The following is a 139,850-nucleotide window of genomic DNA, read 5'->3' on the forward strand; positions in this document are numbered from 1 at the left end:
GAGAAAGGAGGTGTTATTTAAGTCTTCCTTCCTCTGCAACAATGGACTTGCACCACATATACACAAAAGCACAATCCAGATAAAAGGATATACATGCAACTACAATTTGTCCCAGCTTGCCTGGTGGTTTACTTTGGCTTAGTTGTCAGTAAAAGAAAATAAAAAAAGGTGTAATTTCCCTGCAAGTGTGTGTGCACAGCCTAGGAAATAATGTTCTCTTTATCTAAACATGAGGTAGACAATGGTAGATTAAGCTTTTGATTAATAAGTAGCTCTGCAAACTGATACCTGAGAAGTTAAATGAGGCACTGAATTATGTCAGGCTTCAAGCTTACACAAACCACAGTTCGGATGTTGACTATAAACCACAGCAATGTGAGATGCTGGACATGTTCTAGAGCAGTATAACTAATCATTATACATACGATTCAATTTCAGCTGCTCAACTTGTGATATTTCTCAGTCCACTTTATTCAGATGATTATATGATTTTCTACAGACAAACTGCACCTGGGATTGGTAACTTGTGCATATAAAATGAACACTCAGCATGTTAAAGTTGAAGTAATAATAAAAGCAGATAGCAGAATTTTAGATTGATGATTGACTATTCATGATATTGATTTTATATTGAAAGATATAGTTCTGTGTGTGTGTAGGTGTTGCATATGATTCACATCATTCGCATACTCATCAAACCATTTAGTGACCCTTTGTGCCCTATGTATGGGGGCATTATCATCTGAGAAGGTACCACTTCCATAAAGATAGAAATGTTTCATCATAGATAAAAGTGATCACTCAGAACAATTTTGTATTGATTTGCAGTGACCCTTCTCTCTAAGGGGACTAGTGGACCCAAAACAAGCTCACACACACACACACACACACACACACACACACACACACACACACACACACACACACACACACTTTTATGACTGGATGAAAACACATTAGTCCTCTACATGAACCTCCACAACAGGTTTTTTTGACCTTCCCTGTGTCCTCATACAGTCTCACGTCTCATTACACCAGGCCCTATCTATGTTTATCCTTCAGAAAAGAAAAAAAAAACATTTCCAAAACAACAATGACATGTAATTGAACTGGAATGGGGAAATAACAGACTATAAGAATCACAGGGTGACTCCCATATGACTTCCAGAGAAAAAATGGTAAAAATAAAAGCAACAGAGACTGAGATATCCAGGCTTTTAGTCGCCTAGTTTGTCTGTAATCATGTAAAAACCATTCAAATGTCTATATATATATATATATATATATATATATATATATATATATATATATACATACACAGACATACACATAGGCCTAAATTACACGTGTCTGTAAATATCTCTGTAATCATTTCATTAATTGAATAAATCTGAACAGGTACCAAACACAGTTATAAGACAGGAGTGCTCAGTCCTTATTGTAAATATTCCAAAAGTTTAAAGATGAACTATGAGAGGCATCTCACTAAATGGCCCAGAAACACGGGCAAACTATGTTGCTGTGCTATAACACAGAAGGTTGTAGCCTATCATTATTTCGATATCAAAAGGTCAATAGTGCCCTGTCTCTGTCTGTGTTGATTCAACGACACACTCAAGAGATTTTTCCTCCTCCTTTTTGCCAAGAGGTAGACAAGTAAATAAGCACATTGTTTTTCCATGACACAGGGTAGGACATCACAACAGGACAGACTACCAGTAGGCAGATAGGAACATTCAGAAACAGTTCACTGGAAACTCTGGGGAGAACCTGAGCCGAAAGCTGGACCTAATTTATTAATTATAATTGGATAGACAATTAACCTTATTATGTGTGTGTCATCAAGTTGTGGTGGTCACAAATCTTTACAGTGGGCTATTAATAGGTCTTCACTTTCAGGTGCCAAGTCCAGAGAATGTTTGAGTATAACATTGTTTAAAGGACCAGTGTGTAGGTTTCAGTGGCATCTAGTGGTAAGGTTGCAGATTGCAAACAAATGATAACCCCTCCCCTTCATAACATGTAGAACAGGCATGTCCAAAAGGGCCATGTGGCTGCAGGATTTTGTTCTAACCAATCAAGAGCACACATGATTCGACCAATCAACTGTCTGAAGACTGACATCAGTTGATTAAACGAGTCAAGCCTGGTGTGCTCCTGCTTGGTTGGAATGAAAACCTGCAGCCACATGAACCTAATGGAATTGTTGGGTCATTCCTGATGTAAGAGAACTTATTGTAGCTGTGAAACTTGAAACACTCGAGAAAGTGTTTTGTTTGTCTGTTCTAGGCTACTGTAGCTGTGAAACATGCCGGTCTCTGTAAAAGAGGACCATAGATGTATAAAGAGAAATAAATATAGCATTGGGGGCAGGGCCCCATTCATTCATCTGAAAGTTGCTCAGTGGCACATGAAGCCAAAAAAGACACATCCCACTGTAGAAAATTACCCAGATGAAAACATACTGTGCATGCTGTATGGGCCCAGTGCAACCAAAATGACCACACAGCAGAGATTTCCACTGGCCAAGATAGCAAAATTCCAGTTTAGCCCCCCAGTTAACTTGAATGGGGATAAAATCATTAAATCGTGTGACTCTTCTAGACTTTCGTAATGAAATCAGACTGAATGGATCGAATTCTGAGAGTTAAAAGAGTCATTGTGACTCTCAGAAAAATGTATCCACTGATTTACAGACATCTCTTTCAAAATGTAAGTCTATAGGGAAAAGAGTAGTTTTAATAACATGGTTTGGCCACCATGTAAAATTGGCTTCAAAGCCTGGCACTGTTCCTTGGGGGCTTAAAGAGGACTTGCTCCCTATGTTACAGTGGCTGGAAAGTGCAAAACAACAATACAAAATTACAAAGTTTGAGACAAATTTACATTTTGGAAAACATTTCTACATATCATAAAACAAAATTACATTAGCTAAACACACACTTTGCTCACAAGGTGGCAGCGTTGAGTAGTATTATTCAGAGCCGTATATAGAGAGAGTTCGGACAACTCGGATTCAGAGACACCATGTTGTCACCATAGCTGCATCCCAGTTCTCATTGACATTAATTGAAGATTAAGTAGTGACAGATCAAGTGTAATAACTTATTAAGACAAATATTAAAATAAAAATGTCCTGCTGTTCAGCTTGTGGCTGCAGCAAAATTTTATTTTTATTATTTTTTTCATCAAATGACATAGTTTAGCTGTATTTTGCCTATGGGAAAAAAACAATGCTGTGTTCCCCAGTCCTGCTCGTCCTGTATTATGAAGCACAGCATACCAGTGAAAAATGTGATGGGTGTCTGAGTGTGGTGTGTATGTGTGTATGTGCAGATACAAGTGGAGAATTTATATGGTCTTGCAGGTCTGCATTTATAGCATTGTTTCTAAATCTCTCTCTCTCTCTCACACACACACACACACACACACACACACACACACACACACACATATCCACTTTCACTCATGCATCCACTCACGCACACATGCACATGCACGCACAGGTTGTCAAACTCAGTAGAATATAACACTTCAAATGTGCTGTACATTGACTGTTTAAGTAAATGCACAGCACATTTCGGTTAGTGAACTTTGAAGGGGTGTGTGTGTGTATGAGAAAGAGAGAGAGAGAGATATAAATGCAGATCTGCAAGACTGCATTTGTATCTGCACATACATACATTTACATACACTCTCACGCACACACACATTTATTTTCAATTAACAACTAGGAAAAGAAGAGAAAGGTAAACACTGATTGCGATGACTGACTACTGATGGTAATTTTACCATTTTTTAAACAGTTATTGTGGTAAACACACACAGGATCCTTTCTATGTTGTGAACCAATGATAATGACATTTATGAGCTTGTCACTGGTGAAAACAAACACTTTATTTAGATATAGCATGTCTGCCACGTTTAATTGCACTCACAACCATCTGACCTTATGGTTGAGTAGTCCAAACTCTCTATTAACGGCTCTGGTATTATTGTTACTCAACCAAATGCATCTTGGTCTTTCTTCCTGTTTACTTTGAACAACCTGAATATTTGCAGAGACCCCATGGCGTAAAGTAGCTGATAAATACACGCATATCTCGTAAAATATTCCTGTACAAATACTTATACGACATTTAGTGATGTGACCCAAAAATACAAGTGAATTTTTAGTACTTTGTCCTCCTTGGCTAAATTTGAGATGTGCTACCTTTTCAGATTTTTCCAGCATACTTAAATGAGGTTCTGTTGATATTTTAACTGCATGGTTTGATTTTGACGCTACTCGAGCTCATGACCTGGTATTTTGGCAGTAGCTGTCAACTGCTGTTTTCTCAATTGCAAGGTAATGTTAGCCTTCCTAAAGCCATACTGTGTTATTGTGCTACTAGAGAAATTGTTCAGGTTCTACTTAAATTTTAACTCAGTTTGAAGGTAAACAACAGTGTGTTGAGTTGTTCAATCTCCGGGAGGTTTCATGTGGGTTTGATGAAGTGTCCTTCTTAGTCCTTTCTAAGTGCATTAAAGAATCAAGTTTCGACTTGAAAATGAAAAGTTGCAGTTACTATGGGAGCATTTTACAGGCCTGTTTTAGCTTGGATATATTTAAGCTCAGGTGGCCAACATTACACTAATTTATCCTACTCACATTTTAGTTTGACATCAGTTGCACATGTGGTAGTTAAGAATTTAAAAATAATTTGATTTTTCAGAAACATAATTGTATTCCTTTTCAGAGTTATGAATCGTGTTACACTTTCTTAACACATAATTTCATTATTGTTTCAGCTATGTTGCTAAGGTTATTACTGTGGAGAATATGCAGCCAGAGTGTAAATAATACAAATAGGTAATGTGTGTTCTTTTTCTGGGTTGATTATGCGTTGATCTATTGGTAATGTCTCACGGCTCCAGTAGGGGGAATCGCGCTACTCTTCCTCACTCAATGTACAGACCATACAGTCTATGGTACAGACGAGTGAAGGCAAGAGCAGAGTGCGTGTTTCTTCATCCCTCTTCCCTCATTATTTTCCCTGTGTAAGGTAATTACCGTACACAAAGCACTATAAATCTAGTGACATACGTTGTTGATAATTGTTATTTTGTCATGGTTGTTCATTGTGAGAGAAAGAGGTGAATTTTGTACTTTTATGTTGTCAAAGAGTTTCTGGCTAACTCCGTCACTGTGTAAGCTAGCTACTGCTATTGTCTCGCTTTAGCGCCTGACTGTTGTTCCGCCATTTTCTGCATTTGAGCTTATCACGGAGATATTTTCTGTAAGATGTTTAAAAATGTTATTTTATTACTGTAAAAAGTCAGTTCATGTGTCAGCTAAAAGACATACGTTAAAAAGGTCAATGTATTTCATGTAAGTTGCAGTCTATGCTGGTTAAAAATATAATTTACATTATTTAGAAAACCATAGAAGATAACTTAGTTGTGGAAACTGTGGTCCTGAGACTGAGTGTATTCATACTAAGAAAATGTGTGAATTTGGTTGTACTGTATATAATTAAGACTCAATACAGACGAGTGAAGGCAAGAGCAGAGTGCGTGTTTCTTCATGCCTCTTCCCTCACTATTTTTCCCTGTTTAAGGGCACAACACACAGTTTTAGTAATAATGGTAGGCCACTTGTAGTGAATGCACAAAAGAAATCTAGAAATACTAAAGAGTTTATAAAAAGTTAGTTAGCTAGAATGACTAAAAGTAGGCGACAAATAGCGAAAAGAGCTTTTTTTTCTCTTTTCCAGAAAAAGAGAATTTTATTATCGGATGAGACACTGCATAGGTTGTTTTATTATTAACATATATGTATAAAATTGTACTATAACTTGTCTCGAGGCAAATGTACATCTGTGTGTTACAGGAGCAACAGAGCAGACTTCATATTGATCTTAGTGCAAGATAAACATTTTTGCTTAGCTAAAGATATTTTACAACAATGCTCCAACAAAACAAAGTTTGAGCAATTCACATTATAGCCCAAGCAAAATATATTAAGTAATTTTGCATTGAAAATAGACAGTAGGCAGTTCGTTAAATTAAAGAAAAAGAATTGAGACTCCACAAAACCTTTTTTAACCATCACTAAAAACATAAATACATGTTTTGTTTTTGTTTGGCAGCTTAAATAAAAAACTATTATGTTGAATCCTCATGTTGCAGATGAGTTCTGAGCAGGCGGACAACTCCAATCTCGACTCAGGTACCAGATGCAGCCGCACAGTGGCGACAGTCTGCAGGGTGTTCAGAGTAAAGAAGCAACAGTCCTGCAAAAAAAAAGAGGCCATTAGTGAACTGAACACCAAACCTGCTATTGTATCATGTGCCAATGTGTAATGAGAAATGAAATTACTGAAAGATGGTCCCAGTCAGCTCATCAACAAAACCGCCTGAAAAAAGTAACACATTCAACAGTTACAACATGTCAAAATTCACTGAATATATAGTCAAAGATTGATATAAAGATAGTAGGAGTAATATTTACCTGGTGTGCAAATTGTGTCACACAGTATGGGGCAGAGGTAGCAGGATGAGCATTCCTGGAAGACAGAAAAGTGTTTGCATGAGGAGGCTCTACTGGTCCTGCTGTTACTGTATATTACATACAATATTTAGGGAAACAGAATATGCTCTTACTTGGCAGTGCTCACAGTGATCTGATTCATCTTCCTCCTCACAGGGGCAGTTGTCACAATTACTGGAACAGTACTGACAGAGAGAAAGGTTACATAATATGCAGTTGTGTTTTGTAATTCATGTAGTACCAGTGTGACTGAAGCAATGTAAAACTTTTGAACTTGATTTTGAAACTGGGAAGTAACATTAGAAACTTGGTTGATTCTTACCTCGCAGATGGAGCAAACACTACACAAAGAGCCAGTGTGGTAGTGTTGCACATCAGCAGCAGCCTCCTCTTCACTTATGTCCTCATGTTTTTCTGCTGTGTCGCTGCCTTCAGGTTCATCTGTAAAAAAATCAACAGAATCATTTAAAAACAAAGCTTCTGTTTAATGTAAACTTTCCCTTGACCCGCATGAAATTTTATTGTTTGTGTTTGTAGACACAAAAACATTATGGTCATGGTTTTTCAGGGAATTATAAAAGCCAATATACCTACACACAACTATCGTATGTGATGTGAGTATATGTGCAGATAGCCTTTCAGTGAGAAGGCCAAATGCACAGATGTTTAACCAAATGCACAGATGTACCGTTTATACAACCTGGACCTTATTTCTAGCATAAAATACAATAATTTACTCACCCAGACAACTTTGGTGTAATGTGGAGTGGTTCAGACGAAATTAGCTCCAGTGTTGTGATGCGTATATCCGTATAATGCGAGTACATGGGGCACCGAAGCGCAGCCTCTATATAACGCATTATCTGCCGCGAAACTAGTTCATTTCACCAATATTTTGTTATGATACGTTAGTGCTATTCCCCTACGAGTCTGTGGTGGCATGTTATCAACATCCGGGGTCTGTATTTTGACCCAGAGCGATAGCTGGGTTGACCTACTAACACGTAGCCGTTTGTTGTTCTTTGGCCAGCTGGTCCTCTCTCTGCCTCCGCATCCTCCTTTCAACGAGCTCCTCATCCGTGTATTCTGGCTCAAAACGGTAAGGACGTCCATCATGAACAAAGTAATCGTCCACCACCTCAGAATCGGAAAAATATTCCAAAAAATAGCAGTCGCAAACTAGAGCTAAATGATCCGTGTTGTGGCTGTGCGTGCCGTTCGGAAATTACATCATCCAGATCAGAGGTTAGTAGGTCAACCTACAGACCCCGGATGTTGATAACATGCCATCACGGACTCGGAGGGGAATAGCACTAACGTATCATAACAAAATAGATAATGCGTTGCATAGAGGCTGCGCTTCGGTGCCCCATGTACTCGCATTATACGGATATATGCAGCGCAACACTGGAGCTAATTTCGTCCTAACGACTCCAAATTACACCAAAGTTGTCTGGGTGAGTAAATGATTGTATGCTAGAAATAATTCCAGGTTGTTAAAAATGGTAATTATCCTTTAAACCCTAACCCAGAGTGACAGATGTTTAACCCTAACCCGACCCACTAACCCTAACCCTCAAAATGAATAAATTATCACTACAACGAGCAGTAGTAATCACATTGGGTAGACCGGTTATTGCAATTACCACAGAATAAGACAAATAAGCTCTTGTGATTGTGATACAAGCCAATAGGTGTCTCAGTCTCGGTTAAGAAGCATCATTTCAATTAATATTTTGACTCAGTAATTAAGATGTTATTTTAGGTTTTCCTGTTTTCTTCAGTGCCAGCATTTGTGTTTAGAATATTTCTTCTATTTGAGTGTTTTAACAGTGTTTACATGACGTACACACCTCAGCAGTACCGGGTTTGCAGTCTCAAAATAGTCCTGCTGTTTCAACAAAAGGCATGATTGGTTTCAAGTGCTTGGTGCCAGCAACCACTCTGATAAGCCGGGTTATTTTAGAACTAATGTGTGACAGCACATATTAGTTCCTACTAGATCCTGCTGTCACTGAAAGGGCAGAAAAATACCTGTTTGTTATATTTGATACGAAATCACTGTGTAAATACAATTGTTACCTTCGTCTTCCTCATCTCCAGCAATATCAGCATCTTCTCCCTCTTCCTCAGCATTGTCATCCCCCTGTTCTTCATCAGCTTCCTCCTCTTCTTCAGCTGCCTTATCATCCTCTTCAGAGGCCTCCTCCTCTTCTTCCTCAGCTGTCTCCTCGTCCTCCTCCTCGTGTTCAGCCTCTGCTTCCTCATCAGCATCCTCCTCCTTGTCTTCCTCTGCCTCATCAGCCTCCTCCTCTTCTTCAGCAGCTTCCTCCTCCTCAGCAGCATCCTCCTCCTCTTCCTCATCAGCAGTCTCTTCCTCGTCCTCCTCTGCTGCATCTGCCTCGTCAGTCTCCTCCTCTTCCTCGTCAGCAGCCTCTTCCTCTTCTGCATCCTCCTCCTCAGAGGCCTCTTCTTCTTCCTCCTCAGCCTCATCTTCCTCAGCAGTTTCCTCCTCATCATCATCATCAGCTTCCTCTACCTCCTCCTCTTCTTCTTCTGCCTCCTCCTCAGCATCCTCTTCCATCTCAGCAGTCTCCTCTGCTTCCTCCTCTTCCTCCTCAGCAGTCTCTTCCTCCTCAGCAGTTTCCTCTTCTTCCTCCTCCTCCTCATCAGATTCCTCTTCCACCTCCTGTTCATCAGTTTCAGCCTCATCATCTGACTCTTCCTCCTCTTCATCAGTTTCAGCCTCATCATCTGACTCTTCCTCCGCTTCCCCCTCCGTTATGTGTTCCTCCTCTTCGCCTGCACCATCATCACCCTCAACATATTTGGCCTCTTCTGCCACAACCTCCTCAACAATTCTTGCACTTGCCTCTGTGTCGGCCACGTCCTGGGCATTTACTACACCAGAAAGAGGGGCCTGGGATGGGCACAGTAGCACCAGCAGGAGCCCTACCATCCAGCTTTTCATAGGTGCCATTTTGGAAGACTTAAACAGCTCTGCTAAGTTACAAATCCACACTGGATGAGGGGTTCTGACCTGTTTTGTCCACCTACAACCAAGACAGTCGTTTGGTTTCCAACACTTAATCCACAGAAGAGACCTCTGTTTGGCAAGGAACTAAACACAACTCTGGGATATTGTTCAGGTCGTTGCTCCGGGCTGCAGAGAGGTGGGCCGCGTTCACAAGAGTGACAGAGCAGTGTGCCAGCCTTGTACTGCTGAGAACACAGAGGACACAGTGGAAACACAACTGGGTGTGTGGTGCTTGAGTGACAGAGGCACATGTCTGGGAAGAATGCTACTGATGCCCTTAGTGTGTTAGAGAGGTGGGCGTGTGTTGTATGGCAGACATGAGGGGTTTGACTGAAAGAAGGGTGGGGAAAAGCGAGGTCAAAGAACATATGTAAATGAGAGGGAGGGGGAAGTCCAGTTACTGACATTAAATAATTAAAATGAAAGAAAGATGACGTTCTATTGTCATAGTGCCAATTTTTTTCATCACACATGTATTTTTGCTGTAAACAGGTACATATATACATGCTTATATCTACACTTGTATATTTGAGCTTGTTTTGCTTCAATTATGTAACTGTGACTGCTGTCTGTCCATCCCTGGAACAGAAACACTCCAACAAAAACTTAAGTCACATGAAAAAGAAAATCTAATTGATGATTCAACAGCAAAGAAGTCACAAATAAGACACGTAAAGAAAGGCACATGGTATCCACAGACTTTTGCTGTTTATTTCCTTGACAAATAAAGTGGTTGGAAGTGTAATCACGTGCACCAATACATCCCTTGTTTCTATCACTCTTTTTCATTTTTGATATCATTTATTTAAACATACAAAGAATAGAATTACAAAAATGATGACATATAACCTTTGTTGCCCTAAGGCATGTATCCAGCTTCATCTGCAATGGCTTAAGAAAGAAAGAAAGGGAGGGGGGCAGTAATAAAAGAGAAACAAAATATAAATCCTGGCATACATCAAATGTGACTATATGTCAAAGTCACAGAACCCCAAACTCTTTTCTGTCTTAGTTATAAACCTGGCCTTCAAGACAGTGGGATTCAATGCAGACCCATGTGAGCAAAGGCCTCAGAGGAAGTACATATTATAATACAAAATATTATGGACATCAATTAAGGTAATGTAATGTACCCGTTAACATGCTGCTTATGGAACGACCAACACGAGACTATCACGTCTGAGAGACTGTCTTTACTGTGTTACCTTCCCTGTATTGGGTTGCCAGTCTCAAAGCAGAGGAGAACATGTCAGAATGATGTATAGAATGGATGTAAATAGACGGAAATGGAGATGATGGAAGTCTGCACATGTGCAGTGCCTTAACATGCAGACATGGGCAGATGACATTCCTGAAATAGCTTACATTTAAGGTATAGATCCAGGATTTTGATTATGAAGCCAGATGAGGTCGAGAGCAGGAGATGTTTGCAGTCAAAAAATTAGTAGCATTGTAGTAGAATCAAGAGAAATTATATTAAAATGACTGATATACAGAGTGAGGCGCACATGCTGACTTACATGGATATACGTTTCCACATGCAACCATCATAGAGGGACATGGCAGCGAGGCAGAAAATGATGACACTGCCTCTCTGTAAGTGTGAGCTGCGAGTGCGATTAACAGGTGGCCCAGCTGGCTATTTACAGTAAAGGCTCCTTCAACAGCTCTGCTCCACTATGTGACCTTCAATAGAGCTCTGGCATACTGAAACTCAGTACCATGGTGCACCTTTCACACTCTCCAATGTCCCCCCTACCTCACTCCCATGTTTTTCACACATTTACAGTTACAGTTCACTATTATTTCATTTCTTTGAAATCAGTTATCACAACTTGCTTCACCCTTTAGCACTTTTTCTTTCCTCTGTGGAATGTTATTCTTGACAGCACGGCTCCATTTATAATTACATTCTTGCCTTCAGGCTTTTTTTATGTAGGTTGAAAGCAAGAAAGGGACTGACACCAGAGCATAATGATTATATACTAAACTCATGACTCAAGATGTGAATCAACACTAGGAATCTGGTCAATATATAGTATATAATTTAATGAACAGAATAATATAGTAGCAACACAAATACAAGATTTAGCATTTAGTGTTTAACCATTTAGCCATAAAATGTGCACCGAATGTAACCCCTGAAAACAATATTAAAATATCCATATATCAGTAAAAACCTTTAAAAAATATAAAAACATAGAATTGTCTGCCAGCTCTGACTACAGTAATAAAGACATTATAGCATTGGCCTGTATAATACATAAATATTGTGCACCATCATAAATACATATATATGTCTTTGGCATTTGAGTATCAGATTGCACACTTAAACAAAAATCAGCATTTACATTTACTCAATACTGTAGCAAGTATTAATGGCTGCCTCTTCCTAAGACTATTTGGTAAATGAATCCAGTGTTAACAGTAAGACTGACAGATGGGAGGGGTGGAGGCAGCCACGGTAAAGCACTTCATTCTTGTCTTTTACTGACCCTGAGCAAGTGAAGGCATCAATGAGGCTGTATCAAGCAGAACTGGATGAAGAAGGGAACACATCTGTGGAGGAGAACAGGTAGAGTCATGTGAGTGAGGGGACAACGTAGGGTGTGAAAGACTGGTGGAGAACACTATCTATCAAATGAACTGGTCAAACGAGCTCAGTGAATACAGCATGTGAAATTACAAGACTGTCTTGTTTCTATAAAAAAAAAAAAAGAATGTGAGGAAACATGCATTTTCAGGTTTTGTAACTTTCTGGAAGTACCTCTTAATGTTGGTGGCGGCCGTGGAGGTTTGAAGGTGCTGCCTTGTGCCAAAGTATCCACAATCCAGCTGAGAGCATTTGAGCAATACTCCATCTGAGGAGGAGAATCAAACAAGGAGAGAGAGTAAAGCAAGGTTTATTTGTATAACGTGTCACACACAGGGTAAGCAGTAAGCCAGGACTACATTTCCTGTTGTTTGTACTTCTTTGCAATCATATTGTGAGATGTTTTTGTCTAAATTAACATTACAAGAAGATGATTTTGAAAATGGAGCTGAAAATGAGAATATCCTGCAGTCTCATTCAAACATCTATTTATAGCATAGTTTTGGCATAGTCAGATAAGAAGATTGATACTACTGTCATATCTGACCGTTTAAATATGAAACTATCTCGAGCTTCCAGTTAGCTTAGCTTAGCTAACCTGACTCTGTCCAACAGTTAACCTCCTACCAGCACCTTTAAAGCTCAACAATTAAAGCTTTCCTGTGGAATTTTGAACCTCTGGTGACTCAATACAAGAGCAGTATTATATAACCAGTTCCCTGTATTGTTTGAGTCGTGCATACACACTAAGATGCACATGTGCGCTCACATGCCTGCGGGCGATGTGATACAAAGTCCTTCCAATCATTTCACACTATTCCACTGATATACAGTGGGCTGTATTGTGCCAACAAAAGCAGAGAAGAAGAAGACTGCCAGCCAGTAAATTCAGAATTTAAAATACTTTGTTACGCAAATGTTTTATGAGGGAGGGAAATTGATTCAACACGTGTGGATCACAAGGATATGTACAGTGAGTTCTGGTGAGTAACAGTGAACGTAAATGTAACTTCAGTTTGTTTACAAACCTTGACAGGACACCTGTGACACAATAAATCAAATTTAAAAATCTGTACAAAAACCAAAGTGTGAAAACAAATTGCTGTTTCACTGGGAGCTATGTGCTGGACGTTTTCTCGGCTCTGAGCTGTTCTCAGACAACCAGCAGAGACTGTAGGAAGTTACTGCTACCAGCCAAGAAATAGTACAACACATAACAGCTGTTTCCCCCATTTTTTATTTTAGTGCTAACCTAAACCGTTGAAGCTTCATATTTACTGTACAGACACGAGAGCATAATAAATCATCACATCTAACTCTCTGCAAGAAAGCAAAAAAAGTGTACACACACACACACACACACACACACACACACACACACACACACACACACACCTCAACCCTGTTAAAGCCTATATGTGGAGTGGTGACATTTGCTTAACCTTTATGCAGTATAAGTGGGTTGACCATACATGATATTTTACAGCAATGCCATGTATGTAAGAACAGACACTGAAATGGCACAGAAGGATAAACAGAATGTAAGCTAAAGTTAAATAACTAATAAGAGGGCTAAAAATAGAGCTCTTTAGTTTTACCTCAGTCTCCAAAGCTCTGAGCCTGTGGTCAAAGTCTCTGGTTTCAGTCAGATGTTTCACCACACCGTCCACTCTATAAAACAAAGACATTCACCTCAACATAATGTACAAAAATATACACATAGTGCTAATGGAGGAAGATGTGGGAATCCGAGCTCACTTGACAGACATCCGTTTGAGCCTCTCTGAGTCACTGCTTTTCTGGATCTTGCTCTGATTGGTCAGGAAGTCTTCCTTCTGAATAGTTTCCCATGTCATTAGCCTGTTAGCTGCTTTCCCTTTTAACTGCAACACTGATAGCAAAGACAAAAATCATTGTAATCATGATTAAACATAAGTGGAAGCCAACAAACACGTTAACAATAACACAATTCCTTTAACTGCTGCTAAAAAGCCAACACGCTAGTACCTGAGAACATTGTTAAATATGCTTGTTTGGTTTTTACCATCTTGCTCAGCATTCAATTTGCATGAGGAAATAACTACATTAAATAATTAAGAATCACTAAAGACACTTAAAAAGACTAAAACACTAACCAAAGTGGTGAATCTTGACAGAGGGAACCTTGCGGATGGTCCTCTTGATGAAGAGGTTGATGTGAGAGAAGATGATTAAGGGTGGGGCCAGGGAGGGACGGGAGTGGTATTGAACTATCAGGTTGTAACGCTGGAACTTCCAGTAGATGTCGCTGTTCGCCTGCACCTCATTGAAGGTGTAGCTGGATGAACAAGTAAGAAGCAGTGTTAAGAATCCTTCATATAGATCAGCATACATTTTTACAGACATGAAGACTAAGAGACAGACAATTATCTCATTGCACTTTACCTGAACATGGCGATGAGCAGATTGATGAGCAGGATGTTGGTGACCAGCAGATAAACGACCAGCAGAATTACCACCAGCCAGTTACTATACAGAGTTCTGCATGGCTCCGCACCTCCCTGAATCAGTGTCTCGTTGGTTGTGCATGGCATGTCCCACGTCTTCCCAACTGGAAGACACACAACATACAGGAAAGAATAAACTATGTCCTGTCTTATGCTATACTTAGAGTAGTAGTGTATTCTTATTACTGCCATGAATTTAAAGGCAAACTATTCAGGATTTGTCAGTTGGTGTTTGCACATTCAAAGTTGGCCCCTGCACCCTGGATCAACGATACCAGAGCAAGAGAGAGCAGTGGTGGTTGAGCGAGTTAGAGAGTGGAGCGGCACTAGTGAGAACAATGTAGATAAATAAAATGTTATTTCCTGATTGTTTCACAGCAGTTTCATTGTAACGCACAAATCAACACGCCCATACTTCACACCCTGCACACTGTTATTGGACAGTAGGTGTGAAGCTGGAAGCTTCACACCTACTGCCCAAAGGCTGTAACCCAGAAATGTCCCAAACACAGCAAAATATATTAAAAAATACAGGCAGAGGGCAGGGTCTCAGTAGATAAACCTCTACTGGGTCATAAATGAGGATTGAGATGTATTATTTTTGTGAATCTAACCATTGTTTATAGGAAAATCCTGCATAGTATGCCTTTAAAAATCTGCAATAGACGTACAAATATGTTACAGACTACAGAAAATACAACAAACAGTTATACCATCTATCTCTTCCACGGGGATCTGTCCAAAAATGTGCAAGTATGGCCTGTAGAAAACCCGTCGGAAGATGCGATCAAGTTGGGGGTCATAGGAGTAAAGTAAAGCCTGGTTGGCTACTCCGTATGCCATTAGCCACACCCCCAGGAAGAAGAGGAAGAAGAAGACATCCTTCATCTGAACGAAAGAAAGATATTGTCTTGTCATCATTATAAAACCAACATTCAGCTTTGTAATTTCAGTATAATGTCAACTTATAGAAGTTCTGATATTCCTCACCATCTTGCCAACAATGATGATTTTTGGTCCTAGCTGTTTGTGAATGGCAAAGATGTGAATGAGACGGAGGGTGAACACCATGTAGTCCACACATAGGACATCTCTCCCAAATCCATATGACCATTTGAACATCCTAAAATACAAGCACAGTAAAGCATAAACACTATGGTAACAGCACCACTCAGTGGTCAACTTGTAAAATAACTGTTGTGGAATTTGGATGTTTACTGGGGATTAGAAATGAGGGTCATGATGTATTGAATTTTGACAGTATTTTATCATCAGTTGGTTTATGGGACACTTAGGACATCTTTGTGACAAAATAATTTACTGTCATGTTGTTTTTTCATGATTTGAGTCCAATCTGTTTTTCTTGGAAAATACTGAAGAATTTTTATCCTCTTTAGTTACGGTAATTATTAGAACATAAACAACCAAACACATAATTTGAGAAGCTCATTTGAGTTGAACAGTTTCTATATTCACTGTATGACCCTGTGACATAGGTGAAACACAAGGCCTTGTTTTACGGTGTCACAAACCAAAGACACTGATAACATATTAATTAATATAAAAATGTAAGTGAATTTGTAATATGAAAACCAAGGACCTGACATAAAACAGCCATTATGGAGAGATTATTCTGTACCTGCAGACTAGTCCTATGATGAACAGAACAATGGCAGTGAGGTCACACTTGTTCCACACATCTTGAATGTACACTCTGATCCTCTGACGCCAAGTCATCGTCCCCAAAAAGAACGTCTGTGAGGAGAGACAATCAACTTCATATATATACTATCATATATGCAGTGCATGTTGCCAAAGACTGAAAAGCACCTTCAGAGGTATGCATAGCTTACTTTCAAGAATGACAAATCTACTTTTGCAATGGCTAAATATGGTATACAGTACACGCATCAAATATGTAAGATATTACACTCCTCACTCACCTCCCGGATCTCCTCACACACAATGGTGAATACCCAGAAGTACAGCACATACTCCGTTATGGCCGGACCAGAGGGTGGTGGAGGCATGAAATCCACCAACAGCACATAGGCAAAAAGCAGGAGGAACAGGAAGTACATGAGGACGTTTCCCAGAAATGCGGTGACGGGTGCAAACCAGAACTGACGCCACCTCGACACTATGAACGGACGTTTGGGTGGTCTGGGTGAGTGTGGTATGCCTGTATAAATAAGCAGATGATTAATAGATGATGACAGTCAAAAAAAAGCTGAAAATGATTGTTTCTGCTTAACAGGACTTGCCTTTGATGGTAGCTGTCCTGGGAGTGTTTGGTCCTTGTGTATCTGCTTCACTGGTACGACATTGGCACATTTTTAGTGGTTTAACGCACAACCACAAGGGGAAACTTTAATTACGCATCATAAAGGATCACAACCTTGAGACCACCGTATCCCATTCACTTACATTAACACAATATAAAATATGTTATAAAAGGACTTGACAAACTGATGCTCTACAGGATATCATTGAATAGTAAATGCAGGGTTATTACATGTGCTTGATGTCTGAGAAAGAGAAGATGGTGGTGCCGTAGAGGCTGTCGCTGTCTCGGCCCACTCCATCCTCGTTAGGTTTCCCCTCGTTCTCTTGCTGCTGGTCATCATGTTTTCTGTGAGGTTGAGTGTGTTGCAAAATATTAAATAAGAGTACAAATGGTTTTTAAATCTGTATTTTATAAATGCTTATGACAGAAATAATAAGGTTAGAGTTGGAAGAAAATGTGAAATAAACTTCACCTGAAGGAGATGAGGTTGGTGTAGCAGAGGACAGGACAGAAAAAGGTGAGCAGGAGCCTCCACACGTCTGTGTTCCTCTTCATGTCACCCCACCAGATCTGGGACAACAAAGACTGAGGGAGAAGGAAATCAGACTATTAACTGGAGAATAAAAAGAAACAAGCTGATTTAAGCCAATCATTATAAGTCAACTGTGGACAACTTAAGTATTTTAATTTAAAAAATTCCAAGATACAAATAAAAGTAGGCTTTTGCCTGAAATTCTAGATAAGCAACCTTGTGATTCAGCCATTTTAAAAACTTTTTTACCATAAATACAACTGGTAAAGTAGAAACAATAAACATCTTCTGTCGGGTATAAAAATTCAGTCAGGTATAAAAACAATGACACACCTGTACTCCATCATGGCTGAAGAAAAGTCGTGCATCAGCGCTCATGCCCATCTGGAGACAGGTGGTACCACCCCATACCGGAGATTTCCTGATCAGCAGGGTGAAAGAGCGACTCTCATTGCTCCGATAGCAAGAGCTGAAGACATCTGAAGGGGGGGACAGACAAGTGCAGGAAAGGTTACCATGGTTGCCATTTAGAACAGGAATGAAATGACACTAGTGTGAAAGTAAAGCTTCACACAAGGGTCATTTGTGATGGATTCATAGTCTCACCATGTGCCAGGTTCTCAAACCTCTGGGCCAGCTCTTTCATGGAGAGTTTGGTTTCAGTCTCAACCTCCAGTTTGGACAGTTCCCTCAGCATCTTACAGCCACTCAGAGCACTCAGCACCGACTCCCCTGCCTGGGAGAGACAGAAGGGAAAAATCAGGGAAAGACCATACTTTTAAGTACGTAGCTATGTCATGTATATGCTTTTTTCATAAAAATTTGAACACCATCAGAGCATAATTTGCTTTCTCAGTCTCAGAGGCCCTACCATCTCCCAGAAGAAAGTAGCCATTTCGCTGCGATTCTGGAGGACGGCCCAGATGAAGAGTGAGGCCCAGGGAAAGAGGCAGCGCTTCTCTCGATACAAGCAGTCTCCACGCAGCAGCTTGGTGGCCCACTAGCATGAATTAAAAGAGATGGGGTCCTTGATTTCTGTCTTCTAAAACCTCACATTTATAGTTTAAAAGCTTTAATAGATGACTAAAGGATTAATAAACAGTCATTAAGAGAAAAAGCAATATGACATATTTCAGAAAAGTTAAGAGTACCCTTAGTGCCCTCCTCTTGGACAATGTCTGTTGCAAGTCCAAAGCATCATAGTAGAATGGTTGGCAGACGTCACCCATTAACAGTTCGAGGACCCCTGACACCTGAGTGACAAACACAAGAAAGAGTGTAAACACAGTTTTATGATTTCACGTAAGCATAACTACGTCAGAGGCATGGATGTCTAATGTCAGAAACACCCACCTCAAAAAGGCTGATATCTCTAACTGGCACACTCTCTATGTTCTCATCTTTGGAGGGAGAATCCTGTGGGATGGAGCGTGTCTGCATAGAGACTGTAGTTCCAAGTCTCTCCACTAGACGGCGCTGAAGTAACTGATAGAGAAGAGTCCCATCAGCCACAGAGCGGTAGAGACTCTCCAGTCGGCTGTAAGTCAAGTAGTCCAGGATATTCAGGCCATTCTCAATGAAAAGGCGCACAAACTGTGGCTTGTCGTTGATCAGGGCATCTGTCATGGAGTCTTCCAAGTCTTCATACTGTTTTGATAAGATGAAAGCAAAACATTTTATGAAGGAATGTTCATTTATTTCATATCAACAAAGCCACTACATAGAAGTGTTTTATTTTACACAAATAGTACATTATACTACCACAGACTGTATTTGCTGTGTAGTGGTGGTATTTTAATGATGTCTGTTTGCTCTCACCCTCCACTGGATGTCTCCATTAAAAAGTTCACTCTTGGCAATGTCAACTCTGTTCCAGGTGACCGCTAGCTTCAGCTCTTCATTGTAAGGACTGGCATCAACTGACGCACGCTGCTTACTAGCTGAAAAGCACAAAAATACACTGAAATAAGGACTTGTTGCTGCCTGAAAGGGGAATCATGGGAAATCTTCATAATATGGATTAGTTACCTCCCACCAAAGCTTTGAGCAGGACTGTATCAAAGTCATCCGGACCCTCCTGCTCTCCATGGTAGATAGTAATGAAGTCTCTGTTCTGGTAAATGCTTAGAGCCTGGAGATCCACAACAAGGAGACAAAGAAAATATGAGCACAACACTTGGTGAGACTGAGACAGAGATTAAAAAACAAATAGTGATGAGAAAAGATTTTGTGACAAAAGGTAACCTAGACACATGATATTGTTAAGTGTGAGGCATCCCCACGCTGAGTAAGAGGCTGTCTGACATTTAAAGACCTTATCAGCTCCTTGGAGGTTAAGTACCAACATGTAATAATTGACTAACAAGTAGAAAAGAACAAGAAAGTGAATCTAGTCAGTCCCTTATTCAACAAATAGTGAATCATACAATGAATTGGATTTCAGGCACTGATTACTGATTCAATAAACATTAGGACAATGATGAGGCAATCAAAGGCAGCATGTGATATCTTCCTAAAGGTGATAAGCACCACATAGTAGCTGTGTTACATTTGCTTCTCAGTGGACCCTTTCAACAGAGGTGTCATAGCATGGAAAACTAATACACTTGATAAAAAGGCAGGCTTAATCAAGTTGAGCTGATGAGTAAAGATAATCAATAGTCACTATTCTTGCTGATGACTTCAGAGGTCCTTGGAAGAGCTGGATGAATGGCATCAGAGCCATTTATAAATGGATTGTTATTGGCTTATACACTGTGAAGCCACTCATTGATGGAAAAATAGCCCATCATGACTTGTTGAAAAGTGAGAGTGACATCCAAACTACAGATTGTGAGTGAGTCATCTGTGGAGTGGCAAGAACAAAGAAAATGAAAAGCTGCCTCAACTTTCAGGTATCAGGGATACCTTCATCCCAAATGTTGACAGTGAGACACAGCAGAAAATAATAAACCCTCTGGGCAGTTCACTGCCTATAGAGATAGGAAGTAGTTTGAGAAACAGCCTAAACTCAATCATCTTTTCTGACATCCAACAATTGTGAAATGTTGGATGAAATAAACAACACACTGATCATTTTGATGTTTCTTTTTTTTAAAGATTTTTTTAAGCATAGACACCTTTATTCAACAGTAGACAGACAGGAAACATGGGAGAGGTGGTGTGACATGTAGCAAAGGACCTCTGCCCGGGATTCGAACCGGGGTTGGCTGCTTATGTGGCATGTGCTCCAACTACTCGACCAGCCTGCGCGCCCTATTTTGATGTTTCTAAGTATCAGCAGAAGAGGGTCTAAACATTTTTATAAATGCCCTGAGGGTTGCACTAAAAAAAAAGGCCATGAGGGCAGTAAAATCAAATCAAACGTTTCATCCTCTTGGGAGTATGGATATGCTTAGTACATTTCCTGGCAGTCTGCCAATTATATGATGAAATATCCTGTGTGCACAATGGGAGTTTGATTTGATTGCATTAAAAGAAAGGTCAAGGTTCCATAAAAAACATTAGGAAACCTCTGAGGTGAAGAATATTAATGTCAAATTTCATAGCACAGAAAGCTGTCTCATGGTATAGAAAGCTCTCAGGGAATTCCTCTTCCTGTTCTGCACATTGTAAAACAAGAGACTGTCCACAGCACTAACCCGTTCAACAAGTTTGTCTGTCTCCACTTCAGCAGGAAAGTACTTCTTAACCCGTTCTGCCACTCTGTCTTTCAGATCGACACTGGGACCCGCCTCACTGTCACCCTCGCCGGAGGACTGGACTGCCGGGGCTGATGACAGGTTCTCCAAGACGTCACTTAAGAAGTCAGCCACGCCTCCTGAGCCAGCCAACACCAACCAGGGCATGGCGGTTTTCAGAGAAAGATCCACTCTCTGATGAAAAAGGAAGGGAGAGAGACCAAGTGAGAGACGGATCAATTTACCAAATACCTATATATAACCTATATAACTATAGACATTAAAGGGTGGTTGTTGTTTTGTTTGTTTTTTACCTCCAGCATGCTTGCTTCCCCTGAAACCAGCATACAGATGACAGGGATGTCAATGCTGCCACTGCCTGAAAAACATAAATTAAATTTTTACAATTTCATCCATGGGGAAAGTTATGGATTAGGAAAAATTATACTGACTTCGCAGTGTTTGCAGATGTTCAGACAGTGAAACTATGTATCATTTATTGTAACATAAGGGCTGAAACACAGCTGCATCTGAAAAGGTATCCCCGTTGAATTTTTTGACAGATCTCTGCTTGATATAACATGTTGAAGAGCTAAGCCTCAACTTGATGCAGTGGCATGCAATGGCTTTCATCCAGAGGATACCGAAGGATCACCTTATCTATCATCACCTGCACTACTAAAGAATCACCACAAGAGGGCAAAATGGCTTGAAATCCAGGCTGGAAGCCAAAGACCATGTTCATGGTTCTAAGTACAATGCACTGTTTTGAAATGTCTAGTTGCTATACATTTGGTTCACATAAATAAAACAACAGTAAGACTCAGAGATCAAAGCAGCAGAAGAAATGGAAGATCTGTTGTCATTTTGTATTCAGGTTTCATTCAGGCTGAATGCTCTTCATATCCAGTTCTACTTGAAATTCCAACAAAACATCAACAAAGACAAAAGAGGCAGGACAGTTTAGGCCTAACCTCCTTTAGAGAAGTGGTGGCCAATATTTATGAGTAAATTATATTTCATTATCACATCTCTCACCCCAGATGCCTGTACGCTGGTGGGAGATGTAGTCCTCCAGTTTGGCCCTAAAGCCTGTCTCGCCACCTCTGCGTCCCACACTTGCATCATCCACCAGCAGGAAGGCCTGGTAGTTGTTGTCCAGGCAGCAGGAGTCCCGGGATGTGTTCTGGACATAATACTTTGCGGGGAAACTGCCCTGCAAAGTGAAGAATCGAAGGATGGGATTATAGCAGGTACTCTTCAACTAAAAGCTCAAGATAAAAAGGTTTGAACTGAAACCCTTCTGTTCCTATTCACTAAAAAAACACTAAAAAACTGCATTCTGAACAGGCAGATAAAAATCAATAAAATGTTGCTCATTAAAAGTAAAAAAAGATCCTTTTTAATTGGTAAAGAAATGTATTAATGTTAAGTGCTTATACAACCTGAGGGTTGACCAATTGCTGTCTGTTGTGCACGAGGCCCCAGGGAGCGATGCCCAGTGCCACCACTTTGTTGAGGGAGACCGAGGACGCTGCAGTAGCATGATCCCTCACTGCCTCTCCGACACACCTCCCTACACCTTCACGTAGGCCTGCTGTCAGGATCCACGCTCCTGGGTAGAACAGTGAAACAGTGAAAGTGAGAGGAAAATAAACACAGTTTGTACAGTTTTCCTTGACTTGACTCTTCAAATATGGTACGAATATTTCCTACATCCATATTTGAATTTCTTAATGTAATTGTCATTCCATTGTTAGACAGTGTTTTTTGTCTTAATGAGTGAACAAAGGCTGAATATCTGGATAGACATGGGTGATGAATATTTGCATGTTCCACTGATGAAACAAGACTAAAACAGTGAAATGAGATTAGAATGAAAGGAATCTGAACTCAAAGTCAGACAAGTAAGAATAGTAAGGCAGAAAGCAACAAAATTTAAACCAAAGGAAAAGAAGGATGAAAAAACAGATGGATACACTTTATTGATGCATATTTATTGACAGATGGATACTGATTTATAAAAGAAGTAGTAGATTTAAGAAAAAAGTATATTCAACATCATAGTAATCCACATAAATTCATATTTAAATGTGCAACAACTTTTAGCACTTTAGCAGGACAAATACATACCTGTGTGTACAGTACAGCACAGTTTGCACCTCGTATGGTATGTGTTAATGCATAAGCCTGATCGTTTCTGCGTGCGTGTGTTTATCCTTGCTTTGATTTGGGGATGACTTGTCAAGATGACCTCAGATGACAGGAGATCAGCAATGCCTTGTGCCACCTGCACTTGGCACAGTAGTCAGGAGGAAATGTCCATTGTATTACCAAATTAGTATCGGACCCCAGGGAGTCATACAGTGTAATAGCCCTATGGTTTTTAACAGCTGGAATTTTCCTGCTCAGACCAACATGAGTAGATTATAGGTCTTCCAAGAAGTTGTCGAGTCAGTACATTACATTGTTAGTCAATTGTTTGGAGATGTTGATGGCTTTGAGCAGGATTTGAGTTCATGACGACCTCCTGTGAAAACTCCCACGTAGGCAAAAAGATGCCAAACTAACCAGTATGTTAGTCTTTAGACTCTGATACACAATTACCAGAGTTGAAGAGCTCTTTAATAATAATAATAATAATAATAATAATAATAATAATAATAATACATTTTATTTAAAGGTGCCTTTTAAAGCACTCAAGGACACCTTACAAGGCACATATAACACGTATATCAAACAATCTTTATATATAAAAAATATTGCTAATTTTGTTTTCTTGATGTCAAATGAAAACATATAAGGAGGTAAACAAAACAATCAACTTCAGTAAAAGAACTTAATAATTAACTGAATTTGATTATATTTAGTTACAAATACTGCTCTAAAAGTAGGGTCATGTTAAGCTTAGTTACTAGTAACTTTTCAGCAGTAAAAGAAGTCAACAGTGTTGGTTTGACAGTGCAGTTCATTGGTAACCTACATGGTCCACCTTTGTAACAGTGTTAGCAGTGGTGATTTAGTTACTTCCCAGTTACAACTTAATTTTAATGATGCGTTTACCTGTGCTTTGTGAGGCTTTCACCAGACCCTGCCTGAGGACCTCCCGCACCCAGGTCTTCACCTTTGTCCTGCCTTCTCCACCAACAACAGAAACCACCAGGTTGGGCGCAGGCAGACCCCAGTGGGCTGTCATCAGAGTGTAGACCATAGAGGGGGGTGTGTCCCATGACAGACGCAGGAACTGAGGTCCCCATGAGAGACAACACAGATTGATTGATTAAAAGGAACAAGGTCTGAAGGTCTAAACAAACCTGTTTGTTTATTTAGGGGCAGCAGTAGAAGGTTAGAAAGATAAAAGTACTGACAACTGCAGCTCTTGGTTCAATTACTATTTGCCTCACCTATAGAGGTATTGCCCTACACATGACAGATTTGAACTTAGACTACATAGGTATGCTGCAGGAATCAGGCATTTGATGAGACATTCAGTGAGTATTTATCGGGCTGACTGTAAAGCACCCACATAGCTATGCCTTTTGCTGGCTCCTGCGAACTGCAACTCTCCAAAGGCATCAGTTGGGTATTCGGAGGAGTGCTGGGCGCTGTCCCAGTGGTTGACGATTGCTGTGCTGAAATAGTCACCGAGAGCCACAGAGGCATGGGTGTCTCTTACACCCCCACACTGGCACAGCCCACCATTACTGAGAGAAAGGAGGAGAACACGTCAATGTGAGACCACCTTTTGATCGCCACAGTCATTAGAAAGACATTACTATCACAGAGGAATGTGCTCCACAGAGTTCACAGTACCTGAAAGAATCTTCTACAAAGGTAGTGCAGACTCTTTTCTTGATGATTTTGGGGATCCAACTCTGAAAATAAAATAAAATGAATTAAAATACAGGCTGTTTTAATTTAAATTTTGAATGTTCGCACCAAGGAAACTCTGTTCAAAGGAGAAATGTTGACTTTAGTTCCTAAAAATACCTGGTGATACAGTGGTGAGATATGCTGTGCATGAACACCTGACTGTGACTTCTGGCATGGTGCTGTAGTTTCAGCAGCAGTTTGTAAGTGTGTGTTCAGGTGGGCTGATGGACAAGTTTACAACTGTACATAGTAAGTAAGTGCATATAGTGCATTCTGTGGTACGAGTACAAAACTACAGTACAACTGCAAAACTACTTGTCAAACAAAGGAGCCCCACTGGACTCTTTTATGCCTTGAAAATAGACTAGACTACTTCTCCAAACTTACACTGTCAAGAGTTTTTTTTTCCTTTTAAAGAAATCAGTTTCTCTTCCGCTACAGATCTTCCTCATGGGACATTATGACTGGTGAAAGCAGGAACTAGAAATTACTAACATGATGACTCTGTTTCATTTAGTTTTGCCAGTAAGCCGCACGACCAGTGAGCCGACAGGCCCAATACATAGAGTGTATTAATGTGGACAACGCATCTCCACTTTATAGGGCCTACTGCTATGTATAAGTGAAGCCAAAATATATTGTTTCTGGGAGCCGCCATCTTAATTTGGTTAGTCACTTGAAGCCACAGTCTGCGCAGTAGAGTCGGGCACCAGTCGTCCTGCCACCTGATGGAGGTTTGAGAGTGACTGTCACAGCTACTCACACCCCCCTTTTATATCGTCAAATAACTTGTTCTTTGCTTTTTTGTTTGGCTCATACTTTTGGTAATGTGATGGGGGGTCATGGGGGTCGGGACCTGACCTATAGTGCAAATAGTCACCAGAGGTTAATTAAGATGCTTTGGCTTTTTTTGTGCCCACTGCTGACCATTAGAAAGAGCGCGGTGATCATTAGCTTTCTGACCGGCATGAACCACTTGGCAACACATTGCAGTAAGCTAGATCTGTATTGAAACCAATTCAAGCCCGACCGATACATCGGTTTGTCAATATTATCTGCCGATATTAACCAGTATCACAGTTATATCCGATGTAGGCCTATTTCATTTTATAATAAGTAATGCCACTAAAATTACTTAATCAAAATAATGTAACTATTTGATTAGCCTACTTTTCTCATTTAAGGAGGAAGAGAGTAAGTGTACCCATTAGGTTTTTCATGGATAGGCCTACTGACGTCACACGATTTATAAGGGAGATCATTTCTTATAAAGATTTTTGAATATAAAATAAAGATATAAAAGTCTGGCATGGGCTTAATTGGTACTGTGACACAATTTAAGCCAATGTCATTATTTAATTAAAATGTATATAAAATAGATTTCAAACAATTAAAACCAATAGGCTATATGTATTCAGTAACATTTTTTAAAATGAGGAAACTCTCCTCCTGAGCACAATCTTAAAGGTCTGACTATGCAACCCCCTTTGTAATCATCACATTTTCATAAGTTATTGTAATTTAAATAGCTACACATTTTTCTCTCAGTAACTGTAAAGGATAACCCTAACCCTACAGTAAATGATTACGTACAGTTACATTTCTTAGTTAATTCAATTACGTAACACCGTTAAAAGTAACTAATTACTGTGTCATAGTATTAACGGTGTCTGTTAGTGAAATGCTGAGCACTGAGCAGCACAAACAACAGCTTATAATAATGGGCGTGCTCTCTACAGTTTATTAACGCTGAGTGACTGAGAGAATATGGCTCCTGCTCGCCTTTTTCCTGTCATTACTATTTGAGCATGAACAAGCCTTTAAAGTTCACTGAGCACATAAATCAGTCCAATGTGTCTTTACCGTAACAAAGCTAACTTCCGCCGGTTTACAGCAATTGCGCACACGGTACGTTACCACACTGAGCAGAAACTAGCTTCCCTGAGCCACAGATGGCACAAACATGCGAGTCTATTTACACTGTTACAGCAACACGGTGGCTTTGTTATTTCTGGAACAAACCGTAAACCGTGAGTAGTATTCACTACTAGCTGTTACACGACTATTGGATACGTGCGGTCCAAAGCAGACAGACGTCGGTCCATCGTGACTCAGAAACCTCAGGGAATAACCGGCAGCCGCAACTTCTCATTACGACGTCCAGACGTAGATTCCCACTCTTTATTCATCCATTTCACAACTTTCAATGCCAAATTAACTCCATAAAAAATGACATAATCACAACGATGTTATTGGGAAGCCTACCCACCTGGTCCTTCTCGGATTTACAGTGTGTTTCTCCGTCGCCTCCTCCTTCTCCTGTGTCTCTCATGTTTGGGTTTTTTTCTTTCTTTCTTTCTTTTCTGTCCGACTCAGTGAGTGAGAGATACCAGGGAGGGAAAAAAAACACGTTTCATTTTGGCCATCTGCCAGTGCGTAGACCAAAATACTGGGTTGCTACAGCTGAATTTGCTCAGCACTTCGGTAATGGCATTCTCAAAGGTCTGTGAGCAGCAGACAGAAAGGGAACTAGGTGCAGGGCACACAAAACACACAGGTGAGGGTGTGGTTTTATCATTAGCAAACTTTGAAGAAAATAGGAGGAGCCACTCAAAAACCACACAGATTTCATGAATTGGGTGTGATCTGGGCCTGTGTGTACTGATTATAACCTTGATAAAAAAACATGGGTTCATTTCACTGCTTAACTTCTCAAATGTGTGGTATCAGAGGCGGTGAAGTTGTATAAAATGCTCTTGGCCACTGATGACACATTTTCACACCACTGTATCAGACAGACAACATAAGACATTCGAGCTTGAGCAACAAGCAGTTGTGAGTCTAAAAATATCCCACGCTCAGGCCAGGATTATCCACAGGACAAGTAGGGCAGATGTCTCTCACTGCACAAATCAATACGCCAAAGTTATGCCATTCATTTTCAGCATTAAACTTTAATCAGCATTTAAATATTTATTGTATAATACATTTCAATATGGAAGGATTTCTAAATTTTTATAAAAAGTAATAGGATTAAGCATTTCACACAGTATACATTCTTTGTGCGTGTTCAGAGCATATTAAGTACCAGTCAGTCACAACACAGAAAGATTTGGTTTTAAATAAATTGAGACCGTTGTTCAGAACTCTTTGTCTTGTTAGTCCATAACTTTTAGTCTGTGGTTCCTCTCGGTTCTATCTGCCATATCCCTGCGGGTCGTTGGCCTTTTTCGACTCATCCTTTCCACTTGTTTTACTGATGTGATATAAAGTGTTGGCTAGGTTGTGGAGCTGGCACGTCCCGAGCTGGCATCCACGCTGAGGTGCGCGCCTTGGACGTAATTTCACTGCCATGCTGTGGGTGATGAAAAAGTAAAATTCAGGATTTCACAAAAGTAGTTTCCATTTTCAAAATAAATAACCCCTACAATTGAGGTAGTACTAACAGCCATGATTAGTACATGGAACTGAATAATTACTTTAATTAATCAAAAAGAGAAAGCTGAGTTTAATTAGATTACAGTATTTATTTCTGCATTGATGCTGCATCACTAGGCTACTACCGACAGCTTCTTGTGATCTACATTTGCATTAAGACAGAACAAGAAAGGTTTCCTTCCTTTTTAGCACAGCAGTGATGTTGTTTCCTATTTACAGCCACTTGTAGCTGTGAGTTTTTTTTACCTGTCTTTAACTGCATCCATGTCTATATGTTTGTCTCCTGAACGATATGGGATGATCTTCAGCAATGGAGTGTGCTGCTCCTGTGTATCCTCTGACCTTTTCACTCCCGAAGCCTGGACAGTGTCCCCTGTGAGGACAGTGTCTGCGTCTGACCTGTGGGTCCAACAGAAAAAGGTATTGCTTAAAGTGCTGTTTACGAACCAAAAATGTCAGATTTACAATAATATAAGATGAAAACACTTATATATAGTCTAGTTGTTTGTTTATTTCTTAAGGCAGAGATGTTTTCCTATTCCATTTACAGATTACTAAATGGTAAAACAAAATGGTTACTGTTAGTATTTCTTCTCTCTCATTAGCTGTATATTTACTGACCTGTGGGTTGGTCTCAGAGGGGAGGCAGCAATAAAAGGCAAAGTCAGCAGCAGCAGAACAGCTATCTCCATACCGCACTGACCTGTGGCAGAGAAAGAACAAGTGATGCTGAGGAAACATACTATCATCTTCACAATGAATATAAAGATATAAGATTTTGTGACAGTAAATTATGCTCTTCAAAACTGCATAAATCAGATCCAGGATAAAACTTACGACCAAGAAAAATGTAAAAATCTGCTGTGGCTTTTTGAGTAAACCGTCAGTCCAGAGGTGCCGGTGTAGTCTCTTGCCGATTGTTGGATACCCCTGACCACTTCTGGTCCTTTATAGGGTGAAGGCAGGGTGAGGGGGTGTGTCTATAATGTAGTCATTATTTTTGGCAGACTGACTCCCACGCAATTAATCAGTTATGGTGGCAGTTTTATCCTCTATTTACAAGATCTATGATATTAACATAAACAAGTTGTAAACAACAGCGTCCGAAAACAACATTGTACCTATACAATGTTGTACAACCGACCTTGTACTTCCAGTAATGTTTACATTGATTCTCATGTTCAACCCCCCCGCCCCCAATCCACATCCTCCATCCATCCCTCTCCTCTCCCACTCCACTTGCTGCTCAGCAATTGTTTCAGAAATCGTTCTTTCATTTCCATCACCTGCAGGAAGCCCGCAGAGCCCAAAATAACCCCAATTCTCCTCCAGGCTTTTCTTTATCGCCCCATTTTTCCTGTGCCTTTTTCCCTTGAGTCACTGTTGCCGTCACCATGTTTATTCCTGAAGTGTCCTTCACTCACATAACCCCCCTCCCCCGCCCCCACCTTTATACAGTGCTTCAAAAACAACTTGTTTTCAAAGATGATAAATCCTATTTTATAGATATTCAGATGATATTTTAGCAGAATAGGTAAATACTTTTATTAGCTCACCTAGAAATCCTCACAGAGGAGAATTGTGAAAAAATTGAGCACACTTTCACAACTACATACCAATATCTCTCTAGGAAATTATTCCAAATTTCTTAATCTTTCAATAATACAGTACAGTAAGTCCATGGGGACTGTCACGTTTAATGTTTTCAAATTTCCACACTCTGTTTCTCCCAGCCCCTCTCCACCTCTCCTACTCACAACTTCCACCACCCCTCGTGAGTCTATTGTGTACTCTTCCTGTGAATAACATCTGGTCAGGTTGAGTGGCCTGAGTAGTTCACTGAGTCATCACTGGCGCGCGTGCACGCAAGAGCATTTGCGGTGAAATGATAAGCAACCTTTTGTTTTTATGTATGATTAAGTGTGGATTACACCAGGTGTTGTTTTACAACTAGCATGACGGCAGAGTTGACGTGACGAAAGTAAGCATATGCTGTAAACCTGCTGCAACCTAGCTTTGAGCCAGTTGCTAATTTTTCACAAATTCGTTAGTAATATTTAACATTTTAATCCCAAATAAATGCCTTTTTAGCAAACTTTGTCACAAATGTTGTCATATATTGATTCCAGTCTGTAGGTTGTTATGGCTTTTTTATAAGGTCAATGCGATTTGAAAGAAATTATTAATCCTAGAGAGTATGTAAGTACCATTTTTGTCATTAAAAAAAGACCAATACATCAATAAAATGATTATGATATTGTAATATTATAATTATGACTTAAACACAACACGTAAAAACCTAAAAACACAACACATAAACAAACAAGAATATAAGACAACAGCAATGGCAGCAGCTCTGGAAGCCTAGCAAAATGGTGCTTTGAGCTAAATGCTAACACTAGCATGGCAGCTTGCTATCTGCCATCTTAGTTTAGCATGTTAACATTTGCTAATTAGAACTGAAAAAAAGTAGGCTGAGACTTTTGGGAATATATTTAGTTTTGCAGGTATTTGAGTATTTGGTCAGAAATTTTGACCCGATGATGACACCACATGAAAAGACTAAGGGATCATGAGAGTTATTATGATTCATTCTGACAGGGGCATGAATGCCTGAAGTAAATCTGCCAAAACCACAAATGTCAACTGCATGGTGGCACCAGAAGAAGTCAGAGATCTGAAAAGTTGTTATACCTCTTTATATGAGAACAAGGAAGGTCTGTACAATTTCTTATGGCAATCTAATAATTGAGATATTTCAGCCTCCACCAACCAACCATAGAGCTGTGTCGCTAGCATGCCTAGAAATAAGAGCAAAAGAGAATGAATACAGATGGGTGACAAATAAAAGGAAAAACTTAAGATAAGATAAGATATTCCTTTATTAGTCCCACAATGGGGAAATTTGAAATTTTCTTAGTAGTGTGTTGGGCCTCCAAGAGTCAGCAGATCAGCTTCAGTGTGCCCTGACACTGGTATTAATTGGGTTGAGATCTGGTGAAGGCCATAGCATATGATTGACATCATTTTCATACTCATCAAATCATTCAGTGACACCTCAGATCATATAGATGGGAGCACTGTCATCCTGGAAGAGACCACTCCCAACAGGAAATATTTCATCATAGGATAAAGGTGATCACTCAGAACAACTTTGTATGGATTTGCAGTGACCCTTCCCTTTGGGGGTACAAGTGGACCCAAACCATGCCAGCAAAATACACCTGACAGCATATCAGAGTGAGCCACGAGATCCCCCACTGTAAGGGTTAAACAGCAGTAAAGACCAGTACCGGTCCTTCCTTTTAATTTGTCATCTGCCTGTATATAAATTAGTGCCTGAATACAATAGTAATTAATTCTTAAACTCACTCCATGTCTGACAAGCAGCCATACTATCTGGTGCAAAATAAACAGATATGCACGTTAACAAAAACGCAGAGAGCCATACGTAACAGAACCTCATTACAGTAGACTGACCCTCGAAAGCTTTATAGAGGTTAATGGAGTTTAGGCTACATGCAGCATATTGTGCCCCAAGTGTCATAACAGCAAGTCACGATGTAGTCTGTGTGTGAATAATTCAAGTGGATATTCCTGAATTGCATGCGTCAGTGACAATTGCGTTTCCTTCCACTGGTTTTCAAGGTCACAGAGGGTCAACAGTCTCTTGCAGCTCTGACTTGTTGACATCTTACATTTCAAGCCTCTTAATTCATCTTGAAGGAATATGCTTTTACTTCAATGAGAGCACTCTGTCATGACTCCTCTGACTTTTCTCCCGCTATCGCTGACGTACTGTGCATCCTGTTGTTGTAACCCTGCAGTCACCAGCCGGCCACTAAAGACCCCTGGCCCTGTTTCCTCTACCCACTGGGCACAAGAGTGAGCATCCTGCCAGGAAAGGCTGTCATTCACTCGCACATCACCTTCTCACAGATTTCGCCTCTCAGGGCACGCAAGACACTTTGCAACAGGTGTGCAGACTTCTTTTTTGCTTCCTAGTACACTGATTGTAACAGTGTAGAGTGGGTTGGGAAAACAAAAAAAAATTTATTTACTGGGGTAAAATGTGAGCTATATTTTTACCATTAATTCAGTTTTTCTAAAGTTAACTTCCAATAGAAATATTTTATAATTCACACATACAGTAAACACATTTTATAATTCACATATAATTAACTGTAATAATAATAAACTGTATACAGTAGCAGGGAAGCGATTATGAAAATAGCTCCATCTTGTGGAAGCATACACAAATAGCATCATAATACATAAAGACTAATTCGTAACTCTTTTTCCTTTTGGAATGATGTTTCTGAATAAGACATATTTTTAAGTTGTAAAGATACTAATGCCATCTTAACAGACTCTGCAGATACATTTCTCAGCAATGTTTTTCACATTGAATCCAGCACAGTTATGTAACAGAGAGCGGAAGTACAAACAAAATCTTAATGGTTATTTTAGTGATTCCTGAGCTATTAGGAGATTTGAGTGAAAGCTTGTGTTAAAGCTGGAAAGAGAGAGAGAGAGCTGTGCAGCACAAGTCTAGAAAACCTGTAAAAGGTTAGAGGGTCAACACAGAGAGATATAAGCTCAGAGTCCATTAGTGGATTATAAACTCCATGGCCCCTGTATCTCTCTTGGATTAAAGAGAGAGAGAGAGAGAGAGAGTTAGGCTGAGTACATGAGGGTGACTGTAGAGGCAAACGAATTGAGCAAATTGAACAGCAGAGCACTATGTGTATGTGAAGAAAGATACACTGGGAAGCAAGCTGAAGCAGATTTGAAGCTGAGACAGCACTTTAAGTTGGCAAGGTGATTTCGACACACTTTTTGTCACCTGGCTGAAAAAGTGAACTGCATAAGGTAAGTGTCGACAAACAAGGAGTTAACCTCTTGTAATCTGCCTGGAATTGTTTTTATGTGTATGTAGAATAGATCTCAATATATATAATTGTCATGTGCTTAGATGCAGATTTGGATTTCATTAACAAGAAGCATTTATAGCAGTATGAGTAGATTATTAAATGTATATCATTTCTGCTCTTTAAATTCACATTTAAATGGTTTTATTTTAGCATTAGCAATAGATTTGCTTCACTCACCAGCCAAAAAAACAATGTAAACCTATTGAGTGCCTAGTAAAATTTGCTAACCATTTGGATTGTGGAGCAAAAAAATTGCACCCTGATTACAGACAAGAGATATACTGTAGATGTTGTGTTTTTTTTTATCTCTCTGTGTTTATTAATGCATAACCCTTTTCACCACCATTCTCAGCATTATTGTTGTGTAACTTTAATTTTGTTATGGCCTGAATGATTATTCTTTTTTGTGCGTGTGTGTATTTGGGTGTGTGTGCAGGAGGCATGGATATAGACGTGGAAGGGATTATCCAGTGCATCAGGCAGGGGGATGAGAACGGGGTTCAGACACGGCTGCAGGAATTCAACAAAGAGGTAACACCACATGTACAATCGCACATATTTGTGTTTGAATGATACGCTGCTGCTCGTGACCGTTTCAGACTGTTTCATCTTCGTATCTCTCCTCCAGTATGCCCAGTGCTTCTTCTTTGATACAGAGGAGAGGGATCGAAGGAAAGTAAGTTTTGTTTTATGTAGCTGCATCCACAAACTGGGAGAAAGTTTACTGTCACATCCCTGTCTTACCTGTGTTCTTTATAAACCCCACCTTCCTTTCCACATCACCCGACATCCAAACCCCCCCCCCCCTCCTCCTCCTCCTCACTCTACCCCTCCCCACACCTCCTCCACAGTCTGTCTGTGATTAGTAATTCTGCTGTATCAGTTGTCCCTGATCCTCTCTCCTTGCATGCTCAGGCAGATTGAGCCCATACAGCGTGATAATCTATTCAACACTTTCAGCTGTCTGTAATTTACAGCCATTGAACAGTATTACAAAGGTGTACTCATAGTATCTAATCATTTTTTTCCTGAACTGCTCACTGAAATTGAACTGCCTTTCTCCTACAGAAAAGAAAACTAGAAGAGGTACTGACTATTTAATATTTATAATTTATATTTAATATTGCACCCCTAAACTAATTCATAATGTTGGATTTGAAGTATCGAGGATTTAATCATATTTACTTTGTCTTGGTGTACCAGTTCAGGAAGAATAAAGTGAGAGAATACACTGATTCTGACTCAGACTGTGATGAGTACGACCATGAGGATCGAGGTGTCATCCTCAGACAGGTACCTGACACCCATCACTTTCTGCTTGGCAAGAGGTGTTAAAAGATTGCTGTTAAACTATATATCTTTTTTTCTGTCCTTGTTCTCAGAGCTTGGGCATTGTCCTTGTGAGGTTCATTAGAACAGGGGTTAAATGTCGTCTGTTGAGAGTAGCCCTGCGCACCCTGAGGATCCTCTCCAGAGACCAGAAGGTCCTGGGCCCCCTTTTGACAGACACCGCTCTCCTCACTCTAGCCAAACTTGCCGGGCTGACCGCAACTGATGCAGACGAAGCCAACGAGTCTGACTCTGAATTCTACGATAACATAATCGCCTCTCTCACTGAGGCCAGAGTGTCAGACGACGCTGATATTGAAACCAGCGACCCGATTGACGAGTGTCTTGCCTATGATGACGACGCCAAGAGCGACATCAGCATCGCCAACAGTGGTGAACTGGACAGCATCAGCTGGGCTGGGAGCCACAGGACCAGCATCCACGAAATGCAGAGTGGCGGCATGCATAACAAGGTGCTGGAACGAGGGAGGAGGGACCGCAGAGAGAGCAAGATGGTAGGGAATGAAGAGGAGGAAGAGGAGGAGGAGGGCTCAGGAGAGGAGGCACAAAGAAAAGAGGCCATGAAGGTGTTGTGTAACGTGGTGTACAACAGCACCTGGGCACAGGAGAGGTTCAGTGCTCTCAGGTGGGCTTTGACAAAAACACACATACACACTGTTCTGTTTTGCTGTGGATAATGGTCAAATTTAGACAGTCGGAAGACACTTTAGAACATTTCCAGCCAAACTACAATTGAGTGAAGTGTAAGAAAATCATCTTGTAAATGAAACCATATTAAACATTTAGTCAATCCCTAAGAATCCAAGAGTAAAGGCTTATTTTCTCACTGTAGAAAAAACAGATATGCCCCAGGATTCACAAGCTATTTTCTTGCCTGGCTCATTATATACACATAGACCCACATTTGATTGAAAGCGACAAGTTCATACCTGATCTTGGAGCGTTGTTGAAGGTCATTATGAGAACTACAAATCTGCTCTGAAATAGAAATAGACATGACAGATTGAAAGTATGACAAATCACAGTGGCACTATTATTGTCACAAATTCTAACTTTTATGTATCTATTGTTGTGATTAACATATTTCCACACAACTAATCTCCTGTTTTTTGTTGATGTCAGGCTCATGTGTGGTCTCACAGAGCGTCTGTCCTCCGGCGTTAGTGGCTCATCTCCCTCCAGTGTTCAGTTCTATGAATTACGACTCCTGTTTCTCATTACTGCGCTGCGCTCAGAGCTCAGCACTCAGCTTCAACAGGTAACATCACATTATCACTCACTTACTTATATGTTTACAGTATGTAGTTCTGGACCTACACTTCCTCTCAGAGTGAACCAGCTAACATCCTGTCCTCACGCTCAATTTTCCTCTTCTAGGAGGGTGGTGCATCCATCCTCACAACTTCTCTGGAGAACTGCCTGGAGGTTCGGTGGAAGGATCAGTATGTGTGTGAGCTGGATCCGGCAGGACCTCCTATTTCTCTGGAGGACTCTCAGCGCATCATAGAGATCCTCAAAATCCTCTTCAACATCACCTACAGCATCCACAGGCAGGAGCCAAGTGAGGTCAGTGACTACCAATTCACAATAAACCAGACAGCCTTCAAGCATCACAGCATAAAGATAAGACTGTTGTTAAGAAATACTTTATATTTAAGTTCCCTAAAGAATATATTCAATGAAAATCTCCCCTCCCTTCCACTCTTTCTTATATATTATCAGCCCAAATTATATGTTCAGTGAGAAATGAGCTGTACAATATGTTTGAACTCTCTCCAGGATGATGCAGCTCTTTACCGACACCTGGTGGCGATCTTGCGTATTTGCCTCATGAGGAAGTGTTTACTGACAGATGATACTGATGAGCTGCAGGGGTGAGCATGAACCAAACATTGGTTGGATAAAAGGGAAATCACTGTAGCAGTCATCTTTAATTACAGTGATGTAGATGCATTTGAAGTTAATATACTGTATTTTTTTTAAACGTTGAATTAATGAGGTATTATTCCAAGATTTGCGAAATGTTTAATTCCGCTCACATTTATATTTTTTATATATATATGAATAATATTAAATGTTTACTGCTTATTGTATTTTTTGAGTTTAACCAAATACTTACATTTTGGGCTACCTCTTAGTGTTCCTGTATTCTTTTCTCCAATCTCACAGTCACTCAGTCAACCTTTTGACAGCGATTCCTCTTCAGTGTCTCGATGTACTGCTGATGGTGCCCGTGCAGCCTAACTCAGAGCAGTGCCAGGGGGTCAATATGGATTGTGTCCACACCCTGCTGATGTTCATGGAAAGACGTCTGGAGTCGGTAAGCAGAAGGATTTGGAAATGCTTAAAGGTCAAGCTAGAATTAAGATTTAAGGATGTTGATATTTTTGAGTTTAAAAGAGGCCATCAGCTAATACTCACATAACTTGAGAGGGTCTTTCTTGTATGTTTCCTTCTCAGGGTGACAAGGTCAAAGAGAAGCTGACACCAATTCTCAATCTGCTGACAGAGAGCTGCCGGTCCCACAAAGAAACACGCCACTACGTCAAGAAACATGTAATATACCCCAAAAACATGCAGGAAAAAAACCTACCATATTGTCAGTTCTTAAAATATTAAAATATAATATAATATAAATAACTCATCCCCTTCATTAGATCCTGCCTCCTCTGAAAGACGTCTCACACAGGCCAGAAGAAGGCTCCACAGTCAAGAGTCGTCTGATTCGTCTCATGACCCACCTGGACACAGACGTCAAACACTGCGCCGCTGACCTCATTTTTGTCCTCTGCAAGGAAAATGGTAAGATCAGATACTATCACTCTCTCTGGATTAATGCAGATAGATTCAATTACAAAGTCCAGTCAGAAAACACAACACTGTACTATGTTAAAATGATCAGCTCATGACAGTGGATAATGTACTTCACTTTTGCCTTGATTAGATTTTTTAAATTAGAGGATAGGATAAGAAGCATAAGGATGCAAAAATCTAAACTATTTTGTTCAGCTAAACCTTCTTTATCGCCCCCCTTTTTTCCCCCTAGAATGGCTTTAAATAATTACCCTATGGCAAAACCACACATTTACTTCATACATTGTTGCAACACTGAATCTGGGCAATGTTTTCTGAAATGTTAAATCCTAACAAGCTTAATCTTTTTAATAGCCAATGTTACAATTGCTGCTATCAGTGCAAATACTGAATTAAGGGTCTGAGTACTCAAGTTTTTAATTTTTAATACATTTGCAAAAATTTCTAAAATCATTGTCAATCATTGACAAATCATAGTCATTATTAAACTTGGCATGAGCACAGGCATTATATCTACAAGACAATGAAATATACAAAAATCAAAGGGGTCTCAATACTTTCACTGTACATCTGGAAATTCAACCTGACAGATTTAGAAACTCTAGAAATTGGAAAAAAAATCAGTGTTTATGAGCATTTTGTCCTCACAAGATTTATAAATCAACTCCCTCCTGGTGTGTCAGTGTGGTGTTAAAAATGGTTTGTACTTGTGCATGGTTTACATACCTGACTGAAAATGACACTACTTTGTCTCCACCACTCATCCCCCATCACCCCCAACCTTTTCTTCTTCCAGTGGGTCGTTTTGTCAAGTACACAGGCTACGGTAACGCTGCAGGCCTGCTCGCCACCAGAGGCTTGCTTGGCGGGGGATCCAGAACCTCCATTTCTGACGGCCAGTACTCCAGCGACTCTGACTCAGACACCGAGGAGTACCGGCAGATGAAAGATCGCATCAATCCTGTGACAGGGCGGGTGGAGGAAGAACAGCCGGACCCCATGGAGGGCATGACAGAGGAGGAGAAGGAGGAGGAGGCAAAGAGGCTGATTGTGCTCTTCAACAAGCTGTCCAGGTCAGTGAAACTACAAAAATGTGTCAGCTGTTACAAGAGAGTGTTTAAAAACATAATTGTAGTAATAAACATGTTTCTTTTAAAAGAGATTTTATTTTGAAATACAACTGATCTCTTAAAATTATATAAATAATAATGATAATAGTTGATTAAAAAGGGTTTAAGAACAAGATACATATTCATATTTACCATTTCTCTGTTTTTCATGTTATCTGTAAGCTTAATATTAATCCATGTCCAAAAGGGGAAGCTTCATGATAGAGACAACGTTATAAGAAATAGAACTCCAGTTTATTTGTATAACTCTTGATCACAGATCATCTCAAAGGGCTTTAACAGTGGTAACAGGTTGAAATGGGTAAAATAACACCAAGAACAAAAAACAAAAAGAAAAGATGAAAAACAAAGAAAATAAAAACATCTTTACAGAGCATCCAGCAGACTTATAGAAGACAAACATTAATAAAGTCAGATAAGATCAATTTTATTACTGATGAAGTCATCCATGGTTTTGACACCTCATTTGTTTCACAGAGATAACATTATCCAGCCGATGGGAGTGGATGAAGAGGGGAAGCTGGTCCCGATGTCAGGACTGAGGGAGAACTCCCTTGAGGAGGGGCAGTCTGAGTCAGAGCACGATGGAGAAGTAGATGAAGGAAAGAAGGACTAACCCGAATCCTAAAGTCTGACAGTGCATAAATATGTGTTGTACATGTATGGACGACATAAAAACAATGTGATGTAGTTCTCACCCATTTTTGATTTTCTTTTTTTCTTCAACTTTGGATTCAGGATAATTATTTATTTAGAGTATAAATATCACAATGGATTGAATGAATGAAATTCTTAATTCATAGCAGATTTTGAGAACAAACTGATTTCAACCTGATAACATGATAATATTCTGAAATATTTTAATAAGTTTGTTGTTTTTGCTTCTGTATATAGTTAGTTTTATTTAATCCTCTACAGCTTTGCAGTGCAACAGATGGTAAAAGGGCTACATCTGATACTGTTACACTTAAATAAAACAAGATGAATTAAACATCTGCACAGCATGTTTACTTAATTCTGTACAGTCAGTATGGTGTGTTGTGGTACATAACTGGATTGGATTGTGTTCAAAAACTCTCTGTTACAAGACAGTAAAAATATTCAGATTGATTCCAGATGCTCTTCTCACATCTGTGCTGTTGAATCGACTACAACTTTATACTGCGGCATGATTGTAACCCTTGAACTGTTGAGTTCAAGGTTTTTCTGTTTGTTTGTGGTTTCAAGAATGTTAGCAGTATTCAGTATTTACATTTTGCCAAAGTGCTCTTTATGAAGCTGAAGGTGGACCCTTTTCTGATTGTTAATGTTATTACTTGTACACAAATCATTGCCACATTCATTCTGAAACATCTTTTCATAAATAAGTGCATAAGATCATCAACAGGATGACTGACAGCCTCTAGATCGAGCTGCACATTTAATGCCATTTCCATGCCAGTGCCAGATGTTTTTCTTTAAGGCAGGAAGAAGCCACTTATTTCCACACTAAGACATTTGTTTCAATGGCAGGAAGTATAAGCTCTTTCTCTCTCATTCTCTCTTTTTTGTGACACAGTACCTTCAAATGTTAATTCTCAGCAACCAAAGTCTGTCAGAAAGATTAAATCTATAGCTGAATTCAATTCAAAATCTTGATGTGTAAATGTGGTACAAGAAGCACCTTAAATAAATTTGCTTTTCTTTTTGTAGCGAAGAATCCAGCACCTTTTTCTATTATTAATGCTTTAATTAACTGTTCTATTCAATTACATATAAAATCAAAATATAAAATGTTCATAAAACATGTAAACATGCCGATTTCTGAGATTACAGCATCAACTTTCTTTAAGTGCAGCAAAGTGCATCAGCACATCTCCATCATCTCTTCAAGGGACATCTGTAGCTCTACAGACCGCAAAGAGGAGGCGCCGCCTTCGACAGCCATATTCTTCAATAACTCCATTGAAGTAAGGACCACCTGAGACCGAAAAAGCAGGAAACAGAAGTCATACACTGAATGACGAGAGCAAGACGGCTAACGTGAGTTTGGCAGAGGCTGTGAGATTTGAGACAGCTCAGGTGATGACTATTTGTATCAGCTTTTTCTCAGGATTCACACGTCTGTAGGGGCTCAACAACAGATAAACCTGTTTCACCTGATTGATCAGCTGTCACCATCTGTATTCAGGATTTGTTGCTTTGTTGCAATGAATCAATACTAAGGAAAAATTGACATAATCATGGTCCATGGTCATTGCTTTTCAAGTGCTGCTGACTTTGGCTACCTTGAGCATGCAGTTTTGGGGGTTTGATCACTGCTCTGCCAAACTGAAATACAGCTTTAAGGTCGATTTGAGCACAACTCTGTGTCTGCGTTTTAATCATTTAAAAGCTCTCTCACCTCAACTGTGATGAGTTTCTTCTCCCAAGGCCTGTTGTCAGGGTCAGGCCACTTCTCCCCAAGGCAGAAGAACAGGGAGCAGGGAAAGCTCGTATTCTCGTGAGTGAACTCCATTATTCCTGCAGCCACAGGACAGTCAATCACTATCAAGCTAGCATAGCAGAAGTTCCACATGTATTTATAGGTACACTGACAAAAAAAAGTTGTGATTCTATTCGCCCACCTCGCAAAAAGTCCTTGAACAGGTAGAGTGGTTGTGGCTGCAGTTTAGAAACCTCTTGCGGCTGTACGTTCTGGTCAAACTTAGAGAAGCTCCAAAAAGCTTTGATCTCGCCCCGTCGATGGCCATAGACCACATGGCCAGACACCCCCACATCCAAACCATCACCTAGATTGCCCAGGATGCGTTGGGTCAGGTTGGTTTGCATTTTATCCAGCATGGCTCCAGGACTTGGCAGAGAGAGCACAGTCAGGCCTGACTCGTGGTCCAAAATTGGCCCGGTGAGTTCAGGCCTAAAATGACAACATAACATAATTGCGTTAATTTCAAGACAAATAGCAGGTTATGTAACTGTCAAAGTCACTGGGGACATTAAAGAAATCGTTTGACGTTTGGAAAAAACACTTATTTGCAATCATGCCAAGAAGATTGGCAATATTACACACTGGCTAAACATATTTCCTTTAATCAAAGCTTCATTTTAACGTTACCTGTAAACTAAGCGGACTCCAGCTTCATTCTCAACCAGCTGCTCCAACACATTCACCCCTCGGTAGAACACACATACTTTGAACTGGGTCTCTGAGGATTCAGAAAGAGAAAACATGTAAGAGAAAAACTGTTTCTGTTAAAAAAAAAAAAAACCCAACAGAAACGTTTATTATGCACGCAAATCATTCATATTATTTTTAACGGCCTTATGAAAGATGTTCAATTTGATTATTTCAGGAGGGGCATCATTTTGTACGTATTTTTGTGTAAATTTTCTTTTTTATTCTAACATATTTCAACTTACTGAAATGGTCTCTGTCATTGGCCTTGTTCATCGTATCTAGGAACTGCTCCACAAACTGCCCACCACAGGCCTCTCCCACAGCTCCCACCATTGGATGTGCTGGTTGCTCAGGCAACCCAGCTTCACTGACTGCACCCTCAAACGTTACTGGATACTGCTGTTGCCCAGGCAACACACACGCACCAATCACAACCTGATTTCCCAGCTGCTGTTGCCCAGGAGGAGCCTTGAAGCCTGCCGTGTCCTCTGTGGAAAAGTTAGAGAAACTGAAAAAAGGTGTTTCTAGGAAAAGTACCTTGGATTCTGTCGTTTTCTGCTCATACTGCAGCATGCAGGGAGGAAATGATAAGTAGTGCAGATAAGTCTACCTATTTCAGGTCCAATGTTCAGTCCCTCTAGACACTCCTGGAGAATATCCTGGTTGATAGTGGAGTCTGCAAGCAAATATTCAAATTTTAAGAATATTTGCACAATGTTTAACTATCAAATTCATGACAATTTCTAAGAATATTTAAGTTAATTTCTCTTCTAAGTTTCATGCCAGGAGGAAATAAATAACAAGAGACGAGCTGCCTTACTTGAAAATACAGCTTCTTCTGGAAGGTAGAGACAGTCTTCAAAGCAGTGAATATCCGGGCTCTAAGATGTCATAGATACACACCCAAATGAGTTCATATGCATGACATTATTATTCAGCACTAATCTGTTCTTCCTGTGTTCCTACAAGTGAAACCCACAAACACAAACGCTTACTTCTTGTACAGGAAGGCCAAAACCCTCAAACAAATCAGGCTCGTCTTGGTCCTGGGATCCAGCAGAAGAGTTTGCTTTGAGAGTGGAATTAAAGAGCTCAGTTAATATCAGCTCATACCATCTTTTCATCATGTATGCTGCTCTTTAATCTTATAATCCCCTTTACCAAATGGTATTGACTTGCATCTTTCACATTTGCATATTAGTTTGATAAATCTCAACCACGGAAACATAAATCCAGACATCAGTGCAAGGAAGGTGGAGAATAATGTGATCGTCTAAAGCAGTTGAGGAAGTGTTCAGCAGTCTGTGGTCATGCTTATAGAAAGCTGCTCTGTCAGTTCAAATCCAAACATAACTCAGTTTGCACTTGCTGTATTACTTGACTTTTGTATTAATCTCATTGGTAATAAATATATATTTCTTGATATATTCATGACTACATGGAGAACCAATGGATTCCTGTGGTTTTGAGCAAAATAAACATTTAACACTACGACCCCCCTCCTGTGTGGGATTGTAGTTAAAACACATGAGCTGAATAATTTTGCATGAATAAAGCTGCAAGAACAAATGAAACATGTGCTCTGATTTTGCATTTTTTGGACATGCATTCTTGTGCTGGCAAATACAAGCAATGACAACTGGATATTAAGACATGTCTTAAAGAGTGACCCTGAACTGCCTACTCTTAAAATAGTATATGATCTCAAGCATATTCACAAATGTAAAAAGAAGTGCCTGTTACCTGTTATCCACTATAATTAAAGGCAGATTGTTGCTCACCTCCTGACGCTGGCTCCTCTGGCCAGCGGAACACTTTGTGTGGGTTTGCCGAGTCGTTCTTGTTGTCAGTGAGCATTTTGAAACCTTTGGCTCGGAGGGCGCTGCGGAAGTTCCTCTTCCAGATTGAGGAGTCTCCCTGAGCTGGGCCGTTGCCACTGGCCTCTGCCCAGGCCTACAGCGAAGAAACAGGTTGAAGTCAGGAGTAATTATACTATATGAATAGAAAGGTTGAATACATGGTGTACATCACAAGCCTGTGGATCGAACCCTTTAAATTCTATTTCCTGATGTCTTTTCATTGTATGTTATTTATGATCAGTGCACCTTAAAGATGAGGATGTCAAAGCTGGAGGAGTCCTGTCTCAAAGCATGTTTCCAGGGGATGCAGAACTCTGTGCGCTCCTGGTTTGTCCAGCAGACACCAGGATACTTCTCGCTGTCAATCTGGGCCCGCAACCACGGGATGAGCAGTGGTTTCGTATGAGACATTTCTACAGGAGCAAGAAAAACATGTCATGTCTCAGCATGAATCCCTGATCATGTCTCACTGGCGTGGCTTGTTGTTATATACTTCAGGGGTTTGAGCCTGTTTACTGAATGACTCTCAGCTGATGTACAACAGAAAGTATAAGTTCTGATGCAAATTAAGATTTGTTTTGTAATATTTGTTATTTATTAAATCTCAAACTGTTAAAATGGACATTTAAGTTTTTAATAAGATATTTTAGTAGAAATCACAAGATTACCAGCACTCAATGCAACAGCAACAAACAAACAAACAAACAAACAAACAAACAGAAAAGCTGTAACATCACACAGCACTGAGCCATGGTAGTTATCTATTCATCATCAACTTATTAGAAATTTCAGGTTCACCTTAAAATAGACATTTTGCCTGTAGATGGCGCTATTTTGTCATTTTTCAAGCAAAACTGGTAATCAATCAATACCAATCAAGTAAATAAAAAGCAGTTTAAATTTCACTGAAATATAATGTAATTTATTTTTATCTTTGAATGAGGGGTGATATCTAGGTTATCATTTTTCATTCCCACTGATTGATCAAAGACAATTCAGCAAGCCAGCAGAGTATCAACATCCTTATTCCAGCTGCACTCTCCTCTAACTGGGAACATCTGTCTGGCATTTCATCTGCAGTTTGTAAATTCCTACAAAGAGGAAGCTGCCAATAGGAAGCCAGGTCTGATCCAGCCTCCTCAATCACTCAATATCACAAGGTAAAACCACTCCAAATGGGACTGAGAGGTGCTGTAAATAGTAGCTACAATGCATTTAGTAATGTAAAGTCAAGTATACTGAAGCAGAGCACTGTGCATTAATTGAATGGATTGTTACTATTTCATTGTGTAACATTGTTGCATGCAGGCTTCAAAGCTGCACATAGTGAAAATACTGGAGTGATACTACATTTAAACACAGTATTTAATAGTAACTATCTACCTCTGTCCATATATAATGTATTAAAACATTCCCATGGCCTGTGTGACAGTGCCCTACATGTTCATACACATAATGCCAGTCATCTTGTTTAAAAGTGACAGTCCTACCTGCAGTGTCACGTTGCACTGGTCGGCTGTGTGTTGAGTTCAAGTGCTGTCCTTTCCAGGCTCAGAAGTCAGAAATATGAATCAGGATAATAATATCAGCTGATCGAACTGAAACCCAGCTCCTAACTGCTTTATATACCGAGGAGGGTGCTTTCTAATCGCAGAGGCTTTCTCGGGAAACTCCGATCCTCAGTTTCGTTTTCCAGATGTGACGTCAGCAGAGTTTCAGACCAGCTGGGCCCGCTAGGGGGGGTCACACGCAAACACACTCACACACACACCTGGGCTTTCATAGACTTGTGAGGACCCTTATTGGCATTAGTAATGACAAGATAATACATTTAAGTAGTAACACTAAATTCTGCAGTGCAAGAGGTTTCTGACACAGTATATGTGGGTTTGCATAGAGGCTTTATTTTAACATGACTCAAAAGTTAGGAGCCAGCTACCATCATTGCTATAATTCCAAAATTAATCATAACCTTAAATTATATGTTCACAGTTTTTTTCCAAGTCTGTCCTAAAACAATCATCAGGTTTTTATTGCTGTAATTATTCCTCTTGTTCATACTGACCATTAATAGATCCCTTCATATTGTGCTTACAGTGTACGTGATGGGAGCCAAAATCCACAAGCCTCCTTCTGTTCAAAAAAATGTAATTAGAAGTTTATTTGAAGCTTTTATGAGGCTGCAGCTGCCCAGATTAGTCAAATGAAGTCAATGTCTTTCAGAGTTGTCTTTATGGCGCCAGATTTCCTCTTTTTAGGATCTTTTCACTGCAGCTGAACAGGAAAACTGTCCACACACAAAATCATTTTTTGATGAATGTGTAAGAACTCCTGCACACACACACACACACATATTACGTAGCCTACTTAAAATCATTTCCTGGAGACATACTCTAACCTTAACCTAAAGCACTGACCCAATAATCAGCTTAAAATTTGTCCCCAAAAGTAGCCTAAGACAGATCCCACACACACAGTAGGGAAATGAAACAATTTGTTCTTTGCAGATTTTATTTGTTTCTCAAATACAGGAGAGTTAATGTACAGAAGGACAAAGAATTTCATCAAGAACTGTACAATATTTACATGCCTTTTTTTCCTTTTTTATGGAAAATTAGATTGTTTTCAAAATAAGTCAATAGTATGCACAGACATCAAAATGATAAAAATGAAATGACTATTTCCTCTTTAAATATTACTTATTTATACTCCTTCTTCCCACATGGGAAACGGATAGTTTACTTCTTTTTCTTTGCACCTGCATGACTGATGATTGAACTGAAGCACAACAATGTAAAGTTTCAGATAGATTTTCCCATTCTCTTCTTTTTTCCCCATTTTCTTCTGTTTTTTTATTTTACACCCACTGTATTTGATACAATATTTCTGTCTCAGCGTCTGCTCTTTTTTGTATAGAGGGGGGGGAAGACGACTTGGATATGTGGGTTACGATTGTATACTGAACCTGTGGAAAATAAAAAGGTATTTAAAATGTTAGGGCAGCAACAGCGCTTGCGAGAGTTTAAGTTAAAAACCTCCTCATATAAATAATAAAAATGTGTTTATATATTATCACAGAGCGGACTGGTGCTGCCCTTCACATAGCACAGGATGAGACAGAGAGAGAGCGTTTATTAACACATTTCATGTTTCTGTCCGTGGACGAGTCCATGTTCACACTGCTCACGGCACACTCTACACGCAGTTTAAAAAGCATTCTCACCCTCTTCCATTCTTTTCAAAAGCCAACAGCTGATGTTAGTCTTTTCAAAAAAATAATTTATGTAAAAACTAAGCAGTAATAGTTTCTCTTTGAACTATTGTCTCAATGACACACAGTTAACAAGATGTTAGTGGCTCCTCCATTGACTTGGCGTTACAGCTCCTCCTCTTTGTCCTTTCCACCTCGTGTCTCTTCCTTTTCACCGACTGTCAATTCCCTCTTGACTCCACTGGTGACCCCTGATCCGGATGGTGTCCCCCCCCCCCCCCCCATTCTCACAAAAGTAAGACATTTCTTTAGTCATTGATCAACAACAAGAAAAATACCAGAGGCCAGTGTCTGAGGTCACATGAACAGACCCCTTTGTGTTCGTCAAGGGCCTTGAAAATTCATCCTCAGATCTCAGAGATTTGAAGAGGGTTGGGGGCGGGGGGCTGTACAGTGGGATCCATCTCCTTCAGTTTTTTGTTTTTTCTTTGTCTTTTTAATCCTCTTGCTTTAAAAGAATTCTCTCCCTCTCTGTGGTCGACTCAGGCTTTGGTGCTGAGCGTGAGCAGCTCGATGAAGGAGCCGAAGAGAGTGTCCAGCCAGCTCTGGTTGGCCATGCACTGCTGCACCACTTCCTCTTGGCCCGGGTCCTCAGCTGCCTGTTCAATGGTGTTGGTCTAGAAAAACGGGACAGAAACACACAGAGACTGTGACGCCAAGACTCAAATCTGGGGTTTTTAAAATCGCTAAAAAGGCAAAGAATATACAAGCTAGCTTTGTGTAGCCATTTGTCCTTCATCAGTTTGAGGAAAATACACTGAAATGTGAAAGCTTACCTCTTTCTTGCACTGTAAGAAGGTGTGGTATTTATAGTGATGCAGGGAGTGGTACAGACTGTAGATCCGATATGACTCGCCTGACAGTTTAAGGTCCTAAAATGAAGAAATCAGATGAAGGTTAGGTTAAATTTTACCAACTTAATGGATCAGAAAAATCCTTAAAACACAGTTGATACTAATCTGGAAGTTATGTGGAAGACAGAGTGAAAGTGGAGTTTGGGAAACTGGCAGCAGGTGTTACCAGAGGAAGCTGGTGTTGTTTTACCCATTCCAGCCCCTAGTGATCCATCTGTTATTGGCCTGTAACTGTTTTTAGCTTTTTACAGCAACAGTTAATTTTGTTGTCAGACTGGTTTCACTACGTTTTCTCCTCATGTTGCAAACTGGAACAGCTTGTACTCATTTTTTTTGGTTTGTTCGATACTTCATTTTTCTTACACAGAAACCACAAAGGATCACCTGGTCATATGCTAAAAACGTACTATATAAAAAGGTCATGTTAATGTATAAATATTTAATAACTGAGTAAATACAATTTAAATAGGGAATTAGTGTAGCATTTTTAATTACAATTTTAAATAATGTTATTGATCAACTATAAAAAGGACTCTAATCTAATCTTTGTGAAGACACTCAAGCTAAACCCCTAACTGTGAAGCCAAGTCTTAACCGTCGAACTGCCCCGTTGAAGGTCCTACCTGTGGTTTAGGCAGGGTCTTCTTGACTCTATTGAGGGTCTTGCGGTTATAAGCGTCGCCGCTCAGCCGCACCCTCACCACTCCTGAATCCAGGGGGTCTACAATGATCTGGGGGTAGGCATGCAGGACCTCCTGTTGAGGACGAGGAAGAAAAAGAGGGAATGAGTCAGAAACACACTCAGACAAAAAGAGCTGCATTAATATATTTACATTATATTGAGAGAGAGAGAGAGAGAGAGAGAGGGGGGTGGGTGAGAGTGAGAGTGAGAGAGAATATTCAGAGCAGATTACCTGGTGCTGAGAGCTCATACCGACTCTCCTCAACAACTTCCTCTTCTGTTCGCTGAGGATGCTGTCAATCTTCCTCATGGGAGGGAGGTACAGCTCATCTGGGGGCCAATCGAGATAAAGGAAGTTACATTAGTCATCATAAATGTACCTGTCAATCATTTTAATATCAAGGGCAGATTCAAAGCAGCTCTTCCTGGCAGTGGATCTGTCTGCATTCCTGGGGTTTCCCTTCAACCTGCCACACCTTGTTTATCTTCTTTTAAACCATTAAAAGATTAATCTAAATGTGCAGCCACCGAATATTCCAGCAAAGCACCTGGCATCACAAGGGTCCAGCTGGATGGCTTGACCTAAAATTTGGCAGCTTGTCAATGATGGTGATGTTCAACCTGCCCAAACTGTGTGGGAATTTTTGAAAATGCATCAAAATTCCCCAATCCAACTGTTTGAATGAGGACATTTTTAAGCTGTAGAAAACAAGCTGCCAGACAGACAGGCAGGCGGGTCTGGTTGGGTCAGATATTTCACATAATACAGGCTTGCATTTGAGCTTCTCATTATATTTCCAACTCCTACAGTCACTAGACTTTTTCAAGGAAGCTCATATTGCAAATCTGCTGAGGAGGCAGTGTGAGCTGGGTGCACTTTCTCACCGTCTGTGTCCTCCAGGGCTTGGATCATGTCGGGGTCCAGGGCCGTGCTCACCAGCATCTCCACGTAGCTCCTGAACATCTCCCTCATGACACGGTTGTTCACTCCGCCTTTCACTGGCACTGAGTGGATTAAAACCAGAGTTGAAAACCTCCCAAAAACCAACGTTCTTACTATTATTCATGCCATTAATAACAAAACAGCTTTGTTATTATGGTGTAGTGAAATGAGCTAAATCCACTCAAAAGATATCATCAGCTTCAATTCAAATGGGATAATTAACTTTTTAATGGAAAAATGGTGTCTCACTTTCATTCTCACTGGCTGCTTCATCCGATGAGTCTGAATCAGATGATGAAGGCACTTCCTTCAGCCACTTCTTCCTCTTCTTGGGCGGCGGCTCTGCCTTCACTTTTGCCGGCTTCGACTTGGGAGGGCGCTCAGGCTTTTCCTTCTCCTTCCTCTCCACCGCTTTCCTCTCCTCCCTCGCCCTCCCCCGTTCTGCTGCGGCGCGTTTCTCCACTTTCTCCTGCTGTGGCTGCACTCGCTTCTCCTTCTCCGGCTCCCTGTCTTTCTCCTTGGCTTTGGGCACGACAGCTGGCGCCTCCTTCTTCTCGCGTGGTTCTTTTGTCGTTCTCGTTTTCTCCCGCTGTTCGCGCTGGATGGGTGGAGACACCCTCTCCTCTTTCTCCACGGCTTTTGGCGGCGCCTGGGTAGCGGGAGGGGAAGCCATCCTGGGGAGGGATTGACGTCTGTTGCACATGAGATGGAAACAACTGACTTTAACAGAATGTAAATACTTCACAAAAAATACAAAACAAAAACTAAATAAAACAGCCCTTAAAAAGACATTGATGGGACAGCCCAATACATGTCCTGGTATTTCTCATGCAAGGTAATCTATCAAGTCTTAACAACAATACTTTTTGGGGTGTCAAGTACTGGTACCTTAGAGCAGGTGTGGCTCTGCGCCAAGGTCGTCGAGAGCAGACCCTGACGTAGTCCTTCTTGTTGACATTCTCCAAAAACTTGACGTAGATTCGCTGGTAACGTCTCTTGGCATCTCCGAAATAGCCGAGATACTGAGCAAGAAACAGATTAAATGAAATTGTTTTCAATTATTTAATTATTGTTCACTTTGATGAGAAATGACACATATGATTCATTTGTCTGTATTCATGCACCTATATTACAATACAGACTAGTGTATCTTTATGACACGCTATATTGTGACAAGTGTACAAATCAATATGAGTGTTTGTCGCTGTGGTTAGACGACTGAGGCTTTGAGGGGAACTCACGTTACTTGTGGCGCAGAACTGTCTCTGACCATCTTTGATCTCTGGGCTGAACTTCTGCAGCAGGGCTTTCTGCACCCTCCAGATGGGTGGAGGCTCACGGCCCGTCTGCAGGGCCAGCTGTGCCCAAACACAGAAGACACAGGGAAATATAAATGTGTGTCTGTACCTCTGCAGCTACTAAAGAATTCAAATCTCAATACATTTTACTCATTTGTAGTACTCATTTGAATTTAGATTACAACATTCTTGGCCTGTAACGACACCAACTGTGGCATCACTCAAAATTCCTCTGTGGATTTTCTTCCAGCATGTTCAATAAAAATGCTCATTCTCAAATCTACAAGCTATTCAGTATGTATCTAACATAAGTAGACATTATTTGAGATATTATAGTTAGTTTTTGTCAAACACACACACACACACACACACACACACGCACACACGCACACACGCACGCACGCACGCACGCACGCACGCACGCTCAAATACCTTGAGAGTTCGAATGTCTTCCACCCGCACCACAAACTCATCCCTCTCCCTGAAGATGCCCTCCCCGCCGCTCTCGCTCTCGTCCTCCTCGCTCTCTCCGACGATGGCCGCATCTTCTTGCTTCTGAGCCAAGTGCAAGGAGGTGATCTTGGGAGGTGGGGGCTCTTCAGGAGAGGCGGGGGACTCCGGAGATGGCATGGGAGACTCTTCCTTCTGAGCTGAAGATGGGGGAGGAGGGGAGGCCGCCGTGGTCGCAGGTGGAGGAGGAGGAGGAGGAGGTGGGGGAAGAGGAGGAGGAGGAGTGGTGGCAGCAGGTGGGGGGAGAGTAGCGGACGGGGGAGGTGACGGAGACAGGGACGTGGGGGCGATGGGGCTTGGAGGCTGGGAATTCTCCAGTTGTTCCTCTGGTTGAGGAAGGGGTGAGGGGAGCGAGAGGGGAGGGAGGGGGGAATGAGAGGGAGAGGAGGATGAGGCGGGAGACGGAGGGGCAGATGGAGGCTCGGGGGTCGCTGGCGCCGGAGGACTCTCAGGGAGGGACACTGGAAGGAAAGATTAAGATTCAGGTCAATTTTACAGATCAATATAGCACTATATTAATACAGCCGCAAGAATGTAATCTAATTATTTTTAACAAATAAATAATGAGACGTTGTATTAGACTAAAATACAGCAATAGCTCAGCAGGAGTGGAACAATTTCTTCATTTTCTCAAGCTCAGCTGCAGAAAATCAATGATGGCGTGATAAATACAAAACCAGCCTCACTTTCAAGCTTAGGAGCCCCCAGAGTTTCCAGCTGTGGTTCTCTCTCCTCCATCATATCGCTCTCTTCATCCTCTCCTGTGCTCCTCTCCTCCTCATTCTCCTCCTCCTTGTTCTCATCCATGTCTCCATCTTCCGGTTGGAGCACGTCAGGTTCATTGGACTGGGGTTGGGCGTGGGGTGTGTGCATGGCGGGCTGAGGGCTAAGCGTCGGGGGCTGCAGCGTGGGTGTAAGAGGGGACTGCGTCTGCTGAGGCTGGGGAGGAGGAGGTAGCGGGGTCTGGATGTTAGACGTTAGCTGAGGAGTGTCGTACAGAGCAGAAATGGCTGAGGATATGCTCTTCTGTAGGTCCTGGTTCTTTCCGACCGAATCCTCTTCATCGGAGGAGAATGACGGCAAGGTCTCCAAGTTCCTCTTCAGCTCATCCTCCACGCGCTTGGGGCTGGGGCAGTTGCCCAGAGCAAGACCCCCGTTTCCTTCGCCGTCCCCGAATGGAGGTGGCGGCGGTGGAGGAGGAGGAGCAGGAGATAACGGGCGCAGACCCCCGGATTTACAGGGTGAGGTTTCACCATTGTCATGTTCCATTCCTGGTGAGATGTCCAAGCCTGGAGGTCTCTTCCCCGTCTTCAGGAAGTCCAAGAATGAAGCAACAAAGCCAGCCTTGGACTCAGAATCCTTCTCATCACCCTAAGAGGAACACAGAGAGACTTTTAAATCAGTTCAAATACCACAATTAAAGTAGCTAACTCTGACAATAAAACCACTTTTAATGAAAATTGTTTAGTTTCTGCTTCATACATTTATTTTCTCAGCAACACAGAAAGGAATATAATCCTCTAGCTCTTACCCTCTCCTCCAGCCCCTCTTCATCCACTCCTTCACTCATCATCTGGCTTTTATGTTTGTTCTTGTCCTGACTCCTGTTGCTTTCAGTGCTGCATGGAGGTCCGGGGCTTAAACCAAGTGAGGGAGCTGAGCCCACTGAGCCGTCTGACAAAGCGGGGTCTGTGCCAGACAAAGAGTCTGTCCTCAGCAAGGCATCCGAGGAGGACAAGGTACCAATTGGTAACTTAATCTAAAAAGAAAATAAAAACAGTTAGATTTTAAGAATGGGAAATTCTTTCAATATTATTGGTATTTACTTAAGACAAGGGCAACTGAAACATACTACCTTAGTCTAAGCCTAATTGCCTAAATATTAAAAAATAAAGAGTAAGGGAGAGAGATCTGTATGGAGACTACTTACTATGATCACATGTAGTACGAGTCAAAATTTTGGATACACTTTCTCGTTCAAAAGGAATTGGTAAGTGTGTCTCAACCTTTCTGCATACAAACTGCAGGTATTTCTGGCCTCCCCTTTCAACCACACAAGATCTTCACTCATTTAAAGCTGAGGTCCATTTGTGAACCACATCCACAAATTTTTGTTTTTTCAGATGTTACCCCTGAGGTTTTCCTATTGATCTGGGTTGCACGTGTTTAAAGTTAAAATTGCTTAAACTTTTTCCAGACAGAATACCACTGACCTTCAGAGGTGGAATAGGCTCATGTTGTTGCTGTTGGGGCTGGTGTTGAAGCTGCTGTGGCTGCTGCTGATGGAGGTGATGGTGGAGCTCCTGCTCTTTCCCGCTCATTTCCATGTACATATCCTCCCTCCTCCCTCCTCTACCTCTGCTTCCACGGCCCCTGCCCCTACCTCGCCCCTCCACATTGTATCCCCCTCCGCCTCCTCCTACTGTTCCACCCATCTCCCCCATCATCCCTCTTGGGGTGTAGGGCTCAGGCATAGGGCGGATGCGAGGCCTGCCTCTAGGCCTGGGCGGACCTTCTCTCTTGGGCCGGGTGGGCTTTCGGCCCCTCTTCTTGGGGCCTTCCTGAGGCATAAGAGAGTGTGAACCCATAGAAGAGTAGCCAGAGGAGTGGTAGAAGTCAATGTCACCCATTAAAGGGCTGAGAGACCCACTTCCCCCTCCTCCCTTTCTGCAGCTGGACACCAAGTCTGGCAGAAGGTCTGGGAGCCTCCGGCTGTTCAACCGGATGTCAGCTGGCTGGTCGGCTTTATCCTCATCGTCTTCAAACTCGTATTCTTGAGCGTAACTTTTCTTAGGCAGTGTGTTGGGGTCCCGACGCTCCTTTAACAGGTGGAAAGAACTGGACTTGAGGAGCTTCTTGGGACGAGATGAACAGAAAATGGGAGACTGGAGGCCTCCAGAACCCGCTCCCGCGCTAGTTCCTCCAGGCCCAGAGGCCATTTTAGCTCCGGAGTTGTTAGGACCAGCATTATTGGCGCCCATACCCATAGCTGGGGCCTGGGACTGAATCAAACCAAGCTGTTCAGTGTTGACCGTGGAAGGCAGCTCATGGGTTTTAAGGGAGTCTAGGTCCAGGGTCATGGTGTTGTTGCTGGGTTCTTCCAGGCCATGACAGTACTGCTCATAACCCTGATCTCCACCATGGTGACCCATCATGTCATAGCTAGCTCCACTACTTCCCCCTGCTCCACCTCCACTCTGTCCAGCTTTCATGGAATCCATTCCCTCTTGCCCAGTGTGGCTTTCATTCATCTCCTCCTGCCCCGGTCCTCCACCACCGGCACAGCTTGACTTGTAGTCATCTGCACAAAACATGTCTTCCATTCCCGGAAAAAAGGAGCGGTCCTCATCCTGAAGGAGGGAGTCAGGGAAGCAGATGGATGTTAGGGGCACAAAGCGGTTACTTTGTTGATTCTGGTCTGCTTTCTCCACCGGGCTGACTGTGTCAAACTGGTGCTGCTCTGAGCGCTGTTGGTCCAGTTGGCTCTGCTGAGGGGTGAGCTGGGATGAGAGCGGCTGCTGAGGGTCCGGCTGAGACTGTGCGTGGCCTGAGGCAGAGGATGGCGGTATGTGGTGAGGGTGTGGGGTCTGTGGCTGAGGGTGGGCTTGTGAGTGAGGGTGGTGAGAATGAGTTTGTTGGTGTTGCTGCTGCTGTTGCTGCTGCGGGTGGTGCTGTGAAAGATGGTGCATGTGAGACGGGGTGGACAGGCCGATGTCGGGCTCGGAGAGGAAGGAGTGGAGCTCGGAGGCCGAGTGTTGCTGCGAGTGGTGGCTTTGCTGAGGCTGATGGTGGGATTGGTGCTGCCTCTGCTGCTGCTCCTGCTGTCTGAGGCGCTCGCTGTTACCTCCGCTCCTTCCCCCGCTACCTCCTCCACCACGTCTGTCCTCCGCGACGGCCACGTCTGTGCTGGAGGTCTGAGAAAGAGAGCGCTCCAGCATGTCCAAAGAAGAGACCACTGAGCTTTGTTTAACCTGGCTTTGCTCGTGCGGATGTGTAGGGGGCCCATGGTTGTAATGAGCTGCTGCCACCTCCAAAGCCTGGGACTGGAGTTGGAGCTGGAGCTGGGTAGTTTGGGACTGAGACTGAGGCTGATGTTTACTTGAGCCGAGTCTCCCGCCAGCACCTTCCATTACGGCTTGCTGTTGGCTGATGGAGTGCTGCTGCTGTTGGGGATGAGAATCCATTTTATGGTGCTGTTGATGTTGTGAATGGGAATCAATTTTGTGGTGCTGCTGATGTTGGTGAGTGTCCATCTTCTGGTGCTGTTGGTGCTGAGGGTGGGAGTCCATTTTTGGGTGCTGCTGATGCGGTTGGTGTTGCCGATGAGAGTCCATCTTATGGTGCTGCTGTTGATGCTGTTGGTGAGAGTCCATCTTGTGGTGCTGCTGATGAGGCTCCAGCTTGTTGCGAGTTGTATGGGACAGCACTGACTGGAGCAGGTGTGGTGGCTGGCGGGACTGATCGGTGGGGGAGTCCATGAGGGAGCCGGAAGCTTGAGACTGGGAATGCTGTTGCTGGATCTCCGGTGTTTTCCGAGCGTAAGGGATTTCTGCACGGTCCTGTGGCTTCTTTTGGAGTTCCATTTGGGTGCGGGACGGTATCTGTGAGTGTGAGGACACGTGCTGACTGTGTGACGAGTGTTGGGGAGCGAGGGAGTGTTGCGTGTACGGGTCGCCCCGCCCGTAGTGAACTACGGAGCCTAAGTTGTCATGGTGATGGAGGTGGGAATGCACTTGCTCGGCACTGCCTCGCCCTCCACTGCTTCTACTGCTTCCAACAGACCTCTCGTTCCGTTGCTGCTGTTGTTGCTGTTGATGATGGTGTTGTTGTTGATGTTGTTGCTGCTGTTTCTTTAGTGACATCTCCAGCTGATTTTCCAACCCTGGGATGGACCCTCCAGACCCTGCGTTACCTACTCCAGCAGAGGATGTGGCACTGTGGGTGCGTATGACACTCTGAGGGTGGTACCTTTCCTCAGAGGACTTCCCCATGTCGTAGCTCAGCCCTTTGCCTGCATCTGTGGTCGGTGGTACCGACTGGGGCTGAGGCTGCGTTTGTTGGGATGTCTGTTGTGACTGTTGAGGATGGTGATGAGCAGCCTGGGGACCGGGACTTGCTTGGGCTTGCAACAGGTGCTGGATCAAGAACTCATCGTCATCATCTACTTCTTCTTGGGATCTCTGAGAACCCACTCCTAGCATGGAGGTGTCAGCCTTTGTTTTGGAGGAGGTGGAATGGTAGGACTGAGGTTGGGAGCTCTGGCCTCTTGTGTCAGGATAGCCCTGTGGAGAGGCCAGGAAGGTCGGGGAGAGAACTGAGGAAATGTATTTATTTGAGCCAGCACCTCCTGGTGACTGTGTGGGGCAAGCAGGCACTGGGGAGTGCAACCCTGGACGGATAATGCCTGAGTTGCCTGAAGGGGAGGGGCTAGAGTCTGGAATATGATAAGACCCTCCTCCACTACCACCTCCACCTCTCTCATTGGTCATACTATTTCCTGCTCCGCCTCCTGACCCAGAGTTTCCACTTCCTGTACCGCTGCTGCTTCCTCCCCCTGACGCCCCACTACCTGATGAACCACTTGATCTTAAAAGGGCAGGGGAATGACCTGGGGCTCCGTAGCCTAGTGATGGGCTTCCAGCTCCACCCAGAGAGGATGGAAGTGATCCATAAGCGGAATCTGCTCCGTATATATCAGTGGAATACGACTGACTTCGCCCTCCTAAACTCCCATAGCCTTTCCCACCGGTGCCTGAGCTCAGGTCCTGGGCTTGTGGGGAACTGAAGCCTCCATAAGACTGAGCCAGGTGGGAAGTGGGAGGCTGATTGGGGGAATATGACTGGGCCTGCTGCTGGGGAGGGGTCTGACCAGTAAGAGCAGAGGTGGGGGTTTTCACTGGGGGCACAGGAGAACCGTAGCCTGAGAGGCAGGATTTAGGGAGAGACTGGGGGGCTGAGGTGGAGGTGGGAGGAGGCTGTTGCTGCTGAGGGGCTGGAGGAGGCGGAGCTGGCTGAGGGGGTGGCTGCTGCCTGGAAGGGGCTGCAGTGGAGCTGGAGGTGGGGATCGAGTTGGAGGGATGAGCCCCAGAGGTGGCAGACGAAGAGGAGGAGGAAGAGGAGGTAGAGGAAGCAGAAGGGGGCGTGTGAGGAGTTCTTGAGGATGATGCTGAACTGGCAGAAGAGTAGCCGCTGCTTGAGCTGCTTTTGGTACCTTTCCCGGCTGAAGAAGAAGAGGAGGAGGAGGATGAAGAATATGGAGGCTGAATAATTGGCCGATACTGCTCAGTGCGAGAAGCGGCCTTATGGTCAGATGAGGGGCTCTGGTCGCCCAGTGGGCTGCAAGAGAGGCCAGCATGTCTGTGGTGGGTGGCTATCTGCTGGTATCCCGCCCCTCCACAGCTGAGGTAATGCTGTAGGGAGTGGGCAGCAGAGGACGAGAGTTGTGACTGGGCAGGCGTGGGGCGCTGATAGTGCTTGATGACGCTGTCCTGCCGAGGCACAGCCCGCTCCTGAGCAGAGTTGGACTGGGACTGTGACTGAGGCTGGGGCTGGGCTGAGGAGAAGACGGAGGCGTTGTATAGCTGGGAGGACTGGTCCTGAAGCTGTGACGACAGCAGGTTGAACTGGTGTGACTGCAGATGCCTAGCAGAGGACGCCTGGGCTGACGTGGCACCCGTGGGATCCTGACTGCCCCTATAGGCAGCTGCAGCAGCACCCTGCGAGGACAGGAGTCTATCAAAACCCAGGCTAGACTGGGAAGGAGCCTTGATGTGTAGCAGGGGGTCGTGTGGGGAGAGCAGGCCGTTGGATGTGGGGCTAAACGTGGGGGTGTCCTGGAGGGAGAGGGAGGCGGTGGGGAAAGAGCGGCTGGAAAAGGATGCTGGGTGCTGATAGGCTGAGAGCGCTGAGGAGGAGGGGAAGGAGCCAGAACCAGGAAGGGCTCCAGAGATGAATAGTTCTGGAGGAGCAGGCGTGTGCATCGCTGTTAAGAAAAGGAGAACAATGGCAAATTATTCAATATCCAACAAGCTATCAATTTAATGAACACAAAAAAAATAATCGTTTGTTATTATCCCCTCTTCTTATCTCACTTTAGAGTAAGACTAAACACATGTACAGAAAAATGCTTACATGAGATATGAAAATGCTCACAGAGTAATGCCTGCAGAATAATAATGCAGCCAAACATTGGCAGGTTGTTTAAATGTCATATTGACAGTAGGGCCTGAATGTCAACACATGAGGGAAGATCCAACAGAGCCCCACCTGTCTGCCAGGATGGCGTGCGGAACTGAGAGAGAAGGGAGGAGGCTGAAGGCGGAGGCTGGGGACCTCGGGACTCCAGGGCTGAGATCAGATTCATGACAGAGGCATCAGGGGCGGAGGGGCTGGCATGGTGCAGACCAGTGTCAAAGAGCCCCGACAGACCTTTAAGGAGGAGAGAAAAAAACATGAAAATTGATTAATTGATCAGGAGCATCAATATTAATAGCTACTTACACAGGTATAAATGGAAATGTAATAGATAATTAGTAAATATATTAATTAAAAGGATTTTTGAGTCTAGATTTGATCTCAAATATATGGAAGCTGATTTGCAGGGGCTACTGTCACAAATACTGAGAATATGAATCAGAGTGTCATTAATTCCCAGTGTGAGAATGAATGCTATGACTACAGGCTTTTCTCCTTTAACATATAAGGCTTCAACCAAATTGAGTTATGCTGTGCACATTTTTCAATGACAATTCTCTACCAGAGCCTGCACGGACAGACACAATAATTCATTGCCGGGGCCCCTTATGGTGGTGACATGGAAGGTATGACATTTATCTCACCCAGACTCCGTCCAGCTGCTCCCCAAGCTCCGCCTTGGCCAGAGCTCCCTGGGTGGTGATTGGTGGCATAACCCTGCAGAGGGTGTGGGGTGGCGTAGGCTTGTCGGTGAAGGAGCTCAGACTCAGGGTGGGATGATCTGGAACTCCCATATACAAGACTAGGAAGGAAGGGGAGCGGGAGGATTGTGAAGTGTCATTAATTTCAGAGAACATTTACATAAACCTCGTCTGTCCCTTGAATATGACCCCTGAGAAAAGGCAGGCTTGGTTTGGGTCACAGTATAATAAACCAAAATATCATGTCATTTAACTGTTTTACAATTACTCATCCAAAGTCAAGTGAAAGTTGTTCATTAGTTTAGTTTCTGTTTTCAACTTCAAGCAAATCAACAGTTGCATTCCTGTGAAAATCAAACTCACTCATTAGTCTAGTTCATATTTGATCTAAGGTGGAAAGAAATGTGTCCTATAAATATCCATAAAAATTGTTGGTGACAAACTTCAGTATTATACTTGAGTGTTACAGTGGATGCAAATTTATCAGACACGCAATTTTAAGTCATAATGCCAAAATAATGGGATGGCTAATTTGCAATTATTACTATATTGAGTCCACGAGACAAAACCATACCACAATTTATAATTTTACGATGTAAATAAGCTTCTTGTTCAAGGTTGAAGACGAGTCAGCTGCATAACTTTGCTTTACAAAAGCCAGCAGAAATGCGTGGCTGGCTGGCCAGATAACATGCTAGCATTTGTGCTGCTGGCTGGTAGCACCGCCTAGCAGCGATGCACAGCAGCTAAGGTAGAAATGCAGAGACTAGGCCCAAAGTGCAAAGTCGGTATTTTATGTGTAAATAAACCTCAGGTGACCGATGTACAGATTAAGACCGAGTGGAAAATACATACATATAAATCTCGATTAACAGCAAAGACAAATTTATCTGCTGGCATTGATTATGTTGATGTAGCTAACAGCTGGATGGTGCAAGTCGACGCAAATGCATGCTAAGATGCATGCAAATAGCAGCAACTAACCAGGTTTATTTAACTAAATATCACATCCCATAGGATCATAGTGGGTTATGAGTATAACCGGACAGATATCTGTGGGTCAAATTACCTCAAATGTGTGCAGCTAAATAAGAGGCAGTGATGCTTGCGTGCACAGGCCTCAACTGACTCCCATGCATTACAACGCTAGCTTGCAGGCTAACGTGAAGCTACAACACAGAGAGCTATGTTGGTACAGACCAAGCAATTTACATCTTCTTCATCATCATCATCATCATCATCATCGTCGTTGTCTCGTGAATTCACCCTGGCAATTTATTTAAATTTAAATTGTATTTATTTTAGACCAGCAGGAAATTGCAGGTTGGATGCGGTGGGGAAAATGGCAACATTTCATTATGCAAATGACCATAAAACATCCAAAAAGCCACCACTAATTATCTAGATAAAGCTGGAGCAGAATGCATCAGCAAACTTGATTATGTGTGTCATCTACTCCACGTAAAATGTTTTTATTTCCTTTATAATTTACAATGTATAATTAATAGGTTCCCTTGAATTCATCTTCCTGGTTAATGTATCAATGCTTCTTGTTGATGTCTGTCAGGGGGGCTGCTGTGAGGGGGTTTGCTGCGTCTGCACTCCTCACAGGTCCTATCAAAAAATGTATCTATCAGGCTCTGTGTGTCCAGGCCTGCATGCACACAGGGAACAATAATTCCTATGGATGCTCCAGACATACCCCCACCACCTCCTCCTCTTCCTCCTCCAGTCCGCCAGGTCTACCTAAAAACCCCACTGTCTGTCAATCACAATCAATTCATATCCTCAACCTTTCCTTTCTCTACCCCGCCCACCCCCACGACACGCACACTGCTCGATTCCTGCTTATAATATTATTACTATGCATCTGTTTGGATGACAATGCACTACACATAATGTAGTGCAAGGCATGCCACTATGTATGAAGCCAATGGCGACAATTTGTTTACATGGGGTCACACCGTGCCCTGCAAAGTACCAAGTGATGCATGCACATTGTCTGAATCCAATGCATACCTTGCTTTTGCCGATCTCTCGTAACTCCATCCTGCTCCAGCGCCCAAATCGCCAAATCCTGTTCCCGGGTAATTTCTATCCATTTATGTGGCGTACAATGTGTGCGATGGGGACGAAAGCAACAAGAAAGTCGCAGAGCAGATTACGGAAAAAAATCCAGTCTTTCCCGTGCTCGGTTTCAGGCTATTTTCCCCGGTTTCATAAGCAAGTCCTCAGGAGTGGAAAACAGCATATTGAAAGAGAAATGGAGGGGAGGAGGAGAAAGCTGGATGAAAAAAAGAGGGGGGTCTACGGGGTTATAATCCAACCACCTCCAAAATAAGCCAGTCTTTCTCCGTTTCCTTCGTCTCTTACATTTATCATTTCCACGAATGCAGATTTCCTCCAAAATCAGTGGCGGTCATGATGAAGATGCCGCGGGTTTGGCCGGTGATGGAGCGAAATGCTGATAAACATTTGATTTGAATGCGTCCTTTTTTTCTCCTCCGTCTCTCCTCCCCTTTCTTTAAGCTAGTTTTTGCTATGCTGCTAGCGCTAGAAAATATTGCAATCGACAGGCCACGTTGGTCGCAATCATTCCCCATAGACGGAGCAAAGAAATCCCCAATTTCAAAATCCTTTCTTTTTTTTCTCCTCCGTGTTTGCATGCAAATCGTTCCCACCCCCCTCCGGAGCAGAGCTGTAGAGGCTAGCAGCAGATGCTAGCTGTCAGCAACGACGCATCAAAATATAACTGGGCTTGCCTTTATTTCCACAAATGCTAACTTAGCTGCCCATTTTTCTGCTTTCTCTGACCACTCGAGACAAAAAAGAGGGACGGCGGCTTTGCTCACGCTGAAGCAAAATGCCAGCCAGAGTACGAAAGGAAAAAACAAAAAAAAAACGAACGAGGAAGTATAAAGAAAGCAGGCCGCGTTTTAATATTTTTCACTCATTTTCCTCCGGAGACGCCATTTTTGAAGGCGGCTGGTCGCTGTCCGTCCTCCCTCTCTCTCTCTTCTCTCTCCCACCGCCGACACTCACTCCGTGTTTGCTGTGACCTCCATTCACCGGACCCTGAATCTTACCAGCCTGCCTTACAAGCCTTTCCACATTTTCATCTTATTGTTAGGCGTATTCTGTGCTTCTTTTTGACCCTACATTTTACAACAAGAGCAAAAAAAAAAAGTCAGCTGTCTATCTCGATGGATGCGATTGGCTGAGACACATTGGAGTAAAATACATCCACCAGTAACCAGATTTAAGCAGGCCTCCAGCAACCACTTTGCACATCCAATTTGTGAGGCATGTTTGAGAGAATGTGATGTTTCCTGCCTCTAATTAACATGCTCGGTTAATTAGATACGCTGCAGTTTCACTATAATCAGTGGCCACTATGGGGGGTGGTGTTTGCTGCTTTCATGCATGCCAAATTCTTAAAAATATACCAAAAGCTGCTTTAAAACTGAACACTGCTAATTTTATTATTAGGACAACCTGCCAGACCCAACATGCACTTGATTTGTGCGCCAGCAGATGGCACACTGGATTTTTTATGGACATTATAGAGGAGGAGAGAGAGGCAGTGCTTTGGTTTTGCACGTATATCATATAATTGATGATTGACACTAGCTATGAGGAATTTTTGTTTTTATTTTTTTTGAGAGAAACTGCACGTGCCCTGACCATCATATCATTGTCTGCAGTTACACAAAGCACCCAAGTTAATAAGATTATTGTAATTTGAAAAATGACATAGTAGGTGAACAAACAAACATTGAAATTAATTAGTGACAGTGTAATGTAAATGTTATTCTTTTGTTTACAGTAAATGATAAAGCACACTAGAATTTGTCCAGAAATTCAGTATTGTGTAGGGCATATAAGCATATGTTGCCCTCTCCTGGCTAAACATTGTAACTAACTAACTATCCATTTGAACTACCTTTAGACATCCTGTCAGAATTATGTAGCCTACCATTTCTATAACGAAAACACTGGATACATCTTAGCTATACTTCCTGTATCATGATGGCTAAAATATTCAAAATGCTTGTTTGGGTGTCTCTGGATCAATTAGTATCTTTGGCTTGTGTCATCATAAATAAGTCACGGTTGTTGATCTAAGAGATGCAGTGTTGCGTTTTGCTGATTCAGGCAAACTACACATTTAAAATCTATCCAAACCTTGGGTCACCTTTAGGTAATGTTTATCTAATCGCATGTCTTGCAAAATAACAGGGCTCTTCTTGAGACTTTCATCTTAAAAGATGTAATCGGTTGTAAATTAATTTAATTTACATACTCTCTTGGGAGTATTTCACGGTTTTCAGTTGAATATACAATGAAATAATGAAACAGGACACAATTATTATCCTGTCCTGATCTGTAATTTCACTCTTTATGTGGCTGGTATTCTTGTCTTCTTCATGAATGTCCACAATATTTACTTTCTTTAAATTAACTTGGTGATTTAAAAATAAACTAGCAGTGGATGTTATTTTAAGTTTGCCCAGTTTTTCATATCTTATTCTATTTCTAAATCATTACAAACCCATATTTGTAATGATTTTCTTTGGGAAAATATTGAAATTAGCTTGATGCATCCAAAATTAGGTAAGTATTTTACATTTATGTGTAAAGAAAGTGAAGTGTCTTTTTATATAAAGTCCTGCAATTATGTGAATATTAAAATATTTAAAGTGCAATATGTTTGGATAGATAGCAGTGCATTAATTTATACCTTTTTGCCTTTAGTAAAGATACATAAATGTAATTGAACCCACAGATGTGTTCAGCAGATGTTTTCTAACGATGTGACCAAAAAACTTTAGTGGGGGAAAAAATAACTGAATGTCTGTTAAACCTCAAAATGCTCAAACACAGCATGTCAGTGTGAATATGGTTGTAACAACACAATGAGGTCAGGATGAGCTGGATGTTAAAAATAAGAAACAAATATGTGTTCTACTAGGGATTAAACTCTAATGCTGCCCACATCTGTTTTTTTATTTATATGTAAAAGGCTTATTTTCAGATTATTAGTTGCATCGATCGGTTAAACAAATTCTAGGGCTCGACTTCTTAAGCAGACAAAACACTGTAACAACAAAATCATGCTCTCCAGTCTCTTTTCAGGAAAAGGCTCTCTGCCAGCTCCCCTGTAGAGAGTGTTTTAGATGCATTATGAGGCCTTTGTAATGCATAATAGTTGACTCAAAAGGTCAGCTATCAGCATATTCATTAGAAAGACAATAAAACAAAGGGCAGGAATTAAAGATTTGAAGAATCCTTAAATTATAGAGGTGGATGTAAATAAATGAGATGGAGAAAAGGTAGAACAAGAGAAAGAGTGACACAGAGGTCACTTAAACATATTTCAATAAACAGTAAGACTTGTACTGGATCCCCCTGAGTAATCTCTTCCATGTGATTCATTTCTATCAGATTCCTTAACTTGTCCCAGTTTATCATACATGGTCACTGTCATGCCTCATCCTTCCCTCCCTCCCTCTCTCCCTCCCTCCCTCTCTCTCTCTCCCTCCTCTACCGTCTTTCCCTCCATCTCTGTAACCAATCTGTAACCATACTTGACTTGCAGCCCTTGCAAGAAGCAGACCTCCACAAAAACTCCGGCTCCTCTGTCAAAATGCCAGACTCTAACGAAGCTGTGCCAGCGCCGTGCCAGGTCATCAAAGAGGACGTTGACAAATGGTGAGTCGACGGGAGTGATGTAAAATTTTAGATGTTGAAAATCCAAATATACACGTACTTGTTTTATTAAGTTTGCTTCAACCATCATGACAGTCTTTGGTGAGCGCATGTGCCTGTACTTAGTGTCTTTGCTTAACTTTGTGCCCTCAAGGAACATTCATTAACTGTGTTCGGGCTCCTGCTAAAAACCATTCCCTTTCCATTACATCCTTTTGGCCATTTTCACTTGTCACTAATTCAATTTTTTATGCATCAAATCTGACGTAGCTATTCATATTAATTTGTCATCTGGGCTCAACTTGTGGGGAAGTTCATTAGCTGTAATTGGAGTTCATGGAGAATACTTGCTCACAACTTTCAGCAAATCCTCTCTACTGTAGATGATGACATTTACAAAGAGCTCTTACATTAACATAAATGTCTTTAGAAGCATTAATAGACCTGAGGTTTAAAATAGGCTTCAACACCTATGACCTATTGCAAAGGACCAGCACATTCCAGGCTGTCGCTTCATGTTACTTGCACACAAGAAGCGACAGACATTTGGTGTATGTCCACGTGCTATGGTGATTAGTGTTAGCAGAGCTGCGGTACAGATTACTCACTCCTGTTCTTGTACACAGCTAGATGCAGATAAGGACAGCTGTGGATGATGCTCGAGTTGGAGTACATTATTATCAGGCTATATTGTAATAATCCCTGATGCACATGTAGACTCAATTTTAGACATCTGTAAAGTTTCAGGAGGTAGAATTTCTTAGGTGTGACATCATGTTATATGAAGAGTAACCCAGCTTCATGTGTGGAGATGTGATGATGATGCGTGTTGATTGTAACATGTGGCTTTGTGTTTCAGTGTCAGAGAGAAGGGAGCAGAGAACTGTAAAGATCTGGTAGATGCGTTCCAGGCCTGCGTAAAGACCCTGTCTGAGGGATCGTGATACACAAGGAAATATGTAAAATGTAAGTTCACATAAATCCCTATAAAAATAAATCAACACAAATTTTCCCCCTTAATAAACCGTTAAAAAACCACTGTAGGAGCTCTGTGCATTGTATCACATTTGTGTCAAACTTGTCAGACACTAACTCTTGCGTTCCAATCATTTGATTAAATAACACTTCATTTTGTTCTTTATAATCCATAGAAGCAATCATTTATAAGTCATGTGAATTTCTGTTATAAGTTTTTTTGTTTTTCATTATTTAAATCACATATTTTGATATTCTGCCTATTCTAAAGCAGTCTTGTAACTTTTGCCATGTTTTTTTAATCCCAGCTTCACTTGATCAAAATCCTCCACTTTCCCAGCATTCCCTTGCAATGGACCGAACAATCTGACAAACTGGAGAGGAGCTGATGCCACTCATACTATGTGCACTTACTATCAATGTGAATTTATTTTTGTACATTTTACAATTTCATTATGAACTGAATATCAATGCACATTTTTATGCATATACAAAATACAGATATTTTACAATAAATAACAAGCTTGTCTATTTAATATAAACAGTGTATTGTTTTTCTTCTTTTTTTGATAATAACAGATATTAATGTATTCTAATGTAGTCTTAAACGATCATGTTTAGATGTACTGTACCATTTCCACTGGCCGAGCATATAGGCTTTTACCCTGCGCAGTTACTCTTAATGGAATTAAGAAGAGCTTGTTAATCTCTGCTTAATCCTTGCATTAGTACCTGCACTGAGCAGTCTAATGTCACTTTTCCAGCCTGAGCTCTAGCAATGGGGATTGTGGGAATGTCCAGAGATTACACTGGAGAAAGGACCTAAAAGAGATTTTGTTTTTCTACCCGAGTTTCAGGATCATACTCCTAAAATATCTGCGTGAAAGTTAGAAATACAGAATTATACTGAATTGCATTTGAAAACTACACTATATATGTTCAGATGTATGGATAAGGCAAAGTTAATTCTGCCCTAAAAACCTTAGAACTAGACTGAGTTTTGTCCTACTTTTACTTTCTTCAGTTGTGCTTCATGGACTCCCTTGTTACTGCCATTCTTTTATTTCAAATCCTGCTGGTAAGAAAATCAAACAATGTGATTTTCTACAAAGCATGAGTTGTATCTATATTAAATGTAGACTTATTTGATGTGTTCCCCTTGTGTAGGTATCCTTTATCCATCTACTCTAGCAAGATATGGCATATTATTCTGATCTCAAAAGACCATTTCTGTCCCATCAGAACAAACCAGAAAAATAGCAGGATGAGTATCTTTCCCGTTCTATTTCTGCTCCATGGTTGGAGACAAATCCTTCTGGCTGCGTGAAAATCAACCAGCTAGGCGCAGATGAAGATGGGCTTTTGGGAATTATCCTCCCACACACATTTCAAATTGAGATTTTAGAGATTTCTCACTTTACAGATGATACATTCAAATGTCCTACTTATTCTTTTTTTATATGTCATCTCTGTGTGATTCATTTGAATCAGCAACCAACACTTTTTAGTTTCCTCTCTAGATGAGGAGGTGTGATGGGTCACCATTCTTTAAGGAAATAAAAATATTCTCTTTTAGTACCGTATAGATTTCAGTGAGGTTTAAATATCCTAAATGACACATACTGTAAAGGCTTTGTATGGTATTTTTTTCCATCATTGGAAGGTTGATCAAATCTAACTGATACACCTTTTTACATAGCAAGTTGGTACTATTTTATAATCATCAATTATGTGAATGAAGACCAACTGTAACACCCCAAAAACTTAACTTTGGTAGTTAATTTACAAAAAATACAAATCTATAATGATATTATTGATCGAGCAGCCAATTTATGTAGATGGAACCATACAATATGTGCTTCTCATACACACCACTATGAGAATGTGTTCAAGTAAACTATAAGTCTTTTTCACTGATAACATTAATGATGGCTCCAGTAAACCATGACAAACAGTAAGTCAGCATGCATAATATCAGGACCCTGAAACTGAAGCAGTTAAATGTAATTCAGCCACAATTTATTTCATAACTGTGCTTTTCCTACTATGACAGGACTACATGTCTGTCAATTCAATTCAATTCAATTTTATTTATAAAGCACCAAATTACATTTTTTTTTATTATCTCAGAGCACGTTTCACATACAGCAGGTGTAGATCATACTCTTTATAATGTTGTGAATGAAGCCTATCAATAATTATAACACAAAATGAGCACATAATAGGCTACTAATGAAGCAGTTTATGTCTACATACCATTAGTGGTTGAGGTAGAGGTTTACTCTACCCTTAAGTTTAATACTGAGGTACGTGTACTTCACAAGAGTATTATTTACTTGAGCAAAAGCAATACCACAATGTAAGAATTCAAAATTGTGTTATCAACAATTACAATACAAGTGTATTTTCAACAAAATGTTCTTAAATGATCAAAACTATTATGCATAATAGTCCATTTCAATGTATTTTAGCTACATTTATTATATTACTGTATCATTATTTGTACTACATTATTTAATAGAGCCTGACTGATACTACTGATATACCAATATTAAGGGATAAAAAAATTCTGATATCAATATATTGGCCAATAATCTTCTCTATACAGAGTATGTACACAAATGCAATGATCACTCAAACGTGGTTATCAAACACATGTAACAAATATGTAATGGAGGCATGATATATGACAGTTTTACTACAAACTTTATTATATTATTGTGTGAACTGTGAATAATTATCACTGTGAATTGAATAATTATAAATAACTGAACTATGAAATGAATTTAATTTAATTAAGAAAAAGGATCAAATATACATGAAATGCTATTAGCTTTAAAGTAAATAACTGCGATGGGCCAATATCAGCCAGTAATATATCAGCTGTGGTAAATGCATAATATTTTATAAGGTGATTATGATTTGCATGTAAACTCTTACTGAAAAGTATATCATCAAATAAATGTAATGGAGTAGAGTATGGTAAGTATAATAATTATAGTATAATTATAATAATTAGTATAACAGTATAATATAAGTAGGCTATAATAATTCCCACTAAAATAACTGAGAAGTAAAAATTGGCATGAAATGGAAACACTAGCCTACACTAGGTGATAATGGGGATGTTTTTACACCAAGGTCCTAATGCTTCTTCCACACCTGCATGCAATAAAATTATCTGTGTTAAAGTGGAACAAATTTGACACCTCATGTCAACTCAAACAGAGAAAAATACCACCATAAAATAGCACCTATGGGACCCTCACCCTAACCCGGTGATTCTGAGGGGCCAGAGCCGTGCAAAAGCACCTCTTCGGCCCCTAACCTACAGCGTACCATCCGCTGCCTCTGACGATAAATGTCTTTTTATAATAACAACAACCCGCAGGATCACACTGGGCCCACAGAGCTGAGGTGAATGCAGAGATAAGCGTATTTTGAGGAAGATGATCAGGAGGAGGAGGAGGAGGAGGAGAGGATGGAGAGGGAGTGGGACCCGGATGCTGATGCGAGTGAGACGAAGGAAGGAAGAGGAGAGAGAAAATATCGATTTACGGCAAGAAAACCGAAGGGAGTGTAATACAGGGGGCCTTTACCCTGCGTGAACTATAATCGGGAGTTAGGAAGGGAATAGGGCAGTCGATATTAGTGCGGGTTTATTTGCGGGTATCTGTGGGTTTTTTTCACCTGTGTATTCGCCGGTGAGGGAGGAGGACACGCCAAAGGAGAGAGGAGAAGATGCTGTGATCCGCTACTTGCAGGGATGTAGAGAGGGAGAGACGGAGGGGGGACAGACAGGGAGGGGGAGGACTACGCTACGTTAAAGATGGTTGTTTTGCGAGGAGTACGCGTTTCACCTCGAAATACTGCGGGAGTGTGGCGGCCGTGTGACAAACCTTACCATTTCTCGATGCCCAAAAACTTCAGGAGGTGTGGGTTTTTTTGACAGCGAGACAGCCGTCGGTCAAGGCGTTGAAGCTAAAGCTAGCCTCGCTCGCTGCTGAGTGGGAGAGCGGCGGCGAGGCTAAAATAGCATGTTGTTGCACCTGTAAAACAGGCCTGACTGAGACATTTAAATTGATTTCGTTTGACGGCGCTTGACATATTTGACATTTTGTTGGGAGACTCAACTAGCAAATGATATATAAATCTTCGCAGCGGACGTGTGATAACCCTGCTCGTTTTAAAAGCTATATAACGTTAACGTCACTCTGCGTTATTTTTCTTACTAACCATTAGGTAACGTTATATATTTGACATGGTGTAAGTTATTCAAATAAGCTCATGTACAGAGGTGAAACCCGTTAGTTTGCCATCATTGTCATGTTTACCTTTAGGGAAGTGGTCCGTATTTAATGCATAAAACAGCGTAGTAATTTACTTGTCATCATTCTCTGCTTTTATCTACCACTAACCAGCTGTTTTGTTAAATATTATACATGTTTACCGTGCTTCATAACAAAAAAAAAAGCGAACGCATTTAGCTAACCAGGTTTAAATGAATGTTATTTATCATCATCCAGATGTTGTAAGTCAGCCCCGGTTGGACTTTTTTTTTTAGAAAAAAAAAGAAACCATGTTCACTCAGTAACTTCAGAGAAGCAGTGCTATCACTGAAATAAAAAGGTAGTCCCCTCTGGGTTTACCACTTGTCTTGTATCCCACAAGCTGTATAATATCACAGTTATTGCAATAATCACTGTGCAGTAGTAGTAGTAGTGCATTAGCATTCAGTAAGAGCAGTATGAGTAAGGAACTGTCTTTAAGTCAGTCTGCTCAATATGTTGGGCCATATCGACTGGAAAAAACGCTGGGGAAGGGACAGACAGGTGAGTACACCAAACTTTTTTTTTTGCTATAAAATGATGGCAAAACTTAGAATGTGGAATTGATGGAAACTGCAATTTTATGTAGAATTAAATGCAGTTTATGATGCTTCTTTCTGTATATCATCTCTGTCTGTCTTTCAGGACTGGTCAAGCTCGGGATCCATTGTATTACGGGTCAGAAGGTAGCGATCAAAATAGTCAACAGAGAGAAGCTGTCTGAGTCAGTGTTGATGAAGGTACAGTATGACGTGGTTGAGGTTGTTGCTCACAGTGACAGTAGCAATTCAATTTTTTTATATAGCAATGTGTATTATGCTGTCCCTATTCTCTTATGCTTAACTTCTGTATTAGTTAATCAATTAACCACAGCTCTGTTGCTTCAAAGTGATACTGACTGCATTGTGTCTACCGCTTTTTGATGACATCTTAGTTCCCCCTCTCTGTCTCTGTCTGTCTCCTTTTTATTATCTTTCCCTGACCAGGTTGAGAGGGAGATTGCCATTCTGAAACTGATTGAGCATCCGCATGTGTTGAAGCTGCATGATGTTTACGAGAATAACAAATATCTGTGAGTTCACTTTGCATTCAAAGAAGTTGCATAACTGGGCTTAGTGCAGTCTGCATGCTTTTTTCCCCCTTGCTGAGTACTAAACTTTGGTGTAGGATTGACAAATATTTCTCTAAGAACTATAATAATCCGCTGTCATCACTCTCATTCTCACTTTTTCCTTCACCTCCAAAAAAAAATTCAGTTTTTGATCTGTCTTAAGGAAAAACTTTGTATAAAATAGCTATTGGAGTAGACAGGCAGGTTGGCTGGCTGGCTTAAAGTGAATACATGAAAAAGATAAATTGCAATATTTCATCTTAATATTGTGGTCCTAGAATCATCTGAAAATCACAAATGGATTATCTATCAGTTTTAAAGTGTCTGGGTTTAGATTTTTTATAATTATTTGTCCTCCAGTTATCTCTCAGAGACTATGGTTTATATCACACTGTTGTCCCTGTATGTTGCAGATACCTGGTGTTGGAGCATGTGTCAGGAGGAGAGCTGTTTGACTACCTGGTAAAGAAGGGCCGGTTAACTCCGAAAGAGGCCCGGAAGTTCTTTAGGCAGATCATCTCTGCTTTGGATTTCTGCCACAGTCACTCCATCTGGTTAGTTTTTGCATAAAGCTGTTGGGCTTTAACTGATTGGGGTTTTGGGTCGTGTGTGGGCTCCTCTGCTAACTTAATTTGTTTTGGCCTTTGATCTGAAAATAAAACCACTGTGGCTCTAGTGTTATTTATCCATAGTTTTTTCTTGAAACAATAAAGAATCAATGCCAGTATGATGTGTCATGGAAAATGGTAACATGTTGGGCTAGCTTAAGCAGTAGCATTAAAATAGATTAAAAAAAAACCCCATCTTTAATAATATAAGTAATACCGAGATAAATCATAGCAAGCAATACACTGCACAGGAGTGAAGAGGACTGATACTTAACATGCCACATTCAGTACACTAGCACTAAAACAGTTTCTGTCGTATGCATGCAGTCACAGAGACCTGAAGCCTGAGAACCTGCTGCTGGATGAGAAAAACAACATCCGTATCGCTGACTTTGGCATGGCCTCCCTACAGGTGGGAGACAGTCTGTTAGAGACCAGCTGTGGGTAAGTACCAACTGCGTGTGTGTGTGTGTGTGTGTGTGTGTGTGTGTGTGTGTTTGTTTTCATATAAAATGTGCATAAAGAATAGTAATATTTTGATGTTTAGCGACTTGTAAGCCGATGCATACAGTATTACATAATATTATGTAATGTGCCTATATACATCCATCCATCCGTACATAATTTTATACATACATACATGCATATATACATACATATACACGTACTGTACATACAGTACAACATACAGTTTTTACAGTAATACTAGCATTTCTGACTATTCTTCCAGACTTACAATAGTAATGTTACCTGTAACATAATTCCTTTTTATTTCAGATCACCACATTACGCTTGCCCTGAAGTCATACGGGTAAGTGCCCAGCTCCTGCACAGCACCTTCCTCAAATGTTGCTACATGTAATAAAAATAAGCAAAGGACTTTAGTAAAGTATTCATGCAGAGGGACATAGATATTTCAAGGTTATACAGTAGCGTCCAAAAGTCTGAGACCACTAAATGGGAAAGCAGTCTCAGACGTTTTGATCCTACTGTTTGAGCCAAACAAAAGTATATCATCTATTGCTACAAAATCATAAAAATACCCTAAAAAGCCTTAAAGAAAAATGGAGTCTGTGACTTGTGCTGTTGATTCCAGATTCTGGAGGGTGTTGACAGCCCGAGAAGATAATCCAGTTGTACAGTATCAGTGAAGAAATTGATTCATTGTGTTTTTGACTGAGATGGACTAAGCTCCATTAAAATGGGATACAATGTTTCTTTTGACCAAGATCTCTTCTGTATGAAATTATATTGTCTTGGATAAGCCTTAAATCATCTGAAGTAATCTCAGTGAATTAAATCAAGTAATTTGGCTCATTTGCATTTTTAAAGAGTCAGTGGTGAATGAATTCATTGGGATTCTGTCTTTGGCAGGGGGAGAAATATGATGGACGGAGAGCAGATGTTTGGAGCTGTGGGGTCATCCTCTTTGCTCTACTGGTGGTAAGGCCTTAAGAGTCTAGGGTTTAGATTAACCGCTTCATGAATAGCCCCTTATATGTTTGCTGTACTTATGTATTCTCCATCTGTGTTTTCCTTTTGTCTCTCCTTTTTCCCATCTTTCTTCCTCATTCTTCCTCAGGGTGCCCTGCCATTTGACCATGACAATTTACGCCAGCTCCTGGAGAAAGTGAAGAGCGGGGTGTTCCACATGCCACACTTCATCCCCCCGGACTGCCAGTCCCTGCTTAAGGGCATGATCGAGGTCAACCCTGAAAAGAGGCTCACGGTACGGGACTGTGCTTGTACACAGGGGGTTTGAATGGATGGCCCCAAAACACCTGGAAGTCTCATTTGTAGACTGTACTCATGTTGACACCTACAGTACAATCCCAAATATTCTACATATTTGAGACAATATTTCTGTGCTTTCATCACAAATATCAGATGTACAATTGACCAAACTGGTTCGATAACATGTCCAGCACATCATCATTTTCAGTTATATTCTCAAAATCAATTAACGTAGCAAAAAAAGAAAAGTACCGGTAGATTTTCAGAACTGATGAGGTGACTTTTTGTGCACGTAAACAAGGGATCTGGTGTGAACTGTTTGCACACTGCAGCACTGTGGCCATCTGGCTGTTAACAGACTGTAGAAACTAATGGCCCCATCTGCCCTGTCACCCCTTACAGCTAGAGACCATCCAGAAACACGCCTGGTATCTGTGAGTATATGTTCATTTTTACGTACTTGACTGTTGAATGGAACACTGATTTCAATTGATGTTGCGTCATATCTAATCATACACATTATGCTCATGTCACTCGTGTGTGTTTCTTGCGTGTTTGTGTGCGTGTGTGTGTGTCTGTGTGGCTCCCAGGGGTGGTCGTAATGAGCCGTGTCCTGAGCAGCCTCCTCCCAGGAGAGTGTGTGTGAGGCGAATCTTGTCCCTGACTGAGCTGGACCCAGATGTGTTGGACAGCATGCACTCGCTGGGCTGTTTCAGAGACAGAGTCAAGCTCACACGTGATTTGCAATGTGAAGAGTAGGTTATTTTTTTCTAACTCTAAATTAACTGTTTCTGATTGCCCAGTTGTACAATGAGTGACAACAATACAATGAAATATCCATGTAATAAATACACTACTGCCATGTTCATTTTTTTGTAGAGACTACTAATTTAAATTGTGTGTCCACTCTACAATATGTTTGAAGATGTCATTTTTGATGTTGCTTAATTGCAGCTCTTTTGTTATATTGGCTTGTTACTCAGTATTGTTTTCAGTATGTTGCAGCTTCAGATTTTTATTGGCCCTTGTGTATGTTGGACAGACATTTTGAGTGCTGGTGGAAAATGAAGATGGGATATGGTTTCCTCTCCATTATGCCATGTGAAACTCCTGTTCTAAGTCAGGTTGTGTTCAAAGATACTACATCGTGAATAGACTAAAGTTGTGACAAATTTCAAGGAATAGTTTTGACAAAGGATGAAGCTTGAGGCTCTCACTCCTTTACCTAATAATAAGTTCCTGCCTCACAAAGATAAAAGTGATGGCGCAGTCCTGCCTCCTTGTCAACTTTAAAAGAAAAGGAAAAAAGAGGGCTTCAAATTATACACTATAAAGGTATGCACTTTATGACATATTCAGTTTAGGAACGCTGTCTTTGGAGGATCCAGACCCTGAGTAGTAGAACTGTAGTATGATAAGGAGTAAGAGGGAGGTGCAAAGGTTACAACTCTGTCCTGTCTGTTCCATTAAATATAAGCTTTGGTGGAGAGTATTGGATGAACATGTCATCTGTTAAATAGGGTGAACTGTTCTGTAAAGATAATCTGACATATGAAATCCATGTGTGTGTATGCATAAATGGATGGTCTACCCTTTTAAAAGCCACTCTCGTGGCTGTGCAGTGAGGTCACTTGCCACAACCTGCTTATCTTCTACGCAGACTTTTTAGCAGCGTTATCTGCTCGAGTCACAAATTGCTCCTTTCTACATCTACTTCTAATTCGTTCCAGATTTGAACTTAATTCTTTCCTTTTGTTTTCCTCAGAGAAAACCAGGAGAAGATGATCTATTACCTACTGCTGGACAGGAAAGAGCGCTACCCCAGCTATGAGGATGAGGACTTGCCTCCGCGCAATGACGTAGGTCAGTCAATAGGGGGCAGGAGGGATCCACTCAAGGAAGGAAGCTGTTCTCTCAGCTTCAGTTTCTGAGTAGGAATTGTACCACTGCCTGTGAGTCTGGTGCCTTTCAATGGTACTTCTGCTGCTTCTACACATACATATCTGACCAAGAATGTTAACATTTTTTGTCTTACTGTTAGCACGATTTTTGAAGGATATGGGTGAAATATTTGTATCTTCTTGTCATCAGCCAATGAATTCAGTCACTATGATCTCCATCATTAGAAATAAATCATCAACCAATATAGAGGATACATTTTCATGTTTTTTAAGATGGAAGAAGTTTGGATTCGGTTTTGTTGGAAATAAGGCTTTTTAATTTTGTTTTGGCATTTTTATGGAATCATGTGTAACATTTTAGTCATCACTGCATTTTCTTTTAGAAACCAGACTTCATAGGGCATCTGCCGGATCTCTCTATGGGACAAAATTGGGATAGGGAAGCTATTCTGCCAGTGCACATGGAGCTAAGTTTATCACAGTGACAGATGGTGCAGTGAGCAAAAGGCCTGTGGAAAAATCACTTTCTACATGATCATACTTCTCAGAACTGCAAAAGAGGAAAAAAATGTATAGTGACAAAGTGACAACAGGGAGCAACACCTCCATCAAACAGGAAACAATGGGGTTCATTAATAAGGAAACACTTCAACTAAGAATACTGCTGCCATGGGTTAAAAACAACCAATCCTTTTGGGAGTGGTTTTATTTGGTTATGTCATTACTTACTGTAAAGCCAAACTGCTGATATTGATGTAAATCCTGTGTTAACATTTTGGTGACATTTCTCAGCAGACCCTCCTCGAAAGCGGGTTGACTCTCCAATGCTGACGCGCCACGGACGCTGCCGCCCCGAGAGGAAGAGCCTGGAGGTGTTGAGTGTTACTGAACAGGGGTCTCCTACCCCACCTCGCAGGGCCCTGGACACAGCTGCACACAGCCAGAGGTACAGTATATTCTGTTTACACATAACAGTACACACACAATCTCTAAAAGTTACATATGAAATATACAGAGTGCATTCAGTCTCATAGTTTCTCGTTGGTTATACTCAATATAGGGACTGACTTGACCCTAACCCTAACCCTAACCCTTTAAATTTGTGGTCTTGTTGTCAGGTCTCGCTCAGTCAGTGGAGCATCGACCGGTCTTTCCTCCAGCCCTCTCAGCAGTCCCAGGGTAAGGGCCTGTTGGCCAGCTGTACACACAAAACTGTTGCTATTACCTGCACTATTTATGAACATGATACAAGCGTGCATTCTGAAATATTGAATTTTTAACATTGTGAATTTGTATTATTTATCTCCCTCTTGTAACCTACGTCTGCAATTAAAGCCTCAATCCCCAATTCATGTGCTGCACAGTTTCCCAACAGTTCAAATGGGTCAGTCCATGCAGCAGTGTTTACATTGTCTGTGGTCAAATTTGGACCATCTGCATTTTGACTGCTGGGTGAAAATAGTATTGCACATCAGTTGTGGCTTGGGATTTTAAGGTGTGTGATATTATTCCCAAAATAACATACGTATAACAGAACATATTGGAAAACTATAAATCATAAGATTCAGTGTATGAACATGTTTAACTTAAAATTGTAATGATGTTTGCTTTACTTAACATATTATACCACCCACCCCTACATTTAACTGCTTTAAAATTCTGACTGCACTTCACAACCCCATGAAACATCCATTTATCAAGCTCTTCTAGTCATTTTTTACACATGATCACAACACCAGATCCTCAGAATAAATCTCACCTAACAGGTTTGTGTGGCATTTTCTTAGTTTCTCTACCGTCTTCACATCACTTCTCTTCTGCATCATGCATGAACTAGTTGAACTCACAATAGTTTCAAAGGTGAATATAGAACTTTAAACAGTTTGCTTGTATGAAAACCACCAGTAATAAGAAAAGTAAGAAAACGCTTACTGCCAGAAATTACAGTAACTCTTTCACTACCACTGTCCTCTGTCACTGCATACTTAACCCTGTCATTACCACAACTGTCACCGTGAGATATTAATGATCCAAAATGAAAGCTTTCATAGTCAGCAGTAGAATTGCATTTGACACTTTCACTACTCACAAAATGCACTCTTTTGTCATGAAGCATGTTATTCATTTCCATCCTTCTTTCTCCATGTTCCATCCCCTCTCTTTCTCGTTTTCCATCTCTCCTACCCCCTCCCACCCCCCACCCCCACCCCCACCCCAAAAACCCACTCCCCAGTCCTATCAAAGCCCCGTCTTCACTTTCAGCCAATCAGACGTCACCTCTGCCACTGCTACGCCCCCCACAAAGGAGCCCAAACAGGGAAGCACCACCACTCCTCGCTCAGCACGGGCTCATGACAAGCCCAAAGCTCCCCCCCATCCAAAGACCCAGACCCTGCCTACCAAGGGACCTGCCGACCGACCCCATCTGCAGCCCATCAAATCCCTGCCTCTGCACAACCCATCCTCCCGCTCACCCTCCCCTTCTCCGCTCCTCTCACCTATCAACCGTTTCTTGTTCCCTTCTTCCTCTGTCCTAAAGTCAGTGACTAAGAGCTTCTACCCAAACTCTGCCCACTCTGTGCCGCAGGTCACTCCCCAGGGCTCTCCATTGCCCACACCCTTGGGCACCCCTGTACACCACCCTCACCACCCCTCCTCCACCCCGCCCTCCTCTTCCTCATCCTCGTCCTCCTCGCGGGCGGAGGGAGGGGGAGGGGTGGGCTCATTGTCGCTGACACCGCCCTCCAGCCCAGGTGGAGGAAGTGGCATGGCAGCCAGCAGCTCTGCCCACTGGAGGACTCGTCTCAACTCTTTCAAAAATAATCTGCTGGGCTCACCCAGATTCCATCGCCGTAAACTGCAAGGTGAGCGACTGTACGTTTAACTTGATACTGTATAAGAGTTGTGGGAGTTTACGCTGACAATCACTAATGTTCTGTTTAAAGGGGACACATGAAAATTTACAGGTCTATGTGTTTTATTCTGGGGCTCTACTGGAATATCTTTGCATAATTTACAGTTCAAACCTCCTTATTTAACTCATACTCGCCCTTTATGTAACTCCTCAGTTCAGCCTCTGTCTGAATCAGGCCGTTGTAGCTCCCGTCTCTTAAAGGTCCCAGCTCCCAATGAGCCCACTCTGTTCTGATTGGCAAGCTCTTGGAAGCTGCCTCTCGGGAAACTTCAGCTGGCTCCTGAGTCCACGTCAACAAACAAACAAAAAGTAGTAGGATTTCACTACTTTTTCCTGTTATTTACTCGAAATGTCAACTTCTCAAATACATCTGTGCTTGATGTTCGAGCTGAGATATGCTCGTGGGCAACACAGACAAGATGTGCAACACCTTAGCAACAAAGACTACAGAGGAGACGGTAGTTTTTAGGTAAGGTATGAAAAATCGTCTAAAAAAAAAACCATTCATGGCAGCTTGAAGCCTGTATATGAACCTACATGGAGAATCTACATACTTGGTTAGCATAGATATTTAACATCATAACAGTATATAAATAACAAAGAAAATCACAGAGTATATGCCCCCCCCCCCTTTAAATGCACAGCTTTCCAGGCCTCTGTAATGTCAAAAAATATATTATATCTCATTTATTTATGTCCTCTGGCTTCCAATTAATGATGCGATATTGTACACCGAATTAACTAATAGTGATTTGTCTCTTATAGTTCCCACATCAGAAGACATGTCTAGTCTAACACCAGAGTCCAGCCCTGAGTAAGTCATCATTAATGCATAGATAGACAAAAGTGTTTTTGTGCGTGTGTGTGTGTGTGCGTGTGTGTGTGTGTGTGTGTGTGTGTGTGTGTGTGTGTGTGTGTGCGCGTTCATTTTAAATTAGTCTGCTCATTTTCCATATTTTCTCTTTGTCTACCAGGCTGGCGAAGAAGTCGTGGTTTGGAAACTTCATTGGCCTGGAGAAAGAGGAGCAGATCTTTGTGGTGATCAGAGACAAACCTCTGAGTTCTGTCAAAGCTGACATTGTCCACGCCTTCCTGTCTGTGAGTATCCGATGCCGTCTGTCTCTCACGCCTCTCAAAGGTCAAAGTATCTGAAAGCTCACCAGCTCGTTTGCAGAAAGCATGGCCCTCACTGGTAAAGCTGTAGGGAATTCACGTTCACTGTCACACTGTACACGCTTCATTTCTGTCATTATTTCAGTTTTCTCTTTATTTGAGTCTTGCTCACTCTTGGCATGTTGATGGCTCACTTTGCTTTCACCAATGGCTCACTCTTTCTCTCTTCTCCTCACCCTCACCCTTTGTCTCCCTATACTCACGTCGGTCCCCATACCTCTCCCGCCTCGTAAGTCTGTCGGTCTCTCTGCTTCTTCTCTGTCTCCCCACCACACAGATCCCATCACTCAGTCACAGCGTCCTCTCCCAGACCAGCTTCCGGGCCGAGTACAAGTCCTCCGGCGGCCCCTCCGTCTTCCAGAAGCCCGTCAAGTTCCAGGTGGACATTGCCTTCTCCGAGGGCGAGAGGGAGCGGGACAGGGAGAGGACCGAGAGGGAGGGAAGGAGGGAGACGGGGATCTACAGCGTGACATTCACCCTCATATCAGGCAAGTTGGGAAGGGAACTGTTTTTTGGGGTTTTTTGCCATACAACCTTATTAATATTAACTTTTTGGACTGACTTTGGTTGTACATTCTGAAGTTTGATGGAGAAAAATTAAATAATCACTATTTAAGACATGAAAAAGCACGGATTTGACTCAGATTCTCTGTCTTGTTTACTGACTTTTTGGATGACATGTTTCTCAAATTATTATATTACTGTAGCATGGGTATCAAATATTTTTGCACCATATCCAGATCTGGTTATGTTTGTGTGCATTTATGTATCTCTAGGTCCAAGTCGCAGGTTCAGACGAGTGGTGGAAACGATTCAAGCCCAGCTTCTCAGCTCCCATGATCAACCCATGGTGCAAGCCCTATCTGGTGAGACTGCTTACGCAAACAGAAACCATTTAGGATCCATTTAGGTTCATCCAGGGGCAGTCATATAAAACAATGAATGAATACTATTTGAAATTTGTAACACTGAAATATATTTTATTCTATGTAATAAAGGGCATGGCATGTACTCCTTTCCCTGTGATGAAAACTTTTAGGATTTACAGCAGATGATGCTGCTATTTTCAGCACTGTCTGTCCAAAAAGAATCCTATCTACTAACCCATGCTTTCTGATTATCCACTATTATTTACTTTTTTGTTCAATTTTTAATTTGCGGAATCAGCATTAATTGCTGTCTGCTTAAATATTTTATAGAGGCTATGGACATGTTGAGAATACTCATGAGAGATCATAGGTTCCCATCATCTACAGTAGTCACCACTTTAGATTATCTGTCAACTGTCAACTCTTTCTTTTTTAAGCACTTGGACCACTTGTTTTGTGTATGAATGGTCTTATATAAATAAAGTTCATCATTCTTATTATTAATAGTATTTTTTTTCCTGAAGTTGCTGTTTATTTCTGGCCCTGACCAGAGACACTGTAGCATGTATACCTTACGTAAGAGTGACTTTCTCGTCCTTGTCTCCTGATCCCTTCCCAGATGAGAAGAACGGCCGGCCCCATGGGACCCCCACCCGCCAAAACTCGAGGCGCTCGGAGGGTGGGGGCGACAGGTGCGAGTGGGGCGACCGAGCAGATGGTGGAGGCATAGGAGGCAGTGGGGGAGTTCTGCAGCGCAGAGGCTCGGCGAAAGAGAGAACCCGACTGCTGTCCTCCAATGGAACCCAATCTCAACCATAGGATAGATAGTGAGACCACGCAGCAGGATGCCTGAACTACACCGGAAAGAAGACAGTATAACTTCATCTCCAAGTATCCCTGCAAGCCATGAGCTATTCCTATTCTTCCTTGACTAAGTTATTGAAGGTGCTTGACCATAGCAAGGATTGAGCCTTTTTCCCGTCATGCTTTTTTTTCTCAACATTGTCTTGATCCTTTGGATCACCAGGATTCCTACCCTTAAATGAGAAAGAAATGTTAAGGAATCACCCTTTAATGAAAAAAAGTTATATGTTAATGAGCCGTTTGGTATCCATCATAGATACAGCTTCACAAATCAAACTAGGAATTTTGAAGTGCTAATGTGCATGCCAGTTAGCAAATCAGCCTGCTAAAGGATGCTGACATGATCAGATAGGCTAGTCTACCATATCATTGTAATACAGTATCTGACACCAAAAAGAAAAACAAACACTTTTGTGATGGTTCTCGAGATTACTCTTAAAATTAACCAGTGCGCTCATATCACTATCAAGCAACATGCAATTACCAATCCATACCGAAAGAAATATAGATGTATCTCAGCAGATGAACCCTGAAAGTTAGAACCCTGCTACCACTCCAATGAGTGGTGATAAGTTGAACAAAAGGTCCTGATTTTCTCAGGAGAAACTACATCCTGGAAATGAGAAATCCAGCAATGTGTTCTCCTGAGGTAAAGAAAACCAACAAAGTAAGCTAAGTAAGTGAATGTGAAAAAAAATATTTTTTTATTTAGTTTTTATTTAGGTTTACATATTTCTTTTGAGGATGTCAGTAGCACAGTGACAGCAGTGAAGACAGAGAACACATCAGTGTTGGTGAGGAGAAGCCGACCAGTTGCTTCTTGGCGGGCATTCGTTTCAAGTTAAATGTTTTGATTCTTTTGTATTTTCTTTTGACTCAGAGACAATATGAACTAATGCATCTACGATTTTTGCATTGGACACCTGTTGCTCTGAAGAAAAGTATTTTTGATTTGAACAGAAATATGAACATTACTATATGGAGAAAAAAAAAACACTATGCGTGAATAGTTCCATGAACCTCATCACAGCTGTTTGTGCCCACATTGAATGAGAAGAGCGTTCCTGGCCTGTGGATCAGACAGAGGCCACCTTTCTTGTCGAGCTTGTCTTCTATTGCCATAGTATTCACGCACTGACTCTGAACAACAACAAAAACAAAACAAAAAAAGAGGAAAAAAAAACACAAACGAAATTCATCAGTGGACATTTTCATGATGCCGGACTTTACAACTCTTGCGATGTCAATTCCTTGTTGAACAGGACTTCAAAAATGGGAAGCAAGCTAAGAGTCTCCTAACCCCCATGCGCCTCACATCAGTGTTCACCAACAAGCCAAGTAGTCCATCACTGCACCCATGCTCATCACTGGGAGTCGCACCATTCTGCAAGCAGAAGTAGCAACTCGAGACAGTCATGTAGTATTACTCCAGTACTCTATCAGACTAGTCGATGTTCATCACCAGTCTTCCATACAGCACAATATGCAACAAGAGTGCAGAATGTTTTCAGAGAGATACACAGTGCTACAGTTCAGTTTCTTTGATGACTTTTTTTTTTTTTTTTGGTTTATATATTTGTTCACTTATCTATCCATCTATTTATTTATTTATTCCTTTATTTATTTATTTATTCATTTTTATTTATGTATTTATTTAAGTTATTTGGTCATGTGATTGTTTGTGTCATGTACTATTTCTAGTTTACAACTAGATTTTATGCCAACAAAAATATATATCAAGAGCTAATTCAAGAATCCCCTTGTCTATCATTTCTCATTACTATTTCTTTGAGCGCTTCTTTCAACCCAAAAGAACGACTTTGATAGCAGTACTGACAAGTTGCTCTCATCTTACTTCTCCAATGATCTTTCTTTGTATCTCACATCTCTTTTATCACGCTTTTATCTCTGGTACCGGGAATGTGTGTGTGTAGGAGATGGGTGGATGACAGCTGAGTGAGAGTGAGCTGAAAACTTTGCAGCAGATGCGTTTTGAGCTTATTACACAAGAAGCCTTCGTCAGGTGTTCTGTCGAGATGAGTGACCGACCCGGGAATATAACATGGATTAACACAGCCAAACCCTAACAGGCACATTATTTCTCTCACACACATTGAATGCTTGCTAATTAGCTTCATCTCTTGCTTTTATGCCTTGTCCCTTTGACCTGTCTGTCTGCCTTCACCTGTCGTGTAGCCATCATCAGCACAAGAGAAACTGTTTCAAAGTTGTTTGCCTCACTGTCCGTACACACTTTATGATTGCTCACCCCATCATCAGTTTCATCTTTCTCATCACCACATCACCTTCACTTTCATCTTTCATTGACCCAACTCTGGCTAAGATTGTAAACTATTCTCCATCCATAAGGGTCAGTAGAATAAGGTGTTTAAAAAAAGAAATGTCTGTATCATAATTTAAATATAAAAAGTGCACTATTATAACTATTGCCTGTGATAAAAAGAACAATTATGATTGAATTGATGGTCAAAATAAAGAGAGATCCACCTTATTGTTATGGTTACAATAATAAACCCTAAATTCATGTGTGTGTCTGTTCAGTTTCTGTTTATTTTATGCAGCTGTGTTTTTTTTTTTACATCAGCAACAGCAAATTAATTATATTTACCTAAACTGTCATTACTTCTCAAGCACAGTAAAAGTGGCAAAGTAGCACAGAAAATGAAATATGAAAGTATTACTTGCTCTTCCAGCAGTTGTTTTTTTTTACTTTTTTTAGTTTTCCTTGACTGAAGGATTTTTTTCCTGATCGCTTTTAACTGTATCTTACCATTATGCAAATAGGCCCCCTCCCTCTGCATCAGAAAACTAACCACTGTGGCCTAACTGCTGAGGGAATCGGTAAGATGCAGTTGAAACCTGGACAAAGATAATAAGTTGACTCTGAGTGGAGTTTCGTTTTGTCAGCACAGATAATGTGTAAGGATAATTAGTAGCAAATGTGCATTGCACATAAGTGGTAAAATGTAGTAAGTAATGCAACTATTTCAATTACTTGATCAAATTAATGTAACTTATTACATTTGATTACTTTTCTACTGAATGTTTTCAACTGTTAAGGTAAAATCTAAGTTTTTCATGGATACTGTCATAATTTATAAGGGAGATCATTTCTTATAAAGCAAGATTTATCTCTCATTTAAAAATGTTTTCATTAGTTCATATAGATTTTGGAATATAAAATAAAGTAAAAAGTAAAGTAAAATGTCTGGAATAGGCTTAATTAGGCCTACTGTGACACCATTTAAGCCTATGTGTGCTCCAAATAAGGTCTACATCATGATTTATTAAAAACATTAATATATGTATTCAGTAAAAGGTTGAATATTTTAAAAATGAGGGGGAAAAAACTCCTGAGCAAAAATGTTAAGGTTTGACTTCAGATGTAACCTCCTTTGAAATGATTTTCATAAATAACTAATTTAATTACATTCAATGACTATAACAAATTACAGTTACATTTATTTTGAAATCACATTTCGTAACGCCGTTACATGTAACTAGTTAGTTACTCCCCAACAATGCTATCCGTTAAAACTTAAAGTTACAACACAAGCGTCTCCAAAACGCACCTCCGCATGATTGCAAAATTTCCGACGGTCTGTGAAGGCAGCGTGAGGTCCATGATCCAGCATCTGTAGTCCGGTTGTTCCTCTCTGTGGAGGAGGGCCGACACCGACGCGCCTACTACAGACACCGGCGGGCGGTCGGTCGACGTCAGAAGTCAACAGTCGGCTCCTGCTTCTGTGGATACTTGATTTCGCCTCCCGTACAACCAGACAACAGGTATGTAAACGTGCATCTAACTATAATGTAGCGTGTTGCAGCGACCTCAGAGACAGTCGCATCTTTTTCGGTCAGCCTGACCGTTATATGATGGGCTGGGCGCTCGGCTAGCCACAGTTAGCCGCAGCTAGCCTCAGTTATCAAACATAACCCTGACAGTAATGTCTGCTAAAGTTCGCGGTATCGTTTATAAACTGCGTTTGCCTTTTATGTGCATGATAGCTAGCAGTAGTGTGTGGTTTCTCAGACATATTAGCTAATCATAATACGAGTCTTATAATAAATACATGCACATAACGTGAATATTTTACTTTGTGCTCAGGACCACTTTACGTTAAACGACTCTTGTCGTCGTTTTAATTGAAGTGTAAACTGTTAGCTAAATTAGCTACAATAGCCTTTAATTGCAATTCTCCAAATCTCTCTGTCGTCTGTGTGATTTGGCCAGAAAGAGCTGTAGGGTCACCTCAAACTTAGCTGGTATTTGCTCTGTTGACATAACTTAGCTGCTGTTATGGAAGTTGTCCCAGGTTATCACAGGCCTTATATTACAGTCAGTGGCACAGCTTCATAGCTTCACCAGTGTCTCCATGTCAAAGCTCACACATTAGCTCCTTATACGCAGAAGTTGTCAATCTGTGTGTGAAACATTATCTCTTCCTCATGAAACACTGACATTAAATAAAACGTGCTACTTTACTGAAGCTTAGAGGAACTTCACATTTATGTCTAGGTGAAATCTGCAGATATAGAAGTTTAAACTGAACCAGCAAAGGAATCAAAGGGATTTTAGGGGGTCACAAGAAACTCCACTTCATTTCATTTCTTAATATACACAGACCAAGTTGTTCAGTCATCACAAATCAAATGGCAGCAGATCTTAAAACACCATTCAAACTGAGGAAATTACTGAGGTAATTACAAAGATGGTTGTGATTTCACTAGAAATTCACACCTTGGGAGCGCCACAGTCAAGGCTGAGTTAACTTGTTTTAAGAACAAGGAGTGTCTTATCTGAGGATGTCAGGCATACTTCTCTAAATGTTCAGAGTGATATTTTAATTTTTTTATATAACGGTGTTCATATCAGTGATGAGTCAATGATACTACTGTCATATTTAAATCCTGTAAATGATTAAAAAGTAGCCTGATTATAGTTGAGTTCACTGAGTCACTCGACCATTGAATGAGAATAAAAATCAGCTTACTTAATTTACTAACTTACGTACTTACTTCTCATGTTAATGTGATTTCATCAGAAAGAGTGAATAAAATATTAGGTTACCTAATAAAAATATCTCAAATCTTTAATCAGTAAGGTGCAGAAAAATGTAACGGTCAACACTCACAATCCCATGGAGACATTAACTTTTAATAAAGTAGTTTAGAGTCAAATCTGCTTTATTTGATGGCGATTTGTTCTGGTTGTGCAGCCTGTTTGTGAATTGTGTGGTGAATTCAAACATGAAAACAATAAAACCTCAGAGCTGTGTGTTTCCCATTTCTGTGTTGTGTAAAAATGTGCAACTAATCCTTTTATGAGTATATGACAACAGAAGCTGAACAAATAGTCAATATTTACTGCGTCGTGCTGTCTAGAAGGCTTGATTGTTCATCTTTTCTCTCATACCTGGAGGACAATGAGTAGTCATGATAAGTCAAGATAAGGCAGAGATTACTGAAACACGTCTGTTACTTGTTTGTCTGTGTCTAAAGTTCCTGTAACTGTTTACTGTGGCTGGTTGATCCTGTGGAGGGCAAAGGGTCATAAAACCATAAAAACAATGATTTTTAGAGAAGTCCATGAAACGGTTAGTTTTATCAGCAGAGCCTGAAATCACCTACATAGTACATATGTGTTTATCTTTTTCTTTTTTTTTTAACCTTGTTTACACACACAGGCTCTGCTTTCCTCTTTTCCTCTCCTCCTCCTTCTTCTCTGAACCCGTCTGTTTTCTGTCTGGCAGGTTTCCATCCATCTGTGTCGCTGAAATAACAACAAAAAAATGCAAAGTTGTTGTTTAGTATCAAGCGAGTAATTAAAATACAAGGTTGTCTCAGTTCCTCAGAAAACCTTTACTACTCAGAGACCCCCTCGCTTCATTAAATCATACTAAATCTGCAACTTAATCATTACAAAGATGTCATTGTTAAGCTTTTGTTTTGTTTTTTTACTCACATCTATGAAGACATCAGCTCAGGAGTGAATTGGGAATCAAAGCTGCAGAGATGTGAATGATTACCACGCTATCATTGAAGATTAAGCTCTCAAAACATTTCAGTCTAGTCAAAAAGAGGTTGGATATGAAACTAGTGGGACTAGCAAGCAGCTCCTGCAAAGTGTGTGTGTGTCTCTGTGTGTCTGTGTGTGTGTGTGTGTGTGTGTGTGTGTGTGTCTGTGTGTGTCTGTGTGTGTGTACAGTTATTTCTGGACTGAGCAGGTGTGTTGTGTCTGTGTTGGCACTCACAGAAAGGAAGCTGAAATGTACCCACTGTTATATATCGGCACAGACCTGAGTGTATCTGCTGGATCTGACCTAAAGAGCAGAATCTCGGTGGGACCTGGAGACCATGAGGAAAGTGTGTGTGTGCCATTTTTAGGCTCACGATAAGAGCAGATGTCGCCTCCACAGCAGTGCAGTCCAGCGTCAGAGTGACTAAACCTCAGGGCATTATCCATAGCCTATATTTGTGTGTGTGTGGGGGGGTAAATCAATTCCCTTTGTGAAGAGAAGCAGTAATTGCTTTAAACAAAAAAAAAACCTAATGGCATCAGCAGCCAGTCAGCACTTTCCCTTCAAACTCTCTCAATTTCAAGCTGACTTTGCATCTGAATGGGGTCAATAATGCGTCTTGTATGCTCATGCATGAGATGGATGTGTTTTTCCAGGTATACACACGCATACACGCACACACACATTTTGTAGTTCATCATCAGTCTGATGAATCATCTTCACAGCACTTGCTACCACCTCAGTTTCCCGTCAGCTGCAGCTGCGTGTCTGCATCGGGATCACAGAGCAGAAGAGATGTTGCTGCGGGCCGCTCACATCGCTCTCCGTGTTTATTCTTCTTGTTGACAGTTCTCGGTGTCCCGTTGTTAAGTGGGTCATTCATGGTATAAAAAGCAGCTGTTGAGATGTGCCCTTGTGTGGTTTTTCTGCCCCCATGGTACCTAAATGTCACAGTCGAGGTCTTGTCACACATATTGTGTATTATTCCTAAACCCCAACCCCCAAGACCAGGCAGGACACAGCAGTGTATCTGTGCTCTTGGTATCAATATAATAGCATCACATGAGCAGTCTGGCTAATGATAGAAATGACACAACATTTAACAATCTCCAACACTTTATTACAACTGTGTGACAGTATAGAGTAAATATTTTCTTTATTAGTATACAGTGTGTATTATTCTTGTATGTTTATGTTGTCAGTAAGCCACCTGACCATGGGGTTTGTGTCTCTATCTTGGATGGACTCTTGACAAATGTCAGCAACTGGCTATTAGTTATTTGTGTATAATTTACATTTTTACCTAGGAGGGCCATGTTTGGTTGTTCATTAATATTCTTGTGCCTTATGTGGTGTTTGGAGTTTGACACTTTGTCTTAAAGTGGTACGCTCAGATTTGCACAAATAAGGAGTTGCATCTCAATTTTGTTGTACAATGACAATAAAGATCTATTCTGTCCTATTCTGCTCTAAATCAGAAAATGGTGAAACATGCTAATCTCTGTTTTAGGAAAGCCCAGGTTGCAACATCTTGTTTTGTCTGGACAAACAGCCCACAGCCCAAACACATTTAGTTTACTGAACAAGAGTAATGAAAAAAGGAAATATTTACATTTAAGAGGGTGGAAAAGTTTTTCTTCTTTTGCCATTCAACTGATTGTTTCAGCTCCACTCCACTTCTTCTCCCTCTGTCAGTGACAATCTTTTTGTTTTTTCTCTGTGTCTGTGCCTCCGATTATTCACAGTCATCATGGCAGAAGCCCACCAGGCGGTGGCCTTCCAGTTCACCGTCACCCCGGAGGGCATCGATCTGCAGCTGTCCCACCAGGCCCTCACTGAGATCTACCTCTCTGGTGTGCGCTCTTGGAAGAAACGTATCATCAGACTCAAGGTAACCCCACATCTGTCCTGTGTCTGCACCCCAAAAAATCTGTAATAATAAAACTCATGCTTACAGTGGTCCTCCTTCCATGTTATTACTGCTTTCCCGCCTTTCTGCATGTCAGCATCTGTTCTGCTCTGCTGGCCTGTCCAAGTTATGGATTATGGTTTTTGTTCATTTTCTGCTCATTTTAGTCAGTTTGCAGTTTTGTAGCTCGCTCCTTTGCAAGCTGCAAACTTCACAAGTCTCTTCACAAGTCTTTAAACATCTTCATCAGAGTGGTCTTTAACACTAACCCAGAAAAATCCATTTTCATTTACGTCCTACCTTCCAGATCCTCAGTTGTTGAAACACTGACACAAACTGAATGAGATTTTTTTAACCACTGAGTTTTAACTGTTCTTTCTTAATTTGATCCTCATCTTTGTCATTCATTCTCAGTCAAAAGTTCAAAGTTGAAAAGTACCAAGTTTGAGTGGCACCTACTGCTAAAGTCTTACCATGAATGAAAGTGAAAATGAATGAATGAAAATTAGCATTCCTTTGTTGAGTAAATGGGGTCAATGTGTGACACCGAGCTAAATGCAGTTAAGACCATCAGAATGAAGCATTCCTGACAGCTGTTGCTTTAATCTGATCAAAGGTAAGCTATCACATATGAGTGCACTCTGACTCTAAACAGGATTAAAAAATCAATCTCTCTCCTCTCACATTCACAGAACAGTGTGGTAACAGGCGTCTATCCCGCCAGCCCGTCCTCTTGGCTTTTTGTGGTCATAGCAATCCTGGCTACCATGTACACTCGGTCCGACCCCTCCATGGGACTCATAGCCAAGATACAGGAGCACCTCCCTGTCAGGTAACACATCTCATGACTCTTAAAAAAAAAACTAGATGTATCTCATTTCATATAAAGTGGACCAACAACGGTCATCTTTATTTTATTATTAATCTTCATGTAAAACCAGATATTGCTTTAAAGTGGAGGGGGTCATAGGACTGATTTAGAAAGAGAAAAATGAGACAGATTTCCTGGCTTGATAATAAGCATTGTAAAAACTCTCTCTTATAACCAAAATCTTTTTCTCCCACTTTCCTCCATTGTCTCCCACAATTCCCAGCCAGTCCATGAGTAGCCAGTGCCAGACGGTGGTGTCGGCCGTGCTCTTCAGCACCATGCTGTGGCTCTTGCTCATCTTCACCATGCGCCTGTGCCTCAAGCAGCTCCTCTCCTACCACCGCTGGATGTTCGAGAACCATGGGAAGATGTCCAACACCACCAAAGTCTGGGTGGTCAGTCTTGTTTCACACCTTATTCATCTTCTCACCTCTAATTTATCATTTTCACTGTCCCTCAGTTTTGTGGTCTTTGGTGTACACACTGAGGTGACACTTTCATATATTTATTTATATGCATAGTACACATATGTTTATACATTTTCAGAAATGTATTTGGATAAAACTGCACTTTTGCTTTATTTATATACGCTGTGTGTATTTATGATCTAACATTCCAAATGAACACTGTATACGCTTGTTTCTGCACACCAGGCGCTGGTGCGGATCTTCTCTGGCAGAAAGCCTCTTCTCTACAGCTACCAGGGTTCATTGCCAAACCTGCCTGTGCCTGTCGTAAAGGACACAGTGAAGAGGGTGAGATGTCACATGAAGCAAAGGAAATGATAACACACAGATAACTGGCCCTGAGACAGAGTCATTATTTATATATTTTTTCATCTGTCTATACGCTAGTTGAGAAATGTATAAAACACAAGGAATCTACAGTATTCTGCAAAATCTAGGTTTATTTGACAGATGGCAGGAGATAGAAACCAGCAGAGATGCCAGTGGAGGTGTCAGTGAGATTTGGTTATTATATCAGCAGAATTAAATGTGGTTGTGATGGTGTAAGCTTTGGCCATATCACCCAACTGTGGGAATCAGCTGACCTTTCTTTATGTTTCCATGTATATGTGACCTGTAATGCTGTTGCTTAAATAATGTGTTTTTTTTTTATTTGGCACATTTTTCTCGTTTAGTACTTGGAGTCGGTGCGTCCGCTGATGGATGACGCAGAGTACGAACGCATGACCAAGCTGGCTGCAGACTTTGAGAGCAGCCTCGGTAACCGGCTGCAGTGGTACCTCAAACTCAAATCTCTCTGGTCTTCCAACTATGTAAGTGGTCGACTCCAGCGGCGCGTGCAACCGTGGTTACATAAAAATGTCACCTTAAGATGCACGGAGCAAATTTAAAATTCCATTAACAATGTATATCTTTTGTGAGGTTCTGTGCATCTGAATAATTTATCCTGTCTGAATATGTGATGTGACTGCTAGTTGGCTGTAATATTAGCTTTTAACACTTTTTAATGTATGTGTGTGTGTGTGTTTTAGGTTAGTGACTGGTGGGAGGAATATATTTACCTACGAGGACGAAGCCCAATAATGGTCAACAGTAACTACTACGGCATGGTATGAAAGCTCTCCATATATGTTTTTGCATTGAGAGAAGACTTATAGTTTACAGGTTGCACAATCCCACAGCTGAGTTAGTTCATTTTATGACCTTTTTAATATACAGTACTGTGCAAAATACAGGAAATAGGAAATATGTACACTCAATTTTACATTAATTATTAAATATCAAGATTATTAATTAAGGTTCCATTCCATTTAGGTTTAAGAGAGCCAGGTTCCTGCTATTGCTCAAATGTAAGGGGAAGTCACACTACATACTTGCCACTTTAGCTTATAGAAGCTGTTTTCTTTTCTATTTTTTTTTTTTTTGGTTTTTTTGATACTGCATACACATTTCCTGTATTTTCTGGTTGTATTCTAATAAAGAGACTGAGAAATAATGATATATGGTTATTATAGCATACTAAAAGACCATTGCACAGTACTATAAGGATTCATACTGTGACTAATTTGTTTTGTGACTGTTTGGCATGAGGAGCGAAAATGATGCATAATCGTGTGCTATGTTTAAGCTTAGACTAAGACAGGTGAGACTCTGATTTTAGTCATTCTGGAAAAGTTTACCAGCTGTGTTTGGTAGCAGCACTGTTGCACTTAATTAATAATCAAGATTTATAGGACACAGCTCATCTAATGACGATATTTCTTATATATGGTTTAAAAAATATGATACCAGCTATCTCCTTAAATGCTTTGTTTTGACCAACAGCAACTATAGCAATGATAAGACAGAGTATGTCACTTATTTTTCCTCCTGTTTACCCTCCTCCTGACTTCCTCTCCCTGTTTGGACCCCCAGGACTTCTTGTATGTGACACCCACTCCCATCCAGGCGGCCAGAGCAGGCAACACCATATATGCATTCTTTCTCTACCGCCGCAAACTCAACAAAGAGGAGCTTAAACCTGTGAGTTCAGCCACCAGTCAACCTCAGCCGCTCCATATGCACAGAGCCAGTCATTATACATATCTCTTTGCTATGGCAACAAATACATTTTGAGACAATTACTGTAATTTTCAAGGTAAATAATCTGTGTGCTGCCATAGACTCATGATGCTATAAGTGTTGTTGTGTTATGATTGTCATGACGACTGTGTGAGCAACATCCACCCGTCAGTGTTTGTGTGTCTTGACTCTTGATAGTATATAACGTGCATCACCTTTCTTTTATTTAGATTTCATGTTTATGTGAAGACGTTTCCCTCATGTTCTCACACCATGTTCATCTCTCACCCCTTCCTCTTGTACTCTTTTCAACCTCTATTTCGCTTGCTTCATTTCTTCTTATTCTTTTCTTCTTCTTGTTTCTTTTTGAATTTTTCCCTCTTTTTTTGTCTCTTTGCTTGACTGTGCATCTTCCCCCACTCTTCCCCATACACACTGCTCTCCCTATACCCTCCCCTTCGTCTTCTCCTGTCCATCTCCCAGAGTCGCATTCCAGGCACTGTCATTCCTCTGTGCTCAGCTCAGTGTGAGAGGATGTTCAACACCACACGCACTCCTGGAGAGGAGACCGGTAAAGAGACTGATATGTACACACACTGTGACAACAATGAAATTCACCCAAGTGATGATACCCACCAGTTTCTTACTTCAGCTTGGCAGCCATCCTAACACACACACTGCAGCTTCAAAGATGATGAGGCTTACTGAAGGTGTTTGAACCCTCTGGAGTTCAACCGGGGATAGAAAATAGTTTGAAAGACTGTATGTACGTGTCTGTGTGTGTGCGTGTGTGTCTTTGTTACATTTCCGGGACCTTCCAGTATAAACACCTTGTCAGGACTAGTAATTTTCATAGGGACCCAGGCCCAGTCTTAATGAGGCAAAGCATAATTTCTGAGGTCCTGGTTGAGGTTAGGGGTCAGGTGGGATTTAAGGTTTGGGTTTGAGTTAGGTAGGCTGTCCACAATGAATGGAAGTCGGTACAATGTACTTACAAGGATGGCTGTACAAACTTGTGTGTGTGTGTGTGTGTGTGTGTGTTTTCCTGCAGCAAGGCGTATGTGATTCACTGAGTCATAATATATCTGCTGTACAATCCATCCTGTCATCTCTCATCTGTCTCTTCTTACCTTCTGGCCTCATCTCAGGTCTGTCTGAGCTGCTTCAAAGATTCTTTCTAAAACTAACGTCTATTTTATCTGCTCACACAATTTTTTTTCTCATCTCCTCCATCCCGGTTCCTTTTTCCATTTCATCATTCTGTCATCTTTTTTTTCTACCTTACTTTGCTGTTTTTTGTTTGTTTTTTTCTTTTTCTGCACCATCTTTCTTTTATCCTACTCAGTGGTTGTTGAGGTCTGCAGTGCCTTGCTGTTCCTATCAATTTGAGCGGATGTTTGACACTTGTCGAATCCCTGGAACGCTCACAGGTAGTTTTCATATTTTTACACAACTGGACCAATCCTAGTTTTAGATTAATACACATGTGCCTGACATTTTTATTGTCTATATTTTAAAATTGAACCGTCTAACCTCTCTTTATAGTTCCTCAAATCAGAATTAAAACTGCATAATCAGGTGTACTTAATTTCTCAACTTGTTAACTAGACCTTTAATCATCCCTTTTTGAGTTATCTCATTAATCCTGGTAGTAAAATCAATATAAAACTTTAGATCAAACAATCGATCACTTTATCAAAAAATAATTTACAGATTAATTGACAACAAATATTATCAGTAGTCGGACCATAATCATGCAGCTTTTAGTCATAATATGATTGTAGAGTAGAGACATGACGAGACATGTAGTGTTGTTCAACAGGTTGCGTCGCATGATTTGATAAAGTTCAGGCTTCTCTCTACATGTTCAAATTCTTTGTTCATTATCATTTTGCAATAGAAGTTGTTAAAGGACGGTTTTAGTTTTCAGTGAAGTTCAGATTCAACCACAAATTGTACTTGGGAAGCTGCCCAGTTCATTAATAGCTTTTATTTTTGGCCACTTAATCAAATTCATCTCAGCTGAATTACCAAACTACTACCTATATTTTAATCCAGTTAATGTCACAAGGGAATATCAGAAATTGAATTGTTGTCTCCTGGCGGCTTCACCAACACTGTTGATATAAAGTATAAAGCAACCCAAAAAAATATGAAAATGAGAAAGATCCTTGGTTTTCCAAATGCTGATATTTTGAGTAAACTTCTGCACAACTAACACCTCAAATCTCTAATACTAACTTGGAATACATAATTCTTTAAAGCAGCTGCTTACTATTGATATTGTCTATATATTGTATATAAAACAGCCTGAAATCTAACACATGCTTTTATGTGTAATGAATAAAAGAAATTAAACTGCTTCTGCCTTAATTAAAATCATATTTAGACTTTCCCCCTTTTTCTTCTGCTTGAAGACACGGTGCAGCACTGGCAGGACAGTGACTACGTCGCGGTGTACCACCAAGGACGCTACTTCCGGCTTCGGGTGTACCAGGCAGGCAGACTCCTGTCCCCAAGGGAGATTGAATTCCAAGTTCAGAGGATCCTCGATGACTCTTCACCTCCTTCCAAAGGAGAGGCAAAACTCGGTGCCCTGACCGCCGGTGAAAGGTGGGTCTGATAAGCCACCGATGTTTAAGACACATGGTCCAAACGGCACACTTCATCCTTAATGTGATGTCATCATTTTCCAGAGTGCCGTGGGCTAAAGCCAGGATGAACCACTTCAGCAGCGGGGTCAACAAACGCTCTCTGGACTGCATTGAGAAAGCTGCTTTCTTCGTGACTCTAGATGATGACGAGGAGGGCATGTTGGGAGAGAACCCAGAAGCTAGTTTGGATCACTATGCGAAGTCCTTGTTGCATGGGAAGTGTTATGACAGGTAATTATAACCTAACAACCTAAACCCTGGCTGGTCAGCATAATTCAACAAGATTTTACTGTTATGAAGCAGAATTTTCACCACAGCGTTCAGTCATTATTTTTGTTGTTATGCAGGTGGTTTGACAAATCCTTCTCAGTTGTTTACTACAAGAATGGAAAGACTGGTATTAATGCAGAGCACTCATGGGCCGATGCACCAGTGGTGGCACACTTATGGGAGGTAAAGTACATGAAAGAAAAGTAGTTTTGCTCTTCATTGTCATCTGGTAATTAGAAAAGTCCTTAACTGTGTTGTGTTTTCAGTTCGCCCTGGCCACTGACAGCTTCCAGCTCGGGTACAATGCAGAGGGTCACTGCAAAGGAGAAGTAGATTCATCATTACCACGACCACAGAAGCTGACCTGGGAAATCCCTCCAGAAGTGAGTTCTCCAATTACGCATTAAATTCCAATTATGAGAAATCAGTCACCTAAATGTACTATTGTTATTCCAATTGTTAAATGTGCACTGTAGCGTGACGCTTTTGTGTGTGTAGGGCTTAGCCTAGTTAATAATTACTTTAATGACTAGTAGATGCCTGTTTTTCTTTTAATATGGAGCAGGTCATGTAATGAGGCCTGTTAACATCTCCTCTGTGTAAAGTGTAACTAACCAAGAAGTTATATAAACAAACAGAACATTAGCAAAGTAGTAATGAGGCCAAAACAGTCACACACCTGGCTGAATTATAGCAAATTGACCATTTCTGATCATTAGAGACTATGTGTGAATTTGAACATAATGATCTCAAGGATTTATTAAAGTGTTGGATTGTTCGGCTGCTTTGAATGTCATGAAATACATTACATATACTGCTGAGCGTCAGTCCAGTATAATCATATAAACAGCATTATCAAATGAATTTTTAAACGTTTTATTTATATCATTATTACATTAACTAACTGATTGGGAAAAACGGCTCCATCTGTCTCTGAGTGCAGATTTGTGGTGATGTCTATTCATCTCGTGACACTCTGAACCATCCAGACATTTCTGAACAAAATCCTCCCATTTGCTGAGCTGCCGTCACCATGTTAAATTGTGATTGGCACAACTGTGTCAGATATGATATGACTGGCTGAGAGAGTATATATTAATCACCACACCTGCTGATCAATATTCACGTTTACTCAGCTCTTGGCACTTTGCACTGCTGTGTATACATTAACCATAATAGCAGGTGCTTAATCTTCATAGTCAGCGTACAGACTTGATAGCACAATCGATTTTTCTTTTTCTAACCAGGCAAGAAAGCAAATAAGCTATAATGGTTTGAGTTGAAGATGTAGAAGTGGGTATTAAAGGAATCAACATCAACATTTCTAACCTTATTAAAGTGCGGTCTATTCTTTTGAAGCCACAGTTCAATGTTTAATGGTGTCTCAGTCCTGCTGATGGTAACAGTTTGGATATGTCTCTCTCTCAGTGTGAGGAGCAAATATCTCAGTCTCTGGCAGTGGCCCAGGCCCTGGCTGACGATGTCGACTGCCACGTCTTCTCCTTCCGAGAGTTTGGCAAGGGGAGGATCAAGAAGTGTCGAGTCAGTCCAGATGCCTTCCTTCAGATCGCTCTTCAGTTGGCTTACTACAGGGTGAGGCTGGTTATACAGTTAAGGAGATGGTACATGCATCAGCAGCGTGGCAGTCTCTGTTGTTTTGGCTCTCTACTCCAACACAGTGGATCTGAAATGAAACCATGACTACAAAGGTGAAGATACAGCTTTACCGAGTGATCCAGTTTGAAGTTGCACACACTAAAACACGACTAATGCTGAAAGCCAGTGCTTCTATGTCGTAGTTTTATTTAAAATCCAATAAGATGGAATAGAGAGCCAAAGTGAATGTGTTAATATCCAAATAGTAAAAGTCACATTTACTTGTGTCAATATTATCCATGGCATGTGAGTTTTGATTTTGCATTTTAGGAGCGTAGGACATTCTGCTTAACGTACGAAGCCTCCATGACTCGCCTGTTCAGGGAGGGCAGGACTGAGACCGTTCGCTCCTGCAGCAATGAGAGCAGTGCCTTTGTCCGAGCGCTGGAGGGTGAAGAGGTGAGACCATGGAAACTGTCTCTGGAATTGATCATTTTTGTCTAATGTTTGCAGATTTGTTTTGGTCTTAACTACTATTTTCCTGGCATAAATCATACAATGTCTGTTTTAACAATTCTCCACCAGGCAACAGATGTGTGCAGGCGTTTGTTCCGCGCAGCATCAGAGAAGCACCAGAATCTGTGTCGTATGGCAATGACCGGAGCTGGCATCGACAGACACCTCTTTTGCCTCTATGTGGTGTCCAAATACCTCGGAGTGGAGTCTCCTTTCTTGAAAGAGGTTTATTACTTTTGCCTTGTCATTTTATTGACCTCAGACTGTCCAGTTTATTGTGACTTGTTACTGATGCTTCATATGGGTGTTTCAGGTGCTGTCTGAGCCCTGGAGGCTGTCCACCAGTCAGACTCCACTCCAGCAGGTGGAGCTGTTTGACCTGGTTAACCACCCAGAGTACATCTCCTGTGGAGGGGGCTTTGGTCCGGTCAGTATGTGTATATGGTTTGTTGTACGCCATATGGTAGCTTTCAGTATGATAGCATTCGTGTAGACTCTTTATGGATATCTTCCCAATAGAAACCATTTATTTTAATGACAGTGAGTTTCTTGAAATATCTCATATGTACAATGACCTGTTGTCTGTTTTGACACTCTGTACACGTATGTACGAAAATATTTGTAATATTTTTATATGTACACTTCAAATGAGGCAACCATGAGTGAAAATATCATCTGTATCTGTTTCAGGTGGCTGATGACGGTTATGGGGTGTCTTACTACATCTATGGAGAGAACCTGATTAATTTCCACATCTCCAGCAAACATTCATGTCCAGACACTGTAAGTTTAATCAAAGTGTCCTCCAGCCATGTGTTAAGATATTTAAAAATATATTTGAATCATTTATGTACTAAAGGTTTTTCCACAAAAAAATCAATTAACTCATTAAAACCTTTAAAATAACATCTGCTCCTTCCCCCTCATTGAAAATTCAGAATCTATGAATATTTGTATCTTAAAATGTGTAAACTGCTGGACACAAGATGTGCCCTACTATACTGAAAAGTCCAAATCACACTTGTGTAAGTTGGATACTGAACTATGATTGGCTCCAAACTAGTGCTAGTAAGTACCCGCCTTGAACTCAGATTTAAGGTGGGCGCAGAGAATGAATGTTAAGAGTCTTCAAGTGTCAAACTCTGCACAGTGAAGCTCGAACACTCAACTAAGCCATAAACTGTAACTTCTGACCAACATATTATTTCTGTTAACTATTGTTTCTGACATTTATATTTACAATTCAGTTTTGTAATTTGCAATCTCTCTCTGACACTTGATTTCCTTACTTTTCCCTTCTGTGTCTCCCTTAAAGGACTCCCACAAGTTCGGTGCTCAGATCAGAAAAGCCCTGCAAGACCTGATACAGCTGATTGGCCCCAATCAAAGAGAGTCCAGCAGAACAGAAAAGAGTCAGCACGAGTTCAAAAAAGACAAGTAGACCCGACGCTCAGGGAAAAAAGGATGATGAAGGGAAGGTGTGCAAGTATAATTGTTACATCATGGAGAGTCAGGAGTTTTCCTCGTGCATTGGAAAACTTTTATAGCCAACCTGATAATATTGAAGAGACAGCTCAGTGGGGAAACTGGTTTAAGTGGGGTGATGTTTTTACTGAAACGCCTCTGTATTTGTGTGCGTGTATGATGAGAGAAAAGGGAAAAAGGTCCATAGAATAACAAATCAAGAAATGTGATTCAAGTACAGTGCGGCTTATTTGTTTAATATCGTTTTATTTTTTTGTTTTTTTAAAAGAAGCCACTAATTATCTACGTAAAAGTTAGGGTAGAACTTCCTAACACGTCATGTTATTGCAGGGAGTAATTTAACATACATTCAAGTGCAGTATGTTTTTGACACAGTTAAGTATTCTGAACATTTTGTGCCACTATTTGCTGTTGTTGAATTTGTTTGGTTAGCTGATGTGTGCAATACATCTGGAGAACAGACACGCAGGACTGTTTAGCTGATGTCAGTTTCTACCATCTGAGTGCGACATTGCTGTGACACCAGGTATTTAAACATCTTGTTTACTCATAATGTATTAATCTGCTTTCACCAGCAACAAATGATTGTAACGCTCTGCTGAGAACGCCAGGCTGTTTCTACATGTAGTGAAATGACACAATAAAATCAGATTTGTAGGTTGGCATTATTACACAGTAACCTGATATTACATTTTAGTGCCATTTCACACAGAAAATAACTTTTTTTGTTTTAAAACTGATTCAAACTGTACAGACAGTATTTTGAATATACATTTTCCTTCAGTGGTCAGTAGACATTTCAAATGAACCAAGTTATAAAATTGTACTGTGATAAACTCCAGTTATTTCACTGCCATCAACGTATAAAATCTGTTTTGTATATTTTATTTTTTATCACTGTGTTATTAAACAAGCACCATGCACCACAATGCAAGCTGTATCTATGATCAACCTGTGCAGGTATTCAGTCCCAAGCAGTGCTGCAGGTCAGATGTGGATTACTTATGATGTGACATTTTATGATCGAAGATGGTGATGCAGATTTCTCTGTTATTATTCATTATATATATATTATAATATTATTATTAAATGACAGCTTTTTTTTTTTTTTTTTTCTTTGGTTTCTTTTCACTCCAGGTCAGCTGAGCTTGTCCCATTATATTGCTATTGTCAACCTTTTTTATTGCCAAATTACAAGGGAACGTAAAGTCGTTCTTAATGAAAAAAGCCTCCAGTGTGTTTTTTCTTACTGTCTTAACCTGTGTGTACACCGTCAGATACATATCACTCATATACTGATTACATGTTGTAAAAGCTGTAAAAATGTAACTTTTTATAGCTCTGCCAACTAGAGGTCAGATCACCTGATTCTGGTTAATTTCTAATTATTTCACACCTTGACACTTATACTATTCTTTTTTTTCTTTCTTTTTTTATACAGCTAAGACACCCAAGCAGTACAAAGTTAAAAAGTTTTAATAATATTTAGTTTGACACTGCAGATAGCTGGCAGCTTCATCTTACATCACATTCTCACAGGCTTGAATGGTTTTCTTCTTTTCTTTCTTATGGAAAATCTTCCCATCTAGCTGGACTGTCCAATAAAGCTTGGCACCCTCAAAGTTATTTTGTATCTATGGAAGCATGGAAAATAAAAAAAAGCAACATTAAATTTACATTCAACATTATTTTACTATCAAAATCACCTTTTTTTTAGAGTGGAGGAAAACATACCTGGTTCAAAATGGCTTCGCTCACAACAAAATCATTGAAGTTAATGAGTGAGTTTGATTGCACTTCCACCTTCACAATTTGCTTTCTGACTTTTTCTGCAACTAAAAAAGCAAAAATACACATTACGATGAAGTACAGTACACTGAGTTTGTTTGGTTAAATGAAAAGGTGGCATTAAAGAAAAATGTACTTAATATGAGGACAGATTTAATATCAATTTGTGATTAAATTTCCTTACAAGCAATATGGAATACTGTACATGACAGATTCATACTATAACATATAGGCCCGTTACATGCTCACCATCATGGCAGATGAACGGAGAGGGAGTGTCACAACCTCTGTCATACCACTTGGTGGAAGTGGGATCATACAATGTGCAGATTCCATCATGATTTGGCTGAGTGGGAAGCCAGTCTCTGAAGGAACTGGTGGCCTTGTCCGACCATTTCCACTCGTCTCTGAACAAACCAATCCAGACCCAGTTTACTGATGGTGCATTTTCATGAATCACTCTCTGCAGTGCCACATTTTCAGTCGGGCTCATCACACTGGCCAGTTCGCTGTTATTCAATCGGCAGTGCTCTAGGGCTTTCCTCCAAGTGTTCTCTTGAAATACAACATACAAAAGCCCACCGGAGCTTTTAGCTGTGAATAAGTAAAGATTAAAATGTTTGGAGAGAATAGGAAAAAATTAAAAAGACATTATACTACAGTGATTTATAAAGTTTGGGGACTCACATGAGACAGATATAAAACAGAATTATTCAAATCAAAGCAGTAGAGGTCAAGATATCCTGACTTAAGTCCCTTATATTGGTCAAGCTCCAAAAATGCTACATTTCCTACAATCCCCATAATGCACCTTGACAGCATCTCTCATGAGGGTGGGCCTCCCTGCCAGGTAAACATCTTTCAAACTTAAATGCCCTCAGTTTGTAAGGAAAGCTTTCTGTTATAAATTTAAAGGCTGATTTTAACCCTGATGACGACCACTAGCTGCTGGATCTAGAGTCAACTTCCTCCATGAAATAGGCCTACTTTGTCATTCTTTTCAAAATGTATAGATAGGTTTAATGTTACTTATTTATGATACCTGCCCTGTTATCACATTTTAGCTGAAGTAGATAAATCAGTTATTAATCAGTTTCTTTAATGTGACGCTCCACCCAAAATCTATTAAATACATATCCCCCGCACACACTGAATAGCTACAGCCAGCACTGGGTTAACTTAGCTTCTGGTATCTCTGCTGGTTGCCTGGAAACCTCACAATAACAACAGGACTCCGGGAAGTCACTGCTCTCAGCCAATAAATAGTCCGGCACATAATTCTAGTAAAAAAACAAAAGTGTCCTTCTGTCACCTCAGTTTTTGTATGGATTATATAAAAGAGGTGTCATGTTAATTTGTGGGCTTTAGTGGTGCTGGCACTGTGGGTGGATTTTGTTCATTTCAGACTGAACTTTAATCTTTATGCTACCATTACCATTTCCATTACATACTAGCCTTTTGTTTATTGACAGTCATCACAGTGTTATTTCCATATCTAGGTCTTATCAAGCAAGTGAATAAACATGAGGCTATGATGCATGAGTGTAGTTTTCCAAGCTTGTTCCTGATTAGAGGCAACTGAGACTTCTATGAACCATATCTGGCAGTCAAATTAAATCTCACTCACCTTCCCGACAGATGAAAGGAAGCTTTGTTGTACACAGTGCACTTGCCCATTTCCCATCATCCCTCAGGCCTCCACAGTCATGAGAGGAATCAGGTGAACTGACCCAGTTTGTGTATTCTGCTACTCCATGACTGCTTGGAGTTTCTCCCACTGACCACAGCCAAGACTCTGTCATCCCAGTCTTTTTCAGACCAATCCACATGTTTTCTGTCATGTTGGTTTTTGCTATCGTGTTCACCAGCCTGTTCAAGTCATCATGACTGCCAATGGTGGCGAGGTCCGTGTGCATCTCCCTGCAGTAAATCTGGGCCTCATCCCAGGTCTTCGGCTGAGTCATCACATGGTACTCTCGATAAATATGTGAAGATGTCAAACACCCTAAAGAGGGGCTTAATGTTAATAACCACTGAAATATTCATTGAACTAGGTGTTATAACATTTTGCATTCAGGTGGCTAATGGTATAGAATCTGTGTCAATGGTACATTTATTGTTGGTATGGAAATATGACGCATTGGTTTTAATAGCACAAGATCAGGTCATTAAATTCAAATTGTTTTAAAATGGAGGAATGTTTATGTCCATAATGACTGAACTACTATCGGCACAGAAAACCATTGTGAACCAAAAGCTAGTAGAGTACTGGCATGTAAATCATTGCACTGGTTCTGTAGCCGTAGTCAGTGTGTTTATACAAAACCACTTACCTGCAGCTAGCAGACACATCACTAGATGGAGCATATTTTTTCTGGGACATAAAAGGACACATTTTATATAAGTCAAATGCTGCACAGATACTGTATGCTAAAAGTGTTAATGTCTTACTCATGTCTTGTTAATGTGCTTATTGGTTTAAGAGGGTGTTATTTTCATTTAGGGTTAGGGTACAGTGTTAAGAGAGATCCTATCCACAACACCAATATTTGACCACTGCAGGAATCACATCCAACTTGATTCCTTTCTTGTTACAAAGCAACATCTGTATAGTTACATCAGTCTATCCATGCTATCTATAATAATACGAATAAAGCAAATATGATAACAACTATAGTAATCATTATTATTATTAGTAGTAGTACTACTCACGGATACTTACATCATTCTTAGGCAGGGTCCTAACCTGGATTATAAAAATACTGGCATCATGAGTCTGAACCCAAACAACCAACCAGTCAAACTTTCTCAGCATTAAAAATCAAATCACAAATTTCCACATTTCATTCAGTAATTCTGCAGTTGTATAATTGTGTTTAATTTTATCACCCCTCTTTTGACACTCTTCTCAACACTGTCAGATATGATATCAACATCAGGCTTAAAAAAAAACCCCAAAATGTCTAATATTTGTGTTTAATCATAGGATGTCAACTCATTTTATGTCATTAAATACCCCCAAATGATTCCTCTTACCTGACACACAAATGTTTCCTAATGGCAGAAAAAGATCACTCCTGCAGGCTGTTTCTGCCTCTCACTCTTCATACTGTAGCTGTTGTTTTAACACATTGAGACTAAGGATTTGTGTTTATGGAAATGGTTTGTATTCAACCATTGCCAGGGTTCATTTGCCTTTTATTGTCAGAAGCAAGTGTGGTTCTGTAGTTTTCTTGTGAAATACTGTGTTTGACATGTCAGTGGAAACATGAGGAACAACCTTGAAAGCACTAAAAGTTACTTCCTTTCTCAAATCACCTTTTGAGGCTCAAGGTTCAGATTGCACAGTGTAATGTAAGTTGCTATCAAGACCAAAGGTACCATTGATGTTTAGAACATTTGTGCTCTGGTAAAAATTATCTTGTTCTAGTACTGTACTTTCACTTCACCCTCTTCTTATCTGATATCCTGCCACCTGTCTTTTTGTCTCCTGTTTCAGCTGTGAGGTCAGCAATAAACCCCTCGCTCATTATCCTGCCTGTCTGACTTTAGCTTATGCCCCACAAAAGCCACCAATAGTCCACATAACATCCCTTTCCTTCTTTTCTAAGTCACCTCCTTGTTACCCCACAGCACCCCTTATATAAAGCTCAGTCCCCCCTCTCTATCATTACTACCATTGTTTTCATCCTCAGTGAACATCCCTCTCTTTTCCTGTACAGGTATGTTTTTTTTTAAACTTTTCTTCTGCACTTATTGTGGTAAACTAAGATCTTTCTGTCTTTCTGGGATATATTCAATCAGTCAAAAGTTAGTCAGGAGCTGTCTTCTCCTCTTTTATTATCTGGCACAATCTTTAGGAGCAGTATTGTGCCTCATTATATTATTCTACAATTTCTGGTTGGGTTTGACATCACATTGTATTTTTGATCACATTGTATTCTTTATGGGCTGTGAACATTTTAAATTACATTAATGTTAGATAGAGTTCAAGGTTGTGAAACACTTTGCTTAAATATGTTTCTTTAAAGCAGTATTTTTTCTAATAACAGTAGATGATTTGACTATGTGCAATGTGAAAATTGTCACTCATACTGATGAACCCATGGAGGATTATCACCTAAATCAGTTCTTCTCAGCTCTATTGAGCATTTAAAGGGGCAATTTCATGTACATTTGTAGGGCTATATTGTTATACTTTATACTTACTTCACTGTTTTATCTTTGCATGGTTCACAGTTTTTAAAAAGTGTTATTCATCTCATACTGACACTTCACACTTCACACTCACACTTCAGCTCCTCAGCTCAGTCTCTGTTTGAAACAGACTGTTTTAGCTCCTGTCTCTTTAAGGCCTCCCTCCCGCTGAGTCCACTCTATTCTGATTGTCCAGCTCTTGGCAACAAAGCTACACCAAGAATCAAGACCAAAAACAGAACTAAAAGGAAAGCGAATATTGTATTTTATATTCATCAGGTGGTTAGAAACAAATTAATGTTGTTCTATATCTGCTGGATGTATAAATATGCAGCTCTTTGTTAACAGGTTCACTGTATCAACTCAGAGGGTGATAATATGTTAGTGTTATTTCCTCTGCCCTCTTAAGCTCCACTTAACAGACATTTTCCAGCAGTATTTGCCATCTTTAGATACTCTGAATTCCATTATACAGTTTGTTTTTTTCATTTTAAATTGATTAATTTGAACACTGGACCCACCATTGGGTTAGTGGGTGTCAATAGTATCTCTGAAATTAGGAATGTTCCTTCATTAAGAGCTATACTTGGTGCCCTTGATCTCTCTGTCTGCCTGTCCTGCTGAGTGTGGTCAGTTTGGCCAGAAACACTCAACAGCGAAGCAATGCGATAAATATGCGATAAATTCCTCTCCGAATCCCTCATCTGCCTTTTGTCCTTGTGCCCATGTTTATTCAGATTCACATGCACATGCTCTGAGATCTTGTCTAAAAACTAACTATGGTCTGAGAGACTGGGACGGCCCCAGTGCTTGATCTGCCATGTTAATACACTCAAAGTCAGGCAGTCTAGGAAGTCCTCCAGTTGTTTGCACTGAAATAGTGCTTTGAAAATAGTTCTATTGCTGGTGTGTCTGGCTGGAAAAATATATTTGTTTTAGCAGTTAACATGCAGCTTTTCAGGCTATTTTGACTTTGCCCTTTATGTAGAAATACTGTATATGATTTCCTATAAAAAGCCTGCATAAATTATTATTAGGAATGCTAAAATACTGTACATTACAGCACATTGAGATGTCTCTTTAGTTAAGTGACGCTGTGAGTAGATCAGATGATAATAGAGGACTTGGCTGGTGTTAATAGCAGCCAGCCGACCAGCTTAATCTCTCCATCCCACATTCTCTCTGGTAAATTAAATTAAACAAGAAGAATCGGCCACCTGATACGTCACTCTTATCCGCCTAGTCTCTCCGTCCTCTTCTATTCCTAGATCATTAGCCACAAATGACCTTTCCCAAAGTACTGACCTGGGTTAAATAATGCATCTCCAGCAGCCACAGACCATGCCTCATACCAAGTCAGGCATTTTGAGGAATATTTCATGTTCTGAAATGATGAAAGCGGGCTTCTTTTATGATCGTGGATGTGGATGCAAACATTCATTTTTAAGTTTTTAATTTTAGATATCCATTGTAAACACTGCAAAATTCATTCAAAATGTAACAATAACAAAATGTGCATTCAAGTTCAAGTTTTTCAAAACATTTTTTAGGCATCCTCCCCTTTTGTTGCTGGTTTTTGAAAATGAGAATAACAGATTAAAGTTGTCACTCATCCTTGGTCTTAGTTTCCTGTTAAAGTCCCTCTGACCACATACCACATACATTTATAGAACTCAATGAATAAACTCATGTTTGAAAGTCTGGATCCAATTTTGTGACAATTTAAGAGGTATTTGGTACATTCATGCAGCCTTTTTAGCTGAAAAAAATCATAAACTGCATATTATGATAACTTTTATATACTGTGATGCAGTACTGTGTGTTGTTTGTCATTCTCTCTGTAGTGTCACAATGTCTGATTTTGAAGATCACGGGTGAGTCTAGCCTGTTTCTCACTTCCAACCTTTTCTACAAACATAATACATCATATTCTATTTCATATCACATCTGATGAAATCTTAAATTCTTTCTTATTTAGAGGCCATCAAGAAGGTAAGTTCATTGACTTTTTTGATAAATGTAGCCATTTCATCTCATCTCTTGTCAATGATTGATCACTCTCTCATTCCTCCCTTAGAAGAAGATGAGGAGCAGGGAGAGGGAGGTGTGTTGATTTTGACTTGACATCATTTCTATCAGATACAAACAATACAGCTTTATGTGAATGTGAATGATTTAACCTGTGAGTCAAAGTATCCCCACAAGTGAACCTTTGGAATGTAAATATTGATTTACATACTGTAGCATGCAAAACACACAAGCATGAATTTGTTTGTAAAATGAAGAGGGAACTTACAGCTTCCTAAACCTGGTACTGTAATGTAATGTTATTAACTGCACTTTGCTAGTAGGCTAGGGCAGCACACAAGTCATGGACATTAACATAACTGTGTTAAGACTCAACTTTATTCTGATTCCCTCTCGATAAATGTTTCTTTCATGTGTCTGTTGGAATTTAATTTGAATACATTTTAGCTGTTGTGTTTCTCCAAATGAATAATTTATACATGGTTATTGATTCACTTTCTCTTTGCTCTTCTGGCTGTCATGTTGAAGAAGAAAGGCCCAAATACAAGTAAGTTTTTACATGCCAATCAATTAAAACTTGATCAATCACAAAAATGTAGAGTACATGTTGATGTGCTTTCATGTTATTTTACAGGCCAATGGTCTCACAGCTGGCCCCAAAAATCCCTGAGGGGGAGAGGGTTGACTTTGATGTATGTTCCCTTGAATGTGTTACTAATGGAAAATGATTCAGGCATCAGAAACATCATTCTTAAAACGTGACGTGTGTATGCGCTGATTCCTGTTAGGACATCCACAGGAAAAGGATGGAGAAAGATCTTCTGGAGCTACAGACGCTGATTGATGTCCACTTTGAGCACAGGAAGAAAGAAGAACAGGAGCTGATTGGACTCAAAGACAGGATTGTAATGCCTTTCCCTAACTGTTTGTGTGGATAAAGTTTACACTGACCTTAGACAGTTATCGTAAGTGATTAATGAGCAAAGAGGATGTGTTTTTTTCTGTTTTAGGAGAACCGCCGGGCAGAAAGAGCTGAGCAGCAGCGTGTGAGGGCTGAAAAAGAGCGGGATAGACAGACAAGGATTGCGGTGATTAAATAATTAACTTAAATGATTAACTTTGTATGTTGTTGAGTCTAATAACCGCATCACCCCTGTCCTCTAGAACCTCCACTTGCTCCCCATCCCTCACCGCATCACTTTCAAATACCTCCACAACCCCCGCCCCCGTCTTTCCTCACTGACCTGCTCCACCCGTACAGTATAGTTTTATTGTTTTATTTTATCTTTTATTTATATTTTGATCCGCCACCAAATCAAAGAGCAATTTAAAAGTTAAATTGACTTTACAGGAGGAGAGACAGAGGAAAGAGGACGAAGAGGCGAAAAAGAGGGCAGATGATGAGGCCAAGAAGAAGAAAGTGCTCTCCAACATGGGGGCTCACTTTGGAGGGTTCCTGGCCAAGGTCAGCATATCACATTTATAGGCAGGTTTATAAATGTGACTCTAAAATATGCAAGTATGTTGATCACTCCACAATGATGGTTAAAGTATGTGTGTCTAATCCTCGTAGATACTGAAATGTGTTTGATTGGTACAGGTGGAGCAGAGGCGAGGCAAAAGGCAAACTGCAAGGGAGATCAAGAAGAAGACTCTGGCAGAGAGACGAAATCCACTGGCCATTGAGAACCTGAAAGAAGATGGCTTGAGGTCAGATTAAGGGTTTGATTCTTTTGTTAATCCTTATTAAATTGAAAGGAAGCTGTAAATAATTAAAATGTATTAGTGTTTAAACCAATGTTATGTTATAGGAATGCTAGCTTTGTAACCCTGGTTATTGGCTAGTGTTCTTTGGAAATATTGGAGCCCAATACAGAAAATGTAGGCCCTGTGTTGTGTTTTTAGAAAGAGAGCCAATGAGATGTGGGAGTGGATCTACCAGCTGGAGTCCGAGAAATTCGACTTGACTGAGAAGATGAAGAGACAGAAGTATGAGGTGAGACATTTAGCTGAAAATATACAAGATCAGCATCTGGCTCATTTGTGATGTCTGGTTTGAATTTGTGTATTTATTTACTTTTTTTTCCAGATCAATGTCCTCCTGAACAGAATACAACACGCTCAGAAATTGTGAGTCAGTCTGCTTGTCTCAATCCACCATAACACCCCCCCCCCTTCCAACCCCACGTCCCCTGACCCAAAAAAGAAACCACAGCACAGCAAAGAGCCTGACTGCTTTGCCTCAACAATGCAAATATATCACAGATGGAGCAGCCACACATACACAGGAAATCACTAACTCGCAGCTCTTAAACAGGTGCTCCACTTTATGGCCGTGGAGAGCACACAATCTGTTTAACAGTAATCTTTTCTTGTCTTGGTGCAGCAAAAAGGTCCATGGTAAGGGGAAGGTTGGAGGACGCTGGAAGTGAACTGACACACTCAAGGGCCACAAAGACAGAAGACAACTGTTCACTGGTTTCTGAACAATATTACAGTGTTCATCACTTTAGTAAAATGAGATATAATAGATTTTTGTGTGGCATTTACTGAAATGTATCCACTTTGGAATGATTAAAATGCACATTAAAATTAAAATGGAAAATGAAATTTTATTAACATTCCTGAAAATTGAAGCATTGAAAAAGATCACAGCACAAATATTTATCTCTGGAAAGAAAAAGCATTAAAAATGAAAAAGTATCATCTGGTAAACATCCCTATGAAGGAAGAAAAAGTTTGTGCTTTGAAGCCTTGTGTCACCTTGAAGATCATTCTGTTGCAGATACGAGTGCAGACCATGGGGAGGAAATGAGTAAGCAGCTCTTCTACATTTACATCTTCTTCTGTGTTATGAAAAAAGCATGAACGTGGTCGCTCTTCACCACATGCCACGGTTCAAATTCAGCCTCCAGAGCGATGCTGACCACTTTCTCAGCAAAGCCTGTCTCTTGTTCTTTATTAAGGTCCAAAAAGTACCTGTGATGTACAATGACACATAAATACAACGTGTGAGAACAGATGTAAATGTTAACTGATAAAATTAGTGTCAATCTGTGAGGTCAAATATGTGATATGAGGCAAATAAGAAACATGAAATACACAGACGTAAATATTCTACACTCTGCAGTCACTATATTCATGGTGACTGTACTGTCACCATGGTAACAAGCCCTGTTACTAAAAAAACCCTCACTTGGCCAGCTCCACGACAAGCACAGCGTCTGGTGCTGCAATCTGTCTCATCGCTGGGCCCAAATGGTGCATGCAGCTTCACAGCGATGATTGAGAGGGAAACAGAAACACAGAAATGAAACGTGGTCAGCAGTTATACCAGTAGTCTGCATCCGAGACGTCTCAAATGGCATGTCGAAACGTCACATTGTATTTGATGTAATTTGTACAAAGAAAAAAAGAGCTAACACCTGGCTGAGAAGTAGATGGTGTTGAAAAAGTGGGAGTATTTCTGTTTTTCTGGCAGCTTTTGAACTGAATCCATGGGCAGGAAGGTCACAGAGATCTGATTTAGATGCATCAGGTCTGAAAAGGATTACAGAAAATTGTTGAAATGATTAAGATTCAAAACATAGTGATTCCATGTGCTTAACATCTAACCAGGTTTCACAAGGATGGGAAGTGATGTAAAACACCATGCACTGAAAGACTTATATGTCCGAACTGTTAAACTGCTGCTGTCATCGAGTGAGTTTTATGTTCTAACCTGTGCTGTACTGCCAACCATCTAAAGCTCTGTGTCTATTACTATAATACGTAGCCATTAATTTACCATTAATGGTGACAGATTTTTGGTCAGGCTTTGTGGATGGCTCTTCTGCCACTGATTGAGTAGTAGTGGGGCAGCCCCGTCTACTGGACAAGGACTGGAACAAAGCCTGCACATTTGCAAAGGAGACATCCTGAGCTGTCTGTGGATGTGAAGTGAAGAAGTCAGTGTAAGCACATCTTACCACAGTTGAGAAAATGATGATTTAAATGGACAGGAAGAAGTGGCACTGCTTTACCTTCATGTGTTGCCCGTTCTGTGTCTTCAGCAGACTCTTGTCATCAGATTCAATGCCGAAAGAGAGGTAAGGACTGGACACTATATCTCCCCAGTAGCCCATCACTGCCACTTTCTCCCCTTTCTGTTCACACACACACACACACCTTCAATATGACCGTATTGATGCATTGTTTATTATCACAGAAAACAAACAGGCCCTTACCTTACTGAACACTCTAGAAGAGAGCAAACTTGGATTGGTTATTTGGTAGACACCTTCCCTCATTTCGAACGCCAAGCCCCGTTCCCTCCATCGGACATACTGTTGTTTGTTAATGACACCGCACTGCAGATTGAGAATCAGTAACGTTAGAGTGTTCATGTAACATTTAACACTGATTTCTCGGTAAAATGTCCAAATTCTACAAATCTGGGCAGCAAATTGAATCCATGATCAAAGGAAAGTACAAAACATGTTTGAATACCCCTTTCTCATGCAACTTCATAGTCAGGTCCCAGTCAAAGCAGCCCCTCTGGGAGTCATAGCGTGTCCCAAGATGCTGTCGGACTCGATAATCCCAGGCTTTTGACATTAAGATAGGAGCAGTTGAAGACTGAGGCTTCATCCACAACTTAAAAATCCTGGCCAGCTCATCTCGCTCCTTGAACTGTAGAAATAATCAACCAGTATGAAATTAGTCAACTTTAACCTAATTTGTGTTGCATTTAGGCAGCAATACAAAAACACAGAGGGATCTGCTTGTTAAACAGATGTACCTAGTACCTTGAGAAGACTTGTATTCAGACAGGGGTGTGTGGCTGTTTCCAGTGTGTCAGTGACAGATAGAATGAGCTGTGATGCTGCACGTCTCAGCGTCTCTTCTGTCTGACTGCGGATCTCACCGTTCCCAAACACCTCCAAAAAAACTTCTGTTTTCTCTGAGAATAAAAGAAACATGCCAAATACATCTAACTTTATTCATACTTTCACTAAACATTTATCAATTTAACAAGATCCTACCCACCACTAAGCCCCATGCTTTCCTGGGGCATCAGTGCCAGGTAGAGGAGCAGCAGCTGTCTTGCTACCACCTCCATGCTGCTTTCAATCACCCACACCTACAGAGAGAGCAGCAGAGAGAAGATTAGAGTATAACAATCTGCTGGGATTGTCAGGGATCACATCACAGTTTAACATTACAGAGGCTCACATGAAGGCTGTCTTTGTCTGGCAAACCCGCAATGGTCTTCAGAATGTGTCGTGGATCTCCACTGCCAACCAGTAAAACATTGACCTCCCCTTCATGTCTCTCAGGGCCTGGAAACAGAAACAGACAGAAAATACAGTTTCTACAACACACTATACTTCTACTGCTGGGTATATCACACTTTTTTTGGGATACTGATTAATATGTGTCTGTAGCACAAATCATCAGAAGTTGGCATCAAATCCCTGGTCACATTTGTAGTCATTCATGAACACTGAAACATGTGCAGTGCAGATTGTTTCAGTGTTCATGAATGTTTGTCTGGTTTTGAGTACATGGATAAATTCAGTACAGTTCATGTTGTTTTCTGCTTCATATAATCAGTACCAATACCCATCCATCCATTTTCCAACCTGCTTATCCTAGTACCAATACCTCACTATTAATATACCAGTAAGTTCAGCATTCAACCATAGGTGTTGAAAGTAAAAGTACTCATTATGCAAAATTGTGTCTTGCTATTGTGTTTAATATTTATATTTGATAAACTGCTCATATGTTTTGTATGTAACACTTGATTTGAAAAGTAATGTCAAATTAATGTAGTGGACTAAAAATGTCCCCAGTACAGTAGAAACATAAAGACGAGTAAAGTGAAAGTATTGAGTAAATGTATTTAAACATGACTAACATCTCTTTTCTACACAAACCCTCAGCTGCTCTGCTGCACGTGTGCACTGCGTCCTCGTGCTCAGCGTCTCTCACCTGTGCTCAGCAGGTCACGCGCAGGACTGAAACCCCAGAAGTTGATACAGCCCGCACCCTCAGAGGCCCGACCACCACTCATCCTGTTATGTGAGTTAAAAGAAAGACGTACATCTGTGTGAACGTGATGTATGCATGAAGACTGAGGCAGCAGAGGTAACACTGTGTCATTTAACAGCGAGTTTAGCTTAGCGGTGCAGTCGTTGTTAAAGTGAGAAGATCTAATGTTAGCTTAATGAAGTATACTGTTAGTTAGCAGTTATTTCTGGCCACAACTGCCTTACCTAAACACACTATGTTGATAAAAAAAACCTGTTATAAGCGGCATATAGTGTAAACGAAGCAAAACATATGACAAAACTTACCTTAATGACAACTCAGTGTCGTCTGAATTAAAGTTTGGGTTCTGTTGCTAGGCAACAGTTTGTAAATGGGTAGGACTAGAGTGCCTTAGGACGAAAGCCATTTGCAGGACTTGATACTATTGGGTAATACAAGTAGACTGACATACCGTTTAACCAATCAGAGCTAGAATAAGCAGATAGGCTGGGACGGACAGTAAGTGAGGAGCCACAGTTGGTTGACAGCACTTTTTATACTGCTTATGCTATCTCGTTATTAGAGTGCCTTTAGGAAAACTCTAGTTGTTATTAAGTTAATTATCCGCTTGTTCTGACAAGTAGGAGACAGAAAATTGTTGTTGTTGGTATCCCAGACGACATTTTGAAATGGAGCCAGTACTACAGGACAGAAATAGTTAATCTAATATTTACAATTTGGTAATTTACATATTCCAGCAGAGTACACTAACATAAATGTACCAATATGTGCTTAAGGTGAATTGACTTCATCAGGCCCCACAGGCAAGACTTTATATGAGACAATTGTATCGCCTATAATTTGAATATTACCATTCCTCTTAGTTGTGTTTATGTTGCACATAGTTCTGTTTGGTACCAAATAATTGATGGCTGCGACTGCAATGTGTTAATTTACCCCACTGACGTTTTGTGGATGGATGCAATCCTACTTTGTTTCGTTGATAAAAGAAGGAAAAGAAGGGAGAACAAGTGCATATTTCCAAAAGCTGTATAAAAGCAGCACAACTGTATTCCAAAAATGTACAATTACATATTAAAAGGAAACATGCCATCTACCTGAGATATTGCTGAATGTACAATACTCCTCTCTTTTTATCAATAATTTTCATGTCTCTAATAGTTTTCTAGAGTGATTTTGGAACTCCTGCAACCTTGATTTAATTATTTTCACAATTAATCAGTAAGCATAAACTAATACTAACTAAATGAATCCTTTGAATTTAATTCAAGGTAAGAGAGTGTGAGACACATTGATGTGAAACTGTCGATTGGTTTATTAGCCTTTGAAAAGATCCAGAGCATTACGAGCATTCTGGTGCATCACAGCAATACAAAATAAGCAAAAGGGCCCATTGTACAATTTTGCTAGGTCCATGCATGAGCATACACAAAGGATGCACATTTAAATGTTTCATTAAACAAGTACAGTCATGTTGGTTTACAAGTGTAACATATACGTCTTTATTGGGGAATCAGAGGTTTTAATAACAACCAAATATCAAAAAACATATCAGTTAATCACACCTGCAGAACATCAAACATGTTAAAGTATCTCAATGGAAACAAAATGTATGAAAAGCAGAACATACAAATTGAAAAGACATCAGGGTTAACACTTAGAAACATAAACAGTATGTTTTCTGAGCGGACACAGGTGTGACTCTAGCGAGGTTTTGCTTTGACTGCTGCATCAACTTCTTCCTCTGGCAGGAGAGTGTGCCACTGAGCTACTGGACGTCTGGGATTGGCCAGCATATCCGACCAGTGGCGCAGGCCTACACCTGTAGCTCCATAACCCATGAAGGTCTTTCCAATGGGGTCATTGCTCCCGAGTTTATCATAGTCAAACACTGTAATGACCACCTGCACTTTCTGAAACAAAAAAAAACAAGGATGGGTTCTCAGTCTTTCCTGATATCAACACTATTAGTGTCTGTGATGACTCAAATTGATACTTTTGTGCTAACACTGCTTACCTGTATCTGCTCAAAAGGGACATCAAAGCTAAAACTTTCATTAAAGTAGGGATTAAGTGTGTTCTTCTTGACTGTCGTCTTTTTCTTCTTGATGCGTTTTCCATTTTGCTGCAGAACAATCTTCACATATGGATCTTATGGAAGAAGAAAAGATGATGATACAGTGGCCGTGTTTTGTGGAAGACTGACATTTGTTGAAGTGACACATTTTGAAAAGGAACTAAGCAAACATTTAAAGGAATACAAACAAAAGATTACCTGATAATCCACCAACATCCATTTTCTTCAGATTCTTCGCCTCCATGATGTTCACTGTAAGTTTCCCAGCGGTGGGCACATACCGCAAAGAAATGCAAATATCACCCAGTTTTTCTTGCTGAAAGGAAGATATGTGAAAAATCAGAATGCATTACCATCATGTCCTGTCATGAAACTGAAGACTGATTTTACAAAACTGCTGCTTATCATGATTTTTGTTTAGTTTTTCTGGAAGCAATAACATACAGTATATATGTATATATGTATATACTACTATAAAATATTTGTTATAATTTGGTTAAATGAAAATGTCATACCTCTTCCTTCTCACCACTCTCCAGATCCCTCCACTGCTGCATTGGCTGGCCCAAATCAACACTGTTCATGGGAATCTTTATCTCACCGATCATATCATGCTTGGAGAAACGATCAAAGTCAAAAACTTGCAGCACCAAGGTCTTTCCACCCAACTCTGCGTATGGAATCTAGACAGAAGAAGTTATCACAAAGTCATGAAAGTGGAAACTTTTAAGATACTTGATGCTTAATGCTGCTGTGTGCAATAAGTGGAGGTGGACAGCTTTGACAAATCCAGACATTAACAAAAAATACACACAGTGACGAGAAACAATTAAAAACACATTATTTTTTGGGGAGGGATACCTTGACAGACGCCATTCAAGGAATGAAAGACTAATGACGAGGGGAAGTAGACACATAGGCCAAACGTCTGCCCCATGAACTCAGAGGGATAAAAAGTGATACCTCATCAACAACCTGGAACACCAACACTAGCTGTGACGGAGACATAAAAGACAAGAGAAAGAACAAACAAACAAAACACAGACGACATCAAGTCGACGAAGGCACACTGTCAGGCATGGGGTACCTTGAAAATGAAAGTCTCGTTGAAAACGGGGCACAAATTCTTGCGTTGGACCTTGGTTTCGTACTTCTTCTTTTTGTCTGGCAACAAAAAGACTTTGACATAGGGGTCTGAGGTGCCCCCCATGTCCATAGCAGCGAGATCCTGAGCCTGAAGGATACCCACTATGAGCTTCAGAAAAAAATAGAACAAGTGTCAGAATGAGCTGTCATTATGTATTTTTTCTGATAGTACTTTGTTGAATACCTATAATATAATATTTAATATGCCATTTATGAGACTGATAAAGTTTGTTTTTTCCACATAGGACCCACCTGGCAATCTGTGAAGTTGTAGTCCAAGGAGAACTCCAGCTTACCCAATTTTTCCTGTTCTTTCTCTTCTTCCTCCCCTTCCTTCTTCACCTCCCCCTCCTATAAGATACATCAGCACAATAGATTTTTTCTGAAGCTCTAGATCTGGTAAGACTGTATCACTGTTATCATAACCACATCATTTTATACCTTTTCTCCGGCTGCTCCTTCACCTTCCTTTGCCTTTCTGCGGCGACCTGTCTTTCCCTCCCTCACTTTCTTTGGCTTTTTCTTTTTCCCAAAGCATTTCTTGAAAACACAGAAGATGCAGCAAGCCACCAAAACCAGGGCCACCACAACAATGGCTGCTACAGCCCACATGGGAACTGCAAAATCCAAACAAAGAGAAATGAGCATGTCAGCATTCCTTGTATGTAGAATGTAAGTATGATCATTATGGCAAAAAGGAAGAGATGTCTGATCCTCTGTTGTCCTTTATATTCATAACACGCAACAACAAAAACCCCAACAAAACAATCTGATCATGAAGTAAACATCTTGACTTCTAAACACTATACCTTCTCTATCTCAGGTTTTGTGAAAATACATTACTCTGACATAGTAGTATGTTCAAGAAGATTCAAATCTTTTACGTCTAGATTACAGCAATGAAAAATCCACTTTGATAAGTCAGTTTGCTTCTATAATCTGAAGCAGTTCAGTCACCATCTGTGAGCATGGACAATTTTCCCCAAGCTTAAAAATAGAACCACGGGTTAATCCATGATATTATTGAAATATCTCCTAACAATGGGCTGTGGGCTGACTGTGACCTGTGAGGGTTCATTAAAGCATTCCCACCTTAACCTTAAATTCTGTTTTTAAGCGTTTGTTTATCAAGGGACGGTTTGCTGAGCATGTGTGCTGTCAGCAACACCCTTCTCCACAATCAGATAATAACACACTCCCAGCTGGGAGTGGCACTGTGCAGTTGATTATTAAGGGCCTTACTCGAGGCGCCTCAGCAGCACTTATTAAAAAACAATTGTCATGCTCTTTAGCCGCATGAAATTCCTAGACACAAATTGCTGGTATAATGAGTCATGGCTCATATTTCTATAAAAGTCTCATTCTTTATAGCGACAATGTCAAAAACACTGTCAGTGGTTTAATGTTTGTCATATTTAGTGTCTTGAACTTTTAGGGAAGACTTTATGTTCTTTAAACACAATAGGCTAAACTGGTCAATATACAATAATACAATATGCAATAATATTTATATATAATAATGTAAATTCTGTATTTAGGTGGATTTCCCCTTCCAAATAATAACCAAGATTGCACACTTTATTTGAGTAAATAGAGTATTAGAGTAGAGAGTATTTATTATAAATTAAGTCAGGAATTTCCCCTGACATATACTTGTGAACTCTATTGAAGTCTTACTTGGTAGGTGACTGAGTTCATTCATGAACTTGTCTTTCATGTGGTTGTAGTCATGGCTAGGGTGGTGTTCTGTATGGGAGTGCTCATGGTGTTCTGTATGGGAGTGCTCGTGATGAACCGGCTCTGTTGTTTCCTCTGGTTCGGATGGCTCTGCAGCCCTGCGGGCCCGGATCCCAGCGCTGACCAACCTCATGTTAGCTGTCAAAAACAAAATGAGGCAGAATCAGTGCGGTTAGTCGCATTGTGCTGGCTTGTTATGTTGTGTGTGTCATGTTGGCTTCTACAGCAAGAGATGACACGTCGTTGTATGTACGTCGTGTAATCCCTGTGTCCATGCGTTGCAGTACAGTACAAGAGCATCTCTAAACCCAAAGCTCAACATGGCTGACCCTAATCCCTCTGTTACTCTCATTCTCTCTGCCATCTCCTCCGCCCCATAACCCACCCTTTCACTTTGTCCCATCCCCACTTTTTTCTCTGTTTTTCCTCATCACCATCGCTGCATGTAACTGGATTAAACTCCGGCTCTACAATATTAATCCAAAACCCCACAGCCTCAAAGTTCAAATAAATAGGGGTTGGCAGCCCCTCAGTTTTCCTCACCCATGCTCTCTGATTTCATTTCAATGCCCAGAGGAATATGGTAAACATAAAGGGAGTCTAGTATACAGTGGTTTGGTTTAGTATTTACCTACATGCTATTTAATATGAGCAGAATATAAGAATATCATTTACTACACTGGGAACCACATGATGCCAAGCTAACTGTATTTTTTGTTAGAGACACAGAAATATTTTCTAAAGCATTGAATATTGGCTAGTGGTTCTCTTTCTAGTTTCAGCTGCTTTACATATAGGAAGATGATCAATGAAACTACAACTTTATTAGATTATCAGTTGGAATCTATCCACATATTTTCTTTTTAGCTTCGTATTAGGACTAAAGATTTATAGGAAACTGTAAAACACTTCACATCACTGGTGCCAGTCAACAAGTAATTTATTAAAAAAAAAACCAAATGTGATTTTGTTTGAACATTTTAAGGTAGCTGAAGAAAGTCTAGCTTCTTTCACTGGTTATAACATTTTTGCATTGTAGTACTTTCTCACATTATCACCACAGAAATGTTTTATGCAATATTCATCTTACCTGTTAATACGTTCCTCTAATTTCCTCTATATTGACTTTTCGGAGCAACTTTAAGCTCAAAGTGTATTTCCAGTTGCTTCCCCTTTGGCCTGTTGGATCCCTCACATGCCCATTGCTCCTTCAGTATGCGGCTCGCTCTGACTGGCAGGGTCCCTGCAACCCTTTCCATCAAGGCTACAGCTCTGACAAATCACTAGAGCAGTGTTGTGATTTAATCCCCCCTACCCCTCCTCCCGATATCAGAATGCTGCAACACATCTGTTACTTAAGTGTGATTGAAAATGCATAGAAAGCAACAGCCTCCTTTTCTTATATTACTACTTGTCAACAATTTCACACTTGTTGATGGATTTATGTTTTTTTTCTTGACTGAAAAGAACAGTTGCCATCCATTAGTTTCATAGAAAATGGCAGTTATGGGTTGTGTTTATCCATTAGACTGAGGAGATTGTAGTGCATCCGGCCTTAATAATCCCCTCAGCATAGCTGCCCTCACAGTCAATCGTCAATCTACCAACAACTTTCACTGAGAGTGGATATTCCATCCCTTGGCTTATCATTTTACTGTACAAAACACATACCCATATTTAGAGCACAGTGAGCAGTAATCCCCAGGCATGCTGCCACGTGTTTACACTGTTACATCTGGAAATCTCAGTGGCTCCAATCCAACATGTGGCAGCTTCCCCTAATAGTTAATACAAAAAAACCCACAAAGGAAAACAAAACAGACAACACCCTCCCCCCCCCCCTTACAAAAACAAAAATGGAGTATTGTCAGCTTTATCGCATTTTTTGCAGGAAGGGCTGAAACTAATTATTTTCATTACTCAATCAAGGAAAAAAAGAACACCTGCACACTGCCATTACTTGCTCAGTTGTTTAAGGTCAAGACTGAAATGTTGCATTTATTAAAAAAGTATCTTTATTGAGCAAGTGACGACCACGTGCAAGTGTTTTATTTTCTTTTTAACACTTTAACACCTTCAGTAGACTAACGCACCTGTCAACAAGATTCCTCAGGTGTGCAAGATTTTTCATAATTTTTTGTCAGAACAATGTAAAAATGAAAAAACTTATCATGTATGCTAAAAAAACATCTTTACATTTGAGAAGCTAAAACCAGCAAAATATGATTTTTCAACAGAATAGTTGGCTGTTAATTTTCTAAACTCTAATTGCAGAGTTTTTAAAATAGTTTGGTCCCATAAAATGTGACAGTCAGCAAGATCATCTAAATAACTGATTCCCTTTTACTTCACTAAAAAAAGTAAAACTCATTATTTTTCTTGGCAAATGTGAATGTCTCTAAATATTAGTCCAATATTTTTCCCCAACTGTACAACATTTGTATCATTTATTTTGTGCTTTTACTGTATCACTAACAGAGTAAAACTGGACATACGTCTGGCTGCGATGCACTCTGTTGACATCATTCTGTAACTGTTTCTTATCTTTGCAGAAACATATCATTTACTAAGAAGCTGCATGGACATTTTTAAACCACAGGGTGACTGGTAGCCCCATGTTAAACATTAAGCTCCCACCCAACAGTGAGTAAGCAAAGTCCCACTGTTATCTTTACAGTGACCTACGTGGGGACACCCTGGGGACAGACATGACGTTAGAAAAAGGACATAAAGTGTGTTTAGACTGTGTGACAGATCAGATGGATTTCAACTGTAGTTACCAGAAAAAAATACTACCAAAAAACAAGGTGTTCGCATAATCTAGCTTTATTCAATGTTTCCATGATATTTAAAGTCTGAAACTTTTAAAATCTTTTTGTGGCTCAAAATAGTACATATTTTAACAAAATGTTTGTGATGGTTAAAACCTTTGAATCACTGGAATGCATGACACATGATACAGAGTCTGAATGTACAAGTGAATGACTAACGGAGTAGGAAAATGGTTGTTTTTAGCACCATAGCTATGAGAACATTATTTTTCTGTTGAAAAGAACAATTGAGGTATTTTCTGTTTTTTTTTTTGTACTTCTCTTGTGCAATTGCTACAAGAATGAAGTTTGGGGTAAACTGAAATGTTGTATAGTTTACGTAACGGAGAAGAGTGCAATGTGAGGGCCTCATCCACTCATTGACTCTATGGATCTATATTGAAATGTGGAGCTTTTAAACTGTACTGCTGTGACCTTTACAGAGTGTGTTTATCAAAGAGGTATTCTCCCATAGCACCGTGGGTCTCCGATGCAGTGATGCGGGTCAGACTGCCGACATAGTCGCCGAGCTTCTTGATGGTGTCGTGGCTGTCGATGAGAAAGTTCTGCTCCAGATAGTCACACAGCTACAAAAGAAGTAAGACAGAATTATGCTGTAAAAATGCTCAAATAATATAATGTTGATATTATTAGAATAAACATCCTACATATCCATCATAGACAGTTTGCTGAACTTGCACCTAAAATGTATTTAAATGTGCAACCTTAACAGATAAGCAATAGGCTTAAAACGATAGCATTTATGTCTATCTAACAGTGCCAGACTTACATGAGGGTCAGTGTGGCTGCCAGCTCTGCGGTGCACATCAAGGATACAAGTGTTCAAGGACTTCTGGTAGTCCAGGGAAAAGGAAATGGCATCCAGACCGCCTCTCCAATCCTCTCTACTTGGTTTCTAGAACAGAAAATTGAACCTCAGATCAATAAAGAAATCTTTCAATTACAGCAAAAATGGCACGAAAATATGGTCCAAAACTGTACAGTACACTGAGCACTTACAGAAATAGTCTGAAGCAAAATTCGGCCTCCTCTCATGTTCTGATATTCCAGCAGCATCTCAGTCTGCTCCCTCTCCTTCAATGAACGCTCCAGGAAAAAACTGGAGAATTTTGGCAAGGCAACATCATCCCTGTCAAAATACATCCCCTAAAAGAGATGAAAGAACCAGAATATTTTGAGATTACAGTGCAGACAGATGAGCAAACAAAAGAAAATCAATACAAAACGGTAATTAAACACATTCAGTAACAACTACTGCTGCTGCTGTGGATTAGAGATTAACCAACAGTTATTTTCTTCATCGATTAATGTGTCAATTCTGTTTATGATCAATGTTTTAGTTGTCGGAAAATGGTGAAAAGTGTCCCAAAGCCAAAGATGATCCTCAAACATAATCTTTTGTCCACAACACAAAGATATTCAGCTTATCTTCACAGGCGACTAAAGAAAATCATCATATTTAGGAAGCTAGAACAGAAAAATGAGGACATGTTTTTCTTAAATGTATCAAAACGAGTAATCAATTATCAAAACACTCTAATGTAAATTAATGTTATTTGTTAAATAAGTCTTACCAGAGCAAGGTAGGTGTAGGATGCGTTGAGCTTCAGGTTTATGAGTTTATTGATGTCTCCTTCGCACTCCGCATGGAGGTTTTGTTTCACCACAGACTGCATTTCTGAAAGGAAAAAACAAAACACAATTAATGCGAATAATAAAAAATTAGTTTAATCCAGTTCAGTCTTTGGTGGTAGTGAGGCCAACATTTAACCTCAGGTGGATCCGTGTTATGCGTCTCCCCACTTTGTCCACTCGACCTCTGGAGTAAGTAACTTCTTAGCTGGACGGCTTTAAAACGACCCTTATTTAAGAGCTTTAGTTAAACATCAGCCAGACAGTCATCATGTGCTGTGCAGTGTATTTATGCTGTAATGTATGTTGTAATTGTGTGGTTTGGGTTCAGGTGGGATGTGACGATTGTAGTCAGGTGTTCAGTAAGCGAGGTCACAACAATGTTAGCATAGTGTATTAGTTAGCTGTTAAGGTGAACGAAAGCTCGATTATCGCCCTTTACATTGAATTAAGTCAACAGCCTCAAAAGCCTCGACTTTATCTCGTTTGTTGACACCACTTAAAACAAGAGGCTACTAACGCCATTTTAGCAAGTCAACAATGATGCTAACGTTAGCTGAAGTATAGTGACTGATTAGTTTAAGTTTACAAAGTTAGCATCACCTAGCTAACCCAAGAGACAGACTTGTTATCTAAGCATGGCTGTGGCTAAACTTCGGTTTTGTGTCACTCACTTGGTCTGGGAAAGTAACGCTCCTCCACTTTGCCAATGCTAGTGACTGGCTTGCTCTATCTTTTTGTTTACACCATAGACTGGTTTACACTTAAGTTTTCTTTCCTAGGATAACGAAGTCTTGACCCGCCCTACTCTACCGCTGATTGGTTTATCTTGATAATCTTAACCTAAATCTAGCCAATCTTATTCCGCATTCTACACCTACCCCACCAATCAGAGGCAGAGTAGGCAGGTCACGACTTCTCCATCCTAGGAAAAATAGTCCCACCCCCACGGTTAGTTAACTCGCTTGTGTGTTTCTATTCTCAGCCTCTTTGCATCTCTGCTGCCACCCCTTGTGTTGGGGGCGCACGACATATTCCCTTCAAACCAACCTCTGCATTAAAAAACAGGTGGCCTAATTGTTTTATTACGTTTGAGTAAAAGTAACCGTATATTGCTGGGCTATAATACTGTAACAGAAACATATCTGAAAAACTCTAGGCCCGACCAATAGCCTACACAGTGTTAACAAAGCATTTAAAAAAAGAACAGAAAAAAAGACAGTGTTAAATCATCAACACACATGGGGACATGACACATTTTATGTCAAACCTGTGGTGATAGGAAGCCAGTGTAACCTTTGCTACAGCAAGGAGTGGTGCAGCAAATAAGAGGTGGCATTAAAATGACAGTATTAATTTCATGCTGCAGCCTGTTGAGAATCTGACAGGGTGGACCAAACAGGGAACTGAAACAATTATGATACTAAGAGTGTATTATCGTTCATCATCACTCAGCATCAATGATTTAGAGGGTAACAGACTTAGTGGAACGTTAGTGTATCTTTGTCTGTGTGCAAAGTTTAAAGTTACACCAAAGTAACAGAAATCAGTTTTATTCATGCAGTTGTAAAATTTAAATAAAAGAAATGTGAATTTGTCTTCTAAGTCAGGTTGGAGCTCCAGGTTAACATAGGTTGGGGTCAGTAAATACATGTAACAGAAGTCAGTGAAAACATGATTGGTTTATATGAAGTTAGACTAAAATAAACATAAGCATAATGTTAAATCAAAATATAGTAAGTTTGCATGAAAGTTGAATAAAGAGGAGTAGTGGTTATGCTCATTATCTAACACGGATCCTCATTACAGTTTATATCAGTGATATGATGTCATTATGGGGAAAACTATTATCATTTATGAAGGTCAACTTCCTCCTTGTGCTTCTTCCATAAACAACGTTGTCTTTGATAGATCAGCACTTTTATTGATCTGTAATCTGAAACACTATAGTGTCCTCATATACTGCTAAGTGAGTGTTGGTTGATCTGTTCATACTGTGTTCGTGTTTTCTGTTCGTAGTTCCTTATAGATCTCAACCACAAGGAAGTTATAAATATCACAGCCGAGTGAGACAGTGCAAAGGAACCAAAAGAAAATCTATTTTGTGAAATCAGCCCAATTTAAGGGATTCTACAGTGATTTTGAGATAGAAATCATTAAAACAATAATTTAGAAATACTTGAAAAACACATTTTTTAGATTAATCAAGGGGTTTTTGAAAGATTTTCTTTGGTTCATTGCAGATGAAAAGAAAATGTTTGTTCATATTATAAAGGTACAGTGACGAACATGAAACTTGCAATAAGAAACATACAGCAGATATGGAGCTATTCACACTAATAAACGTGTAAAACAGGAAAATTTACTGCACTGATCTAGACCTTTGACATGTGGCACACAATGACCGTTAATAAGGAAGTAACAGGCGGGGCAAAGGTCTCTGTGGTTGTACAAGGCCAAAAAGGAGAAGCAGCTATTTACTTAGTCACTTGCCAATATGAGCTCAGACCAGAGGTTACAAGAGGAGGAGAGGGTTAAGAATTAAAAGTCAACACCTCTGAAATAAAGTTAATATTGGACTGCGCCAGTTTGGACTCAAGGGCATTGTTTGCCAACTTGGAGTGCTGTTGTTTTGGTCAACACACAAGTGGCAGCACTGAAAATAGAAACCTGAAGTTCAGCTTGGACCGGCAAAACAAAGGAATTTAACAAGTTTATAGTATGTCTGCAGCTTACTAAAACATTACAATGATGAGGCATTTATCTTTCAAAATCACCTCAGACCACTTGCTGCTGTGTGTCTTCCTGAGTCTACTTTGGGTAAGTTTTTTTTCTCTTTCCACTTTGATAGTGATCAGATAGTGTACCTTTATTCAACAGAAGGTTAGCCTCAACAATAGGAAACTATACAGTGAAAAGACCACAGCGCAGATTCAGAGAGCGATATGTATGTATAAATTCCATTGTCTGAACTTTGGTATGCCAGAGTGGATTTAGTTGTCTGAAATATCAAAATGTTCAGTATAGAGAAAACAAAAACAAAAAAAAGACTATTGCACAACATAAGGATGATGGACTTTTTCAGATGGTGAAATATGAATTTATTCTTCCCCAGACGCAGTAATCTGTTCTCACTCACTTCCTCAGAGAAACAAAAGCATGAATGAGGAAATAACTTTTATTTTAATCATTTTAAAACAAAAATGGCTTTTCTTCCAAAATGTATTATCTTCTTTATTTTATATTCTAGTAAAGGGGATTATCTGTAACTGGAAATTGTTTTGTATTATAGCCTGTATTAAAAGATACGTTATTTTGACTTATAATAGAGCAGAAAATATAGCACCTACTGAACCTATTGTGCATAAATATATGTATTTAATTGCTATGTTTGGCTTTTATTAAAAAAAAAAATTAATGATATCACATTTCAGTCTAATTTAATCTATCTGTCTGCTCAAATGAAATTTCCGGATCATGATTTGCATTTAAAGATCTGTTTCCTCAAGACACTTAATGTAACACATCAATGTAACATATTTGTCTTAAAAAGTTTTGTCTACCTTTTTCTGCCTGTTAGAGAATTGTTGAGTAAAAAGTAACTTGTGTTTTGAACATCCTGTCACGCTGCTGTTCACAATACAGGTACAATATGATATAAATACAAAATAAAAGCAGAAATAATATTACTTAAGGACACTCAGAGATTACATTAGAGTTCTGTCAATGGTGCAGATTCAATACGTGAAACACATCATGAAATTAAACTTCTTATTTTTTGGAATTAGTTGCTTTTTGCTGTTCCTTAATTATTCTGTTGCTGTTTTGTTTTCAGGGTGCCACTAACTCCACCACAGCATCCACACCAGACACAACAGTGACAGCAACAAGCAAAGCAACAACACAAACAACCACGCTGACAACAACAACAGCAACACCACAAACAACCACGCTGACAACCGTTCCAACAACAATACCACGTAAGTACGAGCTGCTTTCCTTAATATTTGGTGGTGATATTTCTGACTTGTTTCTAAAATGAAACTCTTTGTCTTTTTAGCTCCTGAAAATGTGCAGAATGTGACGGTGTTGAACCAAACTGAGAGCAGTATAACTCTGAGGTGGAGCAAGGTTAATAATATCTCAACATACTTCCTGAAGTATGTTAACAATGGCATTAAGAAGGACTTCATCAATGAAACTTCTGAAGAGACATCAGTTACACATACGGTCATTGGTTTGAGTGCTGGGACAAAATATGATTTTTTGCTCCTCACTACACATAATGGAGTCAACAGCACTGGATACAATTTTTCTACAGTCACTGGTAGGTGATGTTTGAGAATACATTTGGAATAATTTTACCTTTGACATGCAAATCAAAGATAAGCAGCTGTATTTACTTATACTTCTATTTTCTGGTTATGCATTCACTTTTATCAGTTGTACAAAATAAAACTTGCAGTAGCTAATATAGAGACATGGTGATATGTATTCACAAGGATTGTATATTTATATATAGTTAGACAAAGTGAGACCAATATTTGGTGGTGATATGTCTGACTTGTTTCTAAAATGAAACTCTTTGTCTTTTTAGCTCCTGAAAATGTGCAGAATGTGACGGTGTTGAACCAAACTGAGAGCAGTATAACTCTGAGGTGGAACAAAGTTAATAACAACTCGACATACTTCCTTAAGTATGTTAGCAATAGCATTGAGAAGGTGGAGCCCATTACTACAACTCCTGAAGAGCCATCCGTTACATATACGGTCACTGGTTTGAGTGCTGGGACAAAATATGAATTTTTGCTCCTCACGTCAGACAATGGAGTCAACAGCACTGGATTTCCTTTTTCTGCAGCCACTGGTAGGTGATGTTTGAGTATACATTTGGAATAATTTTGCCTGTGACATGCAAATCAAAGACAAGCAACTGTACTTAGTTGTACTTCTATTTTCTGATTATACATTCTCTCTCATTTATCAGTTGCACAAAATAAAACTTGCAGTAGCTAATATAGAGACATGGTGATATGTATTCACAAGGATTGTATATTTATATATAGTTAGACAAAGTGAGACCAATATTTGGTGGTGATATGTCTGACTTGTTTCTAAAATGAAACTCTTTGTCTTTTTAGCTCCTGAAAATGTGCAGAATGTGACAGTGTTGACCCAAACTGAGAGCAGTATAACTCTGCAGTGGGACAAGGTTAATAATATCTCAACATACTTCCTGAAGTATGTTAATAATGGCATTAATGAGGTGGGACCCATTACTACAACTCCCGAAGAGCCATCCATTACACATGCAGTCACTGGTTTGAGTGCTGGGACAAAATATGAATTTTTGCTCCTCACGTCAGACAATGGAGTCAACAGCACTGGATTTCCTGTATCTACAGCCACTGGTAGGTGATGTTTGAGTATACATTTGGAATAATTTTGCCTGTGACATGCAAATCAAAGACAAGCAACTGTACTTAGTTGTACTTCTATTTTCTGATTATACATTCTCTCTCATTTATCAGTTGCACAAAATAAAACTTGCAGTAGCTAATATAGAGACATGGTGATATGTATTCACAAGGATTGTATATTTATATATAGTTAGACAAAGTGAGACCAATATTTGGTGGTGATATGTCTGACTTGTTTCTAAAATGAAACTCTTTGTCTTTTTAGCTCCTGAAAATGTGCAGAATGTGACAGTGTTGACCCAAACTGAGAGCAGTATAACTCTGCAGTGGGACAAGGTTAATAATATCTCAACATACTTCCTGAAGTATGTTAATAATGGCATTAATGAGGTGGGACCCATTACTACAACTCCTGAAGAGCCATCCATTACACATGCAGTCACTGGTTTGAGTGCTGGGACAAAATATGATTTTTTGCTCCTCACGTCAGACAATGGAGTCAACAGCACTGGATTCAATATTTCTACAGCCACTGGTAGGTGATGTTTGAGTATACATTTGTAACAATTTTTCCTGTGACATGCAAATCAAAGATAAGCAGCTGTACTTAGTTGTACTTCTATTTTCTGATTATACATTCTCTCCCATTTATCAGTTACACAAAATAAAACTTGCAGTAGCTAATATAGAGACATGGTGATATGTGTTCAAAAGGATTACTGTCTAATTATATTCTAGCACCTTTTTAATGTAAAACAGTTTAAATCAGTGAGACAAAGGGAGACCAATATAAATCTTCAGTGGAAAAAAGTGTAATTTTTAAAAATCAGATTTGGTTCAATTTTCATCTCCATATTCATGTACATCCTAGCTCCTTGTAACACAGAGAAGTTTACGCTAATTGAACAAAATGAGACCAGTATAACTCTACAGTGGAACAAAATGAATGACATCCTTAACTATATACTTGAGTTCAATGGAAGTGAGATAAATGTCACTGCATTAGATGAAGATAGTGTTTCCTCTTATAAAGCCCCACAACAAGACCAAGGACAGAGTTCTGTAACAATATACAATTTAAAGTTTCTCATCAATAGATGGGTGCTGCTCACTTAATAGTTTGACTGAGGCTATTAAATGCAATTTAATGCAATTTATTATTTGTTTTAAAAAGTTATACAACACACAATATTGTCAGGTGTAAGCTGTCGTTCTTTATAATCAAATTTTGTTTCAGTTTTTTCTTTTTATGTACAAAAAAATGGGTCAAATTAGACCCTGAATAGTATGTAAGGATTAAATCAAACTTTGTTTCAGTATCTTCTCTATGTCTCTTTACATCCTAGCTCCTCGTAACACAGACGACTTTAAATCAATTGGACGAAATGAGACCAGTATAACTCTGCAGTGGAACAAAGTGGATGACATTCTCAACTATATACTTGAGTTCAATAAACAGGAGATAAACGTGCCTCCATCACAGGAAGATAATGTGACATACATTGTATCAGGACTCACAAATGGGACTAAATATGACTTCAGTCTCTTCACTGTGTTTGAAAATGTCAGAAGCAGTGGAGTAAACCTAACTGCAGTCACTGGTAAGATGTGTTTCCTCTTATAAAGCCCCACAACAAGACCAATGACAGAGATCACTTAGTATTTTTGACTGTGTTTGATAAAATACTGAAATTGAATGAAGCTTTTTTGAAAAGTTACAGAAAACACAAGATTTTGCTGTGTATGTCATGTCATTGTTTTAACCTTTACACACTGTTCATATTCAAGAATTCCACAGTATCCCCTTCATAATTAATCTCTATACATAATTTTGTGTGTAATTTTGTGCATTACCTGCACTAAAACATGTTTAGAAAGTTGTAAAATATTTCCATTTTTTTTTTACATTCAGGGTAAAATTAAAATAAATTGTCAAATTTCAAGTTAAAAAGAAAAGTTTGAATGTTTTTTTCTTTTTATGTACAAAAAATGGGTCAAATTAGACTCTGAATAGTATGTAAGGGTTAAATCAAACTTTGTTACAGTTTCTTCTCTATGTCTCTTTACATCCTAGCTCCTCGCAACGCAGACGACTTTAAATCAATTGGACAAAATGAGACCAGTATAACTCTGCAGTGGAACAAAGTGGATGACATCCTCAACTATATACTTGTGTTCAATGGACATGAGATAAATGTCACTGCATCACAGGACGATAAAGTGACATACACTGTATCAGGACTCACAAATGGGACTAAATATGACTTCAGTCTCTTCACTGTGTTTGAAAATGTCAGAAGCAGTGGAGTAAACCTAACTGCAGTCACTGGTAAGATGTGTTTCCTCTTATAAAGCCCCACAACAAGACCAAGGACAGAGATCACTTAGTATTTTTGACTGTGTTTGATAAAATAATAAAATTGAATGAAGCTTTTTTGAAAAGTTACAGAAAATACAACATTTTGCTGTGTATGTCATGTTATTGTTTTAACCTTTACACACTGTTCATATTCAAGCATTTCACACTATCCCCTTTATAATTAGTCTCTATACATAATTTTGTGCATTACCTGCACTAAAACATGTTTAGAAATTTGTAAAATATTTCCATTTTTGTACATTCTGGGTCACATTAAAATAAATCCTCACATTTCTAGCAAAAAAGCAAAGTTTTAATTTTTTTTTATGTACAAAACTTGGGTCAAATTAGTCCTTGAATAGTATGTAAGGACTAAATCAAACTTCATTACAGTTTCTTCTCTATGTCTCTTTACATCCTAGCTCCTCGTAATGCAGAGGACTTTACATCAATTGGACAAAATGAGGCCAGTATAACTCTGCAGTGGAACAAAGTGAATGACATCCTCAACTATATACTTGAGCTCAATGGAAGTGAGATAAACGTCCCTCCATCAGTGGAAGATAAAGTGGAACACACTGTACCAGGACTCACAAGTGGGACTAAATATGACTTCAGTCTCTTCACTGTGTTTGAAAATGTCAGAAGCAGTGGAGTAAACCTAACTGCAGTCACTGGTAAGATGTGTTTCCTCTTATAAAGCCCCACAACAAGACCAGGGACAGACTTCTGTAACAATATCTAATTTAAAGTTTCTCATCAATAGATGAGTGCTGCTCACTTAATAGTTTGACTGAGGCTACTAATGTAATTTAATGCAACTTACTATTTATTTCAAAAAATACAATAAGAATACACAATATTTTGTCAAATGTAACCTGTCATTTAAAAAATGTTCATGTACATCCTAGCTCCTCGTAAAACAGAGGAGTTTAAATCAATTGGACAAAATGAGACCAGTATAACTCTGCAGTGGAACAAAGTGAATGACATCCTCAACTATATACTTGTGTTCAATGGACATGAGATAAATGTCACTGCATCACAGGAAGATAAAGTGACATACACTGTATCAGGACTCACAAGTGGGACTAAATATGACTTCAGTCTCTTCACTGTGTTTGAAAATGTCAGAAGCAGTGGAGTAAACCTAACTGCAGTCACTGGTAAGATGTGTTTCCTCTTATAAAGCCCCACAACAAGACCAGGGACAGACTTCTGTAACAATATCTGATTTAAAGTTTCTCATCAATAGATGGGTGCTCCTCACTTAATAGTTTGACTGAGGCTACTAATGCAATTTATTATTTATTTACAAAAATACAATAAGAATACACAATATTTTGTCAAGTGTAACCTGTCATTTAAAAAATGTTCATGTACATCCTAGCTCCTCGTAACACAGAGGAGTTTAAGCCAATTGGACAAAATGAGACCAGTATAACTCTGCAGTGGAACAAAGTGAATGACATCCTCAACTATACACTTGAGTTCAATGGAAGTGAGATCATTATTGCGTCAGATGAAGATAAAGTGACATACGCTGTACAAGGACTCAAAAGTGGGACTAAATATGACTTCAGTCTCTTCACTGTGTTTGAAAATGTCAGAAGCAGTGGAGTAAACCTAACTGCAGTCACTGGTAAGATGTGTTTCCTCTTATAAAGCCCCACAACAAGCACTGGGGCAGAGCTCTGTAATAATATCTAATTTAAAGTTTCTCATGAATAGATGGGTGTTTCTCACTTAATAGTTTGACTGAGGCTATTAAATGCAATTTAATGCAACTTACTACTTATTTACAAAAATACAATAAGAATACACAATATTTTGTCAAGGGTAACCTATCATTTAAAAAATGTTCATGTACATCCTAGCTCCTCGTAACGCAGAGGAGTTTAAGCCAATTGGACAAAATGAGACCAGTATAACTCTGCAGTGGAACAAAGTGAATGACATCCTCAATTATACACTTGTGTTCAATGGACATGAGATAAATGTCACTGCATCACAGGAAGATAATGTGACAGACACTGTATCAGGACTCAAAAGTGGGACTAAATATGACTTCAGTCTCTTCACTGTGTTTGAAAATGTCAGAAGCAGTGGCGTAAACCTAACTGCAGTCACTGGTAAGATGTGTTTCCTCTTATAAAGCCCCACAAAAAGCACTGGGGCAGAGCTCTGTAACAATATCTAATTTATACATTTCTTATTAACAGATGGATGCTGCTCACTGAATATTACTGTTTTGAGAAAATATTAGAATGGAATGACTTATTATTAAATTATACAAAGTTATACAAAATTATTCTAATGACATACTGTCATTAAAAAAACAAAGTCAATAACTTATAGTTTGATCCTCATTACAATAACTGTATGTCATCTGTCCAGCTCCTGAACCAGTTAATAATGTGACTGTGGTGACACAAAGTAACAGCAGTATAATGCTGAAGTGGGACAAAGTTAACAATATTCCAACATACATCCTACAATATGGTGACATTAGTCATTACATTGGGGACAATGCATCTCATCAAGAGGCATCAGTTACATATGAGGTGTCTTCACTTAATGCTGGAAAAGAATACAGTTTCACGCTCATCACTGTATTTGAGAAAGTGAACAGCACTGGATTCGTATTTAATGCTGTGACTGGTAGGTGACCTTTAATTATACATTAGGAGTCATTAGTTACAACATACAGTCACCGGCCACTTCATTAGGTACACCTGTACAATGTAATTCAATCCAATACAACAGCTCTGCTATAAAATCTACTTATTTGAAGTTTATACATTTTCAGTTTTTGTTGACATCGTCAATAAAGTGGAATTGGAATAAATTGGACTTTATGGTTATTACTGAGGTCATACTAAGTGGTGGTGGTGTACTGGGGTGCATTATATTGACTGGCGTTCCTAATATTTTGCCCCCCTCATGTATGTTAATGGAGTGGACAAAATATTAGGAACACCATTCAATATAATGAACCCTAATTCACCACCATCATTCACTAAGACCTCGAAAATGAACTAGAATAGAATGATCACCTTGACAATGTCAGCAAGAAGTGAAAATGTATAAACTTCATAAATGTAGAATCATGTAAAGCAGAGCTGTTGTATTGGATTGCATTAGATTGCACAGGTGTGCCTAATAAAGAGGCCAGTGACTGTATATACACTTCATATATATACATATGTATATGTATATACACACGTATAAATATATGTGTGTGTGTGTATGTACAAACAGTTCTGAAAGGTATTCACATTGATACACGTGTGTGTGATGAGTAAAGGCTTTTTTCTCTCCATCAGTTCCTCCAGCAGTGGATGTCATAACTGTGACTGCACGCTCTGAGACCAGTGTAACTCTGCAGTGGAAGAACACGGATGAAAACTGGGGCTACTTTCTTCAAATCAATGGAGAATATATCACAAAACCAAGTGGATCCCTTGGTGATGTGTCAGAGACAGTCTCATCTCTCAAGCCTGGAACAGAGTATGAATACAGTGTGATCACAGTGTTCTCTGAACTCAACAGCACTGCTCTTACTGGACTCACAGTAACAAGTATATACTAGCCTTCTCTCTCACATACTCTGTTATTAAAATCAATATCTAACCCAATCCAATCAAATCCACTTTATTTATATAACACGATTTTAACAAACATAAGGTTTTCCAAAGTGCTCCACAAGAAAAACAATATGTTATTGTAGTCATTTTAAAGAATGTTTGAATTGTGTACTAAACTTTACAAATGGAGGATTTTGTCTGCAATTATTTCTCCATCATTTCTGTCATTTCAGAAATAGACCCTAACACTGTAAACTGGCATGTTTGTAACAAATCCATCCAAGGAAAGGTTGAAGGCGCATTCTCAAGGGCAATACTCAGCAATTTCAATAATAAGATGGATATGACTATCACACGTCTAACCGGAGGTAACAATGTGGTCTTTACTGGCCTTGACCATGGAGCAACCTATGTCGTGTCTCTTGAGTATGACCTACAAGATTCCAGTCCGCTTACACAGTATAAGACCAGTTTGACAATCGGTAAGTTCAAAACACATTGACCTCATCAGGGAAATGTTTGTCTGCATTTATTATTCCCACAGACATAATGTGAAGTATGACTATAGCATGATAATACAAACAGTATTCACAGTATATTGTTTTTACAGTACAAATCTACATTTCACTAAAACTTGAATCACAGAATGTTTGACAGGTGTTTGTTTGTTTTATGAATATTGTTGTTGAATAGTTTTCTCAGGATTGACTAATTTCTTAAATGAGAAATGATTACAACACAATATGTGATATCATTATGTTATATTGGACGGCTTCTTTGTGATCGGGGTAAAAGACAATTTAATGTTTCATGTTTTGCAGTGTGGTGCAGATTTTGGTTTCATTTTCATCAAAACTGTGTGAATATATAGAATGAATGTATGCTTGATTTTGTATTTTTATTTTATTGCTGAATCACATATTTACACTGTGTCCTGCTGATATATGTTGTGTGTAACTGTTAAGGCATCTTTCCACTTGTTTTCACTCAGCTCCTGCAGATGTAAAAGCTCGATGTGAGAACGTTGCAGCTGGCTACTCTATCCTTATCGTCTTTGATAAACCGGAGGGTTTGTGGACTAAAGTGGAAGTGAATGTGACTGGGAAGACAGAAAAGTATGATAATAAGACACAGATCATAATACCTGGATTCCAACCTGCAAAATCATATGAGGTGTCTATAGCTCTACTGTCTGAGAAAGTGATGAGTTGTAAACCTTATGTTTTCCAATGCCAGACTGATCCAAGGGGTGAGTCAAGTGAACTTAACCTAAATATTCCTGATGTACATTTTAAACAGTAGTCTCTCACTTTTTCCTCAATTTTTACACTACTGTAGTCACCCTAGTGGAAAAAAGATAATGTGACTGTGATGCTTGGCTGTGTTGAGTATCTTATTACTGTACTGTATGTTACAAAGCATTTCATCCAGATTTTGCTCCCTGTAGGAGTCATTGCAGGGTCAGTGATTGCTGTCCTGCTTTTTGGTGTTCTGGTCTTTCTAGTGGTCTTCATTTTGCTTAAAAGACCAGATATTATCAGGTTGGTGCAAACACAGTGACAACACTACTTCACTTATTTTACCAAAATGTGGTCAATCAGACTCAAGCAAGGATTATCTTCTCTTCTTTCCCACAGCAGAAAAAAACAATTCATTGAGGGTTCTCGACAATCTAAAAATAGCAAGTAAGTACAACCTTAATTGCCTCTAAACAATGTTAACACCACTGTCAGTTATAGTAAAGAAGCAGTAGACCTAGATTAATATCAGTCTTTATTCTAAAGCATTCATGTATGGATGTTGTATTTCATTTTTTTCAGAGCTATTTCTGTCGCAAAGTTTCCAGACCATTTCTACCACTTGAGTGCAGATGAGAACAGAGGTTTCAGTGAGGAATATGAGGTGCATAAAAAAGCTAATTGTACTTTGTTCTTCCTCTTCTATTCTTTCCTATTTCTGTGCAGTATTGTAATAGTGTGTCTGTACAGTCATGGAACTGTTCAATTTGTTTTTTGTTTAACCTTTGTCTCAATCACATGCTGTGTCATCTGCCAACTTTCCTGTAGAAACTTCTTCCTGTTGGCACGGAGCAGACACGAAAGGTAGCGCTCCTGCCTGAGAACAAGGCCAGAAATCGTTTCAGCAACGTTCTGCCATGTAAGCTCGTCCCCTCACTGCTGAACTGTGACAGATCCATTGACTCGTTCTAGCTGCTGTGGTGAATTACAGTTAAACCATCTTCTGCTTTTTCAACCTAGATGACTGGTGTCGAGTGAAGCTAAGTACATCGAATCCCACTGGGGCCTCTGACTACATCAATGCCAGTTACATGCCAGTATGTATTACTTGATAACTGACTATCACTAAATTAAATTCTTTATTTAACTAAAATATACCATCATACAGTAAGAATCCTCAATCAATATTGACTCAAGCTGTCAAACAAAACGGCAAACAGCAAAAAATTGCTGCAGCTGCACATTCATTTGAAGTCGAGCATTGTTTGTAGTGCTGACTTCATGTGACTTCATGAGCATAAAACTATGTTTTACATCCTGCTGAGCATTACAGGAAATATAAAAGCAAGAGAAGGGTACAACATTAACTTTGACAATTGCTTCTTAGGGCTACAAGAACAACCGAGAGTACATTGCGACTCAGGGTCCTCTTCCTGCTACAGTCAATGATTTCTGGAGGATGATCTGGGAACAAAGAGTGAAAGGTATCGTCATGGTAACCAACTGCACCGAGGGAGGACGGGTGAGTGTCCAGGAAGATTTGAGATGGGGTTATTATCAGATTTTAAAGGATGAGCCAACTTTTAAAAAATCAATGAGCTGTTTTGAATAATTTGCTCTTGTAGCTTATGTGTTGTTAAATGGTGACAATTAACATGTTTTATTGTGCACAAAATTACTTGCATTTTAAGTGTTTTCAAATATTCTTCAGTGTTTTTTTATATGTCTCCATTTCCTAGACTAAGTGTGAACAATATTGGCCCTCGGACAGAGAGACTTGCCTTTATGGAGAGATGCAGGTCACCAACAGATCTGAGCAGCAAGAGTTCAACTGGACTTTGAGGGAATTTACACTGAAATATGTATGTAACAGCTCATTTTAAACATTTGAAAGATGTAACTAAATAGGTTGGCTATTAATATATCTCCAAGTGACAAAGCAAAACAAAGAGAATGAAAATTTGGACTGTATCTACTCAGTCTGTTTGAATTTTTGTACATTTGCTTTGTGTACACTATACTGGTTGTACAAACTGACCTATTTATGTGAATCTTCTTCACAGAAAAACACCTCAGAAGAGCGCACTGTGAAACATTTCCACTTTACCTCCTGGCCTGACCACGGAGTCCCACAGGGCACCGAAGTCCTGATCCAGTTCAGAGAACTGTTCAGACGGCACATAAAGACAGAGGGAACTGGGGAACCCACTGTGGTTCACTGCAGGTACAGAATGAGAACTGGTTTCCACCTGAGCTCCAGTAACCTTTGGATGAATGTCAGCAGCATACTGCAATTATGATGCACCTGCTTCTAAAATTATACATCAAATATTCTCTTATGACCATTACACCTGGTCACTGACTTCTTACCTTTCACTGTTGTCTCTCTGTTAGTGCTGGAGTGGGGAGGACAGGCACTATTATTGCCTTGGATGTGCTGCTTCAGCAGCTGGAGCGAGAGAAAGCAGTGGGCATCAATGCCTTTGTGCACAAGATGAGACTGAATCGACCACACATGGTGCAGACAGAGGTAACACTGTTCATTTAGTTGCTTCAGGCTGAGCTGATCTTCAGGAATCTCATTTTATATTTAATGACAGCTTGTGATAGAGCATAAACACTGTTACAGTACTCTGGTATAGGGAAGTTATGCTTAGATCTCCATGTAGTTGCTCATTTGAATCTCTAAATAAACCTAAAAAAGCTTTTATGCTGCTCCAGTTAAATTTCAACTAGATATATTGATTCAAACTGTACACATCTACACAGTTTACTGTAGTATTACTGTAAACAAGGAAGTATTAGCCACAATACAACATGTGTATTAGCTCTATCACTACAAAGAGTTCTGCTTTTCACATGACTGGCAACTTTGGTTTGTTTCTTTGCAGTCCCAGTACGTCTTCCTGCACCAATGCATCATGGACCGTCTGCAGCCACATGAGAAGCCTGAAGAAAACTTATATGAGAATGTGGACATGATATATGTCAACGCCACTGCACTCCGAGAGTTTCGTTAAACAGTTCAATGTCTGAATTAAATGAGATTAGCTCTTCACTGAAATGTTTATGCACTTAATGAAAAACTAATTCTGAAGTCTACATGCTGTTTTGTATTTTAAAATATCTGTACTGTAAAAGAAAGATTTAAGACATATATGTACATATATATATATATATATATATATACACACACACGGTTGATATATAGAAAGTTTATATTTTATTTAACTTAATTTTATTCTCTCATTTGCTAAAAGTGTATTATTAATATTATTATTATCATCCTGTAATGGAATAACACTCCAAATGACCAAAGAATGTTTTCAAATGACATTTATTACAATAAGAAATGTAGGTACAAAATGAATTTCTGTTTGTAGAAGAAATAAAATATTTTTAGTAACAAAACTATAACTGAGTGTGATTTTACAAAGTCTGTAAAAAAAAGTGAACTGGCACAGAACAGCAGCTTGCTCAACCTGTGTGTTAATCCTACATTGTAAGCTGGGTTTTGTTTCAGAAATGTGACCTTACTGTGTCAGTATGATGAGGATCCTCTTTAATTGCTTTTTAAAGCAAACAGCAAACCCACTGTCCTCAAAGATCCTCCTCTGTGACGGTTTCAGTCGGTTGGTCCTGCCTGCTGGAGGCAACCGAGAAGTTACAATCAATGAGTTCCTGTCTTGCTTTTAGGGCCTCAGGGTTGATCTCTATGGCCAGCGAATGCTGCCTGCCTGGATGAAGAGGCTCAATTTTACCAACTACAGGCGGGGGAGGGACAGAGAACTTCTTAGAGATGTTATGTAGGACACTGCATGCCTTGATGATGTTGGACTTTTTGTCCAAAGAGCCTTCTTGTGCAAAACCAAGTTGCATCAGGCACCTGAAACGCCTCTTCATGGAGCCCAGCGTTATCCGCATGACATCATGGATCTTGGTGTGGGCCTGATTGAAGCGGTTCTCTTTCTCATTTGCAGGTTCTGACACAGATGTCAAGACATGCTTGCTTAGGTTGTAGCTGCTCCCTCCTTTAAGAAAGAGATGAGAGAATTAACACAGCATCAGAGAAAACCATTAAATGTTAACACTAAAGATTGCAGTGTAATGTGTTCTCAATTTGTAATAGAAAATTAATATGTATTATGAAAGGCATCAACAGGCCTTCTGCAATGTGTAGCTATTCCTTAGAACTGGCAGGAATGACCAAGCAATAATGTGTTGCAAAATACACACTAAAAATACACACATCATTTCCTGGGCACACATTTATACTGGCTGTGAACCAGACGCTGCTGGAACCAATGAAAATGAATGTTACATAATACACAAGATGTTGTGTTCTTTAAGATACAACATGTTCCTGCTATGTAAAAACGTATATAGTTTTATTTGTTTGCTCGGTTGTCATTGTGATTCTGCGGTTCCATGTTGTCTCCAGCTCAGTTGTCATGGTGATCTGGAGCTGGAGTCGTGGAGATGCCATGACACCTGAGCAAACTCTATTATGCGGGAAAAGACTGAGATAAAGGTGGTCGTTATCGGAAAATGGAGGATTATGAT

The 139,850-nt window shown here is 40.2% G+C and overlaps 13 protein-coding genes and 1 long non-coding RNA gene across 17 annotated transcripts in view; 6 read left to right on the forward strand and 8 right to left on the reverse strand.

Annotated features, from left to right (window-relative positions):
• Positions 1–6,357: 6,357 nt before the first annotated feature.
• LOC128381762 (cilia- and flagella-associated protein 251) lies at positions 6,358–9,512 on the reverse strand. The gene is made up of 5 exons (XM_053341800.1): positions 8,609–9,512; positions 6,855–6,898; positions 6,646–6,717; positions 6,494–6,548; positions 6,358–6,398 (listed from the first exon to the last, which is right to left on the reverse strand). The coding sequence occupies exons 1-5, from the start codon at positions 9,510–9,512 to the stop codon at positions 6,358–6,360; spliced, it is 1,116 nt and encodes a 371-aa protein (XP_053197775.1).
• A 2,085-nt stretch (positions 9,513–11,597) lies between these two features.
• Positions 11,598–27,613, reverse strand: LOC128381420 (transient receptor potential cation channel subfamily M member 4-like). The gene is made up of 28 exons (XM_053341432.1): positions 27,290–27,613; positions 24,961–25,022; positions 24,674–24,851; positions 24,211–24,391; positions 22,593–22,762; positions 22,186–22,363; positions 21,462–21,526; positions 21,109–21,342; positions 19,496–19,598; positions 19,286–19,407; positions 18,821–19,114; positions 18,619–18,720; positions 18,339–18,467; positions 18,074–18,203; positions 17,801–17,946; positions 17,408–17,520; positions 17,164–17,280; positions 16,913–16,962; positions 16,592–16,830; positions 16,288–16,403; positions 15,639–15,771; positions 15,362–15,536; positions 14,587–14,752; positions 14,298–14,479; positions 13,921–14,053; positions 13,761–13,833; positions 12,337–12,430; positions 11,598–12,128 (listed from the first exon to the last, which is right to left on the reverse strand). The coding sequence occupies exons 1-28, from the start codon at positions 27,350–27,352 to the stop codon at positions 12,097–12,099; spliced, it is 3,780 nt and encodes a 1,259-aa protein (XP_053197407.1). The 5' UTR covers positions 27,353–27,613; the 3' UTR covers positions 11,598–12,096.
• Positions 27,614–28,745: 1,132 nt separating this feature from the next.
• si:dkey-94f20.4 (synembryn-A) lies at positions 28,746–40,258 on the forward strand. The gene is made up of 15 exons (XM_053341750.1): positions 28,746–28,878; positions 32,286–32,435; positions 33,829–33,923; positions 34,021–34,068; positions 34,461–34,478; positions 34,596–34,685; positions 34,775–35,367; positions 35,865–36,000; positions 36,120–36,308; positions 36,522–36,616; positions 36,912–37,062; positions 37,203–37,298; positions 37,400–37,544; positions 38,353–38,629; positions 39,164–40,258. The coding sequence occupies exons 3-15, from the start codon at positions 33,834–33,836 to the stop codon at positions 39,300–39,302; spliced, it is 2,067 nt and encodes a 688-aa protein (XP_053197725.1). The 5' UTR covers positions 28,746–28,878; positions 32,286–32,435; positions 33,829–33,833; the 3' UTR covers positions 39,303–40,258.
• A 113-nt stretch (positions 40,259–40,371) lies between these two features.
• irf3 (interferon regulatory factor 3) lies at positions 40,372–45,332 on the reverse strand. Its single transcript, XM_053341149.1, has 11 exons — positions 45,193–45,332; positions 43,949–44,115; positions 43,625–43,796; positions 42,839–42,912; positions 42,664–42,724; positions 42,454–42,519; positions 42,086–42,331; positions 41,781–41,871; positions 41,293–41,582; positions 41,070–41,188; positions 40,372–40,646 (listed from the first exon to the last, which is right to left on the reverse strand). Exons 2-11 carry the CDS (start codon positions 44,111–44,113, stop codon positions 40,533–40,535), a joined length of 1,398 nt encoding a protein of 465 aa, XP_053197124.1. The 5' UTR covers positions 44,114–44,115; positions 45,193–45,332; the 3' UTR covers positions 40,372–40,532.
• Positions 45,333–47,195: 1,863 nt separating this feature from the next.
• prr12a (proline rich 12a) lies at positions 47,196–62,418 on the reverse strand. The gene is made up of 15 exons (XM_053341190.1): positions 61,175–62,418; positions 59,099–59,256; positions 58,527–58,688; positions 53,474–58,242; positions 52,792–53,019; positions 51,947–52,631; positions 51,183–51,721; positions 50,694–50,810; positions 50,341–50,474; positions 49,702–50,144; positions 49,395–49,514; positions 48,742–48,839; positions 48,451–48,582; positions 47,750–47,845; positions 47,196–47,590 (listed from the first exon to the last, which is right to left on the reverse strand). Exons 1-15 carry the CDS (start codon positions 61,255–61,257, stop codon positions 47,456–47,458), a joined length of 7,899 nt encoding a protein of 2,632 aa, XP_053197165.1. The 5' UTR covers positions 61,258–62,418; the 3' UTR covers positions 47,196–47,455.
• A 1,798-nt stretch (positions 62,419–64,216) lies between these two features.
• Positions 64,217–66,326, forward strand: LOC128381689 (uncharacterized). Its single transcript, XR_008323572.1, has 3 exons — positions 64,217–64,867; positions 65,724–65,830; positions 66,148–66,326. It is a non-coding gene; the product is annotated as an uncharacterized LOC128381689 (long non-coding RNA).
• Positions 66,327–70,586: 4,260 nt separating this feature from the next.
• Positions 70,587–81,447, forward strand: brsk1a (BR serine/threonine kinase 1a). The gene is made up of 19 exons (XM_053341180.1): positions 70,587–70,671; positions 70,813–70,907; positions 71,154–71,239; positions 71,692–71,832; positions 72,214–72,330; positions 72,664–72,697; positions 73,261–73,329; positions 73,469–73,615; positions 74,023–74,054; positions 74,211–74,375; positions 75,386–75,483; positions 76,314–76,467; positions 76,640–76,700; positions 77,827–78,385; positions 79,201–79,249; positions 79,410–79,533; positions 79,886–80,096; positions 80,385–80,474; positions 81,097–81,447. Exons 1-19 carry the CDS (start codon positions 70,587–70,589, stop codon positions 81,294–81,296), a joined length of 2,517 nt encoding a protein of 838 aa, XP_053197155.1. The 3' UTR covers positions 81,297–81,447.
• Positions 81,448–85,041: 3,594 nt separating this feature from the next.
• Positions 85,042–100,404, forward strand: LOC128380964 (carnitine O-palmitoyltransferase 1, liver isoform-like). Of its 2 annotated transcripts, XM_053340865.1 has the most exons (19): positions 85,042–85,148; positions 89,128–89,273; positions 89,984–90,123; positions 90,386–90,557; positions 90,816–90,917; positions 91,304–91,441; positions 91,661–91,738; positions 92,544–92,651; positions 93,174–93,261; positions 95,108–95,303; positions 95,387–95,575; positions 95,692–95,797; positions 95,881–95,997; positions 97,043–97,207; positions 97,541–97,669; positions 97,796–97,951; positions 98,040–98,153; positions 98,417–98,509; positions 99,042–100,404. In XM_053340865.1, exons 2-19 carry the CDS (start codon positions 89,133–89,135, stop codon positions 99,165–99,167), a joined length of 2,358 nt encoding a protein of 785 aa, XP_053196840.1. In that variant the 5' UTR covers positions 85,042–85,148; positions 89,128–89,132; the 3' UTR covers positions 99,168–100,404. The 2 variants fall into 2 exon arrangements, with proteins under 2 accessions (XP_053196840.1, XP_053196841.1); XM_053340866.1 differs by lacking the exon at positions 85,042–85,148 and having other exon boundaries at positions 88,797–89,273.
• A 6,643-nt stretch (positions 100,405–107,047) lies between these two features.
• LOC128380978 (troponin T, slow skeletal muscle-like) lies at positions 107,048–109,656 on the forward strand. Of its 2 annotated transcripts, XM_053340881.1 has the most exons (12): positions 107,048–107,070; positions 107,175–107,188; positions 107,274–107,300; positions 107,753–107,771; positions 107,859–107,916; positions 108,013–108,129; positions 108,235–108,312; positions 108,576–108,689; positions 108,825–108,934; positions 109,130–109,220; positions 109,314–109,354; positions 109,611–109,656. In XM_053340881.1, exons 1-12 carry the CDS (start codon positions 107,048–107,050, stop codon positions 109,654–109,656), a joined length of 738 nt encoding a protein of 245 aa, XP_053196856.1. The 2 variants fall into 2 exon arrangements, with proteins under 2 accessions (XP_053196856.1, XP_053196857.1); XM_053340882.1 differs by lacking the exons at positions 107,048–107,070; positions 107,175–107,188; positions 107,274–107,300 and having other exon boundaries at positions 107,761–107,771; positions 107,859–107,934.
• A 402-nt stretch (positions 109,657–110,058) lies between these two features.
• Positions 110,059–113,282, reverse strand: LOC128381128 (dynein axonemal assembly factor 3-like). The gene is made up of 11 exons (XM_053341079.1): positions 113,201–113,282; positions 112,439–112,545; positions 112,253–112,346; positions 112,012–112,166; positions 111,713–111,895; positions 111,451–111,573; positions 111,247–111,369; positions 111,012–111,150; positions 110,650–110,764; positions 110,421–110,495; positions 110,059–110,203 (listed from the first exon to the last, which is right to left on the reverse strand). The coding sequence occupies exons 1-11, from the start codon at positions 113,280–113,282 to the stop codon at positions 110,059–110,061; spliced, it is 1,341 nt and encodes a 446-aa protein (XP_053197054.1).
• Positions 113,283–114,963: 1,681 nt separating this feature from the next.
• On the reverse strand, positions 114,964–118,353 carry syt5b (synaptotagmin Vb). Its single transcript, XM_053341297.1, has 8 exons — positions 118,161–118,353; positions 116,925–117,100; positions 116,736–116,834; positions 116,425–116,592; positions 115,853–116,020; positions 115,536–115,653; positions 115,278–115,411; positions 114,964–115,173 (listed from the first exon to the last, which is right to left on the reverse strand). The coding sequence occupies exons 1-8, from the start codon at positions 118,351–118,353 to the stop codon at positions 114,964–114,966; spliced, it is 1,266 nt and encodes a 421-aa protein (XP_053197272.1).
• A 2,663-nt stretch (positions 118,354–121,016) lies between these two features.
• On the reverse strand, positions 121,017–123,405 carry zgc:56095 (Ferritin, lower subunit-like). Of its 2 annotated transcripts, none has more exons than XM_053341515.1 (5): positions 123,358–123,405; positions 122,626–122,729; positions 122,051–122,197; positions 121,821–121,946; positions 121,017–121,617 (listed from the first exon to the last, which is right to left on the reverse strand). In XM_053341515.1, exons 2-5 carry the CDS (start codon positions 122,725–122,727, stop codon positions 121,468–121,470), a joined length of 525 nt encoding a protein of 174 aa, XP_053197490.1. In that variant the 5' UTR covers positions 122,728–122,729; positions 123,358–123,405; the 3' UTR covers positions 121,017–121,467. The 2 variants fall into 2 exon arrangements, with proteins under 2 accessions (XP_053197490.1, XP_053197491.1); XM_053341516.1 differs by lacking the exon at positions 123,358–123,405 and adding an exon at positions 122,823–123,071.
• Positions 123,406–125,187: 1,782 nt separating this feature from the next.
• Positions 125,188–138,455, forward strand: LOC128381130 (receptor-type tyrosine-protein phosphatase H-like). The gene is made up of 25 exons (XM_053341080.1): positions 125,188–125,503; positions 126,519–126,663; positions 126,744–127,010; positions 127,281–127,550; positions 127,825–128,094; positions 128,369–128,638; positions 128,975–129,085; positions 129,450–129,704; positions 130,178–130,432; positions 130,885–131,139; positions 131,374–131,628; positions 132,860–133,123; positions 133,789–134,043; positions 134,283–134,531; positions 135,041–135,298; positions 135,497–135,590; positions 135,687–135,734; positions 135,870–135,951; positions 136,116–136,206; positions 136,308–136,384; positions 136,675–136,809; positions 137,027–137,149; positions 137,351–137,511; positions 137,682–137,817; positions 138,179–138,455. Exons 1-25 carry the CDS (start codon positions 125,432–125,434, stop codon positions 138,305–138,307), a joined length of 4,527 nt encoding a protein of 1,508 aa, XP_053197055.1. The 5' UTR covers positions 125,188–125,431; the 3' UTR covers positions 138,308–138,455.
• A 34-nt stretch (positions 138,456–138,489) lies between these two features.
• Positions 138,490–139,850, reverse strand: part of si:dkey-197c15.6 (putative nuclease HARBI1) — a 2,205-nt gene continuing 844 nt past the window's right edge. The window contains exon 2 of the mRNA XM_053340884.1: positions 138,490–139,318. Coding sequence (XP_053196859.1) covers positions 138,888–139,318 — 431 coding nt within the window. The 3' untranslated portion in view covers positions 138,490–138,887. The remainder of the gene's footprint in view (positions 139,319–139,850) is intronic.

This window comes from Scomber japonicus, chromosome 20, assembly GCF_027409825.1.
Source record: "Scomber japonicus isolate fScoJap1 chromosome 20, fScoJap1.pri, whole genome shotgun sequence".
Classification (NCBI taxonomy): Eukaryota; Metazoa; Chordata; class Actinopteri; order Scombriformes; family Scombridae; genus Scomber; species Scomber japonicus.

Bases quoted from the DNA above. Each gene is read 5' to 3' on its own strand.
- LOC128381762 (XM_053341800.1), bottom strand. From the start codon at position 9,512: ATGGCACCTATGAAAAGCTGGATGGTAGGGCTCCTGCTGGTGCTACTG. The intron at 6,718-6,854 runs GTAAGAATCAAC...TCTCTCTGTCAG, and splicing joins GTGTTTGCTCCATCTGCGAG to TACTGTTCCAGTAATTGTGA. The intron at 6,549-6,645 runs GTAAGAGCATAT...TCTGTCTTCCAG, and splicing joins ATCACTGTGAGCACTGCCAA to GAATGCTCATCCTGCTACCT.
- LOC128381420 (XM_053341432.1), bottom strand. From the start codon at position 27,352: ATGAGAGACACAGGAGAAGGAGGAGGCGACGGAGAAACACACTGTAAA. The intron at 22,364-22,592 runs GTTGTATAAGCA...TTCACTTTGCAG, and splicing joins AGCAATTGGTCAACCCTCAG to GGCAGTTTCCCCGCAAAGTA. The intron at 13,834-13,920 runs GTGAGCTCGGAT...TTTGTTTTATAG, and splicing joins CTCAAACGGATGTCTGTCAA to AGTGGACGGTGTGGTGAAAC.
- si:dkey-94f20.4 (XM_053341750.1), top strand. From the start codon at position 33,834: ATGGATATAGACGTGGAAGGGATTATCCAGTGCATCAGGCAGGGGGAT. The intron at 35,368-35,864 runs GTGGGCTTTGAC...TGTTGATGTCAG, and splicing joins GAGAGGTTCAGTGCTCTCAG to GCTCATGTGTGGTCTCACAG. The intron at 37,063-37,202 runs GTAAGCAGAAGG...TTTCCTTCTCAG, and splicing joins TGGAAAGACGTCTGGAGTCG to GGTGACAAGGTCAAAGAGAA.
- irf3 (XM_053341149.1), bottom strand. From the start codon at position 44,113: ATGTCTCATACGAAACCACTGCTCATCCCGTGGTTGCGGGCCCAGATT. The intron at 42,725-42,838 runs GTAAGCGTTTGT...ATGACATCTTAG, and splicing joins TTGGCCTTCCTGTACAAGAA to AGCCCGGATATTCACTGCTT. The intron at 41,583-41,780 runs GTAACGTTAAAA...TTGTCATTTTAG, and splicing joins GGAGTCCGCTTAGTTTACAG to GCCTGAACTCACCGGGCCAA.
- prr12a (XM_053341190.1), bottom strand. From the start codon at position 61,257: ATGGATAGAAATTACCCGGGAACAGGATTTGGCGATTTGGGCGCTGGA. The intron at 58,243-58,526 runs GTGGGGCTCTGT...TTTTCTTAACAG, and splicing joins CACGCCATCCTGGCAGACAG to CGATGCACACGCCTGCTCCT. The intron at 51,722-51,946 runs GTGAGGCTGGTT...CTTTCCTTCCAG, and splicing joins GGGGGCTCCTAAGCTTGAAA to TGTCCCTCCCTGAGAGTCCT.
- brsk1a (XM_053341180.1), top strand. From the start codon at position 70,587: ATGAGTAAGGAACTGTCTTTAAGTCAGTCTGCTCAATATGTTGGGCCA. The intron at 70,908-71,153 runs GTACAGTATGAC...TTCCCTGACCAG, and splicing joins CTGAGTCAGTGTTGATGAAG to GTTGAGAGGGAGATTGCCAT. The intron at 72,698-73,260 runs GTAAGTGCCCAG...TGTCTTTGGCAG, and splicing joins CTTGCCCTGAAGTCATACGG to GGGGAGAAATATGATGGACG.
- LOC128380964 (XM_053340865.1), top strand. From the start codon at position 89,133: ATGGCAGAAGCCCACCAGGCGGTGGCCTTCCAGTTCACCGTCACCCCG. The intron at 90,124-90,385 runs GTAACACATCTC...CACAATTCCCAG, and splicing joins CAGGAGCACCTCCCTGTCAG to CCAGTCCATGAGTAGCCAGT. The intron at 95,798-95,880 runs GTAAAGTACATG...TTGTGTTTTCAG, and splicing joins TGGTGGCACACTTATGGGAG to TTCGCCCTGGCCACTGACAG.
- LOC128380978 (XM_053340881.1), top strand. From the start codon at position 107,048: ATGTCTGATTTTGAAGATCACGG. The intron at 107,917-108,012 runs GTATGTTCCCTT...GATTCCTGTTAG, and splicing joins GGGAGAGGGTTGACTTTGAT to GACATCCACAGGAAAAGGAT. The intron at 108,313-108,575 runs GTGATTAAATAA...TTGACTTTACAG, and splicing joins ATAGACAGACAAGGATTGCG to GAGGAGAGACAGAGGAAAGA.
- LOC128381128 (XM_053341079.1), bottom strand. From the start codon at position 113,282: ATGAGTGGTGGTCGGGCCTCTGAGGGTGCGGGCTGTATCAACTTCTGG. The intron at 111,370-111,450 runs GTAAGGGCCTGT...GTGTGTGAACAG, and splicing joins CTTCTAGAGTGTTCAGTAAG to AAAGGGGAGAAAGTGGCAGT. The intron at 110,496-110,649 runs GTGTTAGCTCTT...ATCGCTGTGAAG, and splicing joins ACCATCTACTTCTCAGCCAG to CTGCATGCACCATTTGGGCC.
- syt5b (XM_053341297.1), bottom strand. From the start codon at position 118,353: ATGAGGTTGGTCAGCGCTGGGATCCGGGCCCGCAGGGCTGCAGAGCCA. The intron at 116,593-116,735 runs GTGGGTCCTATG...TTTTTTCTGAAG, and splicing joins ACAACTTCACAGATTGCCAG to CTCATAGTGGGTATCCTTCA. The intron at 116,021-116,424 runs GTACCCCATGCC...TCTTCTGTCTAG, and splicing joins ACGAGACTTTCATTTTCAAG to ATTCCATACGCAGAGTTGGG.
- zgc:56095 (XM_053341515.1), bottom strand. From the start codon at position 122,727: ATGCAGTCTGTGGTGAAACAAAACCTCCATGCGGAGTGCGAAGGAGAC. The intron at 122,198-122,625 runs GTAAGACTTATT...CATCTCTTTTAG, and splicing joins CCTACACCTACCTTGCTCTG to GGGATGTATTTTGACAGGGA. The intron at 121,947-122,050 runs GTAAGTGCTCAG...TTTCTGTTCTAG, and splicing joins TTTTGCTTCAGACTATTTCT to AAACCAAGTAGAGAGGATTG.
- LOC128381130 (XM_053341080.1), top strand. From the start codon at position 125,432: ATGATGAGGCATTTATCTTTCAAAATCACCTCAGACCACTTGCTGCTG. The intron at 131,629-132,859 runs GTAAGATGTGTT...TCATCTGTCCAG, and splicing joins AAACCTAACTGCAGTCACTG to CTCCTGAACCAGTTAATAAT. The intron at 136,810-137,026 runs GTGAGTGTCCAG...TCCATTTCCTAG, and splicing joins ACTGCACCGAGGGAGGACGG to ACTAAGTGTGAACAATATTG.